The sequence below is a fragment of the Bidens hawaiensis genome, unplaced genomic scaffold (genome assembly GCF_021521415.1).
Source record: "Bidens hawaiensis isolate Kalapana, Puna unplaced genomic scaffold, B.hawaiensis_p1.1 tig00001521_1, whole genome shotgun sequence".
Taxonomy (NCBI): Eukaryota; Viridiplantae; Streptophyta; class Magnoliopsida; order Asterales; family Asteraceae; genus Bidens; species Bidens hawaiensis.
Window position 1 is genome coordinate 4,059,743 of NW_027491087.1, and position 144,179 is coordinate 4,203,921.

Consider the following 144,179-nt stretch of genomic DNA (forward strand, 5'->3'; position numbering starts at 1 on the left):
TGGATATTATTCGCATGCTCTCACGAGAGTTTGCTATGACAGATTTGGGTCAAATGCATCATTTTTTGGGCATTAAGGTAACCAAAAAGTCCGACGGGTTATTCTTGGACCAATCGCAGTATGCGAAAGATATCCTTTCCCGTGCATCTATGTCATCTTGCAAACCCTGCACCACCCGAGTTGATTTATCCTCAAAACTTAGTGCTTCGGATGGTCCACTCTTTGCTGATCCTACTCTATATCGTAGTCTTGCTGGTGCCTTACAATATTTGACGTTCATCGTCCCGACATTTCTTATGCAGTTCAGCAGGTTTGCTTGTTTATGCATGAACCACGTGACCCATATTTTGCGTTTTTGAAACGCATATTACGGTATTTACAAGGCACTATAGACTATGGCATTCGGCTTCGCAGATCGACAACCGATTCTTTGGTTGCTTACTCAGATGCTGATTGGGGTGGTTGTCCCGACTCTCGCCGCTCTACTAGTGGCTACTGTGTTTTTCTTGGGGATAATTTGGTCTCATGGTCCTCCAAGCGTCAACCCACCATCTCACGTTCTAGTGCCGAGGCAGAGTATAGGGGCGTCGCAAATGCTGTGGCAGAAGCTACTTGGCTACGCAATTTATTACTTGAGTTATATCTCCCGCTTCATCGAGCTACAGTGGTCTACTGCGACAACGTCTCAGCAGTATATATGTCGGATAACCCAGTCCAACACCAACGAACAAAGCACATTGAAATTGACATTCATTTTGTTCGCGAAAAAGTTCGTGTTGGGGATATTCATGTTCTACATGTGCCTTCCTCTTTGCAATATGCCGATATTTTTACCAAAGGACTGTCTCGTCAATTATTTCAGTCTTTTCGGTCCAGCTTGAGTGTTTGTCCACCGCCCGCTCAAACTGCGGGGGAGTCTTAGCTAATATATTTAGAGGATATATATTATTTGTATAGATAGTCATTATCTTATAGAATTGTATGGTGATTATGTTTCCTAATTAGAGGTAGGTTATGATTGTATTCTCTCCCTATATAAAGGGATTGTTATTATCAATAATGAAACACAGAAAATCATTCACCATAAACTCTTTTAAAAATGTTACAAAACTATTTGAAAATTTAAATTGTTTTTTACCTGTTTTTGTGTAGGATGTGGAGAGAAATCAGACTATTGGCTAAATATAAGCCGGTAGTTGCGTCAATGGTTGATGTGGCAGCTAGTGGAGGATACTACATGGCCATGGCAGCAGGCACTATAGTCTCAGAGAATCTTACTTTGACCGGTTCAATTGGCGTTGTCACAGGTGAACTACATCATCTCATGTTTGACTTTTCAAGGCGGTATGTTTAATTAATGTTTCTGTTTTAGGTAAGTTCAATTTTGGAAAACTTTATGAAAGGATTGGTTTCACTAAGGAAATTATATCAAGAGGACGATATGCTGAGTTGACTGCTGCTGACCAACGACCATTCAGGTGAGTCAGTGGATCATTGATTTGTTAGATTTTTCAAAATATATGATTCTAAGCGTTTGCATATCTATGTGCAGACCCGATGAAGAGAAACTATTTGCAGAATCTGCTAAAAATGCCTATGAACAGTTTCGTAACAAGGCAGCACTTTCAAGATCAATGAGTGTATGTAGCTACTTTTAAGCATTTTTAGATACTCATATTTGCAGCTCCGACAATGATTATAATTGCAGGTGGATAAAATGGAAGAGATAGCTCAAGGAAGAGTATGGAGCGGTAAGGATGCTGCTTCACGGGGTTTAGTTGATGCGATTGGAGGCTTTTCACGGGCTGTTGCTATTGCCAAACACAAGGCCAACATTCCTCAGGACAAACAGGTCACCTCTACTTTTAAAATTAACAAGTTGTGATCTCGACTTGCTCATTATCAAGCAACGCAAGGCGATATGTTTGTAACCATATTGTTGGTTATGTGCAGGTTACTTTGGTTGAGCTGTCACAATCATCATCCACTTTACCAGAAATCTTGATTGGCATGATGGACACAAGTCTAAAGCAAGTGCTGGATGGCATCGGCTTGACATCATGTGATGGTGTGCAAGCTCGTATGGATGATACTAAGTTTTAGAGATCACATTTGCACACAAAACCGTATACTTTTGCTACCAAACTTCACTCGGATATCTGGAGATATTTTGATTTTTTGACATGTACACGAAGCAAGCTGGTGCCAAATGAATGTTATATAGTTCCTGTTGTTTAAGCACCACATTCAACAGTTAAATTTTGAAACCAAAGGAAACTAGATACAATGATGGTTTAATATCACTATATTACTAAGGCTGGCTTCTTGCTTCTCTCGAGTGGTGAAGACTGATAGAGACCTAGGTTTTCAATGGATGCTTAATGCTTAGTGTTAGGCGGGTTGAACCCAACACAAACCCGAAAATCGTGTCATTCGTTGTTGACACGAACACTACTTGTTTAACCCAAAATATTGATTTTATTTGAACTTTTGCTTATTAATAGCCTAAATTATCTATATACAACCAAAATTTCAAATGTTTGTACAATTACTTTTTGTAAAACAACTAATTTATCTACCTAGTCACTTTGATTTATCACATAAATTACATTTCTTAAAAAAGGTTATATAACTGTAAGCAAATCAAACAATGAATCCAACTTGTTTAACTAGCCATGTTTACAGGTCAATATGATACATGAACTATGACCAGTAGTGGACCAAGAATTTTTGGATAATGGGGTCTCATTGGGCCATTTTTATGGTGTTCAAAAATTTCGGGCCAGTCGTTCAGGTCGGGTTGAGGCGAAGAACATAATAAAAAGCAATATCATAATAAAACACACAAAATACGATGTCATTCGAAAAGAGGAAAAAAAAACATTACAAAATTCTTAAAGTTGTTCTATGCGACTTTTCATGTTTTGAAAACGAATGCAAGTAGCTCTCTTTCCATATAGCAAATGCAAGCATCATTCATATAATTTCATCTCTTTGGTTAACATGATAAGATGACATTGGTTTTCGTCCGAAGAGATCCCAATGGAAGGTCTTCCAAATCAATTTTCTTAGAAGTATTATTTGAAGAAGATGATGGGTCAAATATTTCTTTATAGTAATCCTTGCATAATTAACCTTAAAATTCAAGATTTTAATAAAACTAAGTCACACTATTTATAATAGAACAATGAGTGCTGTTTGGCAAATAACATCAATGAAATTAGAACTAGACTGTGTACTAGACAAAATTCAAGCGTATATTCAAAGGCTTATAGACAAAATGTAACTAAACTAACCTATTATTGAGGATGTGTTTGGGATTCCTTATTTTATTTCCTTATAACTTATGATGATTGAATAAATCATTTTTGTGTTAAAAAAGTGTTTGGGAATAAATAAGTTTTTTTTCCATATCTCCTTATCCACAAGACCAAAATACAGGTTTTCAATTAATTAGAGTTTTATAACTTATCCCCTTATCAAGATCAAAATTCTCATTACACCCTCATACCCAGCTCTTTAAAACTCCACCTACCCCTTCCATCATTTACCGATCGTCTACCCCCTGCCATCGATCATTATTCTCAACCCTTACCCTCCTTCGATCATTGAATTCACATACCCAACTCACAACTTGAGTAACTGTCACTCTCAACTACCCCTGCTAACATTGAATTTGCTCCTATAATCTTCTTATAATATGAACCTTCCACATCTCCTTCTATCAAAAAAATACACGGTGGTATCAAATTCGAAAAAGTATAAAATGGTATATTTTGTAATTTCTTTTTCAATATGCTAGAGATGAAAAGGTATAAAATGGTATAAATAAGTAATCCCAAACACTTTTTAAAAACAACTTATTCACTTATACAAAATATGTCATTTTTGATCATTTTACATCAATAAGTTAAACCAAACACTTTTTAAAAAACAACTTATTATCTTATGTTAATTCAAACACTTTTTCTAAAACTCCTTACTGAAAAGCCATAAAATCTTTTTACTTTGTTAAAAAAGACCTTTTTATCTTAAATAAGTAATCCTGAACACACCTTGAATGACTTTAAAAGAAAAATAAAGGGAGGAACTTTCAAAGAAAAAGCAAGTGACCTTTAAAAAGCATGGATGTTTCGAACCTCGATTCATATGTGCCCGCCCATGCCCATGCCCATGCCCATGCCCATGCCCATGCCCATGCCCATGCCCATGCCCATGCCCATGCCCATGACCCTGACCCATTTTAAAGTTGATACTAAATCTAAACCCGTAAATTTCGTAATATCCTATCCTATCCTATCCTATCCTATCCTATCCTATCCTATCATTGATTAATAAAATTAGCTAAAATGGTGAATTATCTTTACTTTCATCATGACCATGATGTCACCCCCATCACCACCACCACTCGCCGGAAACCTCCATCCATCTCCACCTCCACGTCACTCCACCACCACCGGACTCGTCACAAAATCTCACCTTCTTAGCCGACGTCACCTCACCACTCAGATTACCATAACCTATTCAAATTCACACACCTTCAATTCACCTCTTGTTTCCCAACAATTGGATAATTATAATTATAATAATAATAACAACAACAACAATAATTATAACTTGTATCAATGGAACACAGCAATTAGCAACCACACCAAAAACAATCTCCGGTACGAAACCATACTCATCTTTCACCAGCTTCTGCAAACAGATCACACACCTGATAACTTCACCTTACCTTCTGTAATCAAAGCCTGTCCTAACATCTCAAATTCACCTTATAGATCCACCCATAAGGTACTTGATGGTGCAGAATGCTTGATTTCAGATGTTTATGTAAACAATGCACTGGTTACAATGTATGCCAAATTTGGGAACATTGATGATGCAGTTAAGGTGTTTGATAAAATGCCTCAACGAAACTTGATCACTTGGAACTCGTTGATTTCGGGGTTTGCGGAGAACGGGTTTTATCGAGAGAGTGTGGGTGTGTTGATCGAGTTGTTGATAGGGGAAGACGAGTTGGTACCGGACGTTGTTACGTTGGTGAGTTTGTTACCGATTTGTGGTGCTGAGAAAGATGTTTGGGTTGGGAGAATGATCCACTCGTTGGCTGTGAAACGCGGGTTCTATTGGGATTTGATGGTGCAGAATGCTTTGATGGATATGTATTTGAAATGTGGATGTACGTTAGAAGCGGGAATTGTTCTTGATAGAAACGAAGATAAGAATGTGGTTTCTTGGAATTCGATTATATTGGGTTGTTCTAATGAAGGTGAAGGTGAGCACACATTTCAACTTTTGCATAATATGCAAAGTGGGAGTACCCGAGTTAAACCAGATCAGGTCACCATTTTAAACGTGTTAAAAGTTTGTGTACGTGGTTCGCAGTTACAGAAAGTGAAGGAGCTTCACGGGTATTCAATTCGACACGGGATTGAAATGGATCAGTTAGTTGCGAACGCTTTCGTTGCAGCTTATGCAAGATGCGAATGCGGGTCATCATTACTCTTGGCTGAGAATGTTTTTAAGATGATGAAGAATATGAGTTTAAGTTCTTGGAATTCACTCATTAGTGGCTATGCACAAAACGGTAAATCTTTAAAGGTGATAGATTTATTTATAAAAATGGCATCTTTAGGGTTTAAACCAGACTGGTACAGCGTTGGCAGCCTGCTTTTAGCTTGCACCGAGCTCAAGTTGCTAAAATATGGCAAAGAAACTCACGCGTATACAATTAGAAACGGGTTAGAAACTGATTCACATATTGGCAATTCACTACTTTCATTTTACGTTCAGTGTGAGAAACCCTTGTCTGCAAAGTTCATATTTTACGGGTTAGAAAACAAGAATTTGATATCATGGAATGCAATGATTACTTGTTACGCACATAATAAACAGCTAAATGAAGCATTAGATCTGTTCCGTACGATGGTTTATAATAAGATCCAACCGTATGAGATTGCAGTTACAGGTGTGTTAAGTGTTTGTACGCAGTTATCTGCTTTGAGGCTAGGACAATCAATCCATTGTTATGCGTTAAAGAAAAACCTAACGAGGGACGCAATCATAAATACTTCAATCATAGACATGTACTCGAAAACCGGTTGCATAAACGCATCTCAAAAAGTTTTTAACCAGTCAGATAAAAACCATATCGGACTCTGGACGGTTCTGATTGGAGCATATGGGATTCATGGGGATGGAAAGAAGGCAATGAAGCTATTCTATGAAATGCAGGAATTAAACATGAAACCGGACCACTTCACATTTCTTAGCATCTTAATGGCATGCGATCATGGTGGATTGGTGAATGAGGGTCTTAGTTTTTTTAACGAGATGCAAACCGTTCACGGAGTAAAGCCAAAACTGGAACATTATGCTTGTTTAATCGACATGCTTGGTCATGCAAGACGGTTTGATGATGCTCTGATGCTTATTAACGAGATGCATGAAGAACCCGATGCTAGAATATGGAGTTCATTGCTAAGTTCATGTAGAGTTCATGGTAACATGGAGTTAGGAAAGAAAGTTGCAGATAAGTTATTACAACTCGATCCGTATAAAGCAGAAAACTATGTTTTGTCATCAAATCTGTTTGCTAGTTTCAGCAAGTGGGATGGTGTTAGAACGATGAGGCAAAGAATGAAGAAACTCGGGCTTAAGAAGGAAGTCGGTTGTAGCTGGATTGAACTTGAAGGAAAAGTGTATAATTTCTTTGCGGGCGATAACACTGTTCCTGATGTTCATGACATGTGGAGAAAACTGGAGGATGATATCACCCGACACGGATATAAACCAGATACTAAATGCGTACTTCATGATCTTACAGAAGATGAGAAAGTGGATATCTTACGGGGTCATAGTGAGAAACTTGCGGTTTCTTTTGGCTTGTTAAGAGCATGTAAAGGTGTAACATTAAGAATTTTCAAGAATTTGCGTATCTGTGAAGACTGTCACAATGCTATCAAATTGGTGTCGAAAGCTGTTGACAGGGAGATTATTATACGGGACAATAAGCGGTTTTACCATTTTAGACACGGGCATTGCTCATGTGGAGATTACTGGTAAATAGCTAAAGGCGATTTCTTAGTTTTCGATGTTTTTTTATCCTAACATTACATATAGTTGCATCTTGTGTATATGAATCAAGAATTGCAAGGTATTGTATTAAAGAAACCATTGAGGGTGGACTAGAAATTAAATAATCATAAAAAGTTAACATTAAAAAACCCACATAAAAGATCATTTAAATCATCATTACACACTCTACAGAACTCAGTAAGAAGATAATTCAACTTCTCTCAACAACAATATCAGTACAACAATATCTACATTTCATGGAACTGATACTAAAACTTCAAAACCATACGACAAACTAACCTTTGTCACTTTCAAACATGACTAGCAACCCTTTCTGCTTTCTTGAGTTCATAATTCGGATCATCAGTTGGCAGCTCATAACGACAAACCGGACACGTGTTCCGTATACACAACCAAGGAACAATGCAATCCCCATGGTAACGATGACTACATGGAAGCTGTTTAGCCATTTCCCCTACACCAATCTCATCCTTGCAAACAGCACAAAGCGCGTTATCACTTTCACAATCTTCAACACTCATCACCACAGACAAAATATCATCAACCGCCCTTTTGGAAGCAGGCGGTTTAACCAAAACCGAATCAACATTATCCACAAACTGCCCAAAAAACATATCATGCTCCACTTCATTGTACTCTTCTTCTTCAAATTCAAACTGATTACCAGCATTCAAGAAAACCTCCCAATTATCATTACCCGGATTCGGTTCAATATTCCGAGAATTCAAATAAACCTCCCAAGTATCCGCTTCCAGTTCCGCATCTGCAGACATGTTCAACATTTCCCTTACATCACCATCCACTTCTTCCCACTCAAATGCTTGACGCACAGGTACATTAATATTATTATCATCGTCGTCGTCGTATAGCTGAAAAGCATCCCAACAAAGGTTAAGACTTGCCATCATCATCCTCCTCCTCCTCCTCCTCCTCCTCCAATCCAATAACCTCATTCCCGGTATCCTCATTGGAATCAACGAAACTAACTCCACCCATGAAATACGTTTCCGATCGATCGCCGCAATCGGAAACCATAAACCCACAATCATCATCATCATCATCATCATAATTACATACTTCAATAGCAAACCCTAACCCTAACCCTAACCCCAAATCATCTAAATCTAAATCATTTGAAACAATATCTTGTCCATCCATTTGACTAACCCTAACCCTAAGATCAGAATCAACAACCACGTGGTTCTCCACAATTACACGCGGCGGTTGATGAATCGAATCGAATCGAATCGAATCGAATACGAAGTTTACCTGATTCTGTTGATCATCTTCATCTGCATCTTCATCGTGAAGGTGGAGGTAGGTAACCTCCGCCATTGATGAAGATTATTATTATTATTATTATTATTATTATTATTATTATTATTATTTTGTGAAATCGTAAAGTTTGTTATTTAAGTATATATTATTACTGGTTTTATCTCCGTATTACGGGGTTGTTTTATATTATTTGTTTTTAATATTTATTTATTTTTTAAATTTTTATTTTTTTATTGTATGAAAGTTAATAATATAATTATGGTTTGATGATAAATTATTTCACAAATAAATGAGATGTTATAACCCGGTTTAAAAGTTATATTGGTTAATAAGACCCAAGACCCGTTTATTTTTTTTACTATAAAATTGGTTTTTTAATTATAAATAATATATATCTTTTTTAAATAAGTCATATATTAGTTTTTAGTATATCTCTATTTTATAGGATTTTTAAAACAAATATTTGGTTAGATTGCTTTTTAATTTAATGAGATGTTATAACCCGTTTAAGAAATATCTTGGTTTGATAAGACTAAGGATGGGCAAATTCGGGACCGGTACCGGTACCGAAATCGATACCGATTTGGTACGTCGGTACCGAATCGGTACCAACGTTTTGAGTTTCAGTACCGGTATGGTACGGGACCGGTATTTCCCGAAATTTCCTGAAATTTTACCTTAAATACCGGTCCCGTCCGGTCTCGTACCGGTACCGGTACCGAACCGAATATTTCGGTACCGGTACCAAGAATCCGCGATTTTCGGGACCGGGATTTTCTGGACCAGGACCGGTTGGTACCGGTACGGTCCCGATCTCATCCCTAGATGAGACCCATACCCATGATTTCGGATCAAATGCATGAGAAACCTCTGTTTAAAAATCAAGCAAATCTGGTGACTCTAAAAAAGAGGGAGCGACCATATCGCGACACATAGGATTTTTATGTTTTCGTTTATATATATTATAGATAAAACTATTATTAAGATGGTAAATGCGTAACACCATGAAAAAAGTAATGTTGAAATGTTTAATCAACTATTATTAAGATGGTAAATGCGTAACACCGTGAAAAAAGTAACGTTGAAATGTTTAATCAAACTCGTATGTCGTAAGGGATGTTGGGCCTGTGTTTTTTGGTTGGACTGTTAAACCGAACGAAAAGTAGATGTAAAAATGTATTCATACTTACCATTTCAAATAGCAAGTGTTAAATAATATTTATAATTATTTTAAATTTGTTACTTGTATACAAATATTGCTTATTTTTTTATTTTCAATAAATAGTTGTTTTTCTATTATTATTTTTGAACAGCTATTTTCGGTAATATTTGTTGAATTATTTTTTATTATCGACAATAAAATAATTACTAATAGTTTTTTAAACAGTTAATTTGGATCATTAACAAGTCACTGGTTTGCCCTCTCATCTCTATTCTCGAGAGTATTGGAGATTATCCTTAGCATAAAACTCTTTCCAAAGGTTAATATTATTATCTTTTCTATTGAATTAATATTATCAATATTTAACATAAAAAATATTTTTATACAAGTTATAAATTTAAAATACTTATAATTATTATTTAACACTTGCCATTGAAATGACAAGTGCTAATAGTAGTGGTCAAAAAGGACATGCATCAGTTGTCAAATCGGTCAAAAAAAGTTACTATTCACACTTGGCATTTGAAATGATGGATGTCTGATTCACACTTGTCATTTCAAATCGCAGATGTTTTTCAAAGGTTCAAAAAATTATAGGGATAGGCTACTTAGATATACAAGTTTTGCCAGTCAAAGTGGCGGAATATAGGGTGGTAGGATACATCATTTGAAAGGCGAAACACCGGATAAAGTCAACTCATCAGACAAGACATGACATAATTTGTCATTATTCTATAATCCATCATTGAAATGACGAATCATATAGAAATCTTCATGTCTTTTTCTCTCTCTTAGAAACACTTTTAGCTCATTATTTTTCCTGTTTAAAAAAAATCTATAAATTATATCTCTTGTTGTTTTCAAGCTTCAAGCTCGATCTTGTACAACTATTGTCCATGGAGTTTGAGGACACTTTTGGTTTTTAACATATCTTTTAGAAATTCTTAGGCAAGAAACATATAGCATAATTTTAAAATTTTTAAACACTATACTTACCAATGATCCATATGTAATTAAAATGTAAACTTTATAAAGCCATGCATAGGTGTTAATAACAAGTTAACAACTATTAAAGAGAAGTGATGGATCTTTATTAAAATAGATGCACATCTAAGATATCCACACTAAGCAACATTTCTTCAAGTGGTCAAGCCAAGATAACTATAAATTCTTGAACAAAATATGCTAGCTAGTAAAATGAAAGATGATTTCGTTAAGATATATATATGCCAAAACTACTCTTACCATTTACAAGGATTATGTAGCAATTTTGTTCTATTAACTTTATCAATATTTTCTCTCATTTTTGCTCTCTCTAAAAGTATATTGAATGAGATAACTAAAGAAGGCTAAGTTAAAACCAAGTATATAGATCAACACTTTCATGTTTAATTCAAATAATGTGTGTACTTTTATGAAATGAAGAATAAAACAATCAATGAAAGAGGCTTCAAGCCCTCTCATTTTATTTTCCCAAAAACGCTTTATAGTACGTCTCACTTTATCACGTGCAGAAGTCAAGTATTCTTTATAAGATATGACCAACATAATAATCATGAGAATGATGTTATCTTACATATTCACCGTTCAATTGCATTTGTGCGCATTTTGGTCGTACTATCTATAATTTCATGTTGGTTCTTTTTGGTATGTTTGTATTGGTCCATTAAATCATCCATTTGTTATCAATGTTGATGCCCTGTATACAAGTTCCCTTAAGCATATTTTGGTCCCCCACATGCTTTTTCACTCAAACACCACACATTTTAATACTTTACCATCACACATATTTTTTCTATATCTATACTTTGTATTCATTTTATAACAATACAGATATATATTACAAAAAGCATTTTGTTTAATTTAACATTTATATATTAGTGCTAATTTATATAATATATAAAGAATGAATAGTAACAAGCCAAGTTCAAGCTTAAATTGTTATTCTCGAGTCAAGCTCAAGCTTTACAAATGAAGTTCCAAATGAGTTGAGCAGGATAAACAATTAATACAATAATAAACGAGCGGAGTTTGAACTTGAGCTTCGTTTTACATGTTTATCCCTGAGTCGAGCTCGATCTTGGTTTAACTTTACACTAAATGATTTTTTAAAGGTCGCTTTCATTTCTTTAACACACGTTTTTACAACGATGTGACTTTTTCGTTATTTCTAAATCTGCCGTTGCGAGTGTTTTTTATGTTTCGATGTTCAGTATTGAAGCAAACTTGACATGTGGTTTACCTAAATCCCAGATACGATTACAGGCTCAATGCAACATGCGGGGTCCTCAACGCTAGTTGTTAGAGTGGAAGGGGCACTCATGGGTATTACCCATGCACCGGTCAATCACGCACTGCCATCTCATTTCTACCCTCTTGTACCCATAAATCACAATATCACTGGCGACACCTACCCACAAATACCTTAGGACATTTATATATAATAATAATAATAATTAACACACATTTATGTTTTCCAACATTCATATATTCTTCATGGCAAAGGTTTGCCATGAATTGCAATTTGGCAATCTACCCACATGGATCGGGGTGGGTTTGCTTTGTGGGTTGGAACCCATGAAGCTTACCCTTGCATGTGCCCCTTCCCCTCTTATAAGTTTGGTATATTTTATACTCCCTCCGTCCCATAATAAGTGTCTTAGTTTGATTTTTCTAGTCTTTCTTGTTTAACTTTGATCGGCAATATTTTTGTTTGTGTTATATAATACTTGATGTAAAATATATGAATGGATTGGGTTTTAAACGTATTTTACATTGATATAATTTTCATCAAGTATTATATGACACGAACAAAAATATTTACGGTCAACGTTGCAAAAGAAAGACTTAAAAATTCAAACTAGGACACTTATAATGAGACGTAGAGAGTAATTCTTTCGTCCTTTTATAACTCTTATATAGAACTTATGCATATAAAATCAATAATTAAGTTTTATTAGTAAGTTATGTATATTTATGATGTAAAGAAAATAACAATTAACCAACCACCACATGATTTAACTGAATAATTTTTCTAATCACTTATATGTTTTATATATTTATTATCCGACATTTTAAGTATATAATCATATAAAATGATTTTATTTATAGTCCGTGTAGGTTATGTCATTTTGGTGTCTACGTAGAGTTAAGAAGCGTGAATGTATGCCCAATGGCCTAACATTATTAGATGTTAATCCTTGAACATATAGATCGAAATGACACTAATGACTCTTTTGACACCGTTTCTTAAAGGCATATGTTGTTTAAAGTTTATTTTACTTATCACACCCTTGACGAGTTTTGTATTATGACAATCCTCAACAAAATAATTGTTTATTGTAGCCTAGTTAATTTATTTGTTTAATGCCCAATTATTTTGTTGTTCCTTTATGTTCGTTTACATATTAATAGAAAATAATAAAATAATATTTAAATGACACACTTACTTATTGGTTTTACTTTTGTTCATTCAAGCATGTTCTTTAGTATCTTTCAAGCTTTAACCATCATTTCATGTCATTGAAGTCTTGATATAATATCTTTCTCAAGCTTTAGCCATAATCCCGAGTCATTGAAACCAAGTGCAAGAAGCTTCTAATATTGTAATCACTAATTACAAGCATGGCTTCAATAACAAGTAAGTAACCATCCATCCATATTTGAGTTCATAGTTGTTGAAATAATAATAATAATAATAATAATAATAATAATAATGTTTCAGACGAGTATCCTACCGGCGAATTGGAGTACAAAAGTCCAAGTGCAAGCTTCTGACGCAGGCTAATAGGTTATCCATGGCTTACGGTTCACAACGGCACTGTACTCCTTATAAAACTACGTGGCGAGGTTTCATTCGCTCTTACTTTCGCGCCATTTCTTCTTCTAATTGTTCAGTTGGGGTTTCAGTTGGCGATTCATGAATTAATAATAATAATAATAATAATAATAATATATTTGAATTACATACTTCATCCGTGTGAGTGTTTATTATATACATTTCATTTTACTAGGGTGTTCGGTTTCGGTTTCTTCACTTTTACTATTTGGAATAAAAATGTATTTTTCTTTTTCCCAAAAAATAATAAACTTGGGTCTAAGTCTTTATGTTAGTTGATCATTTATTCATCATTATTATACATTTCGACTAAAATATTTGGGTTAACTTAATTTAATCATGGTTTAAAAAGGCGTTTACGCCTTGGTGGAAAAACGCATTAGAGGTTTAGGCTCATGGGGTATACTGAAACCTAAGCCTCGACTTTTGCGAGGCGGTTCGAGGTGGTCCGAGACTTAAGCCTCACTAGAAGTTGTAAAATATTATTAATTAATTAAATTGTTATAAATTACTTACAGTTTATAATAAAATTTTTTTTAAATCTATAAGTTCGGTATGGTTTAATTTACACGAAAAACAAAAACCAAACCAAACCAAAGGTGTTTGTTTCGGTATTGTTTTTCGGTTTTGGATCGGATTTTCCCGTTTTATGCGCACCCCTAGATTTTACTCCGCTAATGATGGATTTGAATAATATGTATAATTCAGATATCTGATCAGTTGAAGAGTCGTTTCTCTTCTGCATTTTCCCTGCCAAAGCTATGTGAAAACATGATCAAGGCGGCATATGATCCTCATATATGTAGTGTTTATCTTCACATTGAAACCCTGAATTGTGGGTGGGCCAAAATTGAAGAAATTAAACAACACATATTGGATTTTAGGAAATCAGGTAGATAGATGATAATACGTCTTTCTGTTTAGATTAGTGTTAAAATTAGGAGGAATTAACTTTACAATTTTATGTGATGTAGGAAAATTCATTATCGGCTACGCGCCTGTTTGGCATGAAAAGGAGTATTACCTTGGATGTGCCTGCAATGAGCTCTACGCCCCTCCGAGTGCTTACTTTTCATTGTATGGTTTAACTGCACTGACCGATTTTTATGGAGGTAAGATGACACATTACATTATACAGTTAAGTATAATATGTTGGTCTTGAAATCAGTTTTTGAACTTACCCAAAGTGATGTTTGTAAAGGTGTGTTTGAGAAAGTAGGCGTGGAGCCACAAGTAGAGAGGATTGGTAAATATAAGAGTGCGGGTGATCAGTTAACTCGCAAGAACATGTCTGAAGAAAACCGTGAGGTGCTTACTACATTGATAGATAATATCTATGAGAATTGGGTTGATAAGGTTTCTAAAGACAAAGGTGAATTTTGTTTGTGTATTTTTTATTACTCTTGTTGCTTCAGAGTGAACCGCTTGACTTGTTTATTTTACAGGAAAGAGTAAGGAAGAAATTGAGAGTTTTATTAACGAAGGCGTTTACCAAATAGAGAAGTTGAAAGAAGATGGATGGATAACAGATATAAAGTATGATGATGAGGTATACAAATAAAATAAAACATGTCTAATGTTCAGTCTTTAAGAATTCCAGAAACCATTTTCTAACCTTTCAACTTTTCAGATTATATCAATGTTGAGAACGAGATTGGGCGTTGCAAAGACGAAAAACCTTCCATTTATAGGCTACAAGTGAGTATATCTTTTTATATCGTCTTTATTTGTTTCTTCAGAATTTACATATTTCTGCATTTATAGACTACTTTATTATCATGGTTTCAGGAAATACTCAAAAGTTAGTAAATGGAGTGTGGGGTTATCAGGTGGAAAGGACCGAATAGCAGTTATTAGAGCTTCTGGTAGCATTAGTCGTGTAGACGGGTCATATTTTTCATCAAGTTCAGGCATCATAGCTGAAAAATTCATTAAAAAGATACGCGAAGTAAGAGGTATGTAAAACATTGCATGCTTCCCTTTAATATTATTATTGTTTGAGATTCATGTTCATGGTCTTAAGTTTTTGTTTACTTTTCAGCTTCAAATAAATACAAGGCAGTTATCATCCGAATTGATAGCCCTGGGGGTGATGCTCTTGCTTCTGACTTGTAAGTAATTTTTACCATAAAAGTATATACGTGTTTTTACCTTTAGATACACTCATCCCACAATAAAGGGTATCCTTTTGTGCAGAATGTGGAGGGAAATTAAACTATTGGCTGAATCTAAGCCGGTCGTTGCGTCAATGGTTGATGTGGCAGCTAGTGGAGGATACTACATGGCTATGGCAGCAGGGACAATAGTCTCTGAGAATCTTACTTTGACCGGTTCAATCGGTGTTGTCACAGGTCAATTGCATCATCCTGTAAATTTTTTTCATATATTACAAACTATTTTACTGTTACCATCGTTAGATATTCCTAATCACCATATCTGTTTTAGGTAAGTACAATTTTGGAAAACTTTATGAAAGGATCGGTTTCAATAGGGAAATTGTTTCAAGGGGAAGATTTGCTGAGCTGGCCGCTGCTGACCAACGGCCATTCAGGTGAGTGAGTTGGCCCTTGATTTCCAGAATTGGAATTTCTCGTATTTAGAGGTGGCATTGATTTGGTTTTGTTTCATAAAAATAAATATGGTTCTAAGCGTCAGCATATCTGTGTGCAGACCCGATGAAGAGAAACTATTTGCAGAATCTGCGCAAAATGTTTATAAACAGTTTCGTAACAAGGCAGCGTTTTCCAGATCAATGAGTGTATGTAGTTATATTTCAAGCAATTTAGATAGTTAATGAGTATGAAATTAGCAGCCCAACAATGAGAATATAATTGCAGGAAGATAAAATGGAGGAGATTGCTCAAGGAAGAGTATGGAGTGGTAATGATGCTGCTACGCTGGGGTTAGTTGATGCGATTGGAGGGTTTTCACGGGCTGTTGCTATAGCCAAACACAAGGCCAACATTCCTCAAAACAAAAAGGTTGGTTGTATTTTAAGAATTAGAAACTGAAACACTTCATTCTTTTAGGTGGTGATTACGCAGGACAGGTTGGGTGTTGGGTCAAAACGAGTGACTTTAAATAGGGGTCCCAAATAGGCCGTGGGAAATATGATTATAAGGTGAACTGATGCTGGAAATATGATTATAATAGTTACATTATATAAGTAGTAACATATATATATATATATATATATCCTTTTGAATTAAATGATTTAGGAGGCTTTATTAATTTTAAGTTCACTTTGAGTGACTTTATACCTATTTGACCTATTCGACCTATTTCTGCTAATTAAAATCTACACATTTTAAATAAATGGGCAGATTTTGCCAATCTGGTTTCCATTTGTGAATCAAAAGTGTGATTTTCATAATACATGAGTATTTTATGATGTTGTGTTTTTCCTCGGTGGCGAACATAGAAATTTAAACCCGAATATGTGTCATCATTACTGGAAAAGTTTAAGTTATAATTTCACACTAGCCCATTTAACCGTAGGCATTTGAAGTGCCAGTCAAATGGGTTGGGTTTTGCTCTTGTTCTGAGTTTTTAGATTATTATTGTGTTACTAAATTAGTTTATTAGATAAAATGATTTGTTATAACAATATTGTTGATTTGTTTCAATAGGTTACTTTGGTTGAGATGTCAAAACCCTCATTCTCTTTACAAAAAGTCCTTTTTAGCATGATGAGTTCAGCAACTGGGATCGACGCGGCACTAAAGCATCTGCAGAATGATTTTGCAATGTGTGACGGGGTGCAAGCCCGTATGGACGGAATTATGTTTAATGGGTCCGAAGGATCTTCATTTGGTTTGTTAAAAGAATACCTAACTTCTCTTTGATGCTTATTCTATTCGCTGTATTGACATGAAAAATCATTCTAACTGAATAGTGCAAATCAATGCATAGTAGCCGTTGCAAATGTGAGTATAAGTTTTTGAAACTGCTGCTATGTTATCTCTAGGCTACCCTCAAATCTGATAGTTTTCTATTACTAACCAAAAGCTCAAACATCTGTATTTTACTCCTACTTTTGTTAACATATCAAGGTATCATTTCTGATTTTTTATGGCAGTATTCATAACCCAATTCAACCCAATCTAACATTAAAAATTTAGTTTATCTCACTGTCATCTACAAAATTCAACCCATTATATTGTCACTGTCATTCGTAACCCAACCCAAACTAATTTTCTTTATTAAATAAATATATTTATTAATATGTAAAATATACATAATAAAATAAAATTTTAACATAATATGTTTACGAACCCATAATATTGGACTGAAACTATCCTTCAAAAATACGTTTTTTTAAAGAACTCCGTTTTTATAAAACATTTATCAAGTTCATAAAAAAAACTAAACATGTCTGTGCTTTTAAATTTTGTAAAAAATTAAATATTACAATCTATTAGACAAAAGTCAGTTTTAATGTAAAATTTATTGTTGTAATAAAAAATTAAAAATATATGGAGAGGTGTCAATAATCTATTGGTCCAATTAATTAAAAAAAATGCCCAAACTCGGTTGCTTCGCCGACGAGATTGAGGGTGGTTCGCGTCCTACAATCCAAATATCATGTCTTTTTATCCAAGTGGCAAACCAAACCAACTTTACGTTGGACGATGAGAATGGTCTTACAATTTACATGACTTTAGCGTCTGAATGAATGGGTCCCACCCTTGGTACTCTACTACTCTTGTAGACAAATGATTGCATGTGAGAACCTTCTAACAATTTCGATCTTAAAGATTAGATGAAAGGTTGACGAATGAGAAATGTATTAGGCCCCTTGCTAACGTTGTAGAAAAATCTGATAAATGCTTGAAATGTATTTTCTAATGATTAAATTACATATTAGAAACATACTAAATCATTCGTTAATTATTAATAATATTTGAAAAAGTAAAAAAGTAAATTAAATAACCTTGTTTTGTAGTAATGGTTTATTACATTCTCTTTGTATTACATAAATTTACCTCTGACCCGTACACGTACACGTTTCTAAGTGATATGGACCTTTGACCGATCGACAACCACCTACAACTGACCCGAACTACAAGTTTAGTAGTTGCAGCCCAACAGGTCAACAACCAATATAATCTATTTGATTTAATTAAATTATTTATTTGTATAAGATATAAGCCTGTAACGTATTATATATTTTCTGCTAAAAGAATTCAGTACTTATATAAGTTAAAAAAGGACATTACATTGGCTTTTGCCCATTTACGGTGGATGATACACCTAAATCTTCGTTTTCATTTTCTTGATGCTTGTTTGACGTTCTGACCCTTGGTTGCTTCATTTTATGCATAACTTGATTCCTCACCGTATACGGAATGCTCTAAATTAGCTCATTTAAGCTCCATCACCTAGTGGCGGAACTTGAACCATGAAATTGAGGGGTTCGAAAATCATTAAAATTCAAATGGTTCAAACCTTTTTTCTTTGAATCACACCCCTTGAATAATGATTGACGTTTATAAAAGGCATAAGCCATATTTTTCCTTAAAAAGTTAGCATAATTACAATTTTTTTAAAAATTGTTTGAAAACAGATTCAATAAATATTAAACTAAGTTAACAAATTTTTTTTACTATGCATTATATGTATGACAAAGTAAAATAAAAAGTTAAAATACTTTTTAAAAGACTACAAAGACATCAATCCTTTCACTACAATAAAACATCATTTTGTTTGACTTTTATGAGACTTAACTCTTTATTTTTTAAATTCAAAATAATAATCTTGTCTTTCCTTCTTATTTCATCTTTCACACTCTGCAACTACATCACTCAACCATAATCTCTCATAATCTTGTCCTTGTTCCTTGTAAGAAAACAATTCATGTTCTTTTCATTATACTATTTTTACTATCAGTTATCTAAAACATAACGATTCAAGGGATCAAAGATCAAACCCCAAAAACCAACTTATATTAAAAGCCCATATTAATTTAAGTCTTGGTCGGAAAACAGGGGGGCCACAACCCCTCCCCGCCCGTTTAAAGGTCCGCCCTTGCCATCACCTATAATCACAGAACCAAACAAAGTAATCGTGTTCAATAGATATAAACAATTAAAACAAAAAATATTAAACACTTAATGCACGTTATTTCACCTACACATTAGAGACCTTGATAAAAGAGCAATAAATTGGGTGGATTGGGAGAAGGTAGTGGCACCAAAATTTTCGAGTGGGTTAGGCATTGGGTGGTTAAAAATATACAAATAATTGTCTAATATTGAAGTGCTGGTGGTGCCTTAAAATGGAGGAAAACAGGATGTGGAGTAATGCTATAAAAGCAATTCATTGGAAACCTAGAGCATGCGTGCCGGTTCCAAAAAAGAACGGGATTCCAGGTACTTGGGTGGCAATCGCAAGAATGAATTTCATCAATTACAATATTAAACTGCATCATTTCATCTATGGTGTTGTTGGGAATAGACCAAGAATCCGATTCTGGGTGGATATATGGTTAGGTATAATCCCCTATAAAATGCAGGTTGCTCTTTTTGCTATTGCTAGGCATAAAGACACTAAGGGGCAAATTGTTTTAAAAATAATGGAGACTTGCTTGTGTGGGACTGGAGTTGGATTAGAAATCCTACAAGTAACATTGAGAGAAACGAGATACACGAGTGTCGTTCTTTACTTCAATCGATTTGTACCAGTGATATGGAAGATTCTTGATTTTAGTCAGCAGATACGAATGGCATATTTCCAGTGCGATCAACATGACGATTATTGGAGAATCAATATGTGGTAAACGATTCAATCCCATACGAGTGGAACAAGCGTGTTCGGATGGAAAGCCCAACTTCAAAGAATGGCAACAAAACGGCTCTCTTCAGAAGGAATATGCACAAGGGGGAGTACGATATGTCTTCCCTGTCTTGATCTTGATGAAACAGTGAACCATTTGTTGATTTACTGCTTAAAGACGGATCTGGTGTGGCCACATATAGCTAGTTGGTGTAAGCTTCAGCCTTTTTTTCGCCTTCTCCATATACGACGTGCTGGATTATCAGTCTAGCTTGGTCTGGGATAGAAGACGTACAGAGTTAATTCAAGCCATTTTTCGAGTCAAACTTTGGTGTCTTTGGAGAGCACGAAATGACAAGATCTTGTTGATACATAGTTTTACGTCTCGAACTTTGTTTAAAGTATTTGGTCATTAGAATAATGTATAGGGGCATTTGGTAATTTATGTAAAGTATATTCGCTAATGTAAGACACATTCGTTAGTGTATCTAATAACGAATGAGTCCCCACGTGTTTATTCGTCCTTATTCGTTAGGGGATGTTAACGAATGAGGGTAACATATGTGATCATTCGTTATGTTAACGAATGATGCATAACATTTGATAGCGAATGAGGCTCATCGTCTACATATACCCTGTAATAAGTGTTTTGAAACCTGGCCAAGACCGGCCGGTCGGACCAGGACCCGGTGCTAATACCGGTCCGGGTCATGGTATATAGCCCGTTTTCTATTGGCCCGGCCGGGTTTTACGGGTGACGGTCGGACCGGACCCGGAGACCCAGCGGTTGAACCGGCGACTTGGTCATCGGACCCCGAATCGGACATGGTTAGTGTATATTAGGTTACAATTGGGTCAAAATTGGACCAAATCGGCCATGTAGAACGAGTTCTTACCTTAATTAGAACCAAAATCGAAGCAAAACTGGCTCAAAATTGTATGTGTGATAGATATGGGGTGTTCTCTGTTTGAAGCTTGAATAGGGGAACGACGGCATGTGCACAGCTAGGTTTATAAGAAGAAGAATATAGTATCTTTGGCCATTGTAACACTTTAACCCCCCAAACCTAAAAAATTTACATTTGGTCCATAAATTGATAAGTTTATACATAAATGGTATATAAATTTACTATATATGTATCAAAACTTGTAAAAATTTGTAAAGTTGTATATAAAATTTGGTAATTTTTATATATGACGTTATCCGGGTCAAACACCGGTCCGCCGTCCCAGGTCGGTCCGACCTTTGACCCGGTAAAAAACATTGCCTGTAACTTATTCTAATTTACAACAGTTCTTCATTTATCCATTTCCATCATGTTACTCTACCAAAATATCCTCTAAACACACACATTCACACACTATTAACGTAATCAAACCTAAACCTAATTGTATATATATCAAATGACTAGATCCATTAAAGTAATCGATCATATCAGGTTCTCTCAAGTGGTATCAGAGCCTATGTCTGATTGAATACTGTTTAGGATTGAATTTAGTTGAAATTCATTAGTAATTGGACTGTTAATTGTGTTTAATTGTATTGAAATTTATCAATGGATTGTTCGTTCTTAAAATCAACCAATTAAGGTATTGAATCATGATAATTGGACTTGATTTGGACTTAGGATTGTTCGACATGATTCAATTGTTATATGGACAAGTTTAATTGTATTGCTAATAAGTGATTTTTTGAAATCAATTTACGCGGGAAACTGTTCATTGTGATAAGTGTATTCTAGCTCAATTGGATTGGATTTGCGTGGTTTTTGGTGTTCGAATTGGTCTGTTGAGGTTCAGATTTGGATTACGAGTTGATTGAGTGATTGATTGTTTGATTTAGTGTTGGTTTGACTGTGTTTGGATAGGATTACAGTGGTCTGGAATTGGTTTGAATCTGGAAATGATGAATGTTCATTCGTTAATTTCTTGATCACATTCGTTAGACATTTATTAAGTTGTTATAACCGCTTGTAACAACTCATTCGTACATTGTTCATTACAAGTCCGTTCATTGTCATACGTATCACATTCGTCTTTCTCACATTCGTGATTAGTGTTCCTCATTCGTTACATGATTTACCACATTCGTATTCCTTTATTCGTTATTGCTCATACATTTAAACAATATTATTTGATATCTCATTCGTGGTAATTCATTCGTTACAAATGAGGAATAGAAGATAACGAATGAAAGTTTCAAGGATTAAAACTGTCAAATTTAAGACTGAAGGACTAACTGCAAATGAGTTTATACAAAAGTTGGAGGAAAGGGAGTTTGAGTTAAATTCCAAGAGTTATCCAAGGGTAATCAAGACCCTACTTTATAGGGGGAGTAAATCCAGTCAGTAAAAGTGCACCTACATCTACTCCAATCATTGCCTTTTACTTTCAGACAACTCAAAGCATTCCTCAAGTAACTGTTGCTGAACCTAATGTATTGCCAAGTTTATCTGGTGGTTTAGGTCCACATGTTACACCACCTCCTAAAGTAAATATGAAAGCAGCTAAAATGCATTTTGCTTTCATGGAAGCGTTCATGACTTCATATGAACAACTAGTGGTCGGACAAGTTGCCAACAGTGACATGACTGATGAAGATTATGATTAGGTTGACCATGATAATCTTGAGTTAATGGACCTTAAATGGAACATGTCAATGATCGTGAGAAAGATAAAGAAGTTCATGCAACAAATTGGTAAAGCCTTGCTTGCCATGAACTAGAGAATTGACTTTGATAAGCTGAAAGTAAAATGCTATAACTGCCAAGCCTTTGGTTACTTTGTCAAGGAATGTGACAAGCCCAAAAAGGAATATTCTCCTGGATCAAGAGATAGAAACTTCAACACCCACAAAAAGTTTAACAACAATGAGTCAAAGGAGAAACCTAAAAGTGTTGAGTCTGCTAAACCTGGAGGGACACAACTCATGATGGCATTGAATGGTCCCAAAGAATGTTGGGTAATGATTCTGTTAAAGGAAATGAAGAAAATATGGTTGTGATTGAACAAGTGTAGCAGTTTGAGGATGCTAAGAATGATAAGCTTATGAATGAGAGTGAAGATTCAGAGACAAAATCAGATGATTCAACTGTTGAAGTGCAAGAAAACTTTGCTTGCATGGCCTAGATAGAAGAGGTTATTCATGAGGAAAGTACCAAACCAGTTGAATCAAAGTCAACTCCAAAACCTCATATTCAAAGTAACATGGTTCTTACTGAAAATGATCATGGAGTGTTGGTTGAAGATGTGTTTGAACCTCATGTGGTTCACTAAAAATAAGAATATACCTACTGCTAATCATATTCTTTGCGAACCATGTGATTATGAGTGTAAAGTATCATGAGAAAATCCTGTTATTTCTGAAGCGGATTTAATGAAATTAATTAATCTGATTCAATGTGATAATGTAAAAAATGGCTGGTATATAAACTAAAAGGGGTAAATACAGTATTTGATGAAAGAGATATCCCTTTAGGTTTGATTAAGCCTGAACTGATTGAGAGTGTGTTTCAAAATGAGACATCGAGCTTGACTAATATTGAAGAAGCTTTTGAGAAACCAAAAGTACTTAATAAGTCTCAAGTAAAAGAAAATCCAAGTTTGATAAAACCGGTAAATTTGTGAAATCATCCGGATTAGAAACACTTAAAAGGTTTTCAAAATTTTCTAATATAGAGTTTTACAAATATAAACATGCAAACAAGGCATAAACTTCTAATGTAAAGGTTGTATTTTTCAACCTGATGAGTCACACTTATATACTGATTCACCACAAGTCTTTGTTGACATGAGAAATTTTTTCTCATGTGGTGAACGTGGCCATGTTGCCAAAAAGTGCGAATCTAGGGTGAAGCTTAATGGGAAATCAAAGGAACAAGTTCCTTTGGTTAAAAGCATCTTGAAAAGACAACCTACCCAGGTCAAGGTTGATAATAATCATATTATGTTTCATGAAGTTAAACCTAGGAAAGTTGTGAGGGTTAATTTTCACGAGACTAAAGTATCTAACAATAAGGTTGAGCTTGTTAAACTTATTTGTGAGAATAAGAACATTGGTGTAATTCATGATGAATATCTCAAACGAAAGTCAAAAGTACCTTTGACTTATACTCGTGTTCATCAATTACATCAGCAGACCTTGAAAAATAATTCAAGTGAAATTAAGGTTCCCGTTGATGTTCTTCCAACGAGGAAACTTGAGAATCTTACGTAGAAAGGAAACAAAGGATAAACCCAAGACTGAGGCCTGAGCTGCCCCTTTGAACTATATCACTTTCTTGTTGTGCAGAGTTCATTCGAGACTATTTCAGGAGACAAATGGATCATGGATAGTGGATGTTCTCAGCATATTACTGGTAATCTTAATCTTCTTTCAAATGTTAAAGATATTCAAGGAGATTATGTGGTGTTTGCGGGTAATCATGGAGGTTTGATTACAAAGGAGGGAGAAGTCTCGAATGGTCGTATTACATTCGAGAAGGTTAATATTGTGACAAAGTTGATCACAATCTATTAAGTGTGTAACATATTTTGATAAAAAGATTATGACTTTGTTCATTGATAAGGAATGCGTTATTCTCAAATCGGGATTTGCTATTCCCGAGGACATGTTTGTCATGCGATCACCTCGATCAAATGATATTGATGTACTTGATATGGAGTCAAAAACAAGTTTTTCTTCTACAACAACGTGTTTTGTCTCTAAAGCAACAGAGAAAGATACGATCTTATGGCACATGCAGATGGGTCATATCCACATTTGAAAGATGAATCATGTGACTGCAAATGATTTGGTGGATGGGGTTGCATTGAAAAACTAAGATGACTGATCACCGTGTTGCGTGCAAAATGGGAAAACAAAAGAATAAGTCACATCTATCGAAAATGATTAACTCTATCGATACTCCTCTAGAATGCCTTCACATGTATTTGTTCAGTCTTGTGAATAGAGCGAGTATTTCTGGAGATTTTATTGCTTAGTCATGACCGACGACTATTCTCGATTCTTGTGGGTGTTTTTTATGACTAATAAGGATCAAACATCAGTTCTCATGCAAAATTTAATCACCAAGATCGAATCATTTATAAATAGAAAGTGAAACGAATCCGATGTGATAATGGTACGGAATTTAAGAATAGCATGATGGAATTTTTCTGTCTGCAACGGGGTATTCATCATGAATACAGTGCCCCATATGTACCACAACAGAATGGTGTTCTGAAAGGAAGAACATGACTTTAATTGAGGCGGCTAGAACAATATTGTTGGCAGATTATAAGCTTCCTGTTAAATTTTGGAATGAGGACGTGAATACCGCATGCTATATTGAATAAAGTTCTCACGGTTAAGAAGCTCAAGAAGACAAGTTATGAGTTGCTTAATAACAATAAGCCGAATCTTCAATTACTCGAGCCTTTTGGGTGTCCTTGCACAATATTGAAGGAAGATGCGGGTAAATTTGAAGAGAAAGCGACTGAAGGATTCTTTCTTGGGTATGCGTCGCCTAAGAAAAGAGTATTTAATTTCTCTTTTGGGTGTGTTTTACAATGGTACCATGTTGATTGTCAAAGGTATACCACACTACCTGCCGGAAAGGGACCTGATTGGATGTTCGATTATGAAAGTCTTTTAAATTCTTTCACTCCCTCGGTTGATGTTGAACATGAAGATATGGTTCGTGCTTATCTTGAAGAAGAGATCTTACTTAAGTCAAGTTCGTTTATTTACGAAGATCATGTTGAACTCGATCAACCCGAAACAACCGATGATGTTTCATTATCGTCTGATGATGCCGACTTTGAGGCTTCTTCCTCCGCTCCATTTGCTGAATCTCATGATTTTCCTGAGATACAAGTTGAAAAATCTTCCCAACTTGTAAATAATCAATCGAGTGAAGAAAACGTCACCAACATGCAAGACAATGTTGAAATTCCTAAGAATCCACCACTTAGGATTCATTCTTATCATCCTCATGAAAACATTATTGTTGATGTAAATAAGGGGGTTCGTACACGACGTCAGGTTGCTAATGTATGCGATGATAATGTATTGTGTGAATTTGCGGATATGCATGCATCTGGGATTATGAGCATTGCTAAGTACATTTGCTTCTTATTCCATATTGAACCGAAGAGTGTTTCAATGGAACTTCAAGAACCGTCTTAGGTAGAAGCAATGCAAGAAGAATTACAGTAGTTTGTTCGACCGGGTGTGGGGGGTCTCATTAATCAACCGGCTCAGGTGAAAAAGGCGACCCGACAAAATGGGTATTTAATTGTAAAAAGGACGACTGTGGGATAATTGTGAGAATAAGGCACGATTAGTCGTTCAAGGTTTTAATCAGCAAGAAGGCATAGATTACACCGAGGTATATGCTCCAGTTGCTCGCCTGGAGGCTATACGTAGATTTCTAGCCTTTGCAGCTTTCAAGAATTTTAAAGTTTATTAAATGGATGTTAGAAGTGCGATCTTGAATGGGTAACTTCACGAAGAGGTGTATGTGAAACAGCCTCCTGGTTTTGAAGATTCGGACTATCTCGATGCATGTGGCTTTAAACGAGGGACTGTGGATTGTACTCTCTTTTATAAGATCGTGGAAGAAGATCTTATCCTTGTCTAAGTATGCGTCAATGATATCTTTTTTTGCTCGACAAGCGATAAACTGTGTAAGGATTTTGAGAAGACAATGCAGAATAAGTTTGAGATGAGTTCGATGGGAGAGATGAATATCTTCTTGGGGTTGCAGTCTGATTCTGGTATCTTCATTCATCAGACCAAGTATGTGAATGATGTCTTGAGCCTATTCAAGATAACTGCCAAAAAAGTCCTCTCAACACCTCTTTCTGTGGGTTACAATTTGTCACTGGACGAATCGGAGGAATCCGCTGATTCAACCCTTTATCGTGCTATGATTGGTTCTCTTATGTATTTAAATGCGTCTCATTCTGGTATCATGTTTGATGTTTGTTTATGTGCTAGGTATCAATCGAGTCCCCATGTGACTCATTTGGCAGTTGTTAAAGCGTATTTTTCACTATTTGAGGGGTAATTCTGGCATTGGGTTATGGTATCCCAACGATAAAGTTTCAATCTTACTTCTTATACATATTCTGACTATGGAGGGTGTAAGACAACTTCAAGTATACCACAACAGGATGTCAAATTTTAAGAAACCGGCTTGTTTCCTGGCAGTGTAAGAAGCAAACAACAGTTTCTACTTCAACTACCAAAGCCGAATACGTGGCAGCCTAAAGTTGTTGTTCACATGTTTTATGGATCCAACAACATCTGCGAGATTACAGCTTGAAGTTTTTTACTACTTCCATATTTATTGATAATTTCTCTGCGATAAGTATCACTAAAAACCTTGTTCACCACTCGAAAACGAAACATATTTAAATTAGATATTATTTTATCCGTGATTATTTTGAAAATAAATTAATCAATGTTGAAAAGATTTGCACGGATTTTCAGAAAGCTAACCTTTTTTTTACCTAAGCATTTGACAAAACGAGATTTACTTTTTTGCATGGTTTAAAAAGTTTAAAAGAAATTAAATTGTTTGGCTAATCATTTTTCATTTGCACAGTTTTTCTTTTATTTTCTTTATTTAACTTTTTGGTTTTTAGGAGGAGAAAATGGGAAAAATACAAAGATATTGTGATTTCAGTTTGTATAGATAAAATCCAAAAACATTCATATATTTGAAAAGCCAAAAATCATTAAAAAATTGCTCCTAAAAATGAGTTTTTGAAACAAAAAGGAATAATGATAGTACATTGATCATTAATATCCTATATCCAGTAAGAAATAGGTGATAAACACTATGTGCTTAATTTTACTAGTGCATTGGTAGGTCTTAAACAAACAAGTAAGGAAGAGTATGTAATATAAACATTAAAAAGTTCCAAATTGAAAGAGATGTTAGTGTCTTGCAAAGTCTTGGTGAAGAAGGCAGAAATGTCATAGTCTGTTATACTCAAGCCATAAATTAGTTTGATAACCAAAATTGTTAAAAATTAAGAATATTTATGATTCTAATGGTTAACACTTCAACATTGTATGGTCTTATGGTCTTAAATCTTGTATTGATGGGATGCTTCGAAATTTCCAGACTCCAATGGGTCTTTATTTGGTTTCTCATATGGGTATTCATTTCGGTGAATATTATTATGCTCAAAAGGCAAACCTGCAATTTATCTGCCAATATAAGTCATTAAAATTGATCACTCCTGTATTTCATTGTACATTTCATTACTGACTTGATCAAACCACACTATGAGTCATACATTGTCCCATTGCTCGCGTCTTATTACCATTAAGAAATGGTCCACAAGGGACACGATGTATGTAAGCCATACAGATGAAATCGTGCATACTTATCCATGGGAAAGGAACTCGGGGTATTGCTTGATAACAAGGGTATATCTTGTAATGGGATTATTTGCTAGCTTGCTATTGTAAAAATTTGAAAATAAAAGTTTTTTTATCTGCTGATTCTAAGGTTTAAGTCAACTTGGGGTGACATGATAAAAATTAAAGTAAGCCTGAATCGAGATTAGAGGCTAATAGTTTCTGATATTCTATGCACTAATTGAAACTTTAAGCATATCACAAAAATTTCTGAATAAGTTGTTGTAAGGCTTAGGTGGAAAACAATACCATTGACTGACTTAACACCAATCATAATAAATCTGAAATATAAAACTATAATGGACAGAATCTTTGGTCAATATGATTCTCTACTCAAACTCACAAAAACATTAATTGCTTTCGTAGTTTAAATTTTAGTTTTTGTTAAGTTTTGGTTTAAATATTTGAAAAATATCAAAAAGAATTTTGGTTTGTTTTGATATAAAATTTAGAAAAATTTAAAGAGATTTTATCTTGTGCTTTATTTTCGATTACCGAGCTATGCGAATTTAGATTTTGAAAAGAAAATTTTACTCACGTGTTTAAGTTAATTTGGTTAATGTAAAAGCGTTAAAGTAATTTTTTTAAGGTAAAATAGTTAATGTAAAATTTTAAAGTAATTTTAAGGTAATATTTATATAATTGACATCAAAAAGTTGGTTTTGATGGTTAAATTAAAGGGTTTTACCATTCGTTAAAGTAACGGGTCCATTCGTTACTATAGTGTAATGAATGAGTGTTCATTCGTTAAAACCATATAAAGAATGTGTTACATTCGCTATACATTCACTTCCGTTCACAACTAACGAATGAGGGCTTATTCGTTAAATTGTTAATGAATGAAAGAACGAATGAAGGGTCATTCGTTCAGTTTTAACGAATGAAGGGCTATTCGTTAAATTGTTAACGAATGAAGGTTCATTCGTGAATTGGTTTAAATGAATGAGCATAATCACATGGTTCGCGGTACGCTCTGGTACGGGAACGTGGAACGGGATCGCAATTCGCTAGGTCTCTAAATTCGGTACGATGGGGGGGGGGGGTAGGCTCATTTCGGATCGCTCCGGAACGATTTACCATATAATGTGGTACAATGCATGTAATTTTTCAATATATATATAATGTTAAATTTATACTTTTTATTTATTAATTTTTAAGTTTGGAAACCAAATATAAACTTGTGAAGTTGGAGGGGGTTAAATGTTAATATACCAAAACTTAATTAAACCACCACGCTCATTATACACTTCACCTTCTCCTTCGTTCATCAGATAACGCAGCCATAAGTAAACCCTAGCATGAAATTGGTTCGATTTTTGTCCGATTTGGGTTCTAATCGAGGTAAGAACTCATTCCAATTGAGCGATTTGATCCAATTTTTGACCCATTCTCATCCAATTGACCTAATTTTCTGGAACACCATTTTCATAACCGGAATCGCGATCCAAGGCGTTCCGGGATCGTGTTCGTACCGCGTTTTGGTACGGCCGATCCGGAACGGAAATCGTGGGCAGTTGAGTGATCCATGTGACTATGTGAATGAGACATTCATTTGTCTTGGGAAATGTGTGAAGGTGTACGGCATATATAATTCCTATGAGCCGGGTGGGATCTCATTCGTCTTTTCACTATTTACTCTCGAAAAACCCAAAACCAAACAAAATTCTGGAAATGTTTTCCATATATGTTAATTGTAATTTTTGATTGACTGATTATCGTCAAGGATTCATAAGGTATAGACGAATGGAATGATGGTTTTAATTTTAATTTTGATTCAGATTTGAGTGTTTTCGACGGATATTTGTTAACGGACCTAAAATGTTCAAATTGGATACTTAAAAATGATATTAAAACTTAATTAGTTGATTTAGGTTTGTTATCGATGATTCATCGATCATATCTAACCAAATTTTAATGTAAATGTTTAAGTTTTGAGTGAATTAGGATTTCAAAATTGTATGTTTGACTTCTAAGATTCATTTCAATTTTGACCTTGACTTCAATAAGTCAACAGATTGCATTCGTTAACTTACATTCGTGTATCAAGTAACGAATGAGTTCTCATTCGTCAAGTGTTGATAACAAATGACCACATTAGTATTAACGAATGGCCTCATTCGTTGGATACTCTAACGAATTAGCATTTGTTTTATTTAACGAATGTGATATGTTATAACAAATGTGCCCATTCGTTTTAAGATTTTAATGAATGTGTATATTCGTTAATAAATCTTAATGAATGTATATATGTTTCATCTGTTATTCTTCAAAGTATAACTAATTAGGGCACAATAATCAATTATAAAGTAGATTTCAAATATTAACTTGTTCGTTTTTGTAAAAATGACTAATATTCCTCAGGTCAATATTCCCGAAATTGAGCAGGTGCAACTAGTTGTTCAAGAGGCTTTGATTGAGCAAAAACGACAAGTTGAACAAGAACCAATAGCTGACCAAACAAATGATAATCCCGAGGAACAACAAGAGAAATAAGAGGAAGTAGTGTCTCAGATACACAGCTTGTATCTGACAAGAAACACAATATCTGTACTTTCTTGGAGGTTGATTTCTTCGGACGTGCAATGTTCGGGGGCGTTATCTCATTTCTGAAGAGATCAAGGATTCACCATGCCAAATCTACTGATCTTCCCATCTATTATAGTATCATTAGACCTTTTTGGGAGATAGCCAAATACGTGTCAGGAGAGAATCACATTGTATCAGAGGTGCAAGAGAACACAATCTTTATTGATGTTGACATTATTCGTAAGGTATTATAGTTTAATGAAACAATGGACGATCGATATGAGTTTCATTGTGAGTTGATTAGAGGATTGTTTGGTTGGTTAAGGTATAAGGGGGATTTGATGAAGTCAATGTATAATAAGGCGAACTTGTGTGAGCGTTACAAGTATCCACTACATGTTCTGATTCACTTCCTTGGTGGATGTAAAGGATGATATGATGAGTGCCGGGCGATGATTCAATCACCGTTTGGTGCCTTGGTATCCATTCAATTTTTCTGAAATGATGTTTTACAATTTGAAAGATAACTGCACAACGCACAAGAACAAGTTTCTAACGTATTTGAGGTTCCTCCAGATGATCATAGACCACTTACAGCCTAATTTAGTCAAAGATCCAGAAGTTCAGGCTGATCCTATTGAGATTTTACATATGAATGAAGACTCAATGAGGCGAGTCAGAACTTCCCATGGTCAGACTTCTGAGACAAAGCCAAGATTCAAGAGGTTGGTTGGACATTTGTATTGTGAGGATTATGTAGCTCCACCTAACGATCGTTGGATCCACGATGATTCAGTTTCCGAGTGTGAAGTTGGGAACAATGATGGTGGTAATGGTGGTCTGGGAGGTGATGATGGTGGTAGTGTTGCGGTGGCAGCACATAAGCGTAGAGCTAAGGTAAAGCGATCGTGGTGGATAAGCCAGCAAAGAAGAAAACCCATAGACGTTCTAGTGTTGAGATTGCAGAGCCCCAATCACTTGAACAAGGATTGTGGAGACTCAGAATACTTCTATTGTATCTATTTCTCCAACACCGGTGATTACTACTACACTGTTGGTAACACTTATGACGACGGTGTCGACTGATCCACGATCTATGTCGATTCCTTAACCAATGTTGTCACCGATGCCGTCTCCTCAACAAGTATTGGCTACTTCTAGTCCTGCGGTTCCTGTAAAACAGAGGCAAAGGGATGACTTTTCATTTATGTCGTTTAACTGACCTGCTGGCTCAATGCAGCTCATTCATCCTAATTTCTACAGATTGTCTGCTCGAAACCAGATGTTTAGTTGATGAATTTGATTCATATGCAAGAAAATAAGATGGATGCCGACAGACAATATTTGTCACACCCCCATCTTAGGCCTAGGGGTATGATCAACAGTTGGTACCACAAGTGTAAATAAATCAGAGTTACGTTTGTAAGCGGAAGTCTTATAAAACTTTAAGGATCAAAATGTAATATTCATATATATCAAAAGACGGGATTATAAAATACCCGTTTAAGTTGTTAACAAAACATTACTTGTTATATATTTACAAATCACCTATTAATTTTTTTACAAAACAAATCCGAGCCATCGGATTAAAGTATAGCACTTCGATATATCCAAGTGCTAATCTTGTCACCTGCAAAATATAAGAAAATACGTCAGCAACAAATGCTGGTGAACATGCTGACGCAAAATATTTTCTTTTACTTTATTACCCCTCGAGACTACGCCTGCCTCGGCCCAACGTGGCTTAGGAATAATAAAGTCAAATAACACATTATAAACTCGAGCCTTTACTCTAGGTCACCTCAGCAAACACCGCAGCGTTCGACTTAGTTAAGTACCCGTAAATATACACAACGGTCGTACTCCCTGCAGGAGAGCGTCCTACGACCAAGGGTGGTGCGGTGTGCCCACCGCGTAGTACCACCTATGTAAGGATCTAAACACACGTATACCACAACCTGAGGGCTAGGTTTATACCCTTATTTATAACGGTTTTAGGAACACATAGTTCAATGTAAACAATTTCATATAACACGTTTGACTTATTTGAAAACAGGTTTATAAAAGTTTGGGGGCGTATTCACCTTATCGCTTTAGGATCGGCTTCACTCACCGTCCAAGGGTCTTTCCCTTCTTTATCTCGCACCTATAGTACGAGTATAAATATTTGTAGTCGGATATACAATCCGGATTAAGACCTTTAGTCTTGTTCTATACCTCGATGAACCTTTAGTTCATATATTTCATTTACTTGAAAACCTTTAGTTTAAAAGTAATTATAAACCTTTAGTTTATATGAAAACCCGACGTTTCTTATTCTTTCAGAAACGTAATCTTTTTTCTTTTATTATTTAAGATACTCATTATTACTTAAATAATAATTTCATAATAAAGAATATATATACTTGCACACAAATATATATTTATCTATCACCACATTTCTTTTATTATTTTCTTTGTTATGTTTGTATTTCTTTTATCGAGGCGTCGAGTATAACCTCGACTTAAGGCTTAAGCCATTAATAAAATATTATATTATATTGATTTGTTGTTATGCCTAACCTTATTGGCGTATTGGAAACCCTAGGTACTCTAGCAGCACTCCAACGCTGCTTGATCTCCTTGGTCGTTAAATGATAACGCCAAACTTCAACACTCGTCGACACGCTTTACGAGATTCATCACCATTACAACAAACACCTTCCTGGTATGTGGGTGGATGGTGGCACGTACTTTGAGGAAACGTCGGTACACAACACGAGGGATCGGGGAACGCTTATCGAGGCAAATCGTTTATATGATTGGGATATTCTAGAGAGAGGCTAGAGAGAGAGTTAAGTGTGTGAAATGAGGTGTGGATGAACTGAACTCGTAGCCTACTATTTATAGGCAAATTTTGGATCCCATCGCGGTACGCGATGGGTCCCTTGGCTAGCCCGTCGCGTACCGCGACGAAGGCCTGGCCAGTCATATACTAGACCTGCCACATGTCGCCACGTGGCAGGCGTTGTGCCACGTGGTGACACGTGGCGTACGTGTTGCCATGTGGTGACACGTGGCGGCAGGCGATGCCACCGTGTGCCTCGTGGCACACGTGTCACAACGTGTCAGATACCCCATCGCGGTACGCTATGGGGCTCTCTTCTGACCCATCGCGTAGCGCGATGGGTCAGGAAAATCAGAATTTACATTTTAAACCCTAAGGTTTGGAAGTTGGCATTTTCAGTCCCTTATCTTTGGAAAGTTTACATTTTGAACTCGAAATTTTCACGATGTTACATCCTCCCCACCTTGGAACAAATCTCGTTCTCGAGATTGCTTTACAAAAACAAGTGGGGGTATTTCTTTCTCATTTCCAATTCAAGTTCCCATGTGTGTTTGGGCCCTCTACGTGAGTCCCATTTTACTTTCACAATTTTCAACGTTTTTCTTTTCAATTTATTTATTTTCGAATCTTCAATTTGAATTGGACGTTCTACAAATTTTAAGTTCTCATTTATTTCAACGTCTTTTAATGGCATAGCTAACGATTCATCGGTTAAACACTTACGCAGATTCGAAACATGGAATACATCGTGTATCCCTTGCATTTCCTCAGGCAGTCGCAAACGGTATGCAATAGTGCCAATTCGTTCAAGTACCTCGAAGGGTCCAATGAATCGAGGACTTAACTTTCCTTTCTTACCGAAGCGAACAACGCCTCTCCAAGGCGAGACTTTCAAAAGAACCTTATCACCAAAATTAAATTCTAACGGCTTACGACGGACATCGGCGTAACTTTTTTGGCAATCACGTGCCGTCTTAAGTCGTTCTCAGATTTGAATAACTTTGTAGGTGGTTTCTTGGACTATCTCGGGTCCAGATAATTGATTGTCTCTGGTTTCAGACCAACACACGGGCGTTCTACACTTTCTTCCATACAACGCCTCAAATGGTGCGGTTTGAATGCTCGTGTGATAACTATTATTATACGAGAATTCCATTAGGGGTAAGTGGTCATCCCAACTTCCACATAAGTCGATCACACAAGCCCGAAGCATGTCTTCCAATGTTTGAATGGTCCTTTCGCTTTGCCCGTCAGTTTGCGGATGATAGGCGGTACTAATGTTAAGTTTAGTACCAAGAGCTTGTTGGAAGCTTTTCCAGAAATGAGACGTAAAACGACTGTCTCGATCAGAAATTATAGACAGCGGTACTCCATGCAAAGCAACAATGTTGTTTACATAAATACGCGCTAGTCTATCCATTGAGTATGACTCATTGATGGGTATGAAGTGTGCGGACTTCGTTAGACGATCCACAATTACCCATATTGCATTGTGTTGTCGAGTCGTCTTCGGGAGTTTGGTAATGAAATCCATAACTCCCACTTCCATACTGGAAGTTCGGGTTGCTGGAGCAATCCCGAAGGCTTTTGATGTTCAGCCTTGACTTTCAAACAAGTTAAACATTTCGCAACATGCGAAGCGACATCCCTTTTCATTCCATTCCACCAATAGTTTTCTTTGAGATTGTGGTACATTTTATCACTTCCGGTATGCATCATATATTTCGACTTGTGAGCTTCGTTTAAGATTTTCTCACGCAAGCCTCCAACGATTGGTACCCAAATCCTATTACCGAGTCTAAGGATACCATCATCATCCTTGACTAACGAGTCAATGGTGCCATTACGTTTTTCGTCGGAGATTTGGTTTTCATTGATCGCTTGAATTTTAGCGGATTTGATTTGTTCGATGAGATCAATTTGAAGTTCTAAATGCAACGCTCAAACTCTTTTAGGCTTCTCATGTTCATTGCGACTTAAGGCATCGGCCACAACGTTGGCTTTGCCTTCATGGTAAACAATCTCACAATCGTAGTCATTGAGCGTTTCCATTCATCGTTGTTGGCGCATGTTAAGCTCTTTTTGATCAAAGATGTGTTTTAGACTTTTGTGATCAGTATACACGGTAAATCTTACTCCATAGAGATAGAGCCTCCATATCTTGAGTGCAAAGATTATGGCGCCTAACTCTAGATCGTGAGTCGTGTAAGTCTTTTCATGTACCTTGAGTTGACGCGAGGCGTAAGAGATTACTTTCTTGTGTTGCATTACTACACATCCCAAACCAGAATGGGATGCGTCACTAAAGACAACAAAATCCTCAGTACCTTCTGGCAAAGCCAAGATAGGTGCTTGAGTGAGCTTTTTTTAAGTATATCAAACACCTCTTGTTGCTTCGTTCCCCATTCATACTTGATGTTATTTCGAGTTAAAGAAGTGAGGGGAACGGCGATACGAGAGAACTTTTCGATGAATCTACGGTAATAGCCGGCCAAACCTAAGAAACTTCGAATCTCGGTTGGCGACTTCGGAATCTCCCACTTAGAGATAGCTTCAATCTTAGCGGGGTCCACTTGAATACCGTTAACGTTAATGATGTGACCAAGAAATTGTACCTCGTGCAACCAGAACTCACATTTCGAGAACTTGGCGTACAACTTCTCGGTTCTAAGAATTTCAAGCAAAGTTCGGAGGTGGACTTCATGATCAGCCTTTGATTTTGAATAAATAAGTATGTCGTCGATGAATACGATAACATATTTATCCAAGTAAGGCTTGCAAATACGATTCATCATGTCCATGAACGCAGCCGGCACATTAGTAAGTCCAAATGGCATAACGGTGAACTCATAATGGCCGTACCTTGTTCGAAACGTGGTTTTTGGAATATCCTTGGATTGAACTTTGAGTTGGTGATAGCCGGAACGAAGATCGATTTTATAAAAGAAGCTAGCACCTTGAAGTTGGTCAAAAAGATCGTTAATACGAGGGAGTGGATATCGGTTTTTGATTGTGACTTTGTTCAATGCTCGATAATCGATACACATTCGCATGGAACCATCTTTCTTCTTAACAAACAGAATTGGCGCTCCCCGAGGTGACGAACTTGGTCGAATGAAACCTTTCTCCAGTAGCTCATCGAGTTGTTTCTTTAACTCCTTCATCTCGGTTGGCGCTAAGCGATACGGAGCTTTGGCGATCGGAGCAGTACAGGGAACGAGATCGATCCTAAACTCTACTTCACGATCGGGAGGGATTCCGGGAAGTTCATCAGGAAAGACATCAGAAAAGTCGGAGACTATAGGTACATCCTTTATCTCCTTTGGCTTTGACTCTTCAGTGACGTAGGCCATGAATGCTAAGCATCCTTGATCGTAGGATTAGCGGTTCTAGAACCATCAATGTTAAACATTTGTTAGCCCTAATCATGGAAATTATGCTAACTTGGCCAGCGTCTTTGTCCCCTTCAATTCAAATCGTTCGTTTATCGGGGGCTTGAAGTTCAACGGTTTTGCTATTGTATATGATACGAGCATGGTTATCGGATAACCAATCCATACCAAGTACAATATCAAAACCAGCCAGACTTATGGGTAATAAACAAATAGGCAGAATATAACCAGCTAGAAGAATTTTTCCGTTTTCAAGGGCTTCGGAGATCTTAACGATTTCGCCACTAGCAGTCTCGACGCTTAGAGTTTTATCTAATTTTTTTAAAGGTTTGTTTAATAGAATACAAAATCTATAATCTATAAAACTTAAGTTGGCACCTGAATCAAACAAAACTCTAGCATAGGTGTCGTTGACTAGAAACGTACCGGTAATGGTTTCCGGCATGTCAGCGGCCTTCTTTGTGTCGAGTACGAAGACTCGAGCATTTCCCTTTTTATCCTTGCCACTTCCACCCGCACCACCAGCAGCGGGTTTGTTCTTTGGGCACTCGAAACTTAAATGGCCCATCTCCTTGCAATTGTAGCAAGTCATTTTCTTTTCCAGCAATCAGCAGCCGCATGACCCGTACGGTTTCATGACTCACATACTTTGGGAGGCGGAGCAAAGTTTCATAGGCCTTTGTGGTATCTTCTACAGGTCTTGCTAAGCGTTGCATTCGAATTGAATCGATTTTGATTTACACCTTTGCCTTTGAAGTTGGAACCTCCTCTAGTTCTTCCTTGGGCAGTTGTTATTGTCACCTTCTTGTCTTCTTCTTTGTTGCGAACCATGCCGGCCATCAAGTAACCAACCAACTCCATTGCACAGTCAGCGGTTTGAGGTAAGTGTGACCTTACCATGTCGCGGATTTCCTGCGGCAGTCCCCATATGTATCATGTGACTTTGCTGGACTCAGGGTTAACCAGCTGGGGAACATGGCGACAATACTCATGGAACTTGGTATTGCATTCTCGGAGGTTTGTCCCTACGACCTTAAGATTGAGAAATTTCGTTTGGATTTGGTCGGTTTTATGCATGGGACAAAATTTTGCCATCATCAAGCCTTTGAATTCACTCCAACTCTAACAATACATCATCTCTCTTCCTTTGCTCATCAATAAAGCATTCCACCACTCGAGCGCTTCCCCCTTGAACATAAGGGAAAAATATTGGATCTTTTCTTCATCAGAACACTTACTCGTTATTACGATTGTTTCCATCTCCTCAAGCCACCTTACGGTTGAAATTGCTCCTTTGTCACCATGGAACTCTTTCGGTCCATAATACTTGAAGTCCTTAAACGAACACCCACTAATCTTGAGTTTCTTGAACTCTTGTCTAACTCCACCATCGGTGTTAGATTCATGAACACTATCCTCGACACGAGATTGTTTCGGACGGGATTTAACAGATTTGGAAGGATGAACGGATTGAGAATTTCTAGATTGTCTAGAATGAGTTCTATTTATAGACTCTTCCCTAACCGCTTCTTTTATCATCTTTTGGATTCTTGTCATGTATTTTTCGGGAATTTCTTTCTCTTGTTCTGTCTCGGGGCCTTCCCCTTTTCTTTTATCTCTTTTTCTCTACGAGCATTCTCGTTGTTATTGCTTTGTTCAGACATATTTATTTTATCTTTTCAATTTAAGTCTGAAATTTTTAACAACGTTTCATTTATTAAAACACATATTTTATTATACATATATATATATATCATAAGGACATATATATTTATTTCAAAATACACAAACGTATATATATCGTTCCAACGATATATATAAATCACCCTATTTTTATTTTAAGAACGTTCCAACGTTCTTTATTATACATATTTCACATAGCAACAAAACTATTTTACACAGAATTTCACATCGCATTCCTTTTTCCACCATCTTCAATCTTTCAAAAACTTCTTCACAACTCTTGTTAATTTGTTGCATTTGCGAAGAAGTGTTTCTCCCATGTTTTTCTTCTTCTTCCCTTCCTCAGCCACCTTCTTTCTCTAGTCGTCGGTTTCATGCAGAGCGCGATCCAAATGCTCTTCATACGACTGCGGAACTACGTTGGGGTATCCATATTGTGGAGGTGGGTCACGGTAACCCAATGTCACCGTCTCGTAGTGATTCCTCGGTTCTGGATACGGAACGTAAGTCATGTCGGATGCAAGGTAGAGGTATGTCTTGGCGGCTTGGTTTTGCTCACGGATCTCATCGGCTTATTCTTGAATTGAAGGAATTTCTCCTTGGAATGGTGGGAAGCTTGATGAAGCTTGGTTTTTGAGTTTCTCAAGGTATTGGACATACGGATCAACAGATCCATAGCTTGGGTTTTGGGAAGTGAGTGATCCATTCATTGAGCTTGACATCTCATTGGGATTCTCAGGATGCTCTTCTTCCGGTTCTTCCTCAGACTCTTCCTCAGGTTCCTCCTCTTCTTCGGGGTCCTCCTCTTCATCGGGATCCTCTTCTTCTTCGGGTTCTTCTTCTTCCGGTTCATTTTACTCCATGGGTTGTGTGGTCTCCATGTTTATTGGGGGCATATGGAAACTCTCCATAGGCATCATAATCCTCATCTTGGGCTTTCGGGACGGCCCTTCATTATTGTTTGGTTGAGAACAGACTTCATTAAAAGTGGAGCTTCCGGTATACCATCGACATTGATCGGAGTGGCATTTCATCCATTCAGAAGATGGAGATTTTGGTTCCTCTTTAATAGGTAAGTTGGACAGGAAAGCATAAGATGGATGAGGGTTCGGTGGTAGGTATCCAGTTGTGTAGTATTGCGGTACCTCCATGGGTTGATAAGTGGGGATCTCCGATGTGTGATACGTCAGGATTTCCGATGGATGATACATTGGTATTGTTGGTGGATGATAACTTGAGTGCCTTGGTGGTTCAATACTTGGTTTTGGTGGACTCTCGGGAACGTTTATCGGATGGTGTCTACTTCTGGGATAGTATAAAGGTTTGGACAAGTCTCGTTCCACGTCTTGGTCAAAGTATGCTTCATAATAACCATCGCTCATTTGTCTCCGGGGTAAGGTTCGGCAATTCCGGCTTCCTTGGCCTTGCGTACAAATTCCTCTATATGAGCTTTGAATGACATTTAATATTATACGTGGTTTAGAATGTAGAAAGGGAAAGAAAGGTTACCAGCCTATCTTATCCCTAAAACACATAAACAATTATTTCCTATACTTGGATCGAAGCTTGGGTATTGTTTTATGATACCCAATTCGCTAAGATCGATGGCTCTGATACCAACCTGTCACACCCCCATCTTAGGCCTATGAGTATGATCAACAGTTGGTACCACAAGTGTAAATAAATCAGAGTTACGTTTGTAAGCGGAAGTCTTATAAAACTTTAAGGATCAAAATGTAATATTCATATATATCAAAAGACGGGATTATAAAATACCCGTTTAAGTTGGTAACAAAACATTACATGTTATATATTTACAAATCACCTATTAAGTGTTTTACAAAATAAATCCGAGCCATCGGATTAAAGTATAGCACTTCGATATATCCGAGCGCTAATCTTGTTCACCTGCAAAATATAGGAAAATACGTCAACAACGAATGCTGGTGAACATGCTGATGCAAAATATTTTCTTTTACTTTATTACCCCTCGAGACTACGCCTGCCTCGGCCCAACGTGGCTTAGGAATAATAAAGTCAAATAACACATTATAAACTCGAGCCTCTACTCTAGGTCACCTCAGCAAATACCGCAGCGTTCGACTTAGTTAAGTACCCGAAAATATACACAGCGGTCGTACTCCCTGCAGGAGAGCGTCCTACGACCAAGGGTGGTGCGGTATGCCCACCGCGTAGTACCACCTATGTAAGGATCCAAACACACGTATACCACAGCCTGAAGGCTAGGTTTATACCCTTATTTATAACGGTTTTAGGAACACATAGTTCCTTGTAAACAATTTCATATAACACGTTGACTTATTTGAAAACAAGTTTATAAAAGTTTGGGGGCGTATTCACCTTATCGCTTTAGGATCGGCTTCACTCACCATCCAAGGGTCTTTCCCTTCTTTATCTCGCACCTATAGTACGAGTATAAATACTTGTTAGTCGGATATACAATCCGGCTTAAGACTTTTAGTCTTGTTCTATACCTCGATGAACCTTTAGTTCATATATTTCATTTACTTGAAAACCTTTAGTTTAAAAGTAATTATAGACCTTTAGTTTATATGAAAACCCGACGTTTCTTCTTCTTTAAGAAACGTAATCTTTTTTCTTTTATTATTTAAGAATACTCATTATTACTTAAATAATAATTTCATAAAAAAGAATATATATACTTGCACACATATATATATTTTTCTATCACCACATTTCTTTTATTCTTTTCTTTGTTATGTTTGTATTTCTTTTATCGAGACATCGAGTATAACCTCGACTTAAGGCTTAAGCCTTTAATATAATATTATATTATATTGATTTGTCGTTACGCCTAACCTTATTGGCGTATTGGAAACCCTAGGTACTCGAGCAGCACTCCAACGCTGCTTGATCTCCTTGGTCGTCAAACGATAACGCCAAACTTCAACACTCGTCGACACGCTTTACGAGATTCATCACCATTACAACAAACACCTTCCTGGTATGTGGGTGGATGGTGGCACGTACTTTGAGGAAACGTCGGTACACAACACGAGGGATCGGGGAACGCTTATTGAGGCAAATCGTTTATATGATTGGGATATTCTAGAGAGAGGCTAGAGAGAGAGTTAAGTGTGTGAAATGAGGTGTGGATGAACTGAACTCGTAGCCTACTATTTATAGGCAAATTTTGGATCCCATCGCGGTACGTGATGGGTCCCTTGGCTGGCCCGTCGCGTACCGCGACGTAGGCCTGGCTAGTCATATACTAGTTCTGCCTCGTGTCGCCACGTGGCATGCGTTATGCCACGTGTTGACACGTGGCGACACGTGGCGGACGTGTTGCCACGTGGTGACACGTGGCGGTAGGCGATGCCACCATGTGCCACGTGGCACACGTGTCAAATATTCCATCGCGGTACGCGATGGGGCTCTCTTCTTATCTTTGGAAAGTTTACATTTTGAACTCGAAATTTTCACGATGTTACAATATTAAGAGCAGGCGAGGGCTGAGCAAAGACAACTATTGAGGCACGGTCAGTACGTTTAACGAGATAACCAGGAACTCAAATCCCTGATTACTGCTCAGAGGGAGAGGTTAGACAAGCAGGATGAACATATCCTTCAATTAATGTGTAATGATGATATGCTGAGAAGCTGAAGGGTAATGATGATGACAAGGATCCTGAAGCTGGGGGTTTTGATCAGCAACCAGTTGGTGGTGTCTCATAATCTTGTAATGTTGCAAATGTGGGAGGGTCTAATAAGTAATTCAAGATTCTCTTTTTTCGATTATCTAATAGTCATCGAATCAGGATCACTTATTTGTTCTTGTTCATTCCTATCACAACAAGATGGACTCTACCGTGGCTGAGAATGGATCAATTATTAAATCTTGGATGGAAATTTCTTTTACCTATTTCTCTAGGTAATCTATTATTAAGAACTTCTCCAACTTCTTTCACTGTATAAAAAAGACTTCGATATTCACGACTTGTCTCAAACAAGAGAAAGAAACAAGTATCTTATTTTGTATAGATATTGACGATATGTTTCCTATGGTAACCGAGTTCATGAATTATGGCCAACAAACAGTACGAGCCGCAAGGTATATTGGTTAAGGTTTCATGATTACCTTATCACACGCGAATTGTTTAGCTGTAACTATTCAATACCCCTACGAAACTTGATCACATCCGAGCGTTTTCGCGGCCGAATCCACTTTCAATTTGATAAATGTATGGCTTGTGAGGTATGTGTTCGTTTATGTGCTATAGATCTGCCCGTTGTTGATTGGAAATTGGAAACTGATATTAGAAAGAAATGATTGCTTAATTACAGTATTGATTTCGGAATATGTGTCTTTTGTGGTAATTGCGTTGAGTATTGTCCAACAAATTGTTTATCAATGACTGAAGAATATGAACTTTCTACTTATGATCATCACAAATTGAATTATAATCAAATTGCTTTGGTTCGGTTACCAATGTCAATATTTGACGATTACACAATTCAAAGAATTTTAAATTTGCCTGAAATAAAAACTTAAGAACTCATTTTGATCTAAAAGAATGAAGGTTTTTGTTTTGTGAATAATTACAATTATATTCATAATTATATTGATTAGGATTAGGCGGCGAGAATTGTGTTTTAATTTATATTAATATGAAAAATATATTTCTTTTCTATAGTATATATTGATGATTGATGATTTGAAAATTGATGATTGGAAAATATATAGATTCAAATTACTCCTTCGAGAGATTAGTCCAATAACTACATCTACATCAATCCATATCCATGAAAATAGAATTTTTCAAATTGAATAATTAAGTACTATTATAAAATAGAAAAAAAGTGAAGTTACTTCTTTTTTCCAGACCGGGTCAATAAAGTTACGCAAGATTTTGATTTATTTATCTCTTATATATAATGGATTTACCTGGACTAATACATGATTTTCTTTTAGTCTTTCTGGGATTAGGTCTTATATTAGGGGGTCTGGGAGTAGTATTACTTGCCAATCCCATTTATTCTGCCTTTTCATTGGGATTTGTTTTTGTTTGTATATCGTTATTCTATATTCTATCGAATTCCCATTTTGTAGCTGCTGCGCAGCTCCTTATTTACGTAGGTGCCATAAATGTTTTAATCATTTTTTTGTTGTGATGTTCACAAATGATTCAGAATATTCCAAAGATTTCCGTCTTTGGACCGTGGGAGATGGAGTAACTTCCGTGGTCTGCACAAGTCTTTTTGTTTCACTAATTACTACTATTCCTGATACGTCATGGTACAGGATTATTTGGACTACAAAATCAAACCAGATTGTAGAGCAAGATCTGATAAGTAATAGTCAACAAATTGGGATTCATTTATCAACAAATTCTTTTCTTCCGTTTGCATTTATTTCAATAATTCTTTTAGTTGCGTTAATCGGCGCAATTGCTGTAGCTCGTCAATAATAACTCTTTATGACTGGAAAAACCTTGTTATGAGCTAGCACATGTCTTTCCTTTTTTCTATTTGACTTTTTATATAAAATAGAAATTATTTATTAGTTCAATCTATTCCCAATATATTACTTTGTTGCATTACTCGTTATATTTTAGTCAATCCAGTTGGTTAAATTGTTGTTCATATTGAAATGAATCGAGATTTATAAGGAGTTGGTTAATGATGCTCGAACAGGTACTTTTTTTGAGTGCTTATTTGTTGTCTATTGGTCTATATGGATTGATTACAAGTCGAAATATGGTTAGGGCTCTTATGTGTCTTGAAATTATATTAAATGCGCTTAATCTCAATTTTGTAACATTTTCTGATTTTTTTGATAGTCGTCAACTAAAAGGATCCATTTTTTCTATTTTTGTTGTAGCTATTGAAACTGCCGAAGCCGCTATTGGACTCACTATTGTTTCATCAATATATCGTAACAGAAAATCCACTCGTATAAATCAATCAAATTTATTGAATAAGTAGTATTATAATATAAATTATCACATTATCATTTTCATAAATTAATTTTAATTAGCATGTCTGCCATGTACGATATGATCATGTTATCACAAAGATAAGAAATCAAAGTATTTTGACACTGTCAATCCAGAAATAGAGAAAAAATGGGGAACTCATCGATTCATCTAGTATATAAATATATAATTCATTTATCAATTTACTAGATTGAAACTTTATTACTTTCAAAAATAGATAGACCCTATGTCGCATTCAGTAAAGATTTATGATACATGTATCGGATGTACTCAATGTGTCTGAGCCTATCCTAAGGATGTTTTAGAAATGATCCTTGGGACGGATGTAAAGCTAAACAAATAGCTTATGTTCCAAGAACAGAGGATTGCGTCAGTTGTAAGAGATGTGAATCCTTCTGCCCAACATATTTCTTGAGTGTTCAAGTTTATTTATGGCATGAAAAAACCCGCAACATGGGTATAGCTTATTAAAGGTTACAGGAACCCCTACTTGAGTCCATTTTTATACCGCAAAAACCTGTGCTCAAAAATAGATTATTTTTGAGCACATGTTTTTCTGGTCCAAGTGTATCTTGTATTTACCACAAACAAATTTCCTTGGTTAACAATAATTGAAGTTTTACCAATATTTGCAGGTTCCTTAATTTTCTTTCTTCCCCATAAAGGAAATAGGTCAATTAAGTGGTATACTATATGTATATGCATGTTAGAACTTCTTATAACAACCTATGCACGCCAATGGGACCCTCCAATAAGTCGTATCTTGCTTAGACCAATAAATAGAGCTGCGGTTATAGTTAAAGCCGTTAGTAGAAAACCAAAATAACTAGTTATTGTAGGCATCAAGGAGCTAAATGAAATATGTTATTTTTATACATATGTTTATATAAAAACACTTGCCTGAGTGTCATTTTTTACAAAATAGGAGAGAAACAAAGATACCAATTGCAAGCTTTTGATTCAAATATCATTATAGACAGCACTAACAAGGACGTTCTCCCGTGTTGGAGGGTCCGAAGTCGATGGAGAGTTTGATCCTATTGCAACAAGATGGACTATTCATCTCGATTACCTTGAAACCAAAGAGGAGTTCGAATGATTCACTAATGTGCAGCACATGAACTCTATCAAGGCGAACATGGTTTTGTTTGTATATGATAGAAGGGTAGTAATGAGTATGGTGATTGCTGAGGACATAGAAGAAGTTGAATTTTTTGACCACTCGTTAACAAAGGAATAAATCGCCTTGCTTCTTAATTTAAATGAAGAGGCGGTAGATGAATCGGATAGACAAGAGGACGTTGACGTGTTGGAGAGTGAGGTTAGATTTGATAAGATTGTTCCATCTGGGAACACGACTTTTAATTATAATGATGTTGAAATGGAGGACGTGAGAGGTGAGGAATATCCCAATATGTATACTCATTCTAACTTTGATGTGGGAATTCCATTATTCACGACTGAGCACTTTCAAGCAGCTGAAGAACGTCTACAGAAGGAGAAAGAGAAAGAAAAAAAGGAAGACTAAAGTATCTGAGACCGGGTCACAAACTTCAGATGGTTTGTTTACACACACCATGTCAAAGATGAATAAGATGATCGAAGCTCTGAGATATGCTAAACGTGAAAAAGTTTGTACGGTGAAGACGGTTAAAGATGATATTATATCGTGGATGTACGAGTCTGAGCTTAAAGTATGTATTGTTAATGAGAGCACGAGATTCAGTATTTTAAATCTATCACTGATGTGCTATCCATGCAACGTTGGGACGTTCGTACATTAGCGCGTAAACCGTTTATGAATCACGGTGACAATTAACTAGTGGATTTATTTTATCGTCACTTGTTACAGGAAGTAAAGTATGGTTTTAAATTCATCAAGCCTGAGGTACCGACAAGAAAGTATATTGATGAGATAGATCAGCGTACCGTTTTGTGAAAGTTGGTACTTAGCGTAAAGCCTCCGCGCACATTGAAGAAAGTTCCTATAAAGACTTTTCCTCAGAGTCTTTATAAGTGTCACAGAAAAACTCTCCCTAGCGTTCTAAAACAACAAAGAGATTTTTCTAAGTGTCGGAAATATTATCGAGTCTCTAGACTCGGCACATAATACCTATGCACACAATATATTCCGTGTTTCGTTTGTGAATCGTGTGTGACTTTAACAAGTACATATGTGATACGTTGCATGTGTGAGCAATTATTTACGTGTCATGTATTAATAATGTACATCACTAGAAATTACTCCCCGTAAGGGCAATTTGGTCAAAACACGACAACTATTTAGCAAGTATTCCCCTCAGGGGCAATTTGGTCAAAACATAACAATTAACTAGCAATTATCATGTTTCATGCATTTTCACAAAATTCAGCAGCTAGTTTCACCAAGACAGAAATTCTACTTGAAAGATTGTACTATTCCACCGATCATAGCATCTCAATTAATTTACCAAAAATCATCACAAAAGCATGCATGTGTTAGGTTTCCAGAAAATATTTTATTTTATTTTTTATTCCACATAGATTTCTCATAATGATCAAAACATTACAGCAAACTCATAACAGTCAAATTCATGCGCAACAGAATTTTATTTGAAATTCCCGTTAAACTAAAAATCCAAAAAATGCAAGACCACTTGGGTTAGGTTCCTAACTCAACAAGTCAACTTCTAGAAGTGGAACCAACCCAATTGGTCTCGTAGTTCATGAGATATAATATTTACAAAACAACCTAACAGCAGGTCTAACAACTCAGCTTTGCACAACGTTTTTGTAAAATCCTAAAGGTTAACTTTTACACGTCCAAAAATTGCAAATTTATATTCTTTAGAAACTAGACTCAACCTAGTTTACTGTAGTATCAATAATCTCAACCAATTTTCACATTTACACCCCAATACAGTCAATTGAACATCAACAACACAATCTGTCCAGAAACTGTTTGCAACAAAACTCAACATATTAACCATCTATAGACCACAATTCATTCATATAACATTCTAGACCCCATAACCACTATCCATGCATATCAATTACACCATTCATACATGGTTAAGGTTTTATTTTATCTCAAAATCAAAGACACAACAATTAACATGTAACAATATCAATTCTAGTCATCAAATCATCATCAATACATCATCAAATCAAAATAAAACCTATGAACACATATACATATGAAAAATCGGACCTAGGGTTTATAATTAACCCATTCAAAATCAAGATTAAGCATAGAGGATGCATAGGATAGATGTTTATACCTTCCTAGCACCTTAATCTCCAATAAACTTGAACGATTCTTGTATGTATGTGTGTGTGTGATTGACGGCAGCCAAGAACAAGGGAGAAGGGGGGCTGGCCGATCGGTTTTGAGAGAGAAAGAGAGGCTAGGGTTTTAGCTTAATATTATTTAATAACAATCATGTTACATCTAGGTCCCTCCACTTTCAAATGTTACTTTTCTAGCTTAATTAACTAGTTCTACAACATTGAGTTAATGTTTATAACAATGTTATCACATAACACATTAGTCTAACACATAATTATCACATAATTATTGTTTTGACGTTTTTCGATTATTCATAAATCGTTTGCGTCAACTCGTTTGCGTTTCGGTGCAATTCCCGAAATACTACACATGTAGTAATTGTCAAGCGTCATTTAAACCCTAGTTTAAATGTAACGAGGTGTGCGTTATAGATTCAGTGATCTTTAAGTTTGAATTGACGGAGTTGAGTTAACGGAGTTAACGGAGTTAACCTGAAATTGACGATTGTCACAACTGGAAACATCAAATTTTTAAAATTAAAATACAAATTTTCAAATTTGATTTTTAATGTGTCCAGTTTGACCGTAAGTTTTGCAATTTTGGCTCTAGCGTCAAGATAGACACAACATTTTTCACTAAGATCATTTTTAAGTTTAGCCATATCTTTGGGCTTAGCAGCTTTCTTTTCTTTATAGAGTTTTTCATTTTTCTTAATAGTGTTGCTTTCACGTCTAAAATCTTCTAATTCCCTAACAAAATTGCTATTGTGCATTATATAAAGTTCTACTTTATCAATACATACATGGGTGCATAATTTAGAACTTACCTCTTTGGAGCTGGGTATGGAAGAGACCATACAGGCAAACTGAAGATCCTTCACCATGTCTTCATTTTGTTCTCTTCTTCAGCATCATTTACTCGATCCAAGTTCGTAGTTTAATTTCCCATGTTCAGTGCATGCATCTGATCTTTCCATCTAAACGGCTTAGCCACCATAGCCCTTTAATTTGTATTTCCAGCAGCCCCTACATTTCCAACAGATATCATTGCCCTTTCAGGATTAGCCTCCTTTATCGGGTTTGTGCATTCACGAGCAAAAAACCTGGTTCATGACAGTTATAGCACCTAAGTTTTTGTCCGTGAAAACAGCCATTGTAATCATAACATGAGGAATCAAATTTCCAGCCAGGGAAGCGTTGTAGCAGTTCATAATCCCAACCATTAATGCAATATTTTCTACAGCCTCCTTAGAGATTGAAGGAATCTGAGGAGGTGTTTTTGCTGTAGAACTTGCTGACGACATAGTGGAGTAAGCCTTGGTAGGGGTTTGGTTGGAGCTCTGAGGAGAGTGGTAGACTGGTGATGGAGCTGGTTGATTTAATGATGACCTAAACATAGCAAAGCCATCTTGAGTAGCAAAAGTGTTACTAGTGGAAGAATTGTATCCAACTGTGTTATAAGAACTCGCATGATTAATGGCAAGTTGCTCATCATCCATGTCACAAGACTTTCACAACCATTATTTCAGAGAAAGTCATCCTAGTCAGATCTTTAGTCTTTTCAATGGGCTACGTTCATATCCCAGCTTTGAGTTATTAACCTCAAGGAGGGTTAGCCCGATCTTTGCAGAACGCATCTGAGTGACAAGCGTGACAAATCTTTAAAGTGGAGCTTCCAATGAATCCCCCAAAATATGATTAAACATATTAAACTTTTGACGAAGAAGGTCTTGTCTACTCTGCCTAATGTCCTCATTTCCCTCATATACATCAATCAAAGCCTCCTACGATGCTTTAGCAAATTTAACTTCCTTAAAGCCCTGAGCAATGTCAGGTGACAAAGGCAAGGTTATTCTCAAACCTGAATTTCCACTCGTTAAATCCATCAGCGGTTAACAGACGGGATACGAGTGGTAGTTCCCATAACATAGTCCAACTTCTGATGTAGGTTAGTAATGGATGTACTAGTGATCTTAGTCTCCATTATACAGTTTTCAATGTCAAAATAAAGCGACACTAGCCATACGTCAACACCAAAAACCAGAAACTTTGATCGAGAGCTCAAGATCAACACCGGGAACCCAACCATTGTGACCGAGAACTTAGTACCGAGAACTGATACACCGAGAACTAGAAGCTGAGAACCCTTTATTTCCAAGAACCCTCAGTTGTCGAAAACCAAAAGCAGAGAACTCAGTAGCTGAGAACATTTTGTTGACGAGAACCAAAAGCCGAAAAACCAAATGCCGAGAACCCTTTCTTGGAGATGACTTAAAATCCCCAAAACATCAGGAATTTGAGATCTTTTGAATTTTGAACTTGATTTTCTAAATCTCTATCCAAATAAATCACCTAAGAAACTAATGAGTGTTTCTTCTTTGTGTTCTTCAGTCACCAGCAACAAATCACCAATTCAACACCAAAAATTCAGTATTATCAAATCCTTGTTATCACACCCCGAGCCTTTAATAGGTCAAAAGGCTCTGATACTAATTGTAAGTCTCGTAGATGGATCATTTAATATGGTATCAAGTATACACGTAATTAGGCGGAAACTAACTACGTGGTGATTCAAGAATAAGGAATGAAAGTGTAAGACCCCGAAATCCGGGTGTCCTACAGTTGGTAATCATTCCAAACAAATTCAAATTTAAAGATTAAAACGATTTCATAAAATCCAATATTTCATTACAGAGTGTCCATGCAACGGAAAAGTCAACGAAACATTCAAACATTATTTCTTTTTTTAAGACAAAAAAGGTCATCCATAGTTGTCTTAATTATTAAAAATAGAAATGGGCTTCGACTAGAAACATATTATCCATAAAACAAAAATGTAATTTAAAACATTCAAAAATAATATGACAAAGAACATCGACTAGAACTGCCTCGGGACCTCGGGTAGTCTTGTGCACCTCCAAGCTGTAATCTCATCCACGTGCAACCTGAAAAATCATTCTGACATACACACAAAGTCAGCTTGAGCTGAGTGAGTTTATGTTTTAATCATTAAATTATTTTAAAGACCAACCAAGGTGTTAAACATACGACTTCCATAGTGATATATAAATTGTCACACCCCGACCAAAGGCGGAACATGCCGGGGCGTAACGTATTGATTGGACAGTAGCACAAAAAGCACTAATTAAAGCGACAATAATTATTTAATTTCATTAATATTAAACAAGTACACAATTTCAATAATACACAACAATTACATCATGTTTTGTATTTTGAATAATATCCTAAGGTAAAAACTAATATTTTCAATCTTGAACAATGTAAATTACTTGTACCTGTAGCATGTAAAAAATAAAGTTTGTCAACACGAATGTTGGTGAGAGTACATAAGTTTTAGTTGAGATATATATATAGATAAATCACAATTCATATGTAATGATGAGTATTACAATTCTTATGAAAATGTAAACAACTAAATAGATGTGGACCCGTTCTTATTGATACGAAATCAAAGTACTTGGGTAAATGTATGATCATACTAGATGAGGATAGATGAGGATGAGATACCAACCACCAAGCATAAAATAAACAATTAAGCACATAAGACATTAACATAGAACATGCAATAATCACACATAAACATATATTGAATTGTGTTTTTGAATAGATGTGAAAATAAAAATGAGTAATTTAAATAGGGTATACATGCCACCCCCAAAATTATAAAAGATGAAAAAGGAGGATATGTAAACTCACATGATAAGTAACTAGATGATCCACACGAAAGTTTTAAGGTTGAAAAGTCGTCAACGTGAAGGCTACAAAGTAATTAACGCATATTAAGACTAGCTATGGTGAATAGATAAGTGTTGTGTTTCAAGTTGTCGTTATAAGATGGTTTGTGTTTTTCGAAATTAAAACTTTATAACTCAAAAATAAATACAATCTAATAAAACAAGGTATCCTCAGTTTACTTTTATAATAATAATAATAATAATAATAATAATAATAATAATAATAAAATAGTGACATGCACATGTATTATAATAATAATAAAAACAAAAATAATTATAATAATAATAATAACACTGAACAACGTAGACAGACATGTTATGTATAATAATAATAATAATAATAATAATACAAAAAGATAGAGCTCAACGTAAAAAACGTAAAAAAAATGGACTCTCAATTCTTGAACAGTGGTGGCAAGAAACAGAGTATTTCATAACCCGATCTACTTTTCAAAATTATATTTTTGTGTATTACGATTTGCAAAATATACTTAAAGAATTGATCAGTATAATAAAAAAACGCCTGTAATGATATACTAATTACCTTGAAACAGTTATGTCAACGTCAACGGCGGACCTCGCCGTAGTTCAAACGTGGCGGCGGCGGAAAAGATTGAAACAGTAGAGGCAGATTTCGAGTGATGGCAGTGGTTTGCGAGTCGGTGTGATTGAAAACAAACGAGTCAATGACTTTTATAGGGAGTTAACACGCGGTACACAAAATTGGTAACTTCCGTGATTTTCGCCGGCATTAAATTGGCGTTAAAAGCACGAAAATAACTTCTAAATCTTGGTGGCGTAAAGATCCCGAGTTAAATTGTCGGATTCAGTAGTTAATTTAGTGTTGAGAACTCGCTGGAAATTAAGGAACTCTCCGTAAAAGAGAGGGACATGACAATAGGCATAATAAAGTTTCTAGAAATGACAAAACGACCCTTCAACTTTATTTTTTTTTCTTTACAATCAACCCTTGATCTTTGAAGACTTACACATTATTTGTAAAGCTTTAAATTTAAAAATTTAACGTTTAGCTATGATTCTTACTTTTTATACTAATTTTAAACAAGACTTACGTGCAGTTAAATTTAACATTTAACAATTGAGACGGTAATCCATAACATAGAAGAGAGATTAATAAATCTCGTTGCTTATAAAAAAAAACAAATGTCCGGGTAGTAAAATGAAAGAAAAAAAATTTTTAACTGGTTAGGTTTCGGGTTTTAAATTTGATGAAGGTTACATAAATAACATCAATAAATCAATAAATAAACTTTCCTCAGTCAAGCACGTAACACGGGTCACATTCCATCAAGTCCAAAACACAAAGTTAAGGACCTAATTAACCTTCACCCCAAGGACAGATAAACTGTAGGGGATTTTACATTCATTCACCCCAATGACAGATAAACTGTTAGGGGGTTTTACATTCATTCGCCCCAAGGACAGTACTTCCTGTCCTGGAACACATTCACCTTAACCCCCAACAGGGAAATCAAGGAATTTTTACATGCATTCGCTTCGACCAACTCACGGCTTAACAAAAACATAAACGTGGTGGCCACACAAACACATAAACATAACATAAACATCAAACTTTCAATCATACAAGCATAGATAGTAAAAATAACATAAACTATGCAATATCATTCAAATGCTTCAAAAGGTTAAAATCGTCATAAAACGTGTATGCTAGGCCAAAACGAAAATCAGTTAAAAAGGGGCATCATGAAACTCACCTGAAACGAACCACGCAAAAGTCACAACCAGATCCTCTAGCTAACCACACACATATCAAACTCATGAAACGAATTACACAACATTCACTAACTAGACCGACACGACTCGTTCAATATACGAGACGTCCTAACGGGTTTGGATTGATCCAAAGGCACACCTAAAACCCATATCCATCTACATCAGCCATCGGAATCCATAAATTACCCAAAACTCTCTTTCCAATAAATCATCACCAACGGTTCCCCAAACTATGTCAGTCCTACGTTAATTATGTCGAATACGTGTGTGAACGAAACGATTAACCAACCTCCAACCAAACCATCCCCATTTTAATAACATTAGGCTATATCATAGCCCACCCATGATCATTTAACCTCCCAAGTTGATTGGGTTTGAAAATTCATTCTCTATAGCTTTAATTCACCAACAACCGATTTTTACGTGTCATTACGATTCGATTAAGGGGTTACCAATCTAACCAGCCCCTAAGTCCAAAAAATAATTTTCCTACAGCCCTTACACTATCATGAAACTCCTAAAACTGATCGGGTCGACCATTCTTTCATACAACACCCGAAACATAACAATTACCGATTTCAACACTCAAGAACCCTAGAAATCGGTTTTTAACAATTGACCTATCAAACGAACTCCAAAAATCATGAAATTTTAATATGATATACTAGACATACCTGGGAAACTTTTGACACCAAAAACTCCAACTTTTGACCTCGGGAAGTGTGCCAATTGAAAGATATCCGAATCTGACCCTAGTTGCAAAACCGAAGCAATTGATCAATGTAACGACCTAGATTAAGCAAAAGGAGATTATGGGAGATTAGTACACACCTTAGTCGACCTTTAGGAACTTGTAATTGATTTTATTCAGCCAAAAACGAAGAGGGGGGGGGGGGGTTCTTGCTGCCGATCGTAAAAGGGACAAGGGGGGTGCGGGTGGCTTAGGGTTTTTAATTTCAAAAGTTTCACAACTGGTCGCTGCACTTGCAATCTGTCTTCCTTGCTCCCCAAACTAGAATAAATTAACTTATAAAAAGGTACCAAGAGGCCCTTGGACACACAAACGAACCCCGGAATTTATTTACCAACTCCACAATGTGAGACATTCGGCTTACGAGAATTTAAGGATGTTACATGAAGTTTGCAATTGATCCTCCTTACTCCCAAGCTAGGTAAGAAAACTCCTTGGACATGCCCATAGGTCCCCGAGCCCTTAAGAGAAACCCAAGAAATAAATCCACAAACCTTACACGCGTGAAGTTCGGCTAACAAGAAATTTAGGGATGTTACAGAAAGTAGAATGATGAACAAAAGTATATCATGACTTAAAGCACACATATATTACGTAGGGTACTTAAGTACCTTCTGGTGAAAAACCGATTACAATGATTGGAATAATATATCTTAACATCTAACCTTAAACCATGATAAACATATCTATATATATGGTGTTTACAAGCCACTTAAGGCTAAGCCCTTATTAAGTCCAAAGCCCAAAATCCCACCAATATCCCTATCCCCATAGGGATTTCAGTTATCACAAACAAAACCGTAAACCCGGAATGATAAGCATAAACCAACTAAAAGTATCACAACAGTCGCCATTCGAAAAAAAAACTTGTTGACTTGAATTTGACTTTTCTTAATTACAAGAAATTTTAACAAAGTAGAATTTTTTTCCTTTTTTTATTTTCAACAACGTTTCCGTCATATTGATTTTGACATTTTAGACTTGTCTCGCCTATATACTAAACCATTTAGTCAAGCTTCGAACCAAATACTACTTGTAAACGAACCGAACATTCTGTGAATTATTCGATGTGTAGTTCATTTATGTTCGTTTCTTTAATAAACGAACATGAACAAAAAAACTGTGTTTTAATTAAATGAATGAACACGAACACATGTTCCGTTCGCTTCTCTATGTTCGTGAACGTTCATTTATATATTAATAGAAAACAATAAATAATATTTGGATGAGTCATGTTGTTAATGGTTTTACGTTTGTTCATTTAAATGTGTTCATTTATGTTTGTTTGTGTTCATATATGTTCGTTTATCTTTGTTTAGTTGTGTTCGTTAGGGATGAGATCGAGACCATACACGTACGTGTACCCGAAAGTACCCGTACATAAAATCGGTAAATCTTGGTACCCATACCCGTACCCGAATTATATGGTACGGGTACGGGTACCGATACGGGTACGTGTACAGGTACTTTGGTACGGTACCCGCTTTGTACCTCTTTGTACTTTTTTTTAAAAAAAAATCTCCACTAAACTAGGTATCGGTAACGGTACGATACCGACAATCAATTATCTATAATACAAAAATCGTAATACCGCAACCAAAACATAATACCAAAACAAAAAATGGAACAAATCAGCCACAATATAAACTCCATTCTCTTTTCCTTTTCTTACATTATTGTTTCCTTATTTCTATATAAAAACTAAGGCTGTTCACGAACCGAACCGAACCGAACGCGGACATGCTCATACTTGGTTTGGTTTGAAAGCGAGCCGAACCGAGGGGATTGAATTTAAAGAAACGAGCGATATCTTTATGCTTGAACTTGGTTCGGTTTGAAACCGAGCGGCTTGGTTCGGCTTGGTTTTGCTTGATTTCGTACAAAGTTTCAATTTTAAATTTCTAAAACTTCTAAATATCGTTAATTCAAGACTTTCAACTCTAAATTGTCTAAAGTTCCACCTTTAAAATGCATAAAACTCAAAGTTAACAACAAAACATATATAAAACGAGCGGCTATGCTTTAAATTTGAACTTTTGAATTCAACACAAAAGATTAAAATTTTAAAAACTTTTAAAAAATAGTATTTTTATATATATTCATAAAGTTTATATATAAAACTAATAAATAAAAAATAATTCGAGCAAAATGAACCGAACCAAATCGAGCGAGGCTTTGCTCCTACTTGGATTGTTTTCAAACCGAGCCGAACGACTCACTTCCAAACAGAGCCAAAATCGAACAAGCATTTTTCGAGCAATTTTCGAGCGAACGACGAACGAGCGGCGAGCATTTTGGACAGCCCTAATAAAAACAAGAGAAAAAGTTAATACATGTTATTTAATTATATACACAATTACACATACATGAAATAAAAATATACGAATATATAAATTGAGAATGAACTTATTCAACTAATATATATAATATATATATATATATATATATATATATATAGGTATTGGATCATTTCAGAAGTTTTTTTACAACAAGAAGTGCGAGAAGTGAAGGTGTAACTCCATTACTCCCTAATTTCACTCCCTTTCTTATGTGTAGGTGTGTTGTGTAGGTGCATATGAATGTGTGTAGATACGTATGTTTGTATATGTGTACATATGTTTGTATATGTGTATGTATGTTTGTATGTGTGTAGGTACATAAGTTTAAATGTGGCTCGGTACATTTATATGTTTGTAGGTAGGTTTGAATGTGTAATTAAGACATAAATACAACCAACCTACATATATGTATGTAACATCATATGAAATGAAGTGAAATTATGGATTAGTGGAGTTATACCTTTACTTCTCGCACTTCTCGCTGTAATATCACTTCTCGCACATATATATATATATATATATATATATATATATATATATATATATATATATATATATTATGTTTTGAAAATCCCGCTTTGAAGTAAAGTCATAAGTGCTGGAAACCTAATAAAAGCCCCTACATATTCCAAACGGGTACCAGTACCCGTAATACCCGTACCTATACCCGAAAGTACATGTACCTATAATCAGTAAATTTGCGTACCCATACCCGTACCCAATAGACACGTATGTGTACTAAACAGGTATGGGTACGGGTATTTAGGATAAAAAGCTCATCCCTAGTGTTCGTAAACTATTCTTTTAGATTTTAAACAAACGAACACAAACATGTTATTTTTTAAATGAAGGAATATCAACACCAATATTTGTTTGAGGAAGTGTTCTATTTATTTGATTCATTGCCTACCTAATACCATAGAAGATCCCAAACTTTGATCATGCCATTGAACCAACTTGAAGAAGCTTCTAATCTTGTAATCACTAATTACTGTTAACCGACAATTATATTATTATTATTATTATTTGTGAATCATAGAATAGCATAGTATTCGGATCTATATTATATGTGTTTAGTCAATCAGTTAGCATAGAATTAGGATCCAATATCTGTTCCGGTTATTGAGATGTACATATATATGTATATCATTTGTTTAAGTTTAACAAAGATAATCACTTTGAATACCTTCCATATCTCAACAATTACAAGCATGGCTTCAACAAGTAATGCAGGAGCAGGAGAAGACGAGTATGCTAGTGGCGAATCCGAGTACAAAACCCCAATGAATTCCTTCCATATCTCAACAGTTACAAGCATGGCTTCAGCAAGTAATGCAGGAGCAGGAGAAGACGAGTATCCTAGTGGCGAATTCGAGTACAAAACCCCAAGAAAGAGTTTGGCGGCAAGCCTACGCACGCTAATAGCTTATCCATGGTTACGGTTCGCGACGGCAGGGTACTCTTTATACCATTGCACGGCCAGGTTTCATTATTATAAAACTTGTAATTATTATTCCCGTTTCATGCATGCACACGTACCCTTTTACTGATGGATTTGAATATTATGTATAATTCAGATATCTGATCAGTTGAATAGTTGGTTCTCTTGTGCATTATCCCTACCAAAGCTATGTGAAAACTTGATCAAGGCAGCATATGATCCTCGTATATGTGGTGTTTATCTCCACATTGAATCCCTGGATTGCGGATGGGGTAAATTAGAAGAAATTAGAAGGCATTTATTGGATTTCAAAAAGTCAGGTAGCATTTAGATAATTACTGCATGCATGTTTAAAAATAGGAGGAGGAATAATTTATATATGTGATGTAGGAAAATTCATTATCGGTTACGCGCCTGTTTGGCATGAAAAGGAATATTACATTGGATGTGCCTGCAATGAGCTCTACGCCCCTCCGAGTGCTTACTTTTCATTGTATGGTTTAACCGCTGAAGCACAGTTTTGTGGAGGTAACTAAGAATGAATATGACACATGACATTATACATACATCAGTTAGTTATAATAATATATATGCATGTTGATTCTTGAAACCAATGTGGTGTACGTTTGTAAAGGTGTGTTTGAGAAACTAGGCGTGGAGCCACAAGTAAAGAGGATTGGTAAATATAAGAGTGCGGGTGATCAGATAACTCGCAAGAACATGTCTGAAGAAAACCGTGAGGTGCTTACTACAATGATAGATAATATCTATGAGAATTGGGTTGATAAGGTTTCTAAAGACAAAGGTGAAGTTCATTCGTTTGCTTGTGTATTCTGTATTACTCTTGTTGCATCAAAGTATGTAAATTACTATGTGATTTGTTTCTTTCTTTTACAGGAAAGAGTAAGGAAGAAATCGAGAATTTTATTAATGAAGGTGTTTACCAAATAAAGAAGTTGAAAGAAGATGGATGGATAACAGATATAAAGTATGAAGATCAGGTATATATATACAAATGAAATAAAACCTGTCTAATATCTTCAAAACGCCATTTTATAACCTTTCAGCTTTTAAGGTTACATCAATGTTGAGAACAAGATTGGGCATTGGAAAGAAGAAAATCTATATGAATTACCAGTGAGTATATATATATTTTTTATATTGTCTTTATTTGTTTCTCCAGAATTAGCATATTATTCGTGGTTTCAGGACATACTCAAAGGTTAGTAAATGGAGAATGGAGTGTCGGGTTATCAGGTGGAAAGGATCGAATAGCAGTAATTAGAGCTTCTGGTAGCATTAGTCGTGGTTTAGGTTCAGGCATCAACGCTGGCAAAATCTCTAAAAAGATACGTGATGTAGGAGGTATGTAAAACATTATATATATATATATATATATATATATATATATATATATATATATATATATATATATATATATATATATATATTTATATATATATATATATATATATTTATATATATATATATATGCTTCCTTTTTATCTTATAATTATTGTTTGAGACTCATGTTTATGGTCTTAAGTTTTTGTTTACTTTTCAGCTTCAAATAAATACAAGGCACTTATCATCCGAATTGATAGCCCTGGGGTGATGCTCTTGCCTCTGACTTGTAAGTGATTTTAACCTTTTGATACACTCATCCCGCAATGAATTAATTAATGGTATCCTTTTGTGCAGAATCTGGAGGGAAATTAAACTATTGGCTGAATCTAAGCCGGTAGTTGCATCAATGGTTAATGTGGCAGCTAGTGGAGGATACTATATGGCCATGGCAGCACAGACAATAGTCTCATAGTACCTTACTTTGACCGGTTCAATTGGTGTTGTCACAGGTCGGTTACATCGTCCTATAAACATTTTTCATAAATTGTAAACTATTTTGCTAGATCTTCCTAATAACTGTACCTGTTTTAGGTAAGTACAATTTTGGAAAACTTTTTGAAAGGATCGGTTTAAACAAGGAAATTGTTTCAAGGGGACGATTTGCTGAGCTGAACGCTGCTGACCAACGCCCATTCAGGTGATTTAGAAAGGGTTGATTTGGTTATGTTTTATAAAAATAAATATTGTTCTAAGCGTTTGCATATCTGTGTGCAGACCCGATGAAGAGAAACTATTTGCAGAATATGCTCAAAATGCTTATGAACACTTTCGTAACAAGGCAGCACTTTCAAGATCAATGAGTGTATGTAACTATTTTTTAAGCAATTTAGATAGTTACTGAGTATGAAATTAGCAGCCCAACAATGAGAATACAATTACAGGTGGATGAGATGGAGAAGGTAGCTCAAGGAAGGGTATGGATTGGTAACGATGCTGCTTCACGCGGTTTAGTTGACACGATTGGAGGGTTTTCGCGAGCAGTTGCTATAGCCAAACACAAGGCCAACATTCCTCAAAACAAAAAGGTTGTCTACTGAAACACTTCATTCTTTTTAGGTGTTGATTACGCGGGACAGGTTGGGTATCGGGTCAAAACGAGTCACTTTAATTAGGTCCCAAATAGGTTGTCGGAAATATGATTATAAGGTGAACTGATGCTGGAAATATGATTATAATAGTTACATTATGTAAGTAGTAACATATATATATATATATATATATATATATATATATATATATATCCTTTTTGAATTAAATGATTTAGGAGGCTTTATTAATTTTAAGTTCACTTTGAGTGACTTTATACCTATATTTTGATGTGTTTTTCCTCAATGGCGAACAACCACCGGTATATTTGTTATAACAATATTGTTGATTTGTTTCGATAGGTTACTCTGGTTGAGATGTCAAAATCATCATTCTCTTTACAAAAAATCCTTTTTAGCATGATGAGTTCAGCAATTGGGATCGACGCGGCACTAAAGCATGTGCAGAATGATTTTGCAATGTGTGGCGGGGTGCAAGCCCGTATGGACGGAATCAAGTTTAATGGGTCTGAAGGATCTTCATTTGGTTTGTTAAAAGATTACCTAGCTTCTCTTTGATGCTTATTCTATTGTTGTGTTGACATGAAAAATCATTGTAACTGACTAGTGCAAATCAGTGCATAGCCGTTGCAAATGTGTGAGAATAACGTTTTGAATCTGATTATTTATGGCACCCCTAATCAAACCAACAACACATCACTTACAATTTACTTACATAAATTTAGCAACAAAGACAACCACACTTTTGACAGTAAGTGTCTTAATTTGAGTTATATTAGTTTCTTTTAATCTCGAAAATTGGTGAACAATTTGAATTTTTATTGGTTAATATGGATGAAATTGTTAGTTATTTACTTGCTAAAATAACTATTATTTTATCAATTTATATTTATAAAAAGCTAGTAATACTACACGTACAAATAATGTTGCTTTCTAGCTATTATTGTGAAGGAACTTTTCTCAAATATTAAAATAGTTGGAAGACTTTTAGAAGATCTTCAAAGAACAAATACGTGAATTTGAGTTTTTAAAAGAATATTTATTTTATTATATGTGTGTAAAGAGAAATAGGTATGTGTTGGTAATTTTATGAGTCTCTCAACTTCCTTGACTACTTTAATTAGACTTTCACAGTACACGCCAACATGATCCCAAGTTTCATATAATTAAAACAAAATTATAAACATCCTCAATTCTTCTTTGAAATTATAATGTTTCTTCAAGCATTTTTTTCCTAAGCTTCAAGCCTAATATTCATGCGCCTTGCTTCATCTTCCTGTTGATGGAAAACACCAACCTCATCAACACTTTCATTCGGTTGTTCATCTATCACAATTGCATACGAGGAACTTAGAAAAACAAACATCAGCAAAAGGGTAACAAAGTAAATTCTTATAATGAACTAAAAGCATAATAAAGAAGCTACATATGTCATCTTTGCACTCTCATTGGGTAAACATGTAGTTCACCGGCTGGTGCTTTCTTATTAAGGACCTCTTATGCCAAAATAGGAGTGTGCATGTGCATTGCGGTGGGACACGTTAATTGCATTAAATGTATTATCAACAAAATCAAGTTGTGTTACCGGTAAAAGACAGACTTTAAATCGTTAATGAAATGGGTAAAAAGTTAAAATCCCAGAGAAGCTGGAACTTTATATAACAAACGAAAGCATACCTTGTTGTTCGGTATAGAAAACAGAACCCGAAATAAAATGTGATCCCTTCTAATTCTCACTAAACCTGCAACCAAAAGTTTGGTGCATCCATGTCGGCAAATCAAAACTACATTGTAGATTTGACTAAGTGTAAGTCAAATTGTAATTGTGCACTTTTAAATCAAACCAAGTAGTCAAAACTTCCAAACTACACCTAATCGTAAAGCTGACCCGTCACGAATTTGATGTATACTCGAGTTCCGATTACCAAAAACCCAATCCTAACCTATAAATGGCTTACTAAAATTCCCTAAATGCTCCTGATCAAAAAACAAATAATATACATCACACTCATAGTTTCAAGTTTTAGGGGCATTGATATATATGACATTCAATTTCTCTGGCACATTTGTCATGGATATTGTCCCTTTTTTCTAATCAAATTAGAATGTTAGCTAACACCTAAAGAAATTACCCATGATCGCTTTGATTATTTACTCTTGAGTAGCATTAGAAGGCAAATCTTAAGATTACAAACAACAAAAGTCAAAATAAGTTTGAGATGGTTTTACATTTTGACCTATTATAAAATGCAAACGGGTCGATGGTGGTTTCGTTTTATTTCTGAACCAAACAAAACGATAAGAAAATGAAGTTATTAGCCCAATCTAAAATAAAAACATTTTGACCCTTTAAAAATATGCTAATGGGTCGATTTGGGTTTATTTTTGGTAGTGCCGACCTAAGTAAACACGTTTTAACCCGATAAAAAATGAAGTACTTCCTTCACACGAAAAACAAAACCATTTTGACCCGGTCCGAAAGGATACTTTTTTAAAATGACCCGGGCTGAGCCTAATTTCTAAGAAAGAGTTTCTCATTCATGTTCTTTCGAACACTTATTAGAGCATATCAAAACAGTTTAGCATATCTGATTTAACATGCTATCTGTATAAAACAGAGTTAATGTTTCTTAAATAAATGACACAAATATCACTTTTAATGCAAAGAACCTCTAATACACAAAATAAAGACAATAATAACCTTATAGCCATCGAGTGCACTCTGCACTAACTGTGATATCTCCATGAAGACCTCTTGTTAAGTTACTGTTAATGGATATCAGTTAACATATTATAACAAGAGATTAGAACAGAAAATTGGGAGAAATAGACTTATATTTCACACATCGAACTATAACATACATTACATATTTATACTAGATGAAACTAATATAATAGTATACAAGTTGCAACATTATTGGAGACACTTGCAGAGATAACTTGCTGCTGTACTCTTTATCCAAACTTACACTCTATTATCCAAATTAGTCAATTTTTTTATATTATACTCTCCAATACTCCCCCTCAAGCTAGAGCATATATGTTAATCATGCCCAGCTTGTTACAAATATTGTTAATTTTGCTTCCGGGTAAGGCTTTGGTGAATACATCTGCTAGCTGATCTCCACTCCGTACGTGGGGGGTTTTAATTGTTCCATCCTCAAGTTTTTCTCAAGTAAAGTGACAATCACTTTCTATATGTTTGGTTCTTTCGTGGAATACTGGATTGTTTGCAATATGAATTGCTGCTTGGTTATCACACCATAGGTTCATTGGTTGTGTTTGCTTAAACCCAATTTCGCTGAGAAGATTCTGAACCCAGACTAGTTCACAAGTAGTCTGTGCCATAGCTCTATATTCTGATTCTGCACTTGAACGAGATACAACACTTTGTTTCTTGCTTTTCCAAGAGACCATATTACCTCCCACAAGAACACAATAGCCAGTGGTCGATCGCCTGCTTGTTGGGTCACCATTATAATCAGCATCAGTAAATCCTTCTATTGTATGATGACCATTGTTTTGATATAAGATTCGACGACCTGGTGCTCCCTTCAAATATCTAAGAATGTGGCACATAGCTTCCCAATGTGTGGTTCTAGGGAATGACATGAACTGGCTAACCACGCTTACAGGAAAAGCAATATCTGGCCCGGTAATAGTAAGATAGTTTAACTTACCAATGGTTCTTCTATACTTCTCGAGATTTGCCAAAAGATCTCCTTCATCTGCTTTCAACTTTGCATTTGGTATCATTGGTGCATCACAAGTCCTTGCTTCAATCATTCCAGCTTCTTTTAACATCTAAGCAATATTTTCGCTGATTTAAGCATATTCCCTTACTACAACGAGAGACTTCGATCCCTAGAAAGTATTTTAGTGTTCCTAAATCTTTGGTTTGAAATTGTGTTCCAAGGAAGCCTTTCAATTTCTTTATACCGATTTCATCATTCCCAGTGATTACTATATCATCTATGTATACTACTAGAAGAATGCACCCTGATTTTGAAGATTTAAAGAACACCGAGTGGTATATGAACTTCTCTTTAACCCAAATTCAGTAACCACGGTACTAAACTTTCCAAACCACGCACGAGGAGACTTTTTTAATCCATACAGAGATTTCTTTAATCTACACACTTTACATGACTCCCCCTGAGCAACAAACCCAGGTGGTTTAAATGATTTAGGAGGCTTTATTTATTTTAAGTTCACTTTGAGTGACTTTATACCTATATTATGATGTGTTTTTCCTCAATGGCGAACAACCACCGGTATATTTGTTATAACAATATTGTTGATTTGTTTCGATAGGTTACTAATCACGTGAAAATAACGTTAAAAGTGGCGGAAGGTTAATCAGGCATCATGTGGTGGCGTTGATAGCCGAAAGACAAGGGCACATGCACCAATCAGCCGGTGTCCCGATGATTGAGTGTTATGTGTCTTATGTCCAAGGCTTGATTCAAAACTACTATCGAGCCGGGGGTCTCACCGAAAGCAGCCTCTCTATCATAGGGATAGAGGTAAGGCTGTCTACATCTTACCCTCCTCAGACCCTACCATAGCATTGCTATTGGTGGGATATACTGAGTACGATGATGATGATGATGATGATGATGATGATGTTTCGATAGGTTACTCTGGTTGAGATGTCAAAATCATCATTCTCTTTACAAAAAATCCTTTTTAGCATGATGAGTTCAGCAATTGGGATCGACGCGGCACTAAAGCATGTGCAGAATGATTTTGCAATGTGTGGCGGGGTGCAAGCCCGTATGGACGGAATTAAGTTTAATGGATCCGAAGGTTCTTCATTTGGTTTGTTAAAAGATTACCTAGCTTCTCTTTGATGCTTATTCTATTGTTGTGTTGACATGAAAAATCATTGTAACTGACTAGTGCAAATCAGTGCATAGCCGTTGCAAATGTGTGAGAATAACGTTTTGAAACTGATTATTTATGGCATCCCTAATCAAGCCAACAAAAGATCACTTACAAGTTACAATTATTTACATAAATTTACCTTCTAACAACTTTCGGTCTTACTCTTAGAGCTTAGATAAAAGGTTGACGAATGTATTTAGGCCACTTGCTAATGTTGTACAAGTCTGATTTATGCTTGAAATCTATTCAATTTTCTAATGACTAAGTTACATATTAGAAACATAGTAAATCATAAGTTAATAAACTTTGAAAAAATTTGCTGTTCGAAAAAAAAATATAAACTTGAGAAAATATTGATCCTTTTATATATAACACAAACCGAACTACATCTGGATAATGGGTAAGCGAGCAACAAGCTGCGCCGCTATCCCCTTTTGAATCGCAAAGCCTATTCTACTAAATATAAATCCTTGGTTCCTCGGGCTCTGCGAGTCACTGTGGACCACCTTCTGCACCCGCTCCAAGAAGCGAACCGCCTCGGGAGCTAGGGATCCAAAAGTGTCGAAGGCAAATGGAATGAACACGTGCTGATTCTCCAAACACAATGTCTCATGCTTAGCAACCTTCCTAGACTCCGCTCTCAAAACCGTCTGTCCCGGTACGAAGCCAAAATAACCTGGTTTTTGTAGTAATTAGTTTATTATATACTCTTTGTGATACATAAATTTACATCCGACCCGACGTACACGTACACGTTTCTAAGTGATATGGACCCTTGACCGGTCGGCAACCACCTGCCATTGATCCGAACTACAAGTTTAATAGTTACAGCCCAACAGGTCAACAACCAATATAATTAATTAGATTAAACTAAATTATTTATTTGTATAAGATATAAGCCTATAACGTATTATATATTTTCTGTTTTATTAAAATAGTTCTTTACTTTTATATATATACTAGCTTTTAGCCCGCATGTTACGCGGGTTATTTTTAGTTTTTTTTTCAAATTATCACTACTAGAAAAAACGTCTTTAAAGGGTATAGATGACACGCAAATGTGTGTCAATGAAGCCCCTGTCATAAATTGAGTATAACACGCAATCTGCATGTCATATTTTATGACAAGCATTAATGACACTCATTTGTGACACTCGTTTATGACGCCAATATATGACAAGCATTTATGAGTGTCATTGTTTAGTTTTTTTTAATATATATATATATATATATGCATAATTACTAATATTTACATTAATGACACAAAAATAGCACCAAAACTATCCATTTCATTTCTTAATTAGACATCCAAGTCAAATATTACTAACATTTCCAAAGTTAACAAAAATTACGATAATATTCAATACCATACATCACTACCGAAAAATAAATTGTGTCGCATAACTCAAGCATTCTTCTCGAACTGCATCATAATCCGCACTCCATGTATTCGTCTTGGCCTCCCCCAACCTAAGATGCAAAATAAACAAAGAAAATGTTACAAAATTTGGCTTGGTGAAAATGAATTGGGTCAAAAACAAACCAATATAAACATAGTCAAACAAGTAAATTACACTTGAACTATAATTGACGTGTATTGAAGTCCTCCACGAACGATCACCTTCATGAAGTGAAGTTAAGACATAATAACCACACTCGATGCTTCCCGGCTGAGCCGGACACTACAAAATTACAAACAGTAAAATAATTAAAACATATAATTAAGCTTTCTAGTGATTTATAAACATGAATATAGTAGCCTTAATCAAGCTGTCCAGATTTTAAGCTTTTAACATGCCGTTAAAATACACAATAGCTTAACATAAGCTGTTCAAAACGAATCTAGTCAGGGCTATTTTTCATGGCGTTGACATGGGAAGGTCAAATGGGCCAGTTATTTAGTCAACACCAGTTACGGGCATAAAGCATGCATCTTACATGTATTTATTAGCCAAATGGTTAATTTCTTTGCATGCAACGCCGTTTGGTTAGAATACAGTAAAAACGAATAATGTTGATGCATTTTCTTTTTCGTTTAACCCACATATATATGATTAAAGCTTCAAGATTTACGAAAAACTAGAATTAACAATTAATTTTATGGATTTATCATCATAAAACTAAGATCTCTCACTAAAAAAAGCGGACTTTGATGCATTTTACCTGTTTTTTGTTTAATCCAAATACAGATGGTTAAAGCTTTAGCAATTGTAGGAAACTGAATTTATCAATTATTTATTTTTATATGCAAAAGGGTCTCTTGTTTCTAATATTTAATAGTACTTGATGTTATGTGTAATATTGTTAACCAGTATTTACTTGTTTAAATGTGAGTTTTAAAGTGTAATTTGTGTCTTGAAGATTCTGGAATACGATAAAAAGTTGATAAAGTTTTAAACCCGTTTGATTTCATTTTCTTCGGTTTTTGGTTTTCACAATGGGTTCCGTTTGGTTTTGGTTTTATCGGTTTTCCCTAGGGTGTAAATAAGGAAATCTTAAAACTTAAAACCGTTCAAGCTCAGCTCGTTTTGACTTGCGAGGGCTTGAGCTTGGCTCGTTTCGAGCTCTTCATCTAAAGCTCGAGCTCGGCTTGTGAGTTTTTTTTTCAGACTCAGGCTCAGCTTGTTTATTATTTTTTTAATTAATTATATGTATATTTTATTATTTTTATATATTTGGAGAAACTTTAAACGAACTTAAACCAGAAATTTAGTTTTGATAAAACATAATGCCAAACTGTCGGTTTCGAGTTGGGTTCGGTTATTTCGTTTCAGTTATGTCATTTATTTTAGTTGATCGGTTTTCTCCTCTTTGGACAATTGTGAAAGATTTTCTAGTTTTGATGCAGGACGTTAATCGAAAATGTATAATTTCTAAAAAGTTGAATTACCATTCTAACCTTGCAGGTTGTGAAGCAAGACAAAGAATCTTCAGAATTTCTTGCACTGCTGAGTTCATTGTAGCACCAAATCAATCAGAGGTCCTGCAATCTTTCATAATTTATTGTTTCTGCACCTTCAACAAAATTCCAAATAAAGATGGTAAAGAAAACATGAAGTGCCACCTTTTTTTACAGTTGATTGCAAGTCTTTTTTTTTTCCTTCTGATGGAACTCTTTGTAAATTGATTTGTAAGAATGGTTCCAAAGTTACTGCAGTTTTGCTGTTTTCATAAGTGACTGTTATAGATGTTACAAGATGTAACAATTAGATGGTTCACAGGATATTGGGTTAATCTGTTAGCAAAAAACAGTTGCTTAGGGATAGCCTACACCTGATTCATCTATCACAACATTATCAATTAATAACCAGACAAGTTTTTTAAGTACAACAATCCATGTGCAAGAGCAGCCCTAAAGATCTCTAATGCTATCATAGTAACACTTTAGCAGTCAAAGCAGTCCAATGTCTTTTAATCATTATCACAAATTAAAAAAAAATATTCCATATAATCAAGATCAACATTCAGATTTCAGCATTTAGAAAACAATAAATTCGGTTTTTGCAATCAATCTGTAACTTGAATTGAAAAAAAACATTAAACTAACAGTCCATCAAACCCTAGCCAATTAATAGTAGAACAAGATAAAATTGAAGGTATATACCTCATAATAGATGGAATCCTGCATATAATCCTTCAATAGACTGAAAATTTTACTTCAATCAACTCCTAATAAGCAAACCCCAGACTAGTGAACCCTAGCCGACTGAAAATTGAACGGGTCATGGTGTTGTAGCACCGTGGTGGACAGATGGCGTGTTGTAGCGTGGGACTGTTGGAGAAGATCAATGACCAAAGAACCCTAGATAGCGTTTGTGAGAGAATTGGGAGAAGATCGTGGGTCTGATTCACGGGAGATAAATATTGGGTAGGGTTCAATTTTTTATTAAGATTGAAAGATGACATGTATACATGACACTTATTTGAATTTATGACATTAGTTCAATGACACAAAAATAAGTGTCATAAATCTTCTAACTTTTTAAAAATATGACGTTTTTTTAATGACAAGCGCAAATGCGCGTCATAAATCACCGCGTGTCATTGTACGCATGTCATTGAAGACCTTTTTTCTAGCAGTGTATTGTAGATATATATTTTTCATGTATGATATGTTTAGGTATTAGAATGTAATTGATTTGATTCAATTAAATTCTTTATTTGTATGAGATATAAGCCTATAACGGGTTATGTATTTTCTGTTTTACTAAATAGTTATTTATATATTAAAAGAGGAAATTATAGTTTTGTTGATATTTGAGAATAGTTAAGTTTTTCTATTCAAACGTCATTTCTTTTAAATTAGATATGAAGGTTTTCTGTTTAACTGTCAGGTTATTCTATAAGGCAACCCGTAGTGGACGACCTTTTCCGGCGAATTATGAACGAAATGGGCGAGAACACAGCCCCCGACCCCCCACCCCCCCCCACCCCCGAAATGTGGGGCAATAGGAGGGGGCGCAATCTATTTGTCATCGCGTTGTTGTGGAAAATAATAATAATAAATTCATGTGACCGTTGAACGGTCACATTTGAAAAAAAAATCAATTAAAAACTTAATATAAATACCAAACCAATTCAACCTATTTTTCACCATATCATACACAAACTCAAATATAAATACCAAACTAATTCAACCATTTTCACCATTTCATACTTCTTCACATTTTCATTTCATTCTATCTCAAAATGGATTCCCCGGATACCCTGAACTCTTCCGAAATTTGGGATCAAGTAATTAAGGAGAGTCAGAGAATTTGTCAAGTGCAACAATGAGTGTTGGAGGAGACAAAAGAGGCCATAAGCGCAATGCGGGCCGTCGCCAATACGATAGTGACCGGCTCTACAAGCTCTTCGTTGCCACGTAGGCGATCGTATATCCATCGGGATTGTAGAAGCGAACAATCGTTTGATGAAGGACTACTTCAACGACACACCTACATTTAACGATGCTATGTTTTAACGTCGTTTTTGGATGTCTAAGCGTTTATTTTTGCGCATCGTGGGAGATTTGGAGCGAGAGTATACGTATTTTCAACAAAACCCGACGCAAGAGGATATTTAGGATTCACCGTCATCCAAAAGTGTACTTCGGCGCTACGCATCCTCGCGTACAGAAACACGACCGACATCAACGACGATTATTTAAAGATGGCTGAGAAAACGACGCGAGACTCGTTGGAGAATTTTTGCATCGGTAAAATTTAAACTGTTTACATTAATTACTGTTTTTAATATAAATATTTTTTAATAATTTGTATAGAAATAATACAATTATACGCTGGTCGTTATCTGAGGATTCAAACTTCAAACAACCTGACTCGCATATACGATGTACATGAAAACAAACATTTTTTTCCCAGCATTATCGGGAGTATAGATTGCATGCATTGGGAGTGGGGCAACTATCCAACTGCATGGCGAGGTCAATTCACTCGTGGTGACCATGGAGTACCAACGGTTAGTCTTCAAGCCATTTGTTCACACGACCTCTGGATTTGGTCGGCCTACTTCGGCTACGTTGGGTCCAACAACGACATAAACGTTCTCAATGCGTCCCCCGTGCTAGAGTATTACATTAGTCGTAGCATACCGATCTTACGTTATATGCCAATGATACCTTTTATCGTCACGGATACTATTTGGGAGATGAGATATATCCAGAGTACTCGATAATTGTCAAAACGTTTCAAGACCTGATCGAAGAAAAAAGAGAGTACTTTAAGAAGAAGCAAGAGTTCGCGCGAAAGGATATCGAGAGGTGTTTCGGGGTTTAAAAAAACGTTGGCATTATGTGAAAAACCCGTGTCGTGTATGGACGATGGCAAAAATGAATGATGCCATGTATACGTGTATCATATTGCATAATGATTTTAGAATACACGGGCAAAGCAATATGTCAACACTACATACCAAGAAGCGTTCCAAAATAGTTCCCTCAACCAACAGCAAAGCAACGAACGCAAAACATTCACGAGCTCACATCAAGTGAGATACATAACCAACTTAAGGCGGATTTGGTTCAACACGTGTGGGATAATCGTCCCGTTGAAGTAGAAGACGAGGACGAAGACGAGGAGGAAAACAAAGACGAAGATGAAGATGAAGGCGGTTATTGAATGCTTACAAGGTCCTCATGCCCAAGATTTTCTGACCGTTATCCCGATTGATGGCTTGGGCCAAAGCATGTCTGCGGTCGAGTATAGGGCCATTCTTAAGTACCGTTTGATGGTCTCAATGTACCCAGAAGACGAAACATGTCCGATCTGCCGTAAGGCTTGCCTGGATAAATTCAGAGAGCATGCGGTTCATTGCAAGGAGATGTCTGGGTTCAAATACTGACATGATTGGGTGCGGGACGTTCTTTGGGACATCTTAAGGCGAGCTGGGATATCAGCTAAAAAGGAAGCCCCCGTAAACTTCCTTACCACGGAAGGGAGATCCACTCTACGACCGGCAGATTTGCTCGTCTTTGGTTGGGCCGGGGGAAAACACGCTTGTGTTGACCTCACAAGGGTATCTCCTTTAGCTGGTTTGAGGGATAATGGGTTTGTAGCTGGGCAAGCAATGAAAAGGGCTGAAACGAAGAAGATGGAGAAACATGCTAAAGCCTGCGAAGAGAACCAGCATGTTTTTGTCCCTCTGACTTTTGATACCTTTGGCTCCTTGGTACCGGAAGCTATCTGTTTCCTAACCAGGGTCCAACGGGTTGTGCATAGCAATGTGTCGACTCCAAAGGGGCAGGGGTATGTCTTTAGCAGGTTAGGGTTTGCAATTCAGAAAGGGGTGGCGGCGCAACTTGTTGCCCGCCTACCTGCTATGTTGATGTAATATCTATGTTTCTACTTTAATTAAAAATTGACAAAATCTAATTACTCAACATTGTGTTATATTTTGTTCGGCGGGGGAAACTTGTTGCCCGCCTACCTGCTATGTTGATGTTATATTTTGCGATCTATTGTGTTTTTTATTTATTTTCTTCATTGTGTCTTATTTCTCGGTATTGTGTCTTTTCGTTGTTTTTTTGTTAACGAGAATGACGGGGGGAGCATATTAGTTTTTGTAATGTTTTTTTGTTTTTATTTATATATTGAGTTATGACTTTTTTAGGGTTATTTTTTTATGCCACAAATATTTTCTCACACTTCTCGTTTTTGTCCCTCTAATTTTAAACTTTTCCCTTTTATTCAAATGCCGTTTCTATTCAAATAGTTATTTACATATATTATTACAAGAAATCCTTTTAAATGTTGTTTCTTTTTATAAATTCTTATACATTTTGATTATCATATTATATTATAATATATATGTAGCTTGAAGTTGGACTTAGGGGGTGTTTGGGATTCCTTATTTTCATTAACTTATAACTTATAAACTTTTTAAAAAGTTAATAAGGGGTATAAGGTGTTTGGCAAACCATAAGGCCTTATAGATTTTAACTTTTGGACAAGACAAAATAAAAGGGTTTTGAAAAGTTAAGAATGTGTAACTTATTAACTTAATGGGTTTAAATTACCTATTAAACCTCTCTAACACTCAAAATCCATTACACTTCTTTTAAAAAAGAATGTCCTTTTTAGTCATTTTGGTTTCCCAAAACACATAAATTAATCCAAACATTTTTTTGAAAATTTCTTTTAAAAAATTCATAAGTTTATAAGTTCTTTTAGCAAAAAGTCATTTTTCACTTAAATAAACAATCCCAAACACACCCTTAAGGTGCTAGGGGCGTATGAAGATCATTGAGGTTAAGGTACTCGGGATGTTCCTTGATATTTTGAAACTATCTGATCAAACTAACCTATAACTTATATTTAACTGGTGCATATGGGTGCTACCCGAACTACAATACATACCCGATCATCTATCACCCTTCACTTTCCATTCTGTTTCCCATGCCTTGATTCAGCATTTCGAAGAACCGACCTAGGGATCGACGTTAGCGTAGCCGAAGAAGCCTTACTCGATCCCCGATCACACCCCCCCCCCCCCCCCCACACACACCCAAAATAATCATAACCCTTACGGGGAACCAATCTATGAGGGCTTGTTATCTCATACTTAAATCAAATCCATGGAGATTATGAATGAATTTTTTTTATCCAATTTTTATTAAAACTAAATGGAGATTTTATTGGGGTATTTACTAAAGATCAAAGCAAGGAAACTAATGGTGGTCCAAATACCATTATTATAACTTAACATTTAAGTTTAAACTTAAGGCCACATAATTTATCCATCCAAATCAAAGTCTTTTAAAAAAAAAACAAAAAACAAAACCAGTTGACTAGACTTGGACTTTTCTTAATTACAACCATTTTTAACGAACTTGATCACCACTACAGTACACTATTCAGTAATCACAAGCATGGGTTCAACAAGTAAGTATAATTAACTATATTGAAATAATAACAACAACAACAACAATAATAATAATAATAATAATCTCACACCAAAATTGATCATGATGATGATGTTTCAGACGACGGCAAATTCAAATCGAAATCGGATGTTAACGCCGATGAGTATCCTAGCGGTGAATTCGAGTACATATTAAGAAAAGAACAGGTAATGCAAAACTTGCTTTAGATACATAAAACTAAATTACATGTATATGAGATACAAAGAGAAATTCTAGGAGCCTATTTTAAGAATATAAAATAAACTACAATATTTGCAATTAAAAGATTTGGTGCTAGAATCAAGGAGGTTTTAATCTTGTGCTAGAATCATGGGAGCTTGATATTTGCGGTTCTCTAATATTCCCCCGCAAGATGGATGATCCGTAGGTGAGGCCAATCTTGGATAATAGCAATGTGAATCTGCGTCGAGGAAGCGGTTTGGTGAGGGCATCAGCCAATTGATCATTTCCAGCAATGTGTGTGACTCTGAGGGAGCCGGCTTGGACCTTTTCTCGAACAAAATGAAAATCCAAAGCAAGGTGTTTCATTCTTGAGTGAAAAACGGGATTTGCCGAGTACATTGTGGCGCTTAAGTTGTCACAATATATTGTGGGTATAGCTTGTGATGAGTACCCAAGTTCTGTGAGTAGAGATTGTACCCATTGGACCTCAGTGGTCGTTGATGCGATGGCTCGAAATTCTGCTTCCGTTGAGCTTCGGGCCAAGGTACTTTGTTTCTTGGAGCTCCATGATATTGGGTTGGAGCCTAAGTAAACAATATAACCCGTTGTGCTTTTATAGGTATCTTTATCTCCTGCCCAGTCGGCATCAGAAAAGGCATGGAGACTAAGGGGAGATTTTGAGCGAAGAAAAATACCGTGGTGTATGGTACCTTTTAAGTATCGTAAAAGGCGTTTTAAAGCAGACCAGTGAATGGTTGATGGAGCATGCATAAATTGTGATAGGCGGTTGACCGTAAAAGAGATGTCCGGTCTAGTGAGAGAGAGATATTGCAATGCACCGACAAAGGTACGATATTCAGTTGGGGAAGGATGTCGGGTGCCCACCATGTGAGGTGAGGGGTTCAAAATAAGTAATAGGTGTTGATATAGGTTTGCAATCACTCATATTGGCTCTTTTTAAAATATCTTGAATATACTTTTGTTGGGAAAGAAGAATGCCATGGGTTTGTGGAATAACTTCGATGCCAAGAAAGTAGGATAAAGGACCGAGGTCTTTGAGAGAAAACTTGTTGGATAATAGATGGATGAAACGATCTAGAAGTGTAGCAGAAGGAACAGTAATGATAATATCATCTACATAAACAAGAACATAGATATGGGACTGACCATTACGAAGAGTAAAGAGGGAAGAATCTGAAATGGTGGGTTTAAAACCTAGAGAAAGAAGATATGATTTTAACTCGTCATACCAAGCACGAGAGGCTTGACGAAGCCCATATATCGCTTTATTTAATTTGCATACATGGGTAGGCAGATTGGGGTCTATATAGCCCGGAGGTTGAGCCATATAAACGTCTTCATTTAAAGTACCTTGTAAAAAAGCATTATTGATATCTAACTGTCTAAGGGACCAATTTTGTGAGACGGCAAGAGATAAAACAAGAAGAAGTGTAGCGGGCTTTATTACTGGGCTGAAAGTTTCCACGTAGTCTATGCCAGGTCTTTGGGTAAAACCTTTTGCGACTAAGCGGGCTTTAAGACGATCGACGGACCCATCAGGTTTGTATTTGGTCCGATAAACCCATTTGCAACCTACAAGGTTTGACGCTTGTGTAGAAGGAACAAGTGACCAAGTTTGGTTACGTTGAAGTGCGTCAAATTCGTCTTGCATGGCTTTGCGCCACGAAGGATGTTTTAACGCATGGGCTATGGTGGGAGGTTCAAGTGGTGAGGAAGGAGAATTGGTTTTGGATTTTGGCGTGTTGATGGGTTATTAGTAGGAGGAGGTTGGTCATTTGAAGAGTGGGATGTTGAGTTTGAAGTTGTGGATTGAGCTGTAACAGGGGCTGGGTTTCTGTTGGGTGGGTTGAGGAATTTGAATCTGTGAATGAACTTGTAACAGAATGTTGGGCTTTTGTTTGTTGAGTTGGGAAGGTGTCAGTAAGTGGAACACGTGTTTGTTTAGTAGTTGGGTTAATAGTTTAAGCTTGGGTTGGAAGTTGATGCATTTAATTGGGTACTGGATGTGGAATTTGTGTAGAAGTGTTTATAGTGGGCTGATTGGGTTGGTTGATATTGGAGATAGGGAAGGAAATTGGTGTCCAAGCCGAAAGGTCAAGAGGTTCTGTAGTAGTATTTGATAGTTTTTCAAAAGGAAACTCTTGTTCTAAGAAAACAACATGCCTTGAGGAATAAATTTTAAAAGTGATTGGATCAAGTGCATAGTATGCACTTTGATTTGATGAGTATCCAACAAAGATACACGGGGTTGATCTTGAGTGTAATTTATGCGGAGAGTAAGGGCGTAGCCACGGGTAGCATAAGCAGCCGAAAGATCTTAATTTTTTGTAATTGGGTATCTTGTTGAACAAATGTTGAAATGGAGAAATATTTTGAAGAGTGGGGGTGGGTAGCCTATTAATGAGATATGCAGCCGTGGTGAAGGCGAATGGCCAAAAGTTGACAGGTAGTTTAGCATGAGAAAGAAGGGCCAAGCCGGTTTCAACAATATGCCGGTGACGTCGTTCGGCATATCCATTGTGTTCGGGAGTGTGGGGTGGTGAGGTTAGGTGAGATATGCCACATGATGATAAATGTGGAAGAAGTTTAATGTATTCCCCTCCATTATCAGATAACAATTGTTTGATTTGTTTCTGAAAATAATTTTCAACCAACTTTTGAAAATGTATGAAAGTGGTAAGTGAATCGGATTTTCGTTTTAATGGGTAGAACCATATATATTTGGTATAATGATCCACAAATATGATATAGTATTTGTAATTATCAAATGATTCAACCGGCGAGCACCATACATCAGAAAAAATTAGATCTAATGGGGCATTAGACGAAAGAGAAGAAGTGGAGAATGGTAATCGATGACTTTTATTTATAAGACATGAATTGCAGTTTTCATGAGATCTAGAATTGAAGGAAATGAGTGAAGATAATGACTTAAAAACTTTATCATTTGGATGGCCAAGTCGTCGATGCCAAGTAATGGATGAAGTCGGTTGGGACATGTAAACCGAAGGTTTGTGAGTCGGAGGCGCTAGAGAAGAACGTAACTCATACATTCCTTGAGTTGCTGTGCCTTGGAGAAGCGGAATGTTCGATGCTCGGTCCTTAATAACAAAGACCGTTGAATAAAATTTGATTGAAAAATTATTGTCTTGGCATAGATGAGATATAGATATGATATTACGGAGTTCTTTGTTTGGCCATTGTTGACTGGTAGGGATGAGGAGGGAACATTGATGTTATGTTTGGTATGAGGCATGATGGGATGAATTGCTGTTTCGTTTTTGGGGAAGAAACAGGAAGAAGCAAAGAAAGAAAAAAATATATATATATGATTGTTGGCTGTTTATGGTGAGGTTGTAGTGGGATGGGAAGAATTTTAGGTTTACTTGAGCAAGGCTCTTGATACCATATTAAGAAAATGACAGGTAATGCAAAACTTGCTTTAGATACATAAAACTAAATTACATATATATGAGATACAAAGAGAAATTCTAGGAGCCTATTTTAAGAATATAAAATAAACTACAATATTTGCAATTAAAAGATTTGGTGCTAGAATCAAGGAGGTTTTAATCTTGTGCTAGAATCATGGGAGCTTGATATTTGCGGTTCCCTAATAGTACAAAGCTCCAGGCGTGTGGAGGAGACTAGCGGTCAACCTACGCATGATAATTGCTTATCCATGGCTTACGGTTCGCAACCGCAGTCTATTGAATATCAAATTGCGCGGGAAGGTTTCATTATTTCTTTCGAGTCTTTTCTTCTTAGTAATTATAATAATAATGCGCACAATTCGGTTTGGGTCGGTTTTGGGCTAAAATTTACCAAAAACAGAAACCTCAGCTTTTGAAATTTTAAAAATAGTTCAGTTTCGGTTCGGTTTTTGGAAAACCCATAACCGGATCCAATAACAGAAATCAGTTCGGGTATTTCGTTTATTATGTCAGATTTTGGTTTGGTTCATTTAATGGATCAGTTACTAATCGAAACCAAACTTGGGTCAAAATTTTAAGCTTAACATAGTGCGCGCCACCCAACTTGTTGCTTAGAATACATGAAATGGATGTATAACTATTAAACACGAAACACAAAAAATGGAGGTATAAAGCATAACGGATGTATAAAATCTAGTATTATATGAAAATATGAAGGGTTCGGTTTCGGTTAACCAAGAGTACATAAAAAAAACGTAACCAATTTTGCCATATAAGTTTGAAAGTTTTGAGCTGTAATTCTTTTGATTGAAATAATATACTTGGGCCTAAATTGTTTTGTTAATTAATAACTAATTGACTATTACACATTTAGGATAAAATATTTGCGTTATATATATATATATATATATATATATATATATATATATATATTACATTATTATAAACTAGTTACATTAGAATAAAATGAAAATCTATAAAGTTGGTTTGGCTTTTGTTTCGGTTCATTTTTGTCGGTTTCATGCACACCCCTAATTTAAATATGCGAAATTCAGATATCTGATCAGTTGAAGAGTCGTTTCTCTTCTGGTTTATCCCTACCAAAGCTATGTGAAAACTTGATCAAGGCAGCATATGATCCTCATATATGTGGTGTTTATCTCCACATTGAAACCCTGAGTTGTGGCTGGGGTAAAATTGAAGAGATTAGAAAGCACATATTGGATTTTAGGAAGTCAGGTAGATTATATACAATCACTTTTATATGGTTTAATTTTTGTTTCTGAGCATTTTTAATATTAGCTTTGTGTAATAAAGGGTGTGACTATTTGATTTCTCGTGCAGTTAGGCTTATATTCATTTTTCTGTAGGATATGGAGGGAAATTAAACTATTGGCTGAATCTAAGCCGGTCGTTGCGTCAATGGTTGACATGGCAGCTAGTGGAGGATACTACATGGCCATGGCAGCACATGCTATAGTCTCTGAGAATCTTACTTTGACCGGTTCAATTGGTGTTGTCGCAGGTCCATTCCATTACAATATCCTGCAATTATTTTCCTTTTAGAGTTAAGTTTTAAATTCTGACTAAGTTTGTTGCAGCTAAGTTAAATTTCGGGAAACTGTATGAAAAGATTGGTTTCAACAAAGAAATTATATCAAAGGGACAGTATGCTGAGCTGTATGCTGCTGACCGGCCATTCAGGTGAGATGATTCTTGACCATAATAAACAATTTTGTAGTTTTTTTTTCTCTTAATAATCCTAACAACTTTACAAATCTCCGTTCAGACCTGATGAAGAGAAACTGTTTGCAGAACGTGCGGAGAATATATATAAAGTGTTTCGTGACAAAGCAGCCTCTTCAAGATCAATGAGTGTATGTGGTAACTTTAGTATATAGTTTATTATTATTATTATTATTATTATTATTATTATTATTATTATTATTATTATTATTATTATTATTTTATTTTACACAATTACCAACGAAGTGGTGACGAGTGCAGGTGGATAAGATGGAGGAGATTGCCCAAGGGAGGGTATGGAGTGGTAGTGATGCTGCTTCGTGTGGTTTAGTTGATGCGATTGGAGGGTTTTCGCGGGCTGTTGCAATAGCCAAACACAAGGCCAGCATTCCTCACAGCAAAAAGGTTTGTTTCATTGTGCTCTCTGTTTGCTCTATATGTTCGTCAAGTTTGAACTATTTCATTTTTCACATGACGGAGAGAGTGTAACATGTGGGTCGGGACGGGCTGGTGACGGGCCAAAACGGGCTCAGGTGAAAATAGGTTCTGAACAAATTGGTTTTGGGTCAAAACGGGCACTTTTATAAAGATGCCAGTTTGGTTTATATCAAAACATTTTAGAAGAAAAAGTATTAAAATAGGTTCACCCGTTTATATTTTTATGGCGGCTAGTGGCGACGGGTGAAGGTGTCGGTTTAGGTGGTGGTGGCCTTGCGGTGGTGCCGGCAGCAGCAGGCGATGGGGTGCCATCTGTGATGGCGCTGGAGTCGACGGTGAATAAGGAGGCAGCGGTGCTCGTGGTGGTGATGGCGGCGACACTTAGGTAGTGGCAAGAAACAATAGTCGTGGGTGGTGTTGACCCATTTAGGCCTGTTTTAAATTTGCAATATAAAAGTGTCCTGTTTTGACCTTTTATATAATTTGACTAGACCAAAATTGACACGTATAGTTTGAGTGGACCCCACGTTAATCCGTATGCAAAGAATCTTTACCGAAATCGACCCATTTTCGAAGAAAGGGTCATGATTGTTGCCTCTATCCAATGGATTTGTAACTTGAACTAGTTCTAATCTCACACAGGTCCATTTAACACTAGTCATTTTTAAGGGCCAGTCAAAACGCGCTGGGTTGACCTGGCAACACTTTTTTTTTTCCTGAGTTTACAGATTACTGATGTGTTACTAAAAATAATTATTTACTTTATTAGATAAAATGATTTAAGAGGTCGTAAGCATTCATACATGCTTTGGACAATTTTCACCAGTTTAAAGCGTTTGACTCACCGTCTCCATAACAGCCAAGTCTTTTCCATTTTTTTCTGCTTGACTGAGTTAACCCGCTTTCATATAAATGGGTTGAAATCGCTACTTATGTCAAGCAACATGCTAACATACGACCCATATATTTGTTATAACAATATTGTTGATTTGTTGATCGTGTCATTAGGTCACTCTGGTCGAGATGTCAAAACCATCATTCTCTTTACAAAAAATCATTTTGAGCATGTTGACTTCAGCAATTGGGATAGACACAACACTAAAGCATCTCCAGAATGATTATGCGATGTGTGATGGAGTGCAAGCCCGGATGGATGGAATAATGTTTGATGGGTCAGAAGGATCTTCATTTGGTTTGCTAAAAGATTACCTCACTTCTGTTTGATCTCAGGTTCCCTAATTATTTCAATGTTTATTCTAGTTCATAACGCCAAAACTAGCAGTCAATAAGTTTATTTGTTCTGCTGCTTCATATATACAATACGTCGTGTAAGTTAAATCTTTTGTTTTAAGTTATTGCAGTATTGATATGAAAAATCATTGTAACTCAATCTTGCAAATCAACACTAGCTGTTGAAAATATGTGAGTAAAATTATTGAAACTGCTGCTATATATCTAATACTTAATGCGATGCGTGAATCCTTAATAATATTAGAGCTCAGATAAAAGCTTCACGAAAGTGTTCCAAGTCCCTTGCTGATGTTCCTTCTTTGACTGCATTAGTGGCTGCTCGGCTGAGCTCCTTAACTTTAACCCTCTCGGGCGTGTCAACCTTCAATGACTCATCCAACAACCGAGCCAACTCGACTGAGTCAGGAACACTCTCGGGTCCACCATTATTAACTCGCTTCCCAACACCCAACCAATCAACAAGTAGCGCGGCATTGATAAACTGGTCTGCATCCATTGGCCACGTCAACAACACTACACCTGATGCAACTCCTTCCAACGTTGAGTTCCACCCACAATGAGTCACAAACGACCCTACAGCCTTATGCTGTAGTATTGCCAGTTGTGGTGCCCAGCCTTTGACTATGAACCCTCGAACGCCCACCTGGTGTTCAAACCCACCAGGGATGAAATCCCAACCACTTGCATGCACACACAAAATAAATTCTACCTTACTAACCTCGAGTGCATCCGTCAATGCCTTCATTTCCGTCTCACCAAACGTTTCTTTGCTCCCAAAGCATATGTATACAACCGAGTTGTCACGCTTTTGGTCCAACCACATGAGCAGATCATTAGGTGGCACCGCACTCGACCCACCATGTCCTGTGCTACTCGTCGGGCCATGTCTGTCAGGTAGTAATGGGCCCACCTCCCAAACCCTGTCATGGCCCGTTTGTTTTTCAGATAACCAAAATAGTCACCTTCCAAACCTTCAAATGTGTTGCACACAATACCCCAACTGGTCATATTATCCAAAACACCCTTTCTAAAAGATTCAAAGCCCGGTTCACCTTTTTTATTATTCCGCCACGCCAATGACAGCTGCCACCAAGGAAGCTTCGGCGAGTTGGGGATTTCAGGAAACGAAAGCATGAAGTTTTCGTCTCCATCAGCGTTAAGTGCGTTAATCTCCAGTGCATCTCGCCATAACATATTGAAAATGGAATAAGCAAGAGCACCCGAAGGCGAAAAGACCACATGCCGAATGCCTAAATGGGTAGCAAGGCCATTAGTCCAACTAAGAAGGAAGTCGGAGATGAGTGAGACTGGCGGCATAGGGTGGGACTTGAACCATTGAGCAATGGGATCAAACAGTTGTTGGGTGGCTACTATGGCAATAAGCGGGTCTGGGGATGGGCCGCGGTCGGGGTCAGACAACATAAGTGTGTGAAGAGAAGAAGGGTATGAGGAGAATAGAGGGTCGAGAAGCGGGAGGTTGGCGGTTGAGATTGTTGGGATTAAACGGTGGTTCGAGAACGAAAACGGATAAACAAAATTTGAACCCGTTTTAGTTATAAGTTTCGTTTCGATAAATATTAATCAATATTAATATATGTATGTAAGCGAACAACAAAACGCAGCGGATATTAATGAGTTAAAACGAACCAAAAACCGAAACCCGAACCCGGATCCGATTACAAACAATACGAGTACGATTAACATAAAGTAAACAACCATAGGGTGTTTGTCGATATACCTCGGTTACAAGAACCGGGAAGACACCGAGGGGTTAACAAGAAGAACTAGATGACACAGTTGACACCCGATGAAGATCCGGCGGCGCGGCGGAAGGCGCGGCGGATTCCGGTAGATGAAATGGACGGCGGCAGAAGGTATTGAACTCAGATCCAACAGCTACAAGACACGGCGGACAGCGGTGAACCTTGACAGCAAGCAGCAGCAACCTTAAATCACCGAAACAGAGTTCGCCGGAAAAACGTGACTCGCCGGAGAAGACGAACCAGGTCGCCGGAAAAACGTGTGAGCGGTTTCTTGACAGCGCCGGAGCTATAAGGAGCTACGGTGGTGTTTGTGGTGATTAAAGGACGATGAATAGTGGCTGTTTGGTGCTTACGGTGGCCGGATAATTCTTGCCGGAAAACCGGTGGCCGGAAAACGGCGCCGGTTTTAATGGCAGCTAGGGTTGCTTTGTTTTTCTTTTTGGTTATTTTTAAAATAATAATATCTTAATATATATATACTATTATTATTAGGGTTTATCCAAGTTAACCAATTATTTAAAATAATAATATCTACATCTCACCCTTCTCAGACCCTACCATAGCATTGCTATTGGTGGGATATACTGAGTACGATGATGATGATGATGATCCAAGTTAACCAATTGCGCTTAAGCCCAATTAACAAAACAAAGCCTAGTCCATTATCAAGTCCATCTAATTAATAGTGTCGGGCCTAATTAACATTTAAATAGACCTTTATCTCGTCACCCCGGTGTAACTCAGTCCGGGTCACGTTCGGGTCGGTCGCGTTGACTTGACCCGAAACGTCCATAAAATCAAACAGAGATGATGATGGTGACGATGAGGCCGTGGCCGAGGAGAAGACGGGTGAGGTCGAGTAAAGGGATGAGATGGCCGGAGGGAGCGAAAGGGTAGACTAGTATATGTGTTGAGTGAGACATGTTTGGTGTTTTGGTTGATACTACGTTGTAGCTATCAAATATATACAAAAATGAATGTGCTTACCATGAAATGAAATGACTGCATGGCTGACATTCTTTTGGTTCAAAGGTTATGCTAGCCTATTATTTTGCAATAGGATATGTTACAAGTTACAACGACAGGGAAGTTTTTGCTACAGATTTTACTCGTATATCAATCAATCAATCATACCAAGTCCCACCGACAGCAAGCTATAAGTAGGGTCTAGGGAGGGTGGGATGTAGGCACACCGTATCTCTATCCAAAGGAAAAAGAGGTGGCTTCCATAGAGACCCTCGGCTCTAAATACATATGTATGAAGCAAAACAAAGGAAATCAAAGTTTAACAGTTATATAAAAAACTAATAATAATAATAATACTAATAATAATAATATGTATGAAGCAAAACAAAGGGAATCAAAGTTCAAAAGTAATATCAAAACTAATAATACTAATAGTAATAGTAATAATAATAATAATATATGAAGGGGAAATACCATTATGGTATGTGACCTAAATAAGTTAAGTATAAGCCCTAAGGTATTCATTTCTTTCTAAAAATCATTAACCTTAATTCTACTTCTTCAAAGATTCCTATCATCAACCATGTCCTCGGAGATGTTTAGGTCTATGAGATCATGCTTAATCCTTTCATCCCAAGTCAATTTAGGTCATCCTCTACCCCTTCTCCCCTCTATAGTAATGTTTTCTACGGATCTAACAGGATTCGTCGTCTGTCTTCTCTTCACATGCCCAAACCATCTCAATCTCCACTCTCTTATCTTGTCTGCTATGTTTGCTACCCCTAATCTCTCTCGAAACACAACGTTTCTTATTCGGTCTAGCCTTGTGTGCCCACGCATCCAACGTAGCATTCTCATTTCTGCTACCTCCATCTTCCGCACTTGTGCCTTCTTGATGGCCCAACAATCTGTTCCATATAGCATTGCAGGTCTAACTGCAACCCTAAAAAATTTTCCCTTTAGTTTAGTCGGGAAACTCTTGTTGCACAATATACCTGTGGCTGCTTTCCATCTACACCATCCTACCTGGACTTGATGAGTCACATCACTGTCTAATTCCACATTGCTCTGAACAAATGATTCTAGATACTTGAACTTCGTTACTTGCGGGACCACCTGCCCTTCGATGGTGATCTGTACGTCCTCATTGTCATTTATCCTACCAAAATCATAGTGGAGGTACTCTGTCTTAGAGCGGCTAATCTTTAAACATTTCGTTTCTAAGGTTGTTCGCCACTCCTCAAGCCTCATGTTTAGATCTTGTTTTCTTTCAGCAAGTAGCACAATATCGTCTGCGAACATCATGCACCACGGGAGAGTCCCCTGAATCGACTTTGACAACTCATCCAAGACTACTGCAAAAAGAAACGGACTCAGCGCTGACCCCTGGTGAAGACCCACCACTACAGGGAAGAAATCAGTATCCCCCACTGGCGCACGAACACTTGTTTCACTCCTTGCATACATATCCATAATTATCTCTATGTACTTCCTGGGTACTCCTCTACCCACCAAGCACTCCCAGAGAACCTGTCGTGGCACACTGTCGTAGGCCTTTTCTAGGTCAATAAACACCATATGTAGATCACGCTTCTTCTCCATATACTTTTTCATTAATCTTCTTATAATGTGTATTGCCTCTGTTGTGGAACGCCCCGACATGAAGCCAAATTGGTTGACCGTAACCTGAGTTTGTCGTCTAAGTCTAACCTCAATCACTCTTTCCCATAGCTTCATAGTATGGCTTAGTAGTTTGATTCCTCGGTAGTTACCGCAACATTGGGCGTCTCATTTGTTCTTATAGATAGGAACTACAACGCTTCTCCTCCACTGGTCTGGCATCTTACCTGATTTGAGAATACTATTGAACAGAGTAGTTAACCACATGACTCCTTCCTCTCCTAGACACTTCCACACCTCGATGGGTATATTGTCTGGGCCGACCGCCTTAGACCTTCCCATCCTCCTAAGTGCAGTCTGCACCTCCTCTCGTGTGATCCGTCGGCAGTAGCAGTTATTCGGTTGTTGTCGTTAAAAGTTTGTGTTGTCATGTTCTTGGTAAGCTCTCCCATTGTTAAAAAGATTGTGAAAGTTGGTTTACCATCTTAGCTTGATGTCCTGTCATCTTAGCTTCTTGGTAAACTATCATTATATCATTTTACTCATATATAATGATAGTTTATACTTGAAAGTTAAAGCATACAATCGAAGTTGAAGTGTGCCAAATATACATAATAATAAACTATAGACCGGCAATCCAAATAATGAATTATAATATAAATAAATAAATAAAGTAATGGATGAGTAGGTTTGGACATTGATTTCTTTTTTAAGCAAGATATTACCACAATTTTAGAATATAATAACTAATTTAAAGCCAATGATTTCTAACTGGTCGGGGATGGGAAGGTATACCCAATCATGTAGGTTCATGTATAGGATTGAGGTCTTAGGTTCGACTGTATGTACATTCTGAGATATGGACAATCATTGTAAGGGGAATTCAACTAGGTAAGGTGGTTGTATGTGAGTAGTAATCTTTCAAAGTCACCCAACAATTAATGGCAATTGGTCTCTAAAAAAACTAATTTAAAATGGTATTACGTACTTATGTTGAAAGTGTGTCCTAACATTGGGATGTTATCCAATGTTGTGTAGGTTTGTTATGTTGTGTGCAAGTTTGTTGCAAAATTATGGTTTTTTTTCTTTTGTGGTGGGAAACGGATCTTATATGCGCATCAGAAATTTTTATAGAAAATCAACCCCCTTATCTATAGTGACACCAAGTTCATGAAATAAGTGCGTCGAAAACACAAATAGAACATAACGTAATGCTTGTAACTTCAACTAGCTGAGTACATAGTACTAGATAGAGATGAGCAAAATTGGTACTCGTACCGGTTGGTACCAATACCGAAATCTCGGTACCAAATCGGTACCATAGTTTTGAGTATCGGTACCATAGTTTTGAGTTTCGGTACCGGTACTGTTATTTCCCGGATTTTTACCTTCAATACCGGTACCGTACCGAATATTTCGGTACCGGTACCAGTACCAAGAATTCATGATTTTCGGAACCGGGAACGGTCGGTATCGGTACGGTTCCGATCTCATTCCTAATACTAGACATGAAAACTTTTGAACTTTGCTAAGACGATAGAGACCCCAAAATATTTTTTTAACTACAATTTAACGAAAACTAGTGCATAAGTTGACAACAAAAAAACATACTTTGAGCACATTTAAGTTGGTTTTAAAATTTTGTGAAAGCTAGGAAATACACGACTATGTAAAACATTCAAATAGTTGTGCGATTTGTCATGTACAATTATGTCCCAAAAATTAAGATTCACATAAGGCTTGAACACAACTTTAAAACAGCCCTCCATAAATGTATACAAAATGGGTGACCCATACATGTTGATGATACTATGGCCTCCATCTATATTTTTACGGTGCCTATGCCTATGTTTCATTAGTGATCGTTTACCGTATTTAGAATGTACAAATTACAAGATGATATCACAACATGTTTCTTTGTTCTTTTTTAAACGGCGAATTTTTTTTAATCTTTGTTTGTTTGTGGGACTTAAACTCAAGGCGTCCAAACCCATGTGTTTTAAAGCTCGTTTTCTTTTGCTTAACATAATCCTTACAAGGTACGTGGTATTTATAGTACCTCAAAAGAATATTTTGTGGGGTCCCCTTCCAATAACTTGCAACATCTTTTCTTCTATTGGTAAGGATTTTCTCACATTCTTTTTGTCTTCTGCTATGCCATCAAATGGTCCCTTCTTATAACCGTATGCTTGTAGAAGGGTTCGACGACGTTCCAATGTGACACATTCCATTGTAAGTTTGTAACCTTTCATGTGTCTTCAAGCCTCATCAAAGATATGTTCCCCAACTCGCTTAACAATATTAAACCTTCGTCACTCAATTGTATTAGGGGTGTGTATAAAACCAAAAAAACTCGAACCGAAACCGATAAAACCAAAAGAACCGAACCAAAAACACCAAACAGAATTAGAAACCGACGGTTCAGTTTTGAACTTTAGCAAAAACCAAAACGGTTCAGTTTTGAACTTTAGCAAAAACCAAAATATTGGTTTTGGTTCGGTTTTGTATTTTGTTAAGAACCGAAAAACCGAACCGAACCGAAATAACCAAAAAAATAAAATAACCACAATATCTTAACCATAACCATTGAAAAAAATACACCGACAACTATTTGTTTAGTTTCAACATATGGTTAATAAAAGATATATCTTGTTGCTATATAGTTAATAACTAATAATACAGTACTTTTAGTTTTAATTTTTATTTTTGATTTTACATGTATCTTTTCTTAGCTTTTAATATTTGAAGTCCAAATATTCAATATTCTATTAATCATTCGTTTAAAGAAAAAAATGTCATGCCCAATTTCAAAAACTTGGGTCAAGTGTTTTTTTGCCAAAATGTTTTGGCTCGATTAGCAAAAACCGAAAAAACCGCATCCAAAACCAAACCGAACCCTAAAACCAAAATCCAAAAAAACCGAAACCGAACAGTTTAAAAAAATCATTTTTCTGTAAGATATAGAGGGGAATTAAACTATTGGCTGAATCTAAGCCAGTAGTTGCATCAATGGGTAACATGGTAGCTAGTGGAGGATACTACATGGCCATGGCCATAGCCATGGCAGCAGGGACTATTGAAAGAAATTCTTGACCTTCAATGAATCATCCAACAACCGAGCCAACTCGACGGAGTCAGGAACACTCTCGTGTCCACCAATACAAACTCGCTTCCCAACATCCAACCGAGTCGTCACGCTTTTGGGCCAACCACATGAGCAGATCATTAGGTGGCATTGCACTCGAACCACCACGTCCTGTGCGACTCATCGGGCCAAGCTTGTTGGGTAGCAACGGGCCCACTGCCGAAACCCTGTCATGGCTATTTTTTTTCTTCAGATAATCAATATAGTCACCTTCCAAACCTTCAAATGTATTGTACACAATACCCCAACTGGTTAATATTATCCAAAACACCCTTTCTAAAATATTCAAAACCCGGCGCATCTTTTTTATAACTCCGCCACTCTAGTGACAACTGCCAGTCTGCCACCAAGGAAGCTTCGGTGAGTTGGGGATTTTAGGAAACGGAAGCATGAAGCTTTCGTTATGCATGAGAAGCCACGATTCAAGAATGAAGCAATCTAGTGGCTTCATAGGGGGTGGGAGCTACCAGAGCGTGACACGTAGGATTTTTGAGGTTTCGTTTATACATATTATAGATAAACTATAGATGGAAGGCAAGACCGACAATCCAAATAATGAATGTAATATAAAGTAAACTAGCACAAGTTATTAAAAAAATCAAAATATATGATAAATGAATTATTATAAATAAATAACTCAATTTACTTGGTGTGCCATGGTGTTTCGTTGTCACGTAGTGAGCCACCCACACAACCTAAGTTGTAAACCGGTTGGGACAATAGGTTTGAGAAAAGCTGGTTATATTTCGACCAGAGGCGAAGCTTGGAGGTAAACGGAGGTGCGGATAAGAAAGCTTCGCTCTTGGTTTCGACCCATCCGGTTTTTGATTTTCGTTAACCTAGCCCAAGCCGGTTTTAAAAGTGATCTGATTAATGCACCTCTACTGTATTGCTGGACTGCTGGCTAAGCTAGTTGTTAAGTGAAGAATTTTTATATTTGCAGACTCCTTGCATATTTAAGATAAGCCTTACTCTATATATAAAACTTTGGCACCAGAACTTCACTCCAAACCGATCACTGTCGACCCAAATCCAAAAACACAACTATATATATAAATAAGAACAGTTGGAAAAACTGTTAACGGATTGTTTTTATCGAACACCGTACTAAACAAGAAACACATACTATGCATATATATCATCTAGAAAACACAAAGAGTGAAGTACAAGAAACGATCACCAAAGATTCATAAACTATCAACGTCTATACTTGCGTGTCAAGGAAGTACCTTTAGCCTGTCATATTGTATTCATCACCTTGCATATATGACTGGTAGCTCCCCGGAACTTCCATCTTCCCGATTATACGGTCCATTCCTGCATTAAAGATTGTACCAGATGATATGAATGTTGTACGTGCTAGATATTGCTAACTAGTGGTGTACACGAGCCAAGCTGCTCGTGAGCCACTCGAGTTCAGATCGTTAAAAGCTCAAATCTAGTCAAGCTTAAACGAGCCCGAACTTCACTTATTGAGCTCAACTTGGCTCACGAGCCTATTTGTATACAAGCTTATTTCATATATTAAATCTATATTGACAAAATAATAACTATTCAATAAAAACAACTAAACAATATATATTATATTATATAAAATAATTATAGTTAGCATATATAAAAATAGTTATAAATGTATATAATATAAATAATAAATAATAAATAGTAGACAAGCCGAGCCCGAGTTTCGCTTCACGAGCTCAAGCCGGCTAGCGAGCTTACAAAAGCCTATCATTTTTATTTAATATATTAGATTAAAGATAATAAGTAATAACCGAGCCTAGCCCAAGATTCATTTAACGCGCTCAAGCTGGCTCGCAAGCCTAAACAACAAGCCAAGCCAGGCTCGACCCTAGCCGTTTACACCGAAAACACTTCACTAACACATTTTCTGATTGCATACTTACTGGGATTCGACAGCATACTTCCATAATACGACATTTGGCCCGCAGGGTTCGAGCTAGCCTCAGAGGGGAAAACGGGCTCAACTTTGTTGGCACGTTGATCCACCGAACACAAAATATTCGGAGTCTGAAAACACGCGTTATCATCAGGCGTTGATACCGAGTTCTGTTGTAGTTTTGGTGACTCGACTTCGGTTTCCACTTCAGAGTCAACATTATTATTATTATTATTATTAGGCGCAGATACTTGTTGCTTCCTCTTGGACCTGGCCCGCCTGTTTTGGAACCAGTTATAAACATTAGTCTCCGAAATCTGACCGTGTTGCGATAACTCGGATGTTATTTCTTTGATTTTTTGTTTGCTTGGCGTCCCGTTTCCTTGGTCGAAAAGACGCTCGAGAATTTGAAGTTGAACGGGTGTCGGGGTCCAGCGTTGGCGACCGGAGAACTTGTGGCCGCCAGACGCCACCAACGGATCGTTGTATATGTTCCCGAGTCTTACCCCTGCAAGAAAATAGTATTTATTATAGGTTTATTGGATTTTAATAATCCCTATTGAAGGGTATTGGCCGATGATAATCCCTATTCGTTTTATCACCACTGGCGGTCCCAAATTTTAAAAAGTTGGCCTCCAATGGTCCCCCGTTAAAAAGGACCCCGTTAAAAAGGACTCAACGGCGCTATACTTTTTTCCGAATTTCAAACTAATGTTTTAGGGTTTTTGATTACAAGTCGATTGATGCAAAACTTCGTTCGAAACGCTGCTCCGAAATGACGAAACAATACTTCATTTCGGGTGTTTGAACTTACAATTAACACAAATCAAGTCATTTGGATCACCGTTTCAAGCTAAATTTTACAACAATCGACTTGTATCATCATTCCGATCAAAAGCCCTAAAAAATTGTTTGAAATTCGGAAAAAAATATAACGCCGTTAAGTCCGTTTTAACGGGGACCATTGGAGGCCAAATTTTTAAAATTTGGGACCCCCTAGTACGATAATGAATAGGGATTATTAAAATCCAATAAACATTAATTATAAGTTTTTTGTATAGAGTGGGTGACCTTGTAAGTTAACATGGCCAATGTCACCACAAAATCAATTTGACCTAAATTCTGCTAACTAAATATTATATAAATTGGATGAACTAGTCAACTGAAACAAAAACCCTAAAAATAATATTCACAATAAATTGAAACAAAAACAACTAACCTGCAAGATCATGATGAGAAGTTAATGATTTGTGCAGATCAACAAGTTGTTCACAAATAGTGGCATAAATAGCAATTTGTTTCCGAAGAACTTCCATTTGTTCATCAGTCATGACTTTCACAAACATCCCTCCTCCATTTCCATTATTAATGTTAATATTATTATTTCCTTCATCTTGCTCCATAAGTCCTAGAACACAACAAACACTGGAGTAGAGTAGAAGAGAACAAGAGGGTGAATAATAATATTATTATTATTAATTAATTAATTAAAGAATTAAAGAATGGAGGAAAAGTAGTGGTGAAGAAAAAGAAGAAGAAAGAATGAAAATGGCGGACAATAAAGACAAAAGACATAATATAATGGTCTTCTTGGACCGACTGACTGCCGTGATGTATGGCATGTGCGCACTTTTAGCCCCAATCAACGCTCTGTATTTTTTGTTTCTATATTTGCATTTAATACCTTTATTATGTTTTGTAATTTTCTTAAGGTTTGATTTAAAAATAAATTTATCATGTTACTAGTCGGTCGGTTTTATTAATTTTAGTTACTGATGTATGGCGGAGCGATATGTGGAACTTGGGAGTGGATTCGTGCACTTGTAACTGTGAAGGAAATTATGAAATTAAGAAACCTTTCGCAACTTTATCAACATATTAATTTAAGTGATGGAAAGGATCAATGGGTTTGGCTACTTGATGATTCAGTTGACTTCTCCATAAGGAGCATTAAGAAAGTTATGGCAAAAGATGTGGTGAGTGGTACAACTTACGTTTTCGAGTGGAAAAATTGGTTCCCGAAATAAGTCGGTATTCTTGCGTGGCAGGTCGAAATGGAGAAAACTCCTTCCCTCTTGTTGCTTGTAAAACTGAACGTTGCGGTCTCGACGGTTGTTTGTCCAATTTGCGGCTTAACCGAAGAATCGGCGGAGCACATTATGGTTTCATGTCCCTTCCCAAGCAACTTGGCAAGTGATCTCCCAATGGTGTAAGGTCCCGTCTTTTTTTGCTTTCGGTACTCGTGATATTTTGAAGATGTATAAATATACTCGATTCCCAAAACGGAAGGCTAAGGTTTTCCAAGCTATTTGCCTTACGACAATTTGGTGTCTTTGGAAGACCCGGAATGACGTGATTTTTAATGGGGAGTCAGCTCAGTTAGGTATTATAGTGGGAAATATAAAAGCTTTGGGCTTTTTATAGGTGCTTAATAGATCGAAAATGACGGATATAACATGGGATAATTAGATGTATTTAAAAGTGTAAGGAGGTTTTTAGTGGTGTCTGTTTTTGTTTCTCGGTGTTTTTCTTTCGGGAGGTAGATTGCACCTGCCCCGATTAGTTTCTTGCTATACCCTATACCGTTTGGTGGTTTAATAAACTTTTAAATGTTCGTCGTTCAAAAAAAATATTATGTTAAATGCTCAAATAGTTGTGCGACAGGTACGATGATATATATTCCAAAATATGAGATTTACAAACGCTTGATCACAAGTTTAAAATAACCCCTACAAAAATTAGAAACTGTGGCCTCCATTTATGTATTTGTCGATGCATGTGTTTCATTAGTTTTTGGTATCACTAGATACTTTGTTTGTATAGACTTCAAAAGTTAGTGAAACTCAATAAATGATAATAACAAAGCAGCGTGTGGTCGTTTATTGTACTAAGAATGTACAAATTACAAGATGATATCACACCTCTTAAGTATAAGATTTTTTTTTTTGACAAAACATTTTTTAATTATTGTCGTGTGTGAGACTTGAACCCAAGACCTTCAAACTCGGGTGTTTAAAGACTCCGTCTTTACCAATCTTGCTCTCTATTGCTTATAAAACTAATACTTACAAGGTACATGATATTTATGAAAGAATACTTTGTGAGGTCCCCTTCCAACGGATTGATTAGGACATCTTTTCTTCTGTTGGTGGTGAAGATTTTTTCACATTCTTTTTGTCTTTTGTCATGTAACCAAAGTGGTCCCTTCTAATAATGATATGCTTCTTCCATGGCGTTCCCATGTGACACATTCCTTTATAACCTTTCATGCGCCTTCAAGCCTTATCAAAGATATGTTCTCCAAGTCACTTAACAATATATTAAGCACATTAAATGCTTTTTGGATGATTTTAATCGATTAAAAGTTGGCCGTTGTTATTACAAGACTCATTCGACCAACATTATTACAAGACAATCCTTGACTCGACACTTCCCTTTTACACACCACTTTGAGCAGGGGCGACTCAACGTCTCAACCCATCTCAAGATACAAGCAAAACTTTATTTGCGGTTTAATTTCATAAAAAAAAAACCAACTTAATAATCAACTTCGAACATCAATATCTTATTCAGAGGGAGAAAACCGATATTATCATGAGTGAATTTAGACTTTAACTGATAAGAAAGATGGTGATCATAGCACAAACTAAAGTTATAGTAAGTAGCAAAGACAAAGATAGCAGTTACCAAACAAATACCTTTATTCACATGTCGACACCACCATAATATAAGATAGACAAGTAGAACAACATAGCAACTAATAATGCTAAATCCTATAATGCAGTTGGCTACAGTGTTGCCTTTAATAATGCTCTCATATCACAAGACAGTTTTTCTATGTTCAAGTCCTCTCAGGGTCAGTATACTCAGCCACATCAATCTAAGAACAACTCATCCATGTTTAGGTCTTCTCAAGGTCAATTCACTCAGCCATTGCCACAGCCTGCTCTCGTGTTCTTCCAACAATCTACTACAACGAAAAAGCCTCAATTAGATGTCGGTGCGTCCAGTCAGTCTCCCACTCAAGTTCCTGCTATCTCAAAGGAGACCCAAGAGAACATTGCCTTGATGGTAGGTTTCATGAACTGCTACAATGATTTTCTCGCTAGAGACCTAGTTCAACCAGTTGTTGTTGATAAATTGGATCAAAATCATCCTGATAATGTGGAAGAAATTGATATCTCTTGGCAAATAGCCATGGCAGTGTTCAGAGCAAAAATGTTCACCAAGAGAACATACATAAACAACTGGAATATGCCAGCTAACAAGAAAGTGGGATTCAATAAAGAAACTCTAAGGTGTTATAAGTGTCATGAGTCGGGTCATTTTGCTCGTGAAGGCACGAATCCTGTTAAAGAGGTAAACATGGAAAGGGCATTGATTCCGGTTAATGGGGTCAGAGGAGAAAATGCAGCTAGGGCAAGAGAAATGAGCAAGGGTTGGTGGCTCAGCATTTTGATTGGAATGATCAGATGGCATCACTCAACATCAACAATCAGACTGCTAATTTGCTAGGATTGATGCCACTGGAGATGAGAATGATGCAGAGGAGCAGGCTAAGGATCTTCAGTTTGTTTTCATGGCTTCCACCTCTTCCGGCTCATCAAATGTAAAAACTGAACTATGTTCTCAATCCTGCATTAATAAGGTAGATTTATATAAATCTCACAATTGTAATCTGATTAGAGAAATTGAGGGAATAAAACATGATAATTTCACCCTTAAGAAACTCGAAAAAGCTTTAAAAGATAAACTATAGGCACAACAAAAGGACTTCTTAAAGCTTCAAACTGATTTTACCATAAAATGTTGTCACCACTTAGACGCAAAACAGAAAATTACTGAACTAACCGTCGAGTTAGAAGCCTTTAAGTTGGAGATTGCTAAGTTAACCAATAAATTTGAAAATGCTGAGTTCAATTTTAAGAAATTTGATGTCTCTAGTGTTATTGTTGAGTCCATGATTGAAAAATAGTTAAAATGGAAAGAAAATAAGGGTGAAGGTATTGGGTACAGTGTGGTTCCTCCGTCATATAATGACAATTACATTGGGCTTCCTCTTACTAAAGAAGAGGAAGCAATGGAACAATTCATGCACTACGGTAAACCGACTACAAATGGCAAAAGTACTCATAGTACAGTCAAAACTGCTGAGTCAACCTCAAGGGTGAACAATACTAACGTGTTTGCTTCACGTGCGTCAAAAACCCTAATCGATCTCGAATTTGTTACAAGTCTCCAAAACCCTTTTATTAAATATTCACGAATTTAGATTACAAGTCCTATAAAAGTATGTTCATTCCTGGTCGTTCAACATAACAAAAAACAAAACAAATATTAACATGGCAAAGTCTTTGATGTTCATCATCTATCTTTTGTGGGCTATGATTACCAGTAACTTTTAGCTCCTTTGGTATCTAGTATAAGTAATTAGCTCTAAGTAACTCAAAATGAAAAATGATATATATTTTTTACATCTCCTTGTACAAAGTTACTAACAGCGCAACCCTTTTGTACCGACACTCAGTTACTACCCGTATGTGAAAGTATGGGATGCACTCGTCTATGCTACTCATTCTATTGAATTCATTCCCATGTAGAATGCAAAAAAAATTTTAGGTGTCGTTACCATTACTGTAAGGGTAAAGCACACTACGATTCGTCAATTTTCTCCCCTCCATTGCCATATTAACTCCTCATTCCATTCTCTAAATGTTGCAAACTATAATGTGTTATTTGTGTTTTGATAATAGAAACTTCTAGGTAAATTTCGGTTGGATCGAGTGGCAAAAAATCCACTCTTGGTCATATATTTTTTTTTCGATCTCGTCCATGTTTTTGTCTAGACAGGTTTCATATTTAATGTATACTTCCTCACCCTTTCAAAAAAATAAATAATAATAAATAGTTATGTAAATGATACTAAATAGTTTGTGCAAAAAAAATATTATTTATTATTCTAGTTGGATTCTCTTGCTTTTTCCTGCGGAAATTTATTAAACGAGAGGATTCAGGATACGCATAAAATATAAAATAACTAGCTTTTAGTTCGCGTGTCACACGGGTTATTTAGGTTTTTATTTTTAATTATTTTACAATTACATTTGTAATTAATTGTTTTAAATTAATTTATTATATTTAAGTTTGTTATATTTTTCAGAATTTATATACTTATACTTGGATCCATTTTAATCCATTTTTGTTTTTTCATGTTCGTTTATGTTCATTTTCATATTAATTATCTACTTAATGCTTTATATTTACCCGTTTGTGTTCATTTATATTCGTTTACGTATGTTTGTGTTCGTTTATGTCTGACTACGTTTGTTCAATTATGTTCGTTTATGCTAATGAATTGTTCGTTTAGATTTTAAATAAACGAACATGAACAAATACGAACATGTTCTTGTTTTAAACGAACTAACATGTTTACATTTGTTCATATATTTTGTTCAATTATCCATATATGCACTGAAAACAAACAAATCATAAACAATTCCAGGCACAATTGATGAAACACTCTTCAAACTTTTCCATGGCTATCCATATCTGAGCACAAAATCACCATATATAAAAATTAAACAAATAATTATTAAATAAAAACATATTTTTTTCAAAGAAAATAAACCTGTTGAATCAACATATATACATAATCCTTGAAGATAACGGACAAACTCATGAACCACATCCTTTGTATGTCTATTACCTTCAAATTGCACCATAAACAAACTCATTTAAGCATGACATGGCAAAATGCAAAAAAAAAAAAAAAAATTGTTAATAGTACATACTTATAACCAATTAAGCTAGTAGAAAGGACATTGTATTTTGAAGCTCGGCCCGCTTCAAAGATCTTGTTCCAGCCTCAATGAAGAAAAGGTAAACCAAAATCAACGAATGAGTTTAGTCATTAGTCATTGTTCCCGACACAAGCATAGAACATTGGGGGTTTCACTTCAACTTTTTGCCTGCTTGCCCTCAAATGTTATCCAATACATAATCAAGAACAACTAAATCTACAGATACAACCATGGATCCACAATAAATAAATTTTTATTAAGATCATCTCTTAAACAGGAAAATAAAAGAGTAAACACATATATTAAATCTAATCCTATCAATTATGTCAAGAACAAAGCTAATTAAAAAAATATATATTTGAGCTATGAATATTATGTGGTTACTATAGGATTAAACATTCTCCATCAATGATAGTTACATATGAGAAACCATTATCACATATCCTTATTTTAGACTTTCATGATTAATCAGATTTTGCAAATATTTACCATAGCTCACCAAAATCACAACTTATTTTAGTTTTTTTGTTTTTTATTATATTAATTGGTGGCTTAGGATGTTAATTATATAAAAATAAAATAATCGATTATAAACTACATGATTTTAGGTCCATAAATACCTTACATGATATCACTTCCGCGTCCTAAAGAGTTGCAATTGTTTCATACCTCAATGAAGCCAATTTTCTTGGCATTGTTGTGGAAGCACTATCTGCAGCACATAAGACCATACTTCCTAATCAAACCATCTGCAATCATGAATATGTATTAACAAAAATACTTAGAAAAACCTATTACAATAGAGGTCATCAACTACCCATCACCATAATGCAAAGCAAACTTTATGATAAAATGATTGAACAGAATACAAAGAAAAAAAAAATAGCCCGGTTCAACGTACTTGATAGTTGATAATATTTGTAAAAATTACAACCATAAATCAAATTGACTGATCATTCTGATTCATGTATAGCCAAACAATCTTCAAGCAAAATAAAACGACTAAAAAACAACTTTGGGATTGAAGATTCGCAGTTTGGGATAATATAATCAAGCATCTTGTTCTATTGTTAATACAAGTGTTACCCAAATCAAATACCAAATAGAAGACGGATTTGGAGAGATCGGTGATAGATGGTTGTCGGCCCAACGGTGGTTTGCCGATGTCGGTTCTTGATAGATCAGTAGAGATGTGGTGCGTGCGGTTAGGGGTTTCACCAGTGCTGTTAGAGTTGAACGACGCTATGGAATTAGGTTTTGAGAAGTGTGATATAATCCTACCCATCAGAACATGCCCACGAATTTTAAAAGGGTAAGTTAACGACTTTATTCAAAAATCAAGCTATCTGGTAGCTTTAGAGAAGACGTGAGAGCGACACGTAAGATTTTATAGAAGATAATTATATAGATAGTTAGATGTTCACAATATTATTTGATTGAATCGAAAAAATTTTACGAGCAAGAAGTTGTGGGTTATTATTTCAGTACATGCAGTGAAAAATTCCCACGCATATTACAAAATTTAGAAGTTTAATTATACAAAACTTGTCATGCGTAAAAGGTAGGGGTGTGCTTGGTTCGGTTAGTAGCCTCAGCCAAATAAACCAATTAGTCTTCGGTTAATCGGTTTGGTTTATTCAGTTAATTTGATGGTTTTCGGCTCAGTTTGGTTAATTTCTAGTTAATAACGAAAATCAAATTCGGGATGAATTTTTTACCTAGATACATTAAATGAATACATAAATACATGAAATAATGTATAAATACATGATATGGTGGTATAAATATATGAGATGGAGGTATACATACATGAAATTTTAGTATAAAACATGGAAAACATGAAGTTAATGTATAAAAGCTAGAAATATTTGAAAACCGGTCTTTGGCGCGTGTTCAAGCCTGTTAACCCCGCTTTCTTATACTTTTTTTTAAACATTTCCAACGAATTTTAATGTTCAGAAAAATATATAAAATGATTTTAAAATATTTTTTATTTCATAAAACAAATCAGAAAAATTAAAATTAATTTTATATAGTTATCCCTTTATTTAGATTGATTTAATTAATTAAATTTATTAAATTTGATATCTTAATCGAAACAAGAATCTAATTTATTTAAATTAACTAATAAACCTCTTTTGTTTAAACATCTTTGGATTTATATCTAATAAATTTCTAATTAATTTTAATTGTTCTTTTTTAAATAAACTACATGAGTGTCCGCACGATGCAGCGGGAAATACAAGCCTTAATAATCACGTAAGAGATTTTGGGTGCTCATTATTCCATTTGAAACCGTGGATTTAGAATTCTTAAATTAAACTCAATTTAGTAGTGAAGTACAAATGAAACCAAAATCTAACAGGTTTGTTTTTGTTGGGTTTTAATTTTCAACAGTTTGGTTTTAGTTTTCAATGACAAAAAATGGTTTGGCTCACGGCTTAGTTTAAAACCATCAATACCGGACCACAAACGTCTATGCGTAAGATGTTATTTTTTTAACTGAAAACAAACTATGATAATATCATACTCAAATTAAAGAGAATTAAATGCTCGTTTTTATGGTGTAATTTTAAAAAAATAAATATTAACGTCTGAAAAAGTTATGACCGTTTAAAAATCGTGGGAGAATGTGGGTTAAAAGTGAAATTATAAATAATATATAGTTAAAAGATGGAGGGTTAAAGTTGTAACTATTCTTTAAATTTCTAAATGTTGATTAAAGTTGAGGGGGCATGGTTGTAAATAATTTGAAGAAATATGAAAAAAACGTTAAATTTAGTGTTAGAATTATGCCCCTATTTAAGGTTGTACTATGTGTTTGAAAAATTATAAATTACTTAAAATTGAGTTTCTTAATTTGCCCATGGGTGATGCATTATATATAGTATAGATATAGGTTAATGAATTTAGTAATTAATTAAGTTATCTAATTATTAAAATTTATATAAACTTATTATACTTACTTAAAAAAATGTACATTTTTAAATAAAAAAAATAGGAAAGCTTTTTATAAAGCATGATACTTGTAATATTAAAATAATCAATTGAGTAAATATTATATCGTGTTATTTTCCATATAAATTGGATGTGATTCAATGATAGAGTATTTATTTTATTAGTGAGAGGTATGGGGTTTAAACCTCACTATCACCAATTTATATAGGAGATATGAGGGATGACCCTGGCTTGCCAGGGTTCGAGTCCGGATCTCACCCGGTTTTACCGGCTCCTCCCTGTCGTGCCATTAGGCGGACGTGGGGGTCGGGTTTTATCCGGTTAATTCCTCAATAAGGTGGACCGCTAGGGGCTCCGTCCGTCCGGAATAATGGCCGGCTCGGGCTACCTTTGGCCAATGGGGGCCGCGTACAAAGTACCCAGCGTTACTTAGTTGGTCGTTAATAATAATAATAATAATAATAATAATAATAATAATAATAATAATAGTATGCAACCTAATTAATTATTTTATTTGAGATCAAAATGTCTTAACTATTTATTGTTAGCATTCATGTCTATTAAAGTTTATGTTACAAACCATTAATGTAAAATTATTCATTTATTAAATATCACTTTAATTCATTTAATTTAATCACATTGTAAATCAAAAACGTTAATACTATGGGGTATACTCTAACCCATCTTAATTCCACATAAGTTTCACATCATTATTTTTTTTCTCTTTCACTCTTTGTCATCTAAAGGAAATGGTTTAACCCATATAACACATAATTAATATAACAAATCAATTAGTAATTAATACATAACTAATACATATTGTTCCTTTTAACCTGTTAAAAGCATAACTCATGAGCCTTTTTAACACACTTAACACAAGTGGGGCGTGGTTTAATCCATCTTTAAAGTGCCATGTCACTTTAACCTATGCAGGGATTAGAGTATACCTCATGGCCTAATCGATCAGGAATTCGTTACAAGTCAAATCCCTAGTTTAATTAAATATTTACAAATTTAGATTACAACTCCTATAATTATTTTATTGTTACAAATTAATTACAACTCATTATTAATTACAACTTAAATAAATAATTAAGCAACCTAATTAATTATTTTACTTGAAATCAAAACGTCTTACTATTCATTGTTAGCATTCATGTTTATTTAAGTATATGTTACAAGCAATTAATATAAAACTATTCATTTATTAAATATCACTTTAATTCATTTAATTTAATCACATTGTAAGTCAAAAACGCTAATCGATCGGGAATTCCTTACAAGTTTCTAAAACCTTAGTTTAATTAAATATTCATGAATTTAGATTACAACTCCTATATAAGATGTTCATTTCATGGTCATTCAACATAAACAAAACAAATTTTTTTAATGAGAAAATATTGATCCTTTTATATATAACAAAACAACAAATATTAACATGACAAGGTCTTTGATTTTCATCATCTCTCTTTTGTGAGTTATGATAACGGTAACTTTTAGCTCCTTTGGTATCTAGTATAAGTAATTAGCTCAAACTAATTCAAAATAGAAAATGATATATATATATTTTTTTTACATTTGTAGGTACAAAGTTGCTAACAGCACACCCTTTTGTACTGAGACTCACTTACTACCCATATGTGAAAGCATGGGATGCATTCGTCTATGCTACTCGCTCTATGGAATTCATTCCCATGGAGAATGCAAGAAGTTTTTTAGGTGTCGTTGTTACCATTATTGTAAGGACAAAGCACACTACGATCCATCAAGTTTCTCCCCTCCACTGCCGTATTAACTTCTCATTTCATTCTCTAAACGATAAGACTAAACTATAATATATTATTTGTGATTTGATAATAGAAACTGCTAGGTGAATTTTTGTTGGATCGATTGGCATAAAATCCACTCTTGGTTATATAATTTTTTTTTCATCTCGTCCATGATTTTATCTAGTCAGGTTTAATATTTAATGTATACATCCACACACTTTCAAAAAAAAAAAAAATACTCTCTCCGTCCCTTTACAAGTGTCATGGTTTGAAAAACATAAAATTTAAAAAATTTGAATGATTACATTTTTTTCTTAACAAATTACTATAATGCCCTTGACATATATAAAAAAACAAATTTTAATAAAGTTGGAATGATTACATTTTAAGGGTAAATTTGAAAATTAATTAATAAAGTTTGAAAGTAAACATTTGTAATGTGACAAACTAAAAAGGAAATGTGGACACTTTCAAAGAGACGGAGGGAGTAAAAACAGTTATCTCTAATTGATACTAAAGAGTTTGTGAAAAAAAATATTACTTATTATTCTAGTGGGAATTTCTTGCTTGTTGCTGTGGAAATTTATAGCATGGGAGGATTCAGTATATGTATAAAATATAAAATAATGTTTACAATATTATATGATTAAATCAAATAAAATTTACAAATGAGAAGTTGTGAATTACGGTTTCAGTACCTGTATTGAAAAATTCCCGTGCGTATTACAAAATTAAAAAGTTTAATTATCCAAAACTTGTCATGCGTAAAAGGTAGGGGTGTGCTCGGATTCAGTTGATAGCCTCAGCCAAATTAACCAATTAGTCTTCGGTTAATTGGTTTGGTTTATTCGGTTAACTTGATGGTTTTCGGCTGAATTTCTTTAATTTCTAGTTAATAACCAAAATCAAATTCAGGATAAATTTTTTACTTAACAATACATTAAAAGAAGGGAGAATGGATTTTAATAAATACATGAATGCAAAAATATACGAAATAATTTTTTTTTCAAGAACAATAATGATTCTTTCATTATATAGAAACATAGATATTACAACAACATAGCAGGTAGGCGGGCAACAAGCTGCGCCGCCACCCCTTTCTGAATTGCAAACCCTAACCTGCTAAAGACATACCCCTGCCCATTTGGAGTTGACACATTGCTATGCACAACCCGTTGGACCCTGGTTAGGAAACGGAAAATACATGAGATTGTGGTATAAATACATGAGATTGAGGTATACATACATGAAATTTTGGTATAAAACATGAAAAACATAAGGTTGATGGATAAAAGATAGAAATATTTGAAAACCTGTCTTTGGCGCGTGATCGAGCCTGTTAACCCCTCTTTGTTATACTTTTTGTTAACATTTTTACGCATTTTAATGTTTTGAAAAATATATAAAATCATTTTAAATGATTTTAAAAGTTTTTTTATTTCTTAAAACAAATCAGAAAAATTAAAATAAATTTTATATAGTTATTCCTTTTATTTATATCGATTTAATTAATTAAATTTGAAATCTTTATCGAAGTAAAAATCTAATTTATTTAAACTTATAACTAATAAACTTATGTTGTTTAAACATATTTTTCTGTATATTTAATAAATTTCTAATTAGTTTAATTGTTCTTTTTAATATAAATTAATGAATTTAGTAATTAATAAAATTATTTAATTATTAAAATTTATATAAACTTATTATACTTAAACAAATGTACATTTTTAAATAACACAAAATAGGAAAGCTATTTATAAAGTCGAAACAGTCAAACGACAACTCGACTGGTTTTCAATGAGCTCCAAAACTCTAATACCACTTGTTAGGCCAGGGTTTTGTGATTTCAATTAATAGAATCGAACAAGAACACACGAAACACAAAGTATGAAAACCCCTACAATGTGGTCGGCGGAATCAACCACAAACAGTAAGTTGTTAATTATAGTAAGTAACTGAAGAATAAAACAAATTAAACTCAAAATATTTTCATTATCATTAATAATCAATGAGATACAAGGAAACTTAGGGTTTTAGAAGGGATGACGACTAACACATATATTCAGGTGTGTGTCCATTGTCAAAAGATGTAGTCAGAGGTGTCTCGCCAGTTTAATATAATCATTCTATTTATAGACACAGCTGACATACCTTATAGAAACCCTAATCATTGCAAAACATTCTAAAATAAATACAAGTGTAAAATATGTCTTCGAACATACTTATTAATTGACGATTAGAGCTCGTTTGACCTTGTAATATTCGATTGTGCTCGGGACTTTATTTCGAGCAGACTTTTACTTAGAATATTATTCTCAAGTAGACTTCATCTTCATGATCACACCAAACTTTGTTCAGATAGATCCTACGAGTAAACTAGTTCTTTGCTCGAATATGTTTATCCTTAACTTAGTATTATTTGAAAAATCTAAGTTTGCTTGGGTACTGTAGACTTGCTCGAGGATGAATCATGTTGGGTGGAATACTTAGAGAAATTCCATAAACTCCTTACCAGCATACCTAAGATTCAATATTATTAAATACCTTGCTCGACCCACTAAGTTTCTCGTGAACTCAGTTTGAGCTAAGTGGTATCAAGGGTTTGCTCGGAAGTAAACCATGCTTGATAAAGAAAAACCTAGCTCGATGAAGTGGTTTGTTCGAACTAACAATTAGAAGATATAATGAAGAATGATATCTTGCTCGAGGAAGTATTTACCTTGCTATGAGTGCTTGAGCTTGCTCGAGTTCCATACTAAGAAGAATATGGGGAGGTTGAGAAGATTTCAATCATTCCACTAGACCCAACAAGGTAGTTTTCTCCTAATCTTTCGGAGCCATAGGAATTTGAAAGTATCCGAAAAATCCATCAATGAAGCAATAAAACATATCTCTGGATAATCGTTTAAGCATTTGATCAATGAAAGGAAGTGGGAAATGATCCTTTCTTGTGGCATCATTAAGCTTTTGGTAATCGGTGCATACTCTCTAGCCTATGATGGTTCTCATCAGAACTAGCTAATCTTTTTAGTTTGTCACTACCATCATTCCCCCCTTCTTGGGTACAATTAGGAATTGGCTAACCCAAGGAGAGTCAGAGATTGGATAGATTAGCCCTACATCAAGGAGTTTGATAACTTCTTTCTGCACTACATCTTGTATGTTGGGATTAAGACGCCTTTGATGTTGGACTACTGGCTTGCACTCTTCTTCCATAAAGATCTTATGAGTACAAAAGGAAGGACTAATGCCTTTATTATCCATGATTTTCTAGGCGATGGCTTTCTTATGGTGTTTTAAGACCTTAAGTAGCTTGTCCTTTTCCTCATTAGTAAGAAGAGCATAAATGATTACAGGAAGTTGGGAGTTATTTTCAAGAAAAGCTTGTGGTTCTTCTATGGAAGGCTTTGCCTTTTCCTTGCATTCAATGATTTTATAGATTTCATTTGTCGCTTCTTGATTGATGTTGTCTGCAATAATATTTTCTTCTTCTTGAATGGGTACATGAATTGGTTCGGCTATGATTTGTGTTTCAAGTGCGACTGTGATAGCGGATTAACATAAAAACTTATGACGGAACCAACGATATCAGTGCAATATAGTGTGTGATCGTGGTGTTGTGGGTGTTTCATAGATCTCTCTATATCAAAAGTGATTGCTTCATCATTTACTCTAAGTGTGAGTTTGCCCATACAAACATCAATATTGAGGGCCTTTGCAGTGGCCAAGAAGGGTCTTCATAAAATCATAGGCACACTTTGTCCTCATCCATATCAAAATTACAAAATCTACTAGGAAAACAAAATTTTCAATTTTGACAAGTATGTTTTCAACAATGCCCTAAGGGTATTTAACAATTGGTCAGCTAACTGAATGCTCATGCGAGTAGGTTTTGGTTCTCTTATCCCTAGTTAACAAAAATCATATAAGGAATTACATTAATGCTAGCTCCTAGGTTGGCTAGGGTATTGCTAACAAACAAAATACCTATGAGATAAGCGATAATAAAAATCCCCATGTTAATTATCTTCTATGGTAGTTTGTTTGGAACAATAGCTTAACATTACTCATTCAAGGTGACATGCGAGAGTTCTTCTAGCTTCCTCTTGTTTGTGAGGACTTCCTTTGGGAATTTGACATACTTTGGCATTTTAGCGATAGCTTCAACGAAAGGGATGTTGATATGGAGTTGTTTGAATAGTTCCAAAAAATTCCCATATTGGGCTTCCAATCTTTCCTTCTTCAGACGACCAGGGTATGGAATAGGTGGAACATAAGTTCTGACCGGATCCTTTAGTTGTGCGGTACTTGCTGGGTCTAGCCTGTCTTACACGTTTTCAGGAGTTAGAGAATCCTTTTCATTGACTGGTTCTGAAGTTGGTAAGTCAACGGTAGTGGTTCTATCACTTCTTAAGGTAAATGTGTTTGTTGTTTCATTTTCATTTGTAATTGTGTTACTTAGAAGGGTACCGGGTGGTCTTTCGGACGGTCAGATTTCACAATTAGAGTGGCTTCATATGCAATTAGGAAGTACCTTTGAAAGAGCAGCACAAATAAAGTCTACATGAAGAATGGTGTTGTTAGTTAACCAGAAACTAACAAATCCTGCTTTACCAATGGAAATCTATTATATGATATGCAAAAAAATTTATATTTCTAGTCAATCTTGATTAGACCAAAGACTTTTACATAACGAGTTGTTTCTTTCTTCATGTTTGATTTATACGTGTACAATTTAGAAAAAAACGGGTCTCAATTAACATACATGGAATATCATGATCATGTTGATCAATTAAAGTATATAAAGTTACAATTACGATACACTACGATCTAAAGTTTCCAACAAAACTTTCACATAATAACTATTAATCGGGTTATTCGGATTAACCCAAAACCCGAATTTTTTTCAAAAGCAAACCCGACCCTAATAATAATACGGGTTAACCCGAGTAACCCGATTACTACTTTTTTACCCTATTTAACTCGACCATAATTAGCTTATTCTGGTTCAGGTCGGGTTAATTGGGTTTGGGTATTTTGGACCCACCCCTAGTCGCGTAGCACGATGGGCCTGGAAATCAATTTTTTTCATTTTTTGTCCTTCAACTTTGAAAATTTAACAAAATTGGCCTGAAAGTTTTGGGATGTTACATTCAGCTTGGGACCATCTCTCTTCCATTTGTTCCATCACCTTTACAGATTGCTGATATTTTTATAAGGGCTCAGATAGCGTCTTCTTTTTCATTTTTTATGTGACAAACTCTCAATGTTTATTGATGTTGCATTGTAAGTTTAGGGTGGATGTTAGTCTAATAAGTTTGGGCTAGACATATCACACAAGGAGAGGTGAGGACTGTGCTTAGGAATATGGGAAACCATAAGGCGATTGATTTAGATGACATACCCATTGAAGTGTGAAAGTCTTTGGGCAAAGAAGCAGTGCAATGGCTAACTACTTTGTTCAATCTAATTCTCAAAACAGGAAAAATGTCGGACCAATGGAGGAGGAGTGTTAAAGTTCCTCTATATAAGAACAAAGTGGAAACACAGTTTTGTGGGAATTATAGGGGGTTAAGCTTCTAAGCCATACTATGAAATTATGCGAGAGGGTAATCAAGAGTAGACTCAGGAGACAAATCCAGGTTACAAGGAACGATTTTGTTTCATGCCAGGAAGATCAACCACATAAGCGATACACATTATTAGGAGACTAGTGGAAAAATATAGGGACAAGAAGTGAGGCCTACATATGGAGTTCATTGACCTAGTAAAAGCGTACGATAGTGTGCCACGTCGATTGATTTGGGATAGTTTAAGAAGTAGGGGGTTCCTAAAAAATATTGATTTAATTAGGGATATGTATGTGATGCATGATGGATGTGGTAGGAAAAGGTGTTAAATTTTTTCAAAGGTTTGTTCACACAATATCGAGTTTTAAATTTACAAAAATAATTATTATCTACACACAACTAGGCAAGTGTACCTATCGTATATGTAGTAAAGTATTGGTAAGACTCATGGAAACACTTATAGAGTTTTACTACTTAATCGTTGTATATAGTTAACCGAAGTAAAGATCATTTTTGTTTTGGTTTTTAGTGAATAATTTCTAAGAGAAATAAACTAAAAGATAATATTTTTGGGTTTTTATATTTTAAGGTGGAAGGAAAATCAAAGATAAAAGGGTATCATCTTTGTTAAAACTCCTCTTAACTAGGTTTGATAGTTGATTAGTAAACATGTGATCTTGACCTTGCTATGGTGATTTAATGCATGAATAAAATAGTTAGTCATGTTATTCTGTGATAATTAAAGAAAGAGATAACTCTTAACCCCTTTTACTAATACATCATTTTATGTAAGCAAGTAGTTTTTAATAAAGATAAGTTAACTCACTTTAAAGATGAGACAATCCCTTAAATTACTAAGTGAATTGTCCTTGATACTTTAGTAAAATAACTCTTGTATGATGCCTAAAATACCAAATAAAATTAGTTGAGTCTTAAAGGATTAACCACGAATTACCAAATCTTAATCCACACAACTCTTGAACAATTATAGAACTCCTGTAATAACCACTCAAGAGTTGCTTTAAATTGGTTATGTTGCAACCTCACTTAACGAGTAATTAACCGATCTTAGTGGATGAATACCAACAATCCGTTTCCACAACATTGTTGATAGTTTTCATTCTAAAATGATCAATCACTATTAATATTCCATTTGGTCCATGTCAATATTAAGATTCATGTTTTTTCCCAAACAAACCCTTACAATAATGTAGATTTCTGGACTTATCAACAAGCTCGGAATCTTGGAGGCTCTTTAAAAGTTTCTTAAGGTATTCCCCAAAACCTCACGTGCTCTTCGAAACAACATGTCAACCGAAGCTTAACATCCCATGAAATTTTAGAAAGTCCCGACAATCAATATAAGCAAAATGTGTCAGTATATGATTTTGTAAAACTATGGTTTGCTTTTATGAGCTTCATCTTATGCAAAGCGTCAAGTGCTCACAATGCTCATACACACTCGGCTTTATATTTGGGCATAAACGTAATGTTGTATGTATAAACACTCTTAGCCAAGATACGACTTACAGAAAATATGCTTGTCGAGAGATCAATTCTCCACCCACCTTGTGAAGCACTACATGCTACAAAAGACATTGTATTTCCAAAGGTTTTAGTATGTGGGTGATAGATTTTGGTCAGGTATTTTGGCAAGGGTATTTGAGAGGTTACGAGTGATCGAGCTTCTTTTCAATATTTTTCTTCTTCTTCTTCTTTGCCCCATTATTCGTCTCAAAGTGTGGTGGATCAGTGGTTTATTTTTCTTTGATCTTTTTTTCACAATCCTAGTGACTCTTTTAAGGTCAGATCGTTAAGACCGATTTATCCAAGATGTGGACCAGCTCCTCCTCAATCCTATGTTGAACATAACTGCCTACTCTAATGGATCGTTTGGCTTTGAGCCTAATAGCCCCCCACCCACAATATTTCGGTATATTCGTATTGGGATTGGGTTTGACTTACTCTACATCACCCCAATTGTACTTAGTACCCTTGTGTGTCAATGCGGTAAGGGGTTGAGAAATCTTTGAAAATCCCGCGATGAAACGTCGGTAGTAGCCAGCCAGTCCTAGGAATTGTCGCACCTCAGTCGGAGTCTTAGGTGCTTCCTAGTTTTTGATGGCCTCTACCTTGCCAGGATCGACGTGGATACCATTCTCATTGATCACATGTCCTAAGAAGTGAATCTCGCGAAGCCAAAATTCGCATTTCGAGAGTTTAGCGTATAGTTTTTCCTTCTTTAGCAATTCCAGGATTAACCTCAAGTGTTCTTCATGGTCGGTCTTGTTCTTGGAGTAAACGAGGATATCATCAATGAAAACAATCACAAACTTGTCGAGGTACGCCTTGCATACTCTGGTCATGAGATCCATAAATACAGCTGGTGCGTTGGTTAAGCCAAAAGGCATAACCGAAAACTCACAGTGACCGTACCGAGTTCTGAATGCCGTCTTTGAAATGTCTTCTTCGTGCACTCTTAATTGATGGTAACCAGATCTCAAATCGATCTTCGAGTAGTAACTCGATCCTTGAAGCTGGTCGAACAGATCATCAATTCGGGGTAGGGGATAACGGTTCTTGACCGTAACCTTGTTCAGCTCCCGGTAATCGATGCACATGCGGAAAGTCCCATCTTTCTTTCGAACAAATAAGACAGGGGCTCCCCATGGTGATGAGCTGGGTCGGATGAAACCTTTATCCAACAAGTCTTATTGTTGAGTGGAAAAATCCTGAAGCTCCGCCGGTGCGAGCCGATACGGGGCTCGTGCTATGGGTGCAGCACCGGGGGCTAATTCGATTTGGAAGTCGACTTGTCAAATAGGTGGGAGTCCAGGCAAATCCTCCGGGATGACTTCCGGAAAATCTCGCACAATCGGTATGTCTTCGATTCGCTTCTCCTCCGCGGGTTTCTCGACAATATGAGCTAAAATCGCCAGATGACCCTTTCGTAAATATTTCTGCGCCTTCATGAGGGTGATGACGCTTGTGGTCATGCCGCTCTTCTCACCCTGTATCGAGATGATTCGCCGGAAGAGGTAGTGATATGGACTATCTTGTCGTGACATATAATCTCAGCTCTATTCTCGGTTAGTTAGTCCATGCCGACAACGACATCGAAACTACCAAGCGTAAAGGGTATAAGGTCGATATCGAAGGTATGACCTGACAGTTTCAACTTACATCCCGCTAGTACATGAGTTGTTTCTATAGACTTACCGTCAGCTAATTCAACAGGAAACTTAGCATCTAACGGGGTTGGAGTTAAGTCTAAGAGTTTACTAAATGCTTTCGATACAAAACTCCTATCAGCTCTAGTGTCAAACAAAACAGAAGCAGAACAGTCGTTCACAGGGAACTTACCGGTAACCATATTCAGATCGCTGCGGGCCTGGCCCGACCCAATGACGAAAGCTCTACCTTTACCACTGCTCCCGTCACTTTTATTGCCTTCATTGTTCTCATTCTACTTCAGTTTGGGACAAACCTTCCTGAAATGATCCTCCTGACCACACTCAAAGCACCCTTTCGTTGTTGCAGGCTGTTTAGGAGCACCCTTAGCCACTAGGTCTCCCCTACAGTCCTTGGCCTGATGACCCAATTTGCCGCATCGCAGGCACTTGATACGGTCACATAGGCCAGCATGGTGATAGTTGCACTTGTTGCATTTCGGGTACTTTCCATCATTGCCACTCAAACCCTGTCCACCACCGTTGTTGTTATTGTTGGAACCCTGATTATTGAAGTTCCGAGCGAGTTCGGGTTTACAGTGGTGTTGTTGATGTGGGGGGTTCGATGATGAGGACCTAGTGTTGTCAAACTTTCTCTTTCCATTTTTAGAGTTGATGTTGCTGTTGTCATTGCTTGTGTTATCACGGGTTTTGGAGGTGGGCCCCTCAGCTCAGTACTCTTGGAAACACTCAGGTTATACACCGCCTTCGGGTTACATGTCAGCAATCTCCATGCATCTGCTCTCTCAGTTTATCATATGTCTATCTCCTCTCTTTTCCCTTCCCTCTTCACCCTCAAGTATGTAGCCTGATGTAAGCCACATTTTAGTCTGAGTCTCAACATGCGTGTAAATTACCAAATTCACACCTATCTATGTGAACGAGATCCTGACCCACTGACCTGTTAGCCTAAAGGTCACCATGTCTTCTTGAAAGTGATCTCCTGGGTATATTGGGTTTTCCTTGAGTCTGAATGAAGCTAGGAATTCTATTTTCAGTTCCCTATATGATTTAGTTTGGTTTCCTAGGAAGCGCTGCCATGGTCCACGGGTTGTTTCCTTATATCTTTCATATTGGTTCAACTACCTAAGTGTTGACCTACACGGATAGTAGAGGGAGTATTCCATTTTTGTTTTCATTATTTTGGCGTTTTCACTAGCCTCATTCTTGATGTACCCGCAAATAGTAACGATGGATGATCCATCTCCTCAAACTCCTCATCGTCATATTCTGTAACATCCCAAAATTTCAATAAATAATATTTTATATATTATCTTTTATGGTGGACAAGTTTACTTAAGATGGTAAATAATAATAATAATAATAAAAGAGGGAAAGAGAAGTAGGCTAATTAGAGAGAATTAATCATGGACTAAAAAGGAAAGATGGGTCTTAGGTCCATGGGCTTAAGGGAGTATAAATACCCCTTAAACCCTAAATCTTTCCATTTCCATCCAACTTATCCATATTATTCTCTCTACACCTTAAAACACCCACTTAAGCCAACCATTCCCTCCATAGCCGCCGGCCACCACCCAAGCTATAACCTGCTCGTAACGACACTAGATCTTCAATCATACAAGCAAGATAACAAGACCAAGATCTTATATCAAGCTAGCCGTGACCTAGAAACATCATAAAGATATGTTCTTGATCTTAAAGGTTATGTTTTTATGAACGAATAATCATGAAACTCAAACCTACAATAGATCGAGCCTATATACATCATAAAAATGCAAACTTAATGATTAAAATGGACGAAATATACTCATGGGTATAAACGGTTCCTAAAGTAAACCCTAGATCTAGCCTAGAACGTTTTAAACCTATAAAGGTCAAAGCTTTATGCCTAAAACGAGATATATCTTGAAGCCGTGGGTGTAATCGGGTACGACCGATGATAATAAAGGGTTGAAGGTCATGATTTGAGCCATAGAACACGTTGGCTGGGCAAGGTGGGAACCTAGGATAGAAAAACAAGTCGATCTGGGGGTTTTCGGCCAACTGTGAAGATCCTTGGTCAAGCCATGTGGTTCTCGGCCATGCGGTTCTCGGCCACGAGTTCTTGGCCAGGAAGGTTCTCGGTGGACACGTGTTCTCGGTCAAGAACATGTGTTCTCAGTCAAACACGGGTTTTCGGTCAACCCATGTTCTCGGTCAGCAAGGGTTCTCTGTCTGGAGTTCTCGGCCACCCAGTTTGGTTTGGGCCTGAACCCAGTTGGACCCAAATGCTTCAATGAACAGTGGGCATGATCTAGCTAGTCCACAAGTTGCTAAGCCTTATCTAAATTAAAGCAAAGCTAGCCCAAGTTAACTAAAATACCAACTTAAATAATTGTACGGTTAATTAACAAAGAATATATATTTAAAAGTTAGTCGTGCTCAGTTAAGGAAAGGGATAACAATTAACGGCGAACGCAACAGGATCCAGGTGAGTTTCTAGTCCCATTTCCTTGTTATGTTTTCAGGGTTGTGTGCATACTCGACGTGATAGTTAATACACTTACCTTAACTGCTAAGTGTATGCCTTATATGGTTTATATGTTATGTATGTATATCTTGGATGTGAATGAAAGCTTGTCGGTACGTGAACGATCTTTGGATATTGCACGTGCCAACAAGGGAGGTATGTTTATGATAGATGAATGTGTATGATAGATATACGTACAATATATGAATATGTATGAATGATTATAGAAAGTATGTATGTTATGGCCTATGGGTATGTAAAGACAGTATGTACGAAGATGAAGAAAGAGGGACCAGACCCTAATAATATCTAAGATAGAGAAGGAGGGACCAGACCCTTTATAATATCTGAGATAGAGAAGTAAAAAGGGACCAGACCCTAATAATATCAGAGATAGACAAGAAAGGAACCAGATCCTATAATATCTGAGATAGACAAAGGAAAGAGGGACCAGACCCTAATAATATCTGAGATAGAATGGACAGTAACTATATAGTATGAAAGTAATAAAGTATGAATATACGTATGAAATTATGTAATGAAAGTAAGTTAGCAAAGTAATTATTATGTATCTTTGGATGCGTGATTGAAGGTAAGTGTATGTATTGTATTATGTTTGATTAACTAGAACTCATTCAGCGTAGCTGACTTTTAGTATGCACGCATGTGAGTAGGATGAGGCAGCTCGCTTGAGGGGACGCGTGGCATTGAATAAGAGGCTAACATCGGAAGACTCAAGACGATTACGTTTAATGTTATGTTAATTTGAAAGACAAGAATGTTTATTTTAAGATAAGTAATGGATTAACGTGATGTTTTATGAATGTTTTTATATTCCGCGAACGTTTTTATTAACTATGATGAAAAGAACTATGTTGATGAGTAAATCCAACGCCCAAATGTGAGGCACCGGTAACAGGGCCTTACAAGTTGGTATCAGAGCAAAGTTCGAGAGATTTAAGCATCCTACATGCTTTAGACTCGAACAGAGAATGGGATTTAAGTAAGAAAAGAAAGAAGATGCCACTTCAAGAATGCCATGTGTCGCTCAAGCAAGCTCAGTAAAGGTAAAGTGTATGATTAAAAGACGTATGTGAAATGATAAGAAGGTTATGTGAATGATAGTGATAGGATTACTTGATTACTTTGATTGACTAACTGTTTAAAGTAGAACCAACACAAATAGACTCATGAGGGGAAGTGTATAGGACACGAAAAGTAACGTGATCAGCTAATCACAACTGGCCACTGTTATTACCTGTTAGCCTTACTATCCTTGCACTAAATAATTCTGAGTGATGATGTTTGTGTTTTCCCTTTTAGAATACGATGGCTGGAACTGGGGAGATTGTGAGAGGAGGAGGTCGTACTGGATGCCGTGGCAGACCTCGTCGTGCCCAAGGACCTTCGGTTGAGACAGCTTACAACACCAGAGATGAAGGAAGTGCAGCTGGAGGAGGTCCGGTCAACAACGAAGGGGTTCAACTGGATCCCGCATTTCAAGAAACTATTGTTCAAGCTGTAACCACTGCTGTAAAGAATATTACCCCTGAAGGGTCTGCTGGGAGCCGTGAAAGAACTGCTGGAGTGGCAGGAGGTGAGGGTAGGAGAGATGAGGAAGAGGAGAGGGAGGCCTCGAGTGGGGTTAAGTCTGGGAAAGCCGGTGATAGGAAGAGAGACCGAGGTGGGTGCAACTATAAGTCCTTCAAGGGATGTGACGCGCCAAAGCTGACTGGTTTGGGAGACGCAATCGCTACTCTTCAGTGGATAACTGCCATGGATAAAATTATCCGCATTAGCGAGTGCCGTCCCGATCAAGCTGTCGGTTATGCCACCCAATCGTTTGAAGATGAGGCGATGTATTGGTGGGAATCGGTTGAGCAAAGAAGGAGTCGAGAGGAAATCAAGGCTAAGAGATGGGAGTAGGGATGGCAAAAAAGCCCGAGCCCGACGGGTATACCCGAAACCCGAAATAAATGGGACGGGTATACCCGAGGCCCGATGGGTATGGGCCGGGTATGGGATTAGGATTTAAAAATTTTCGCGGGTACGGGCCGGGTATGGGATTAGATGATACCACACTCGATTACCCGAATACACATACCCATTTACCAGAACCATATACCCGAATTATATACCCGAAAAATTCTTTGTATTTCATAGGTTGTGAAGCATATATATAGAAAATTATATTAAAATTATAATGATATTATTTATTTATTGTCATTCTTTTATATATGTAGTGCATTATATTTAAATTTGTAAGAATTGTTGTATGAATAAATGGTATAAAATAATTATAATGATTAAAAAAATGTACTTGACATTCCCAACGGGTATACCCGATACCCGCGGGTATGCCCGATACCCGACGGGTAATTACCCGACAAATACGCGATGGGTAATGGGCCGGGTATGGGAAACGGTTTTACAAACGGGTACGGGTATGGGATTACCAATACCCGGGCCGAACCCGACCCGTTGCCATCCCTAGGTGGGAGGATCTGAAAGAACTGGTTATGAAGAAATTTTGTGCTGACGCCGAGGTTGAGAGGGCGGAGATGAAGTTCCTAAACTTGAAAGCTGGGACAATGAAACATCGTGAGTACACCATGTCTTGTGGTAAGATGCACGGTGGTGAGTGCAAGTGGGGTAAAGGATCTGATGTGTGACTCATGGAGGAGAGTGCAGGCTAGGGTCGAATGCCTGTTATAAGTGCGGAAAAGTGGGACATTTTGCCCCAGATTGTACCGCCAAGTCCGCATGTTATAAGTGCGGTAAGACGGGCCACTTTGCTAGAGAATGCATCGAGAGTGAAGCTGGAGGTAGTGGGAAGAAGGATGCCGATCAAGCTAGGCCAAGAACTAGAGCCTACATGCTGACCCAAGAACAAGCCAAGCAGATTCTGGATGTCGTCACTGGTACGTTTTTAGTAAACGGTATTTCCGCTTCCGTATTATTTGATTCGGGTGCAAATAGGAGTTTCGTAGCTACACCATTTAGTAAATTATCTAAAATGAAATGTTGCCGAGTGTCTGAAACTTTTATAGTAGAAACTGCTAGTGACACCTCGGTTAAAATAATGAAAGCGGTTAAGGACTGTAAGATAGAGTTAGAGGGACATGAGTTCCCTGTTACTTTGTATGTAATGACCTTAGGAGGGTTCGATGTGGTTTTGGGAATGGATTGGTTATCTGAATTTGAAGCTCAGATAGTATGTAAGAGTAGGATAATGAGGTTAAAGTCTTTGGATGGTAGTGAGGTGACAGTTTATGTTGATAAGGATAGTTCTGGGCTGAATGTCATTTCGATGATAAAAGCCAAGGGTTTGTTAAGGCGAGGGTGTGGTGCTTACCTAGCGTATGTTGTCAACGCTACGGCCGAGACAAAAGAAATGAAAGATGTTCCTATTGTGCGCGACTACCCAGAAGTATTCCCAGAGGATCTTCCGGGGTTGCCACCGGGGCGAGAGATAGAATTCTAGATAGAATTAGTACCAGGAGCCCAACCCGTCGCAAAAGCACCTTATCGTCTAGCACCGTCCGAGATGAAAGAACTGATGTCCCAACTGCAAGAACTCCTCGACAAAGGTTTTATAAGACCAAGTGTTTCCTCGTGGGACGCACCAGTTTTATTCGTGAAGAAGAAGGATGGAAGTATGAGAATGTGCATAGACTATCGCGAGTTGAACAAGTTTACGGTAAAGAATAGATATCCTTTGCCAAGAATTGATGATCTTTTCGACCAACTGCAAGGTTCAAGTTGGTTCTCACGAATAGATCTCAGATCAGGCTATCATCAGTTGAAGGTGAAGGAGGCAGACATCCCTAAGATAACGTTCCGAACACGGTATGGACACTACGAGTTCCTCGTGATGTCATTCAGTCTAACAAATGCTCCTGCAGCATTTATGGACATGATGAATAGGGTGTGTCGGCCAATGTTGGATAAGTCAGTTATCGTTTTCATCGACGACATATTTATTTATTCAAAGAGAGAGTCTGATCATGCTGAGCATCTGAAAGAGGTATTGGAGACTCTGAAGAAAGAGAAGTTGTATGCTAAGTTTTCAAAATGCGCGTTCTGGTTGCGAGAAAGCCACCGTAAGCTACGAAAGGATAACGAACCGAATCATGCTCGAGTAAATCCCTTTGTGTTTTCCCTCGGATTGTAAGGTTTATTATGTTTGTCTGGTTGAATGTTTAGACAGTTTCTGATATAATATTTGATCTTATTGATTTCATTATTATGGTGTTTATGTATTGGTTGATAGATTGTTAGTTTAACGATTTTGTGTTCTAAACCGTCAGTTCTTGGTGCTTTAAGTAATCGAGATTAATCGGGAGGGATTCAGGTTTGGATAAACTAATTGGTTTTTGAGTGATTACCTTGCGTTGTATAATCCAAGTACTTGATCTTCAATTATCGCAATTGTTTACATAAACACGAACTTTATCTATTGTTCATCTCAGTTAAACATTAACTGTAACATTCATGGAAACATGAATCCGAGGGAAGACATATTGTCTCATATTGATTAAAACTCGTTTAATTGCTTTAGTTCTTTTTGTTATTCAAATCAAACAACCGAATCATTGAATTTACTTTTCGCACTTAGTTTAATATAGTTTAATTATAAAGCTACTTAGTAACACATTTTCCACAAACTCCTTGTGTTCGACACCTGCTTATCGCTATATAATTAGTTATAATCGATTTATTTTTGAGTGAGTCTTCGACCTCACGTCAAATTTTGGCGCCGTTGCCGGGGAGTAGTGCACAACGTGTGTTAGCTTTAGTAGTTTGTGTTTGTTATTTTCGGGTTTACACTGGTTGTGTTAGTGTGCAGGTACCTACAGGTGTATGCATACTAGAAGTTCTAACAGGTCATCACCGCTAGTTATTGATCCCGAGATTGACAGAACACTACGAAGAAACCGAGTCTTACTTATGGAGAACAAGCTTCTTGGTTCTCAAACTGCATCAAACAACATGGATTCACCAGTTCCCATTTCGGGTCAAACAATCCCAACTACACCTCCACCAATCACTACTAATATATCTACAGCATCAAGTGAACTCCAACCACCACCCACAAAAGAACCCATCAATGTCCAATTCACCTATGCAACATCATCCACATTGCCACATATTACCAACCTTTTTCCTACATTTGGTGCATCGTCATTGTAACAACTCGGGTTTTCAAACTTACACTTTTACCCGACTCGGATCGATGTTCGGGTTATTTTTATAAATGAGTTTTTTTATAAATAATTATTTCTTTATAATTATATCTTTAATGAATTGGCATTTTTAACCTTAACTATAACCTTTTATCCTCTTGTGTACCCATCCTTAATCCTCAAGGGCTAAAATGAAAATATTGTTATAACCCATATGATAATTTGGATGTCCATTTACCATACCCGTATCCGTTTTATGTTTCTTGTACCCGAATTCAATTTCCACTAACTTGGACCTCAATTCTCGCTATCAACTTGGAAATTGTATCAAATCTTATGTTATACCTTCTATTCTCGGCCTAACCGACACTCTTAATTTGTTAATTGAATCAACAACAGATCTGCAGTTCGTTTATTACCTAAGCCGACCCTAACCCTAATTCAAATTACGTATAAACGTCCGTATAAATCCAATTAAACTTGCAGTCACAATCAATCAACCCTAGCCGTCCTTACCCCTATATTTAATTGTATTACTTTTGTGGTTTGGATGCTCGTTCTTACACCCTCAGCGCCGACTTCTGTTTCATCTAATTAATCCACTTCTGTTCATCAATTGAGGTAAATGGTTACTGTATTTTGGTCGCGAGATCATGAGGAACAAAAGCCCTAAGGCTAATTTAATTTACATCAACAGGTTTGGTCAATTGAATTCTTTAGGGTTCTTGATCAAATCTTGTTTAATCTGTTTATGTTTAATCCGATCTGGTTCCTGTTGTAATTCACTAGTTATCCTGGCTGGTTAACTCATTTGTTGCAGGGGGGCAGGTCGCGGGTTCAACCCCTTGCCACCCCGACTTTTCAGCTTATTTTTGATATTATTTGTAAAGAAACATTTTATTAAGTATAATAATGGTAATAATTATTAAATAAATTACCTTATTAAAAACCGACTTATTAATACTTGTTTTTCTCACTTTTTCGTTCGTATATGTATGGATATATAAGCATATACGTATGTATATATATAATAACTCAAAAACTAATGTTTCGATATATATAAAAATCAAATAAAATAATTTCATATATATTTATAAAAACTATAAATAAAAATATTAAACTATGTTTTCTTAAACAAAATAATTATTTTATATAATAAAACCGTATATATATCATTATTATTTAACTAGTGGTCGTAATAAATATCGTACTTTACTTAAGCGTATTTGTTGCTCTCGTTTCTTTAGGCTTTAACGCTCGCGTGTGACTTTTTCCGTCTTCTCGTTCTCTTAATCATCCTTTGTTCGTCTATCAAGGTGAGTACCACATTCCCCTATTTTACTCGTTTTCTCACGTTTTGGGGACATATGCGTAAATATATTTCCCATTATATACTTATACTTAAAACTGAAACTTTGTCTTATGTGTTAACAACTTATACCTTACTTGTTTATGTGCTTATTTGCTTTGTATGCTTTCGCATTCGGAGAGGTCCAACATAATTTCAGTCTAGTATGATCATACGCCAGTCGTTATAGCTTTGTGCTTCTCAACATCTCAGTTTTACTTGCTCATTTGGTTATTTTGTTATTCGCATATGACTTATTGCAAATACATATTTTTATTTATACTTTGAACTAGTGTGTTGCTCACTCAACCTCGTGTTGACAAACTATATTATTTTCAACGCATATGCAGGTACTCGTTTGATGTGAAGAGATCAGTTAAGGATTTATGCTAGAAGAAAAACTTAATAAGATATATTGTTATTGATTGATATATGTACTTGTGTATTTGAATTTTGTATGGATAATTGTTATTTGAAAATTTATTTAATAGATATCGACACTTTTAATAATGCATGATAGTAACCTTGAGAGCTGTGACAATCAGTTCGCGCCCCAGCATTTCCGCCGTAAGTTGGGGTGTGACAATCATCTCAACAACATCAACCACCAACCTTTCAACCATCACAATCAAGTTACCAATATCAACCCCAACCTTTCATGCAACATTCAAGATCACAAGGTGATGGATATGGATATGGGTTTGACAATGAATTTGAAGGGTATGAAGTAGAAGGTTACTACATGGGAGGTGATGGAGGCAAAAGGGTAAATCCAGGAAATTTTGGTTATGGTCAATGGCATCAACCGAAACAATTGCAAAAGTTTAATCGACAACAACCACCGCCAGTTCTTCAACAACAGCGGCCACCGATTGTCCAACAACAAGCTCAACCACCAGTTCAACAAGCTCAACCACCAGTTCAACAAGCTCAACAACAACCACCAGTTGTTGTTAATCAAGTTCAACAACCACCGATTGTTCAACAACCGCAAGGGCAACCTCAAGATCAACAATTCCAACCGAAAATGCCCCAACCACAGTTTCAACAACAGTTTGCACAGCCAAGGCCCGTTTATAGGCAAATGGGTCAACCAAGAGTACCAATGGGGGTACCAAGAAGGCATGCAAGAGACATGGTAAGGGGGATTGAAGCCCATTTCCGACCCATAATTACTAATAATCCGTCTCCGGTGGTTATCTCAATAATCAAGGGAGGACATTTGAAGTAAGAACCAATTCACTGCAAAGTCTTCCGAAGTATAAAGGTCTAGCAACGGAGGAACCTTACTTCCACTTGGAGGCATATGACACCATTTGCAACACAATTGGGGGTCAAGGTTTTACATCGGATGAGGTAAAGTTGGTTTTATTTCAGTTTTCGTTGGAAGACAAGGCAAAGAGATGGTTTTACACTTTGCCTTCCGCATCTATTTATACTTGGCCCGAAATGCAACAAAGTTTTTTGGAAGAATTTTACATGGCCCAAAAGACAAACGATGCGAGAAAAAGTTTGAGAACCTTCCAACAACAAACGGGGGAATGTTTCATGAAGCATTCGAGAGGTTTAACATGATGATTAAGAATTGTCCCCATCATGGAATTGCTCTTTAGTAGTTATTAAATGTTTTTCATGAAGGGTTGAGTATGGAGGATGAATGGGATTTGCGGTCGATCACTAATGGTACATTTGGTACCAATTATGAACAATATGATAGGGCATATTTGGAACAAATGGCGGTTACCTCAAAGAGAAAGGCCCAAACCGGACGAAGAGCAAGACCGGCGATTGGTAGACCGCAAGTGCAAGCCGTGGAAGAAGGAAATGTACAAACTACTAATCAAGTAATCAATGTTTGTACAAATTGTAACGAGTCGGGTCATGCAACGGAGGTATGTACGGTAGGTCAAGCGCCGGTGGAAGAGGTAAATGCACTCCAAGGGGGAGGTGGCAGAAATTACAACATGAACTCCAACACCTACCACCCCGGGTTAAGAAATCACCCGAATTTTCGTTATGGAAATTTTGCCACTCAATATAACCCGGATTTTCAAGGAAGTCAAAGAAATTATGTCCTTCGCCAACAATACAATAATCAAGGTAATTTTCATGGTGGGAATAGTCAAGGGTTTCAAGGTCAAGGAAGTGGCGGTCAAAGTGGGTGAACGGGTCAAAGTTCGTCAAGTGGAAATGAAGTTATGGAGATGCTTAAAGTGATGCAACAAGACATGCAAAGAAGAAATCAACTCGATGAAATTCGCATGCAAAAGGATGAGGTTCGTGACAAAGCCATTCAATCGTTGACCACTCAAATGGGTCAACTTGAAACCGATGTGGCGAATTTGAAGAAAAACAGCTCGAGCTTAAAGAAGGGGAACAACGTTCAGTTCAAAGCGGTAAGTCTTTTACCTAATTTTGAAATTTCGAGTGTTCAAAGTGATCCAACACCACAGTTTGTTGAGAGGGTGGTGGAAGATATTAGTGATGAGATTGAAAATGTGGGTAATTATGAAACAATTTTTCAAAATAACTCTGAATTACAACCGAATGAAACATCTTTTGTGAAAATTGTTATTGTGATAAATGACAAATTAACCAAAATAAGGGATGAGAGGGTTAATAATGATATTATCCCGAGTAAACTTCAAGACTCAGGAGTGCCCCATTTATCAATCCAAATTGGTGAATTTAAAACTGATCGGGCACTGCTAGATCTTGGAGCTTGTATTAGTATCATGCCCGGTAGTTTATATGATCAGTATCAGTTTGGTCCGCTACAAAAAGTAAACACCATCGTGGTATTAGCGGATCAAACCCATGCACTTCCCCGAGGCATGATATATAATGTGATGGTACATGTGGAGGATTTCTGTTACCCAGTTGACTTTTTAGTGCTTGATTATGCTAAAAATGTAACTAACACGCCACCTGCAGTCATATTGGGTAGACCCTTCCTTGCTAATTCACTTGCAGTGATTGATTGTGCTAAAGGGACATTGGGAATTAAATTTGGGAATCGTGATAAACGATTATTATTATTTGAAAATACTACTGACACTCTTGTTGACAAGGAAAGCCTGAAGCCAGATTTTTTTAACAAGTGTGTATCCTTGAGCAAGGATCACACGAAAGTGGAGTGTTTTGTGATTGACAGGTTAGTTGAGAAGAATGAATTTGAGCATCAACAGAGTGAGAATGTGGCAGAAGAAGGTGGCCGACCAATGAAGACGAAAGAGTGACATCCACCTAACCTAAACGATCCAGGGTGGAGATTGAGGATGTTCGGGCTCAACCCTGGTTTATCGGAAGACTGGCAACAATTGCTTGAAAAAAAGCGTGCTGATAACGAGAAGGCTACACGGTAGTGGGCCAATCACCCACCTTGAATGTCATAAAGTTTCAAAACAGGTGGTAATTGTACATTTTGTATATTTTTATTTTTATTTTGCATTATAATTTCTAGTTTGTTTGCTATTAATGGTATTTTAAGCATACCATCTTAGCAAGAACCAAGTGTGGGGAAATTCTTATGGATTTCTCTTCGACACTGTCTTGGGGACAACTCAGGTTTTTCATGGAAGGAAGTGGAGTTTTACTTAGTGGTGTCTTTGTTTTTAATTTCTCAAAACCATACATTGGGGACAATATATCCCAAGTGTGGGGATGAGGGAATATTCTTTTTCAAAAATTTTCAAAAAAAATTAAAAAATCAGAAAAAATTAAAAAATCCGAAAAATAGAATAATTTTAAATAAAAAATGTTTTTAAAAGAATCGGAAAGTGGTAAGATGGCGGGGTAAAGTTTTGGTCCCTTTTCATGGTCACAATTCTCTAAATAACATATGCCTAGTTGTTTTTAAATGGAGGTTATGTAGTTTTCTAATCAAGGTTAGCACGCTTTCGGTGTAATAACTTGCATAACTCGCTCGTTACACTTGAAAGTGAGAAAGCAAGAATTGGTGAAAAGGTTGATATTCTCCGATAGAACTTGTACAATTAGTGCATTTCGAGATCTTAGTGTGGCATGAGTGTAAAAGTGATAGTGGCACTTAGGTTAAGCCCCGTCTGGATGAGCGAGAGTGTGGGTTTTGGGGGGTTGGGGCCTCATACATTATACATATGAGGATGGTTATGTGAGGGGCGGGGGGTTGGTTCCTTTAGAAAACCTTATTGGGCTTATTCTTTTATTTAATCAACCCCGGTGTTATATTGCGAAACGATCCGACTTAATAGGTTTCTATGTACTTGTTTTAGTATTTATCAGTTAAGTGATTTAAAGCCGTTAATAATCATGTTTTGAATTGGTTTATTTTGTGGAATTAGTTGACTATGGTTACTCATATAATTTCAGGTAGGAGAAGATAGAGGATGTAATTACAAGAACGTGGGCGAAAACGATGAAGAAAACAGAGTTGAAACGAGAAAGTTATGACGAAAACAAGGTGGCTTTGTTAAAAGCCATCGTAAGCTACGGTGGGACCTGATGAAATTGGTCATCAAAAGGCAATTTTAAGCCACCACCGTAAGCTACGGTGGCCACCGTAGCCTTATAAACTCGTTTTAGGGTTGGCTTTTGACATTCTTATCATTATCTTTCATCTAAGGACGACCTAAGGGCGATTTGGAGGTGTCATAGCTTAATTTTGAGTGTGGTAATCATTAGCAACTCTATTTTGATTCATATGCAAACTATAATCGAAGGGGTAACGAACCGAATCAAGCTCGGGTAAATCCCTTTGTGTTTTTCCTCGGATTGTAAGGTTTATTATGTTTGTTTGGTTGAATGTTTAGACAGTTTCTGATATAATATTTGATCTTATTGATTTCATTATTATGGTGTTTATGTATTGGTTGATAGATTGTTAGTTTATTGATTTTGTGTTCTAAACCGTCAGTTCTTGGTGCTTTAAGTAATTGAGATTAATCGGGAGGGATTCAGGGTTGGATAAACTAATTGGTTTTTGAGTGATTACCTTGCGTTGTATAATCCAAGTACTTGATCTTCAATTATCGCAATCGTTTATATAAACACGAACTTTATCTATTGTTCATCTCAGTTAAACATTAACTGTAACATTCATGAAAACCTGAAACCGAGGGAAGACATATTGTCTCATATTGAAAACTCGTTTAATTGCTTTAGTTCTTTTTGTTATTCAAATCAAACAACCGAATCACTGAATTTACTTTTTGCACTTAGTTTAATATAGTTTAATTATAAAGCAACTTAGTAACACATTTTCCACAAACTCCTTGTGTTCGACACCCGCTTATCGCTATCTAATTAGTTATAATCGGTTTATTTTTGAGTGAGTCTTCGACCTCACGCCAGTACCGCGATGGGACCCTAGAAAATGTCTATAAATAGCAAGTCCGGGATGTAATTCCAATCACACCAAAATATGTTTTCCTTTCTCTCTCTAACATCTCTCTAGCCATATTATCTTACCTCGATAAACGTGCCATAATTCCTCGATTTGCGTTCCCCGATCCTCGATTTCCTTGTCTACATTACCTCGAAGTTTGTGCCACCCTCCACCCACATACCAAGAAGGTGTTTGTTATCATGGCGATGAGTCTCGAGAAGCGTGCCAACGAGTGTGGAAGTTGGTGTTTAACGATGTGATACCGGGCAAAATAAAAAGTATTATTGTATTCCATAAACGAGATTATGACATGTTTAGGCTAGATTAAGTGAAGACTAAGACCCATATGTTAAATATATTATTTTAAACTAAGAATGAAGGAAATATATATATTGTAAAACATGTGAGAAGTGAGACGGAATAAAGAAATTCCGGTGATAAATAACGGAGAAACGAACGTATTCGGTTAAACGTGTGAAAATTTAACCCGACATTCAAGAAGGTGTCCAGGTGTGAATCCATTTGAATATTTTATAGGATCGAAAACCAAGAACACAGGCGAAAACGTGGCTCAATTCTCATTTATAACGAAGCGGGAAAATGCAAATTAGTATTTTCGAACACGGTCGTTAAAGCCCATGTACCGATGAGCTTGTAAAAGTTGATATTATCTCCGTAATTGAGGTTTATTATTTGGATAAAATAAACCGAATAGCACCATAATTTTGGATGAGTTGTTTTTGGGAAAATCAACTATGCTATGTTTATTAAGTTCGGGGTAACACAGAACCGACACCGGTAAACGATCGATAATAACTTATTAGCGGATATAATATGTTAACAAGACAAATTTAAGTCAAGAACGGAATAATTATTTTGATGAAATGAATTTAAAAAATACAACGTCACTCGAAGTAGCGGGATCGTTGAAGCGAGAAACCGAAACGCGATCATAAAACTCGTTCCAAACCGCACCTGTATAAGGTGGGTCACCCCACTTTTTATCCATTTAACAACATATTTTCTGAAATCTAGAGAGAGAGTAGAGAGAAGGCAGAGAATTCCGGTAGTGGAGCGGGGAGGTCCGGCGGTGGTGCGTGGCGGTCCGGCGGTGTCCGGTGGCGGCCGAATTCCGTATTTTACCCGGAACCATTTTTCAACCTCCCGAACGCAATGGTAAGATCCGATCGTCCTAATTATGAGATTAGGTTTGTTAAAAACAAGTTTTAAAATCTGGACAGATTGTATTATTCTTGCATGTCCTCAAAGATAGGTCTATAACCGAAGATCTAACGATCCGATCATCTTGATATTTTTACAGAGGGTTCATAACCCGTAGATAGTCATTTTGAACGGTGGAGATGAGGATTAGAGTTGCTTAGGCTTGGTTTCTAAACCCGTTTTATAGTTCAGCTCGCTGGGCGGATTTTGAAAACACAGCTCTAAAGAAATGCAGATTCCCGGAGATCTGGCCATCGGATCGAGCTGAAATTTTCGGTGAACCTTTTTACCATATAGATATTTGATTCCACCGAAGGGATCTATAATCAGATGTTTAGATGGTGAGTTATAAGATTAGTAAGTTACTGGTCTGATTATAGAACGAAAATAGTTTCTTAAAACGAGTTGCATGTAGGTTTTGAGGTGTCGTACGGACGATCCGAGACCGGAGAAACGTTCTGACGCAAAAAAGAACGCTTTGATGTATTCGGATTCCTAGACTCGAACCGTACGCGAGGAGGTATATCGTTTATATCTTTAAGTGTTGAAAGAATTGGATAACAAGAAAATTAATATAAATATTGTTATCGGAAATAACTTGGACAATGAAAATCTTGTTAATAATTATTTAGAAAACCGCTAGATACTATCGAGTGTTAAAAATGGTACAACTGAGACTTGGACGATTTCATGCGTTTATATATATTTATAAACACGATATTTGGACTGAAATAGTTTAACGGATAGTGACCACAATTAATATTAAAAATAAATATATACTTTTAGAAAATGTAAATTTTTATAGAAAATATGAAAACAAATTTTTTATATCAAGAATATTAATATAACACGTTTCGGTATAAATAATAATAACGATTATATTATGTTTTGTTAAGAAAGTGGTATATAATATATTTGTCAGAATTCAAACACTCGTCTATTAATAAAAGAATATTATATTTTAAAATAACTATATATACTTTTATTAAATAACGTCCAAGTGTAGTTTCAAAATCATATATTAGTTTTACAACGATTATTTGAAACTATGGTGTTCCAATATATTTATAAGATATTTTAAAACATTCGATTCAGTTACGATTTTTCCTAAACAATAAAAGTTTGTAATTTAGTTATTAAAATTATAACAAATAAGACACGTGAGGATAAATAAATTAAGTTATGATAGGATTCCATTTGTATCTATGTTTATGTGTTAATATACTTGGTATTAAACATAGGAATCTGGTTATCATTTGGATGACTATTAATAAGATCTTGACGTTGATTGGCATATTATCACACATAAATGTTATTTGAGCTGAGGCAAATGTGAGTTTTCTCGTAAATCCCCACTTTTAAATGTTTTAATGATTTATAAATGTTTTTTGGGGGGAAAGTATGTAAAGAAAAGGGCTATATATTTTACAAATTGTGTTAAATGGGATGAGTCATTATAAAAGGAAAAACCGTTAACCTAAGAAAAGGGCCTAAAAATATTGGTAGATCTATCGGGGCGACGGCCCCCACTCTTCCAGTCACTCTGGTTGAAAAGGTGGGAATATTTTGATTTTGGTATGTTTCGAGTTTATTATAATTATAGTCATACATGTGTTGTACTCTTTGCTCGTTTACAACTAACACGTTTTGTTTAAGAAATATATAGCTATGTTTGGAAAAGTGGAAACTAAATTCCCATTGAAAAGAATGGTGAATAATGAAATTTATCATTGAAAAGAATGATGAATAAATGGGAGTAAAGTTGAGAACTGTTACATCCTGGTTTTTAATTGAGAAACTCACCAACATTCGTGTTGACAAAATTATTTTAACATATTTTTCAGGTAAATGAAGAAAATGGATGCTTCGTGAAGGATTCGGGAAAATGGTGTTGTGCGTTTGAATGAATGATAGTTGGACCTGTAATTTAAAATTGAACCGTGCATGTTTGACACGTGTAAAACTCTGATATTTAATAAAGTCCAACTAATGGTTCATTATTTTGAATATGATTGGCTGAACAGCGTCTGTCACCGCCCAAATTAACAAAATTAAGTCTTTCGTTGCCAAGTTAACGATTTTGGGGTGTGACAGACGACAAGGAGGAACGTTGATCAAGTGGCGTTGGAATGCTGCTCGAGTTCCTAGGGTTTTTAAAACGCCGACAAAGGTTAGGCGTAACGACAAATATAATATAATATTATATTAAAGGCTTAAGCCTTAAGTCGATGTTATACTCGATACCTCGATAAAAGAAAAGAAAACATAACAAAGAAAAAGTAAAAGATATGTTGTGATAGATACATATATATATATATGTGTGCAAGTATATATATTCTTTGTTATGAAATTATTATTTAAGTAATAAATGAGTATTCTTAAATAATAAAAGAAAAGAATACGTTTCTTGGAGAAGAATAAACATCGGGTTTTATATATAAACTAAAGGTTTATAATTACTTTTAAACTAAAGGTTTTTAAGTAAAAGAGATTTATGAACTAAAGGTTCATCGAGGTAGAGATATAAAATAAGACTAATGGTCTTAAGCCGGATTGTATATCCGACTAACAAATATTTATACTCGTACTATAGGTGCGAGATAAAAAGGGAAAGACCCTCGGACGGTGAGTGAAGCCGATCCCAAAGCGAAAAGGTGAATATGCCCCCAAACTTTTACAAACTTGTTTTCAAACGAGTCAAACATGTTATATGAATATTGTTTACAAGGAACTACGTGTTCCTAAAACCGTTATAAATAAGAGTATAAGCCTAGCCCTCAGGCTGTAGTATATGTGTGTCTGGATCCTTACATATGTGGTAGTACGCGGTGGGCACATCGCACCACGCTTGGTCGTAGGACGCTTTCCTATAGGAAGCACGACTATGTGTATACTTACGGGTACTTAACTAAGTCGAACGCTGCGGTGTTTGCTGAGGTGACCTAGTGTAGAGGCTCGGATTTATAATTGTGTTATTTAACTTTGTTATTCCTAAGCCACGATGGGCCGAGGCAGGCGTAGTCTCGAGGGGTAATAAAGTAAAAGAAATTATTTTAGCTGTCAGCGTGTTCACCAGCATTCGTTGCTGACGTATTTTATTTACATTTTGCAGGTGAAAAATGATAGCATTTGGAATGACGAAGTATTACTACTATCCGATGGCTCGGATTTATTTTGTAAACCTAACATACTTACATGGTGGTTTGTAATTATAAACAAGTAATGTTTTGTTAACAACTTAAACGGGTATTTTATAATCCCGTCTTTTGAAATATATATATATATATATATATATATATATATATATATGTTGCATTTTGATCCTTAAAGTTTTATAAGACTTCCGCTAAATGAACGTAACTCTGATTTAATTTACAATTGTGATACCAACTGTAGTCATACTCCTAGGCCTTAGATGGGGGTGTGACATACAACGAACCCCTCTTTCTTCCTCGAGCTATGACAAGATTTCCCTTTACAATTTCCACTGCCCGTTCCCTAATTTAACCTCATGTCCCTGTTCATCCAACTGCCCGACATAAATCAACTTTTTCTTTAAGCTTGGAATCACTCTGACATCCTTCAAGGTCCATGAACCGGCTGAAGTAACTAAATTCATGTCACCCATGCCCGTAACATCATGAACATCATTGTTTTCTAGTTTAACCTTACCAAAATCACCTTCCTTTAAATTCTGCAATGCTTTACTGCTGTGGGTAGCATGAAATGAAGCACCAGAATCCATGACCCGGAATCAACATTATCCTCAACACTAAGAACTAAAAACTCATCCTCTGGGCATTCTTCTGCAGTGTTGACTTCTTTCTTTTCATTCTTATCATTCGGACACTGATTCCTGAAGTGTCCCTTCTCTTTGCAACCCCAGCATTCAATATCTTTACGAGTCCTAGACTGACTCCTCTTCCTGCTCCCACTGCCTCGTGGTTTTCCCCTACCTCTGCCTTCTGTGACTAATATATTACCTGCCGATTCAGTTGAACTTCTGCGTCTTGAATCTTCTCCAAGAATCAAATCCCGTATCCCATCAAAAGTAATTTTTGTAGACGAACTACAAACCGCAGTCACTGTTTGCGACCAACTGTCGGGCAAAGATGATAACAACAAAAGACCTTGAACTTCATCATCAAACTTAATGTCGACTGACACTAAGCGGGACAGGATCGAATTAATATTATTAATATGTGTTACAATAGACCCACCCTCTTTCATTCCTGTAGTTACTAGCTCTCGGATAAGATAAACCTTATTCGTTGCCGAAGGCTTCTCATACATGTTGGACAGTGCATCTATCATACCACGCGCTGTGGTTTCTTTCATGATGTTAAACGCCACATCTTCCGACAACGACAATGTAATACAAGCCCTAGCCTTCTTGTCTAACTTCTTCCAATCTGCTTCTGACATCTTTTCTGGTTTTTCATCTTCTAGCACTACATCCAAGTCTTTTTGACAAAGTAGCGCTTCAACCTGCATCTTCCACCAACCAAACTTCTGCTCATCAAACTTCTGTATCATAACCTTTCCGTCTTCTGCCATGACAATGACTAAGCGAAACTTGAATAAAAAATAACCCCTGACAACCACAACAAAACCACCCGGCTAAACTGCCCGACAAACACCAAATCCTGATGATCAAACCCGAAGCAAAACTCACAAACCAACCTCAAACCTAATCAATAATCAGAAACTGAAATGAAGTAAGACACACAAACCTGTTTCTTCGATTTCTTTCAGATCTAGAATGGGCGTGAGAAAACAAATCACCAAAACTAGGTTCGTCTTTTTCTAATTAGCCGCTCAAACAACTTGCTGCTGTTACTTTGACTCTTTATTTATATAAATATAAGTCACAATATATATGTGGTGGTGGTTGCAGAGATTTCTTTCTAACAAAACCCAAGGAACGGATTTTGACTTTTGCTCAATGAATAACAAAAGTATGTGGCAACATAATATCGCAAACAAATAACTAAGATGTGATATATCTTTTTGTGATGAAACTGAACGAAAAAATGGGTTGATGGCTGGCTGCCAAAAACAAACCCTAGTTCGACCCCAACTATTCTTTTGCGATCGTGTTCTTCGGTGTGTAACCGTAACCTTGGCTCTTGATACCACTTGTTAGAATTTGGCGCACAAACAAACACGAATAATCTGCAAGAGAAAAATATAACGAAGATGAACACGTGAGATTTAACGTGGTTCGGTCTGAACTGATCTTCGTCCACAGGCTGCAACCATGGTATTTTATTATTGCTACTGCCTCACTCGTGATAAGGAATTACAAGTACAAGGCTAAGTAAAAATAGATACATGATTAAGCTTTTCCACTTATTCACCAAGAAAACTAATATGGGCTTTAATTAAAACAAATCGGGCCAACCCATTTGATCTCTAATTTTCTGCTCCATAGTTCTCTTGAACCGGACCCAAAATAATCGAGCCTCCACAATAAACCCAACAGTAAAATCATTTATACTAAACTAGGTAACAAAACATGTCGCGTTGCGGCGGCGTAGTGATGCGAATTCGGGTGGTATTGGTTAAGTTCATCGTAACTACCATCGATCCAACGCGATACTCTAGTCGGGGTATCTTTCAGCTAAATCTTTCAATAATTGGTTCAGTTTGATTAGTTTTGTTGATAAAACCTTAAAATAATCGGGCATTTTTTGTAGTGGGTTTACAAGTGAAGGTGACGACTGTTTTCCCACGACTGGCGCATCTCGTGCCATAGTCGTGGCGCTGACGGGGATTTTGTTAACAGGTAATTTATTGTTAACGGATTATTATGTTTAATAGTGGAATTGATCAGGGTGTTTTTGTGTACTGACACTTAATAAAAAAGATAAGCTTGTAAACGGCCAACATAGTATAGGCACACGTCCAACTTTTGATCAAAACTAAACGTTTTTGGTCGGTGTCAGTTAGATTTGTTACGATACTAGCATTGAACCCAAAAAATAAATCAGTAAACGCTCATAATAGTAGCGGCACTCGTATAACTTATGATACAACAAATAACATATTTAAAACGACATATACTCGGTCGGTAAAACCCAGTATGAAATTGGTGGATTTGGAGATACTTAAGGTAGCACCCCCACTCACCCTAATTGTCTAATTGATTTGAGGGTTCTAATTCCAACCTTCATTCGAAATGGTCAAAATGTCAAATTTGATGATTAGTTGACCAAAAGAAACTCAGTGATACTCTTGTATCCCGTGCCTGTGGTCAACAAGATGACTAAACCCATGTCATGTCTCCCGTGTGAACATTTATTAAAAAATAAACAAAAAGGTAAACTAAATCAAATAAATGTAAGAGCTTCCTTAATGCAAGGTTTTTACGCCATGTCGACATGTCTTTTAAGTGGCAATGAGCTTCACGCAATGTTTGCAACAAGTGGCCCAATTGGACACTCGAGTGCCCCAAATGGTAGAAATTGGAAGGCCGAAATAATAAACGAAAGAAACAATTTTCTTTTTCATTTTATCATTATTAGGAAATAAAATCATTTGACTGACAAATTATTTCAATAAATAAGGTGTGTTGTCTGTTAAAACGGGCAGGGCTAGATAAGTTGTTTATGATCAACCGGGATCAGTTGAAACGGGTCGGTTTATAAAAAAGTATTAAATGCGTTTATATTTGGTTTTATGGCAACTAGTGGTGACGGTTGCTAGGGGGTTGTGGCTCGGAGTGCTAGTTTGTTTGTTTGTTTGTTTTTTTTTTTTTTTTTTGGCAAGTGTGAACCATATTGCTAGTTACATTTTTAACATATGACAAATTATACCGGTCGATTGGGTCATCCTGACCTACCAGTTTAGCGATATACATGTGCTACATTTTAACAAATAAAGGTTGTTGGATTTGTAATTTGTTGAAAGTGTAGACTTCAATCGTCCCATGATGAAATGTAACTCGTAAAACATAAAAGAAACCAATAACATAATGAATTGGATGCAAAGTTATTAAGCTATTGAAATATTAGGAATACATATACCAAGTTTTAGTCTCAAAAGGGATATATTAGTGGTAAGGTGTATTCTTATTATTTAGGAGGTGAAGAGTTCAAATCTTGCAAAATACATGTATAGTGGTTAATGAAGATAAATCTGTTACACAAATGGAATGACTTATTATAAGGGAATGAAAAGATAATATTATGTTGCTCAATTAAATGTAATCAACGATTACACATGGAATCCAATTCCATGAAAACTATTCATTCTCATCTACTTATTTTTTCCATTGTATTCTTCTTTCATCCTACTTTCTTAACAATAGCACTTAACAACCACCACCACCATCTGCCCACCACCCCCACCACCTGAATGACACCGCCACCACCATCGTCGATGTCCACAACCATTGTCACCGTCACCGCAAGACTATCACTGCTAGCACCACTAGCGTTTCCTGACCACCGCCACCTGATCGTCACCACTATCGTCGTCGCCGCCACCCTACCATTGCCATCATCACCTGACCACCAATGCTACCACCGCCACCACTACCACCAGCATTGTCACCGCACCTGCTGCCTGGTTGCCACCATCATCACCGTCGCCATTGCAATTTTTTATTTTGGTAAAGAAGTTATTTTGAGATTGGAGTATTTTTATCATTTCTATTTTATTTCTATATATTTTTTTATATCAAACAACAAAAAGTAATAATTAATTCTATTGGGATTAGGGATTAGCGAAATCGGTACTGGTATCAGTTGGTACGGTACCGAAATCGGTACCGATTCGGTACCAAAGTTTTAATTTTCGGTACCGGTACGGGACGGGACGGGACCGGTATTTCCCGAATTTTTACCTTCAATCCCGGTACCGTCCCGGTCCGGTACCGGTACCGAACCGAATATTTCGGTACCGGCACCAAGAATTCGCGAATTTTAGGACCAGAATTTTCGGTACCGGTACGGTCCCGATCTCATCCCTAATTCGAATAAGGTAAAAACGAATGATAATGATTCATTTCATTATATCGTCCATTACATTCTCTTCATACGATTACATGCAACTAAACATATTCAATTCCATTAATTGATATAAACCAAACCACATGATTTACAACTTTAAGCAATACAGTTAGCAAAAAGAAAAGGTAAAGCAAAAATGCCTAGGCTAATATTAGACATATGATATAAGGCCCAGCATCTCGACATAACAAATTCTTTTCAGTGTGTACTTGACATATTCGGTGTCCATATCATTAAGGAGATTATTATTTACTAAAACTCCACACATAAGCATCAATGTATAGACGAATATAGGCCCTGCCAAAAAAACATAAACAACGTTCGAACGATATTACCACAGAGAATTCTAAAAATAAACAAGGGGGGCATTAAATGAAATTACATAATATTCAAGGGAACATTTCAAAAATGTTCTATTAACGGGTGAGATTCTATTATTGTTCAGATAAATAAAAGTTTCAGAAATGTCTCCTATAAACACGTTTTTGACGACATGTTTGGTGTCAACATGTCTTTCACGATATGTTTGTGTAACATCCTAATTTTAGAATATATTAAAATATATATGCATATATTATTTTGAACGAGAGACATATTCCTTGAGATAATATTGTACAACTCTTAAAACGTGATTTTTAAAGTTTGAGGATTATAAATTTTGTATTAGAAATATATTTTAACTTAATATAGAGGACAAAACTTGGTTAATAGTAAATATCAAATGTAAAAGGAATATTAAAGGGCTTGAAATAAATAATTAAAAAGAAAAAAAAAAGAAATCAGTTAAAAGTGGGTGTCGCCCCTGGTATCTTCAAGAGAGAGAGAGAGTTTAATAACAAAATAAAGACATTATCTAACTATCTATATAATTGCCTACCATAAAATCATAGGTGTCGCTCTCAGGTTGTTTCCCTCATTCTCTAGAGCCACCAGATTGCTTGATTTATAAATGGGGGTTTCTCATGCATTTGACCCGAATTCGCGGGTATGGGTCTCACCAAACCTGGATAGTCTTTAAATAGGTTATAACATCTCATTTAATTGTAAAACTAATTCATAAACAAACAATAATTTTCACGGGTCATGGGTCTCACCAAACCCGGAGAACCCTTAAACGGGTTATAACATCTCATTTTTTTATGAAATAACCCCTTAATTATCAAAGAATAATTTTCACGGGTTATGTGTCTTACCAAATTCTAATAGCCTTCAAATAAGTTATAAGATCGTATTTATTGATAAACACTTTTATTATTAAACCCTAATTTAATTTATTTGTTTTACATGTTTTTCGTTACTGGTTTATCATCTCCATCATTGGTTAACTTCCAATACTACTTATCATCGTTAACTAAATCAACGCCTCTTTTTTCATTAGACAAATATTTGTGTTCATGTTTGCACATTTAAAAAAAATCAACATGCTCGTGTTCGTTTATGTTTGTTCGTTAAAAATCTAAAAAACCTAAACATCTCAACTGATAAAACCCAAACATTAAAAGATATAATAACAAACTAATATATATCTATTCAATTAAAACAAAACTATGTTAAAAAATAAAATAATCATTATAAAATAGCATAACAATTAAAAACAAAACTTTAAATTGTAACATCCTAAAATTTATAATGTTGAATAAAGAAAGTTATGTTAGTGATTTCGCGTTTTAATTATTAATATCGAGTAGGAGCGGGTCATGGACTTGGATTAATTGAGATAGGATAAATGAGAATGGGATTTCAGGGATATAAATACCCCCAAAATCCCAAAATATCTCATTTCTCACCAAACTCCACACACACTCCACACACTCCTCAAAACACACATACTAACCGATCAAGATTCGAAGCCGAAACCCGAGATTTTGTTGATAGATCTGAGTTGGTAAGGTAAGAACAATCCAACAAAGCTATTATTACTGTAAATGGTTAGGATTGGATGGGTTAACCGGACCCGAAACCCAAACTGCCCAAATCGGACCCCTAAAACGTCGATTTTAGGCCGATTTGATGGTTGGGATTTGTAGGCGCCGATCATACGATTCCGTGGGTACCAAAATCGAGTTATTTGGCTAAGAAACGAAGGAGTTATGGGCAAACAGATCTGCAGCGCGATAACTTCGCCTGCAAGATTAAGTTCGCCTGATGAACTTCGCCTTCAAGCGTAACTTCGCCTTCAAGCGTAACTTCGCCTAAGGATAACTTCGCCTTCAAGCGTAACTTCGCCTAAGGATAACTTCGCCTACGGCCAAGTTCGCCTAAGGATAACTTCGCCTGAAGCCAAGTTCGCCTAAGGATAACTTCGCCTGAAGCCAAGTTCGCCTAAGGATAACTTCGCCTGAAGCCAAGTTCGCCTAAGGATAACTTCGCCTGAAGACAAGTTCGCCTAAGGTTTAACTTCGCCTGAAGCCAAGTTCGCCTAAGGTTTAACTTCGCCTGAAGCCAAGTTCGCCTAAGGTGTAACTTCGCCTGAAGCCAAGTTCGCCCGAGGTTTAACTTCGCCTGAAGTGAAGTTCGTTTAGAAAATAAATTAAAAACCTAATGGAAAATGTGTTAAGGCAGTTATCGAAAATAAAATTTTTCCAAGCTGACCTGGCAGCTTAACCCCAGCCAGGGGCGCTGCCCCCGGACCCCCGTTCGTTGTGGGTCATATATAGATAGAAATACAAAACGAGTAGTAGTAGTTAATTGATATGTGTAAATATTATACAGTTAGCCGAGCCCAGTTAAAGAAAGGAATTACGATCAACGGCGAGCGTAACAGGATCCAGGTGAGTTTCTAGCCCCATTCCTTGTTATGTTTTCGGGGCTGTGTGCATACTTGATGTGTTGTTAATACATTTATCCTAAGTGATAAGTGTATGCCATATGTGATATATGTGATATGTATGAATGATTGCTTGATGGTACGTGAACGATCTTCGGATATTGCACGTACTGTCAGGTTGTAACGTTATAAATATGGTAAGTATGCTATGTATGAATGATTGCTTGATGGTACGTGAACGATCTTCGGATATTGCACGTACTGTCAGGTTGTAACGTTATAAATATGGTAAGTATGATATGTATGAATGATTGCTTGATGGTACGTGAACGATCTTCGGATATTGCACGTACTGTCAGGTTGTAACGTTATAAATATGGCAAGTATGATATGTATGTTTATGTGTATGAACGTAATAAAGTTAATAAAAGAAGGAAATGACGGTTGTATGGTTGTATGGTTACGAAAAGGGTACCGAGCCCTAATAATACTCGAGGTATGATGTATGGTTGTATGGTAACGAAGAGGGAATCGAACCCTACTAATATTCGAAAACAAGGGACCAGACCCTAATAATATCTGTGATGTTAGGGACCAGACCCTAATAATATCTGTGATGTTAGGGACCAGACCCTCATAATATCTGTGATGTTAGGGACCAGACCCTTATAATATCTGTGATGTTAGGGACCAGACCCTTATAATATCTGTGATGTTAGGGACCAGACCCTTATAATATCTGTGAGGTTATAGGGCGAAAGGCTCTTTAAAACGTATGATTATGAATGTAAAGAAAGTATGTAAGTAAGAAAGAAAGTATGTAAGTAAGAATGAAGGCATGAGTACTTATGTGTGTATGAAAGAAAGTTATGAGGTTAAGTACGTATGTATGTAATAAGGTATTGTATGGTATTGTATGATTAACTAGAACTCACTCAGCGTAGCTGACTTTTAGTATGCACGCAGGTGAGTAGGTTGAGACAGCTGGCTTGAGTGGAGGACACATGGCAGAAGACTAAAGCCTGGCATCTGAAGATCTGATATGTTTTATAAGTTATGTTTTGATTTTGAAAGACAAGAGGAATGTTTTAAGACATGATTATGAATCGATATGTAATGTTTTATGAAAGTTTTATATTCCGCGTAAAGTTTTTAATTAACTCTGATATTTAGAACTGTGTTTATGAGTAAATCCAACAAGAAAGTAGGGTTACCGGTAACGGGGCCTTACAAGTTGGTATCAGAGCAAAGTTCGAGAGATTTAAGCATCCTACATGCTTAGACTCGAACAGAGAATGGGATTTAAGTAAGAAAAGAAAGAAGATGCCAGTTCAAGAATGCCATGTGTCGCTCAAGCAAGATCAGTAAAGGTGAAAGGTATGATTAAATGATATACGTTAATGAGAAAGAAAAGATATGAGAATGGTACGGATAGGAATAATTGATTGTTTGAATTGACTAACTACTTAAGTAGAACCAGCACAAATAGACTCATAAAAGGAAGTGTATAGGACACGGAAAGTAACGTGATCAGCTAATCACAACTGGCCACTGTTATTACCTGTTAGCCTTACTATCCTTGTACTAGATAGTTCCTTGAGTGATGATGTTTGTGTTTTCCCCTTTAGAATACTAATGGCTGGAGCTGGAGAATTTGTTGAAACTGGGGGTCGCACTGGGCGTCGTGGCAGGCCTCGTCTTGTCCGGCAACCCTCGGTGGAAGAAGCTTCCCACACCGAAGATGAAGGAAGCGCAGCTGGAGGAGACCAGAACAACAACGAGGAAGTTCAACTTAGCCCTGCAGTTCAAGCAGCCATCGTTCAGGCTGTAGTTGCTGCTGTGAAGAACCTGAATCCCGAAGGATCTGCTGGAAGCCGTGAGCGAACTGCTGAAGGGGCGGGTGGTGATGGTAGAAAGGATGGGGAAGGTGAAAGAGGGGCCTCGAGTGGGGATAAGTCTGTGAAAGTCGATGATAGGAGAGGAGGACAAGGTGGGTGCAGCTATAAGTCCTTCAAAGGTTGTGACCCGCCTAAGCTGACTGGTTTAGGAGACGCAATCGCTACTCTCCAGTGGATAACCGCTATGGACAAGGTTATCCGCATTAGCGAATGCCGTCCCGACCAAGCTGTGGGTTATGCTACTCAGTCATTCGTAGATGAGGCTATGTTTTGGTGGGAAAGTGTGGAGCAGAGAAAGACTAAGGATGAGATCAGAGCGATGAAGTGGGAAGATTTGAAAGAGTTGGTAATGAAGAAGTTCTGTGCAGATGCCGAGGTTGAAAGAACGGAGATGAAGTTCCAGAATTTAAAAGCCGGTATGATGACGCATCGTGAGTATACCACGGAGTTCAACCGACTATCTAGGTTGGTGCCTGACATGGTTGACACTGAGGTCAAGAGAATCAAATGTTATGTGAGGGGGTTGCCACAAAAGGTCCGCATGTTAGTCAGGGCGATTCAACCTGCTACTTTTGATTCGGCTGTTGGACTCGCGGAAATGGTCTATGCTGACGTGGCCGCGGATGATAGGGTGGAAAGGGACGAAGAGAAAGAGAAAAAAAGGGTCACTCCTGCTAAACGACCCGGTACTCAGTTATGGAACTCCAAGGATAAGAAACAGAAAGTGTGGGAGAAGAGATCGTGTAAGACCTGCGGAAAGAGGCATGGTGGTGAGTGCAAGTGGGGTAAAAGTTCTAATGTTTGTCTCAAATGTGGAAAGGCTCATGGTGGGGAATGCAGAATGGGGTCGAATGCCTGTTATAAGTGCGGGAAGGTAGGGCATTATGCCAATGAGTGCAGTGCGAAGCCAGCATGTTACAAATGTGGCAAGACAGGCCATATGTCAAGGGAGTGCACTGAAGGTGTAGCTGGAGGTAGTGGAAAGAAGGTTGCCGATCAAGCTAGGCCCAGAACTAGAGCCTACATGCTGACCCAGGAACAAGCCAGGCAGATTCCGGATGTCGTCACAGGTACGTTTCTAGTGAACGATGTTTCCGCTTCTGTATTATTTGATTCTGGTGCGAATAGAAGTTTTGTAGCTACGACGTTTAGTAAACTAGCTAAAATGAAAGGCTGCCGAGTGTCGGAAACTTTTGTAGTAGAAACCGCAAGTGACACTTCGGTGAAAATAACAAAAATGGTTAAGAATTGTAAGATAGTGTTAGAGGGACATGAGTTCCCTGTTACTTTGTATGTTATGGCCTTAGGAGGGTTCGATGTAGTCTTGGGTATGGATTGGTTGTCTGAGTTTGAGGCTCAGATAGTATGTAAAAGTAAGATGTTAAGGTTAAAGTCATCGGATGGTAGTGCGGTGACGGTTTATGGTGGTAAGGAGAGTTATGGACTTAATGTCATTTCGATGATAAAAGCCGAGGGTTTGTTAAGGCGAGGGTGCGGTGCCTACCTGGCGTATGTTGTCAACGCTACGGCCGAGACGAAAGAAATGAAGAATGTTCCTATTGTGCGCGACTGCCCAGAAGTATTCCCTGAGGATCTTCCGGGGTTGCCACCTGAGCGAGAGATAGAATTTCATATAGATCTAGTACCAGGAGCCCAGCCCGTCGCGAAAGCGCCTTACCGTCTAGCACCGTCCGAGATGAAGGAATTGATGTCCCAACTGCAAGAACTCCTCGACAAGGGTTTTATCAGACCGAGTGTTTCTCCTTGGGGTGCACCGGTTTTGTTTGTGAAAAAGAAGGATGGAAGTATGAGAATGTGCATAGACTATCGTGAGTTGAATAAGCTTACGGTAAAGAATAGATATCCTTTGCCAAGGATTGATGATCTGTTTGACCAACTGCAAGGTGCAAGTTGGTTCTCACGAATAGATCTCAGATCAGGCTACCATCAGCTGAAGGTGAAAGAGGTAGACATCCCTAAGACAGCGTTCCGAACGCGGTATGGACACTACGAGTTCCTCGTAATGTCATTCGGTCTAACAAATGCTCCTGCAGCATTTATGGACATGATGAATAGGGTGTGTCGGCCGATGTTGGATAAGTCAGTTATCGTCTTCATTGACGATATATTGATTTATTCAAAGAACGAATCTGAACATACTGAGCATCTGAGAGAGGTACTGGAGACTCTGAAGAAAGAGAAGTTGTATGCCAAGTTTTCGAAGTGCGCGTTCTGGTTAAGAGAAGTGCAATTTTTAGGTCACGTGATTAATCCGGAGGGGATAACCGTGGACCCGGCTAAGATTGAAGCGATAACGAATTGGAAGACTCCGCAGAATCCGACTGATATACGAAGCTTCTTAGGGTTAGCAGGCTACTACAGGAGATTCATCGAAGGTTTCTCCAAGATAGCCGCACCGCTGACCGGTATGACCCGAAAGTCGATAGTATTCAGTTGGGGAAAATTTCAAGAAGAAGCCTTTGAAGAATTAAAGAGAAGACTCACGCAAGCTCCAATCCTTGCTCTACCCGATGGTGACGAGGATTTCGTTGTGTGTGCTGATGCCTCGCATCAAGGGTTAGGTTGCGTGTTGATGCAACGAGGGAAGGTGATAGCTTACGCGTCTAGACAGTTGAAGGTCCATGAGAGTACTTATCCGACGCATGATTTGGAGTTAGCAGCCGTAGTGCATGCTCTTAAGATATGGAGGCATTATCTGTACGGTACTAAGTGTACTATCTATACAGATCATAAGAGTTTAAAGTACTTTTTCGAGCAGAAAGAATTGAACATGAGGCAGAGAAGATGGTTAGAATTGATAAAGGATTACGACTGTGAGATTAAGTATTACCCCGGTAAAGCTAACGTGGTCGCTGATGCGCTAAGTCGTAAGAATGAGGAAGTCCTTGCAACCGTGAAGTCATACAAGTTGATCATGAACTCAAGTCTTTTTGAAGAAATCATCAAAGTGCAGTCAGAAGTGTTAGTAGACGAAGGGTTAGTAAAGAAAGAAAGGATTTATGGCCAGCAAGATGAGTTGATGGAAAACACTCATGGAGTTAAGACTAGGTTCGACCGTATGTGGATCCCACGCCATGGTGATCTTAGAAGTCGAATCTTAGATGAAGCTCATAAGTCAAGGTACTCAATCCATCCAGGAGCTACAAAGATGTACCAAGACTTGAAAAGAGATTACTGGTGGCCAGGAATGAAGAACGATGTAGTGGATTATGTTAGTAAGTGCTTAACTTGCTTACAAGTCAAAGCCGAGCACCAAAAGCCTTATGGGAAGATGCAACCGCTAGAGATACCTGAGTGGAAATGGGAACACATCACCATGGATTTCATAACTAAGCTACCTCATACAGCTAAGCAACATGATACCATCTGGGTGATTGTGGACCGTTTGACCAAGAGTGCTCACTTTCTGCCCATACGAGAGGCCATCTCGTCAGAAATGTTAGCAAGCTTGTTCATCAAGGAAGTGGTAACCAAGCATGGAGTACCGTTATCGATCGTGTCTGATAGGGACACACGGTTTACTTCGAGGTTCTGGAAGAAATTTCATGAAGCTATGGGGACGAGGTTGAACATCAGTACGGCGTATCATCCTCAAACCGATGGACAGTCTGAAAGGACGATCCAAACCCTTGAGGATATGCTACGTGCTTGCGTTTTAGATTTTGGTGGAAGTTGGGATGATCATCTGCATCTGGCAGAGTTCTCCTATAACAACAGTTACCATTCGAGTATTGGTATGCCACCGTTTGAGATGCTTTACGGTCGACGATGTAGAACCCCGGTGTGTTGGGGTGAGATTGGTCAGAAAGAAATGGGAAGCCTAGAAGTGGTTCAAGAAACGTCTTCAAAGTTCGATCAGATCAAAGCAAGAATGAAAGCCGCTCAAGACAGACAAAAGTCTTATGCAGATAAGCGACGACGACCAATTGAGTTTAACGTTGGCGACTATATGATGCTTAAGGTCTCGCCTTGGAAAGGAATTATCCGTTTTAGAAAGAGAGGGAAGCTAAGTCCGAGGTACATTGGACCATTTAAAATTTTGTATCGTGTGGGGGAAGTAGCTTATAAGCTGGATTTACCCGATGAGTTAGAAGGAATTCATTCAACCTTCCATGTTTCTCATCTGAGGAAGTGTCTAGCTGATGACACGTCTCACGTGCCATTAATGGACATTGAGGTTGATGAACAATTGAACTACATCGAGCAACCGATAAAGATCGTTGATCGCAAGGAGAAGCAGCTTCGTCACAAAACTATACCTTTGGTAAAAGTAATATGGAAACACCGCAAGGGATCAGATGCTACTTGGGAAGCCGAGGATGAGATGCGCAAGTTTTACCCTAGTTTGTTTATGTAATAGTTAGGTTTCGGGGACGAAACCTCCTTAAGGGGGGAAGACTTGTAACATCCTAAAATTTATAATGTTGAATAAAGAAAGTTATGTTAGTGATTTCGCGTTTTAATTATTAATATCGAGTAGGAGCGGGTCATGGACTTGGATTAATTGAGATAGGATAAATGAGAATGGGATTTCAGGGATATAAATACCCCCAAAATCCCAAAATATCTCATTTCTCACCAAACTCCACACACACTCCACACACTCCTCAAAACACACATACTAACCGATCAAGATTCGAAGCCGAAACCCGAGATTTTGTTGATAGATCTGAGTTGGTAAGGTAAGAACAATCCAACAAAGCTATTATTACTGTAAATGGTTAGGATTGGATGGGTTAACCGGACCCGAAACCCAAACTGCCCAAATCGGACCCCTAAAACGTCGATTTTAGGCCGATTTGATGGTTGGGATTTGTAGGCGCCGATCATACGATTCCGTGGGTACCAAAATCGAGTTATTTGGCTAAGAAACGAAGGAGTTATGGGCAAACAGATCTGCAGCGCGATAACTTCGCCTGCAAGATTAAGTTCGCCTGATGAACTTCGCCTTCAAGCGTAACTTCGCCTAAGGATAACTTCGCCTACGGCCAAGTTCGCCTAAGGATAACTTCGCCTGAAGCCAAGTTCGCCTAAGGATAACTTCGCCTGAAGCCAAGTTCGCCTAAGGATAAC

At 36.6% G+C, this 144,179-nt stretch overlaps 3 protein-coding genes, 1 long non-coding RNA gene and 2 pseudogenes across 4 annotated transcripts; 4 read left to right on the forward strand and 2 right to left on the reverse strand.

Moving 5' to 3' along the window:
- Nucleotides 1-1,131: 1,131 nt before the first annotated feature.
- Nucleotides 1,132-81,245, forward strand: LOC143584785 (serine protease SPPA, chloroplastic-like). The gene is made up of 5 exons (XM_077066754.1): nucleotides 1,132-1,307; nucleotides 79,264-79,366; nucleotides 79,452-79,539; nucleotides 79,670-79,813; nucleotides 80,855-81,245. Exons 1-5 carry the CDS (start codon nucleotides 1,154-1,156, stop codon nucleotides 81,068-81,070), a joined length of 705 nt encoding a protein of 234 aa, XP_076922869.1. The 5' UTR covers nucleotides 1,132-1,153; the 3' UTR covers nucleotides 81,071-81,245.
- Nucleotides 4,375-7,070, forward strand: LOC143584444 (pentatricopeptide repeat-containing protein At1g18485 pseudogene; annotated as a pseudogene).
- Nucleotides 13,265-78,955, forward strand: LOC143584797 (uncharacterized). Its single transcript, XR_013144425.1, has 3 exons — nucleotides 13,265-13,298; nucleotides 77,856-77,962; nucleotides 78,718-78,955. It is a non-coding gene; the product is annotated as an uncharacterized LOC143584797 (long non-coding RNA).
- Nucleotides 14,151-17,660, forward strand: LOC143583750 (serine protease SPPA, chloroplastic-like). Its single transcript, XM_077065980.1, has 12 exons — nucleotides 14,151-14,271; nucleotides 14,354-14,491; nucleotides 14,581-14,751; nucleotides 14,825-14,928; nucleotides 15,010-15,077; nucleotides 15,168-15,334; nucleotides 15,421-15,490; nucleotides 15,576-15,730; nucleotides 15,825-15,930; nucleotides 16,050-16,137; nucleotides 16,217-16,360; nucleotides 17,009-17,660. Exons 1-12 carry the CDS (start codon nucleotides 14,151-14,153, stop codon nucleotides 17,222-17,224), a joined length of 1,548 nt encoding a protein of 515 aa, XP_076922095.1. The 3' UTR covers nucleotides 17,225-17,660.
- A 92-nt stretch (nucleotides 81,246-81,337) lies between the features above and the next one.
- Nucleotides 81,338-83,808, reverse strand: LOC143584465 (UDP-glycosyltransferase 89B2-like; annotated as a pseudogene).
- A 5,806-nt stretch (nucleotides 83,809-89,614) lies between these two features.
- Nucleotides 89,615-91,971, reverse strand: LOC143584476 (WUSCHEL-related homeobox 8-like). Its single transcript, XM_077066524.1, has 3 exons — nucleotides 91,708-91,971; nucleotides 90,496-90,996; nucleotides 89,615-89,908 (listed from the first exon to the last, which is right to left on the reverse strand). The coding sequence occupies exons 1-3, from the start codon at nucleotides 91,889-91,891 to the stop codon at nucleotides 89,823-89,825; spliced, it is 771 nt and encodes a 256-aa protein (XP_076922639.1). The 5' UTR covers nucleotides 91,892-91,971; the 3' UTR covers nucleotides 89,615-89,822.
- Between the last annotated feature and the right edge of the window lie 52,208 nt (nucleotides 91,972-144,179).

What these genes read in the sequence shown, in the direction of transcription:
- LOC143584785 (XM_077066754.1), top strand. Translation starts at nt 1,154, where the DNA reads ATGTGGAGAGAAATCAGACTATTGGCTAAATATAAGCCGGTAGTTGCG. An exon ending in GCTGCTGACCGGCCATTCAG is followed by an intron (nt 79,367 to 79,451) that starts GTGAGATGATTC and finishes ATCTCCGTTCAG; the next exon opens with ACCTGATGAAGAGAAACTGT. An exon ending in CCTCTTCAAGATCAATGAGT is followed by an intron (nt 79,540 to 79,669) that starts GTATGTGGTAAC and finishes TGACGAGTGCAG; the next exon opens with GTGGATAAGATGGAGGAGAT.
- LOC143583750 (XM_077065980.1), top strand. Translation starts at nt 14,151, where the DNA reads ATGATCAAGGCGGCATATGATCCTCATATATGTAGTGTTTATCTTCAC. An exon ending in CTTCCATTTATAGGCTACAA is followed by an intron (nt 15,078 to 15,167) that starts GTGAGTATATCT and finishes TCATGGTTTCAG; the next exon opens with GAAATACTCAAAAGTTAGTA. An exon ending in TTCAATCGGTGTTGTCACAG is followed by an intron (nt 15,731 to 15,824) that starts GTCAATTGCATC and finishes TATCTGTTTTAG; the next exon opens with GTAAGTACAATTTTGGAAAA.
- LOC143584476 (XM_077066524.1), bottom strand. Translation starts at nt 91,891, where the DNA reads ATGGAGCAAGATGAAGGAAATAATAATATTAACATTAATAATGGAAAT. An exon ending in TTCTCATCATGATCTTGCAG is followed by an intron (nt 90,997 to 91,707) that starts GTTAGTTGTTTT and finishes ATTTTCTTGCAG; the next exon opens with GGGTAAGACTCGGGAACATA. An exon ending in AAGTATGCTGTCGAATCCCA is followed by an intron (nt 89,909 to 90,495) that starts GTAAGTATGCAA and finishes TCTTTAATGCAG; the next exon opens with GAATGGACCGTATAATCGGG.